Source organism: Sceloporus occidentalis, unplaced genomic scaffold, assembly GCF_023333645.1.
Source record: "Sceloporus occidentalis isolate IW3139 unplaced genomic scaffold, rSceOcc1.0.p SCAF_90, whole genome shotgun sequence".
In the NCBI taxonomy this organism is placed as follows: domain Eukaryota; kingdom Metazoa; phylum Chordata; class Lepidosauria; order Squamata; family Phrynosomatidae; genus Sceloporus; species Sceloporus occidentalis.
In genome coordinates, this window is record NW_028317070.1 from 3659950 (window position 1) to 3804128 (window position 144179).

The 144179-nt window shown below is 39.5% G+C and overlaps 3 protein-coding genes across 5 annotated transcripts in view; 2 read left to right on the forward strand and 1 right to left on the reverse strand.

Moving 5' to 3' along the window:
- Positions 1-25495: 25495 nt before the first annotated feature.
- LOC149284623 (cyclin-dependent kinase 19-like) lies at positions 25496-100616 on the reverse strand. Of its 2 annotated transcripts, XM_089496441.1 has the most exons (13): positions 100489-100616; positions 84211-84286; positions 73672-73782; positions 70120-70260; positions 53538-53595; positions 51956-52087; positions 47472-47615; positions 44943-45012; positions 43786-43858; positions 42248-42345; positions 39001-39079; positions 32140-32388; positions 25496-25618 (listed from the first exon to the last, which is right to left on the reverse strand). In XM_089496441.1, the coding sequence occupies exons 1-13, from the start codon at positions 100614-100616 to the stop codon at positions 25496-25498; spliced, it is 1482 nt and encodes a 493-aa protein (XP_089352567.1). The 2 variants fall into 2 exon arrangements, with proteins under 2 accessions (XP_089352567.1, XP_089352568.1); XM_089496442.1 differs by lacking the exon at positions 51956-52087.
- A 22843-nt stretch (positions 100617-123459) lies between these two features.
- Positions 123460-131212, forward strand: LOC149284624 (S-adenosylmethionine decarboxylase proenzyme). Of its 2 annotated transcripts, XM_089496446.1 has the most exons (9): positions 123460-123566; positions 126512-126598; positions 127518-127644; positions 128347-128449; positions 128708-128750; positions 129774-129918; positions 130018-130110; positions 130686-130841; positions 130967-131212. In XM_089496446.1, exons 1-9 carry the CDS (start codon positions 123460-123462, stop codon positions 131102-131104), a joined length of 999 nt encoding a protein of 332 aa, XP_089352572.1. In that variant the 3' UTR covers positions 131105-131212. The 2 variants fall into 2 exon arrangements, with proteins under 2 accessions (XP_089352572.1, XP_089352573.1); XM_089496447.1 differs by lacking the exon at positions 126512-126598.
- An 11481-nt stretch (positions 131213-142693) lies between these two features.
- The window catches only part of LOC149284625 (ribosome production factor 2 homolog), a 6882-nt gene continuing 5396 nt past the window's right edge, over positions 142694-144179 (forward strand). The window contains exons 1-3 of the mRNA XM_089496469.1: positions 142694-142713; positions 143004-143136; positions 144145-144179. The exon at positions 144145-144179 is cut by the window's right edge and continues 3 nt beyond it. Coding sequence (XP_089352595.1) covers positions 142694-142713; positions 143004-143136; positions 144145-144179 — 188 coding nt within the window. The remainder of the gene's footprint in view (positions 142714-143003; positions 143137-144144) is intronic.

Sequence of the window (144179 nt, forward strand, 5' to 3'; positions counted from 1 at the left end):
AAACACGTCATTAAAAGGTATATTTAAAACCCCCTAAATTACAGGCATAGATCACAGGTTGCACACCCCAAAGCCAGCCCTGGCGTCCACACTGCCCACATAGCAATCACACTCCTATCATACCCAGGCAACCAGTAAATGCTGGTACCTAGGCATTATGGGACTGTGCTTGCTGTGATTGCTGTTAGCAATCACACTCCTATCATGCCAGGTCAGCCAGTACATGCTGGTACAGAGTGGCTGTAAGTGATGTGTAGACCCCATACAGCTGGCAGCATCAATACACAAGGGGGGCAGCTAGCTAGGTTTCAGCATGTACTGGCTGACTTGGCATGATAGGAGTGTGATTGCTAACAGCAATCAAAGTCCCATCATGCCTAGGTTCCAGCACTTACACATCCATGCTATCACACACACGCTCATTCATTCATATACTCATTCATTCACAGATTCATTCCCTCAATTACGCATACTCATTCAAACACCCTTCCCAAAAAATAAAAAAAGACGGGATTTAAAGTCTTTATTCCAAATTTGGCAGGGGGGCAACAGGGGGGGCAAGGATTAACCCAGGGGGGGCAATTGCCCCCCCTTGCCCCCCTGTAGCGACGCCACTGATCATCGGGCTCTCAAGAAAATAGGAAAAGGTTCATATAAGTACCAATACCACATTCAGTGGTGAATACCGACCAGTTAGCTTTTGTAACATTTTTATTCTGAAGTTTCTAAATACATTCTTTCTTATTGGTTGTCTATTAGTGTTGCATCTAATTTGCACCGTTGATCTATCCGGCCAACTTACTTCATGTAATGAATAGCCTGTCTGGATTGTTTAGTCAGCAACATGCAAGACAAGACATTGCACAGAGCTCCAAATATGTCTAATTTCGGTCCCTGGACTTGTTTGACTTCATATTTGCTTTACAGTGGAACGACTGAAACAAAGAGTATAAATTTTGTCCTATTTTGAAATATACTTCTCTGACATATTTTTTTCTCAATCTCATGTAATTAAAGGTTTGTATCTTCTCTTGTATTTTCCCCAAGCTGCACATTTTGAAATCCTCTATGCCAGTGCACGTCAACCCTCTCCTCAAGCCACACCTAACAGTACAGGATTTAGGTATTACTCATGTGTGTCTAAGGTGTTGCATAATTAACAAACAAAAACATGTTAGCCACACCTGAGTAATACCTAAATCTTGGACTGTTAGGAGTGCCTTGAGGAGAGGGTTGAGGAGCACTGCTCTATGCTTTACTGAAAATGTTTATCCTGTAACCAGACTTCTTTGAACTTGCTCCACTGCAAGCTTTTTTTCTTCCTGCTATGAATGCCTCTCACTATAAAACCAAGTATGCTGCTTGCATTCAGCATTAGTTTGTGGGCCCACATGTAATGATTTAGGTATAGTTAATACCATATACTGCCTTTGGCCTTTATATTCCTTGTATACTATATGAACAAAAGTATTGGGGCGTTACACCAACAGGGACTCGTCCAACATCAGTGTCTGACCTCACAAATGCTCTGCTGGATGAATGGGGGGAAGAATCCCACAGAATAACTACAAAATCTTGTGGAAAGCCTTCCCAGAAGAGTGGAAGCTGTTTTAGCTGCAAAGGGGAGGACCAACTACATATTAATGTCTATGTATTTAGAATGCAACATCATAAAAGCTTTGTTGGTGTAATGGTCAGGTGTCCCAATACTTTTGTCCATATAGTGTACATTGACATTAGCAAAGTCACTCTGCTGATACCATTCAATTGTAGCCACAATTGAATGGTCAATAGTAGTTATTTTGTTGCAAACATTTTGATACAAGAGATACTGGAAGCTGTTAAAACTAGTATTACCAGTTATTAAGAAGATTAGAATTGTTCGTACTAGTTTGTTAAAACATGAATCAGAAAACCAACACAATAAATTAGTTGACTTCTCTGGCAAAAGCAGATGGTAAAAGCTGTTGAATGTGACATCCTAAATATTTGGCAATTACTCTATTTCAAAGCAGGCCTCGATCTGTCCTCCATTCACTACAGACTAACAAATATAACAGTCAAGTACACTGTTTAAACTCTGTTTCTTAAATATATGTTTTATATGAGTAAAAGAAGCCAAATGATTTCCTATGTTTAGAAGTCTGCAGTAATAGGCTAGCACAGCTAAATTAAAGTTAACGTTAGAGCATAGTTAGCTTTGAGTATCATGTAAAATAATCCCATAGTGCTTTACCGGAACAAATCACTGCATAGGTAAAAATAGGTCTTTGAAATGTTTTGGCTTCTGTGCGTGGATACTTACAAGCGAGCATCATCCAAAGTTAGATGTGTTGGCGAAAGAGTAAATAATAATTTAATATTTTGCCTTGATGCACAGAGACTTACATTTTATTTGCACATTGCAAAAATCCATAAAAATTCTCAAACAAGGCCCACATGAATGGTAATGACCTGTGTTGTAAATTCTGCTACCATTTAGAAATGGAAATCACTAGACTGGTGCCAGAACAGGAACTCCACAGGTTTTAAAACAAACCATTAGTGTGACAGTGTTCAAACAGATAAAACCATAAAATGAAAACTAGTTTATAGGACATTTCGAATTTATTTAAAAAAAAAACAAAAACAGGCATTGCGTGTGTTCTGCACGTAGATCCTGTAAGCAAGTTTTTCTATATTGCACTGAGATTGCACAGATAGCCACAATGACATCAACAAGCATCACTGCTCAGTCTCTATACAATGCACATAATATTTTTCTTTTTTTTAATGTGAAAATGATTTTCCTTTATTTTTCACATCTACAAAACCTCGCACGTAGATTTTACAGCATTACAACCACTTGACAGCAACATTGTACAATTAATACAATGGTTACAATGATGACAATGACACAAATAGAATCACAATACTTCATTAAGTCTATACCACTAATGAATTTGAAATCAACATTTTATATTTATGTGAGCTTTTAGACAGTGTCATGTCTTAAATATTACCCAAGGTAAATATTAACTCAAACAAATCGAAATACTTGAATCAAATAATGTGTGCCTCAGAAAAGCAAATGCCTTCAGATAAATAACAAAAAAACATAAATAAAGCTAATGATGATGTACCTTAGCACAGGGCCAACCCTTCATTTATACATCATTATCTTCCTTTCTACCCACCTGTTTACTATTTTACCATTAAAACTTTTGTCCTCATTCTAGCCAATGCCAGTTTGGTGGCTATAAACTGATATATTACGAATTTACGCTGCCCAGTCTATCCATTGTAACATCATTTATTAGTGCATGAATCTCCTTCTACATTATTTTTAATAGTGGGCAGGGCCACAATATGTGTGTCATGTCTCCTCCAGCCCCACAGCCCCTCTAGAACGGGGTGATCTTAGCCAATCTCACAAGAGTTAAGTACCAGCCACATGATTTTATTGGGGAGAAGGGGGTTCAGCATGATTGGTACATTGTGATTCTCCCCTCATGTTCTCTTCTGCAGCAATACACAACAGACAGATTATTATTCACTCCCTACTTCACTTAAAAAAACATAAATATGCAAAAAAAAAATTGAATAATTGCCAGTGTCCAGGGAAGCCCAATGGAAAATTAATGCATAAAAAGTATACATTCAATTTACTACGGATTGGCTGCCACAATCCCCCATGTCCAATGAGGACATCACGGAAATGTACTTACTGACCCTTCAGCCATCATATGCATTACAATACTGATTTGTCCTTTTAAGGCTTTTTTTAATGTGATTTAATCTCCCAGAGGAGCTTCCTGCTGGCGACCAATAGAGTCACTCGTACGGACCTTTAACCCTTGGAGCAGGCAGGAGTTTAAGGTCTGTACGAACGACTCTATTGGTCGTCGTATGGACCTTTAACTCCTGGAGTGGGGAGACCAGTGGTCTCCCCAGGCCGAGTTTCGGCACCAGGATTTTAAACGTCCATACTAGCTACTCTATTGGTCGCCAGCAGGGGGCTCGTCTGCCATCAACCAATGAAATGCAACTGCACTTTATTGGTTGATGGCAGAGGAGCTCCCTGCTGGCGACCAATAGAGTTGCTCGTACAGACCCTTAACTCTTGGAGCGGGGAGACCAAGTTCCGCGTCAGGACTTAAAGGTCTTTAAAAGCGACTCTATTGGTCGGAGTTGTCAAAACAACGTTTCCTATAGTAAACAAAGGAAATTAACAACATTGAAAATTAAGAATGCAACAGACTCACAACTGCCGCTGTCAGAAACCAGCGCTCCAATATAATGCTCCGATACAGACATATGAAGCTACCGACACACACCATCAGACACAGCCACCACCACGGAAATGGAAGTGCTCAGCAAGGTAGTAACAGACAAATTATTATCTGCAGCAACAGACTAATAAATGTAAATATGTAGCATAAAGTGCATGAACGTTAAAATATCAATGTTTTAAAATAAAAAATGTGAGAATAATACTTATCTTTCTGGGAGCAGCAAAGATAGGATTTGTTGACGTTTGCAGGGCTTTAAATATGTTCTGTTGTAATGGTATTGGTGCGTTGAAGATTGTTCAACTGTCAGTTTCTGCATAGTTGTTTCTGTGCTGCTATTGGTAGTAAAAAAGGAAGTTATAGCATAATATGAACCCTCCTGTACATATTACTACAGAACAGTCAATTTATTTTATTTGGTACTGTGCATTGTTTGGTCTTTCCCACTAGATGGCAGGCTTTAACTTCATTTATGATGCTGTATCATGGGCGAAACATTAATTTCACGCAAAAATATTTTCAACCCAGGAGATCAATGCATGCTATTAAAATGGCAGACAGCGTGATTTGCATTTTATATAAGCAATATACAAAACTATGATATTTAAAACACACTATCATATGCCATTTTGACAATGCAGGTTTCAGTTAAAGGATACTGTTATACCTATATTATCTGTGTCTGTAAGTGGGTGTAGGCATATTATTGTGTAAAATAGGATAAGCAAGTGTAAAAAGAACCCTCTGAATCACATGTATATAAATAGATTCAAATTTTCACTATGTGAACGGGACTAAAGATATGTTTGTATACATACACCGATCATCCATAACATTATGACCACTGACAGGTGAAGTGAATAACACGGATAATCACTGGCGTAACCACAGGGTCCGGTGCGACCCCTGCAATCCCTTGTTCCTGTCTTTTTTTTTATTCGGGTTCAAAATAGTTTAGAAACAGACCTTCCGACCTGGATTGGTGCGGTCCAGGTTGGAAGGGTCTTTTCTAAGCTATTTTGAACTGGCAGGAGAGTATCAGGGTCACGTTATGTGAACCTGAGGTGAAATCGAGGCTGCTCGTACACTGCAGGATGCAGGAGATAAAGCTGTTGGAGCGGTGAGAGGTAAGCAGGGGCGGGCGACATGTATGTATATGTATTTTTATATGTATGTATATATGCATGCATGTATGTATGTAATTATGGATGTGTAATTGTGTGTGATCATGTATGTATACTTGTATGTGTGTGAGCATGGATGTGTAAGTGGGTGGAATGGAGTGTATGTTAGAATGAATGAGTACATGTGTGTTAATGAGTATGGGTAAGTGTGTGTAATTTGTGTGAGTGGGTTTACATACGTGTATGTTGGAAAGGGGGCAAGGGGCAAAGAAGACACAGACAAGTTGTTTGGGGGCAATGATGGCACAAGCCTGTTTTGTTGGGGGGGGGGGCCGGGACAATTTTTGCACCAGGGCCCTTTGGTCCTCTGCCGAAAGTGTCTACAAGGGGGACGTGAGCATAAGAACTGGACCGTGGAGCAATGGAAGAAGGTGGCCTGGTCTGATAAATAACGTTTTCTTTTACATACTGTGAATGGCCAGGTACATGCGCATCAAGATGCATCCATGGAGGCCCCACCTTGAAACTAACGTCTTGGTGCCAGATACCACAACACACCTTCAGAGGTCTAGTGGAGTCCATGCCTTGATGGGTTAAGGCTGCTTTGGCAGCAAAAGGGGGACCTACACAATATTAGGCAGGTGGTCATAATGTTGTGGCTGATCTGTTTATATGTGTGTACGATGTGTGTGATCTGTTTATATGTTTGTTAATATGTGCGTGGGGTCTGTGAATAGTTAAATGAGTGAGTATGTATATGTGACAGATTGCAATACAGGTGTGTGGGGTCAATTACAGAGGCTGTGGAGACAATACAGGGGCTATGAGAAAATATTCCATGGGGTAGGAATATGGGGCTGAAGAAAAAGTACAAGGTATCTGAGAGCTAGCTGGGGCAGGAACAACATATGCAGGGCCGACCCGACAATGGAGCCGAGTGGGGCAACCGTTCCAGGCGGCACTCTTGGAGGGGCGGCACTTCGCCGCCCCAAGCCCTTTTTTTTTTTTAAAGCGTGAGAGAGAGAAAGGGGCGCCGAGTGGTTTTCGCTTACCAAGCTGTCAGTACCCGCTCGGCGCCCCTCGCTCTCTCCTCTGCGGCGAGTCTCCCTGTTCGGTCTCGGTGCTGGCTTGTAATGCTGAGTGCCGGAAGATTTCCGGCACTCAGCATTACAAGCCGGCACCGAGACCGAACAGGGAGACTCGCCGCAGGACTGCTGAAAGGTAAGTACAAGAAGGGGGGGCAGCAAGGACGGAGGGAGAGGAAGGGTAGATAAGGGGGGGGGCGGCAGGGACGGAGGGAGAGGAAGGGTAGATAAGGGGGGGCAGCATTTTAAAATTCGCCCCAGGCGGCATTTTGCCTTGGGCCGGCCCTGAACATATGTGACAGGATGATGGGGCAAGGGATATGATAGGTGGCAAGAAATCCGACAAAATGGGAATATGACATGAGGAAGATGTAATGGTGAGGTATAAAACAGGGCGGAGATGTAATGGTGGGGGTTAAATTGAAACAAGGTAGTTTAATGAAACAAAGGATAGAGAGAGACATAAAGGAGAGAAATAATAAAAAACAGACAAAGGGAGTAGTAAAGAAAGCTTACTGAAAAAAAAAGAAATGAAGAAAAAGTAAATTTGGAGGGGCTATAAGCAGTGGCGACTCTAGAAACAGTATATGGGGGGGGCACACAAGATACCACAGTCAAACTGGGGGGGCATTAATAATTCCCACCATTAAATCATACCACTGAAAAATCTATATATATATAATGTGCTATGGAATGATACTTTTGTTATTGGACAATACAATACTTGATCATTCAACATGGGAAGCCTGAAGCCACAATTTAGTACGACTAATCCTTGAAATCCTTTAAACAACACAATACCTTAACTTTTGCACTAAATGATTTCAGGGCCTAATATTAGATCCTGCTGCTGATATATATATATTAGCCCCTGCTGCCCATATATATTATTAGCCCCAGTTGCCGATATATATTAATATTAGTCCCTGCTGCCGATATATATATAATATTAGACCCTGCTGCCGGTAGCAGGTATAGATCAACACATTAACACACAAACCCAGCTTTGCATGTATAGATCAATTGAAATTCACTTGTGATCTCAGCACTGAAGGTATATATCAAATAAATAGAATCAGACATACAAACCCTGTATTTGCAGGTATACAATAATAATATATAATACGTAGCATCGCAGGTATAGATCAAATAAATACATGGAAACAGCATTGCAGGTGTTAACTGAGCAAGACATACAAACCCTGTATTTGCAGGTATACATAAATAATGTATGGAAACATAGCATAGCAGATATGGATCTAGAGAATAACACAGAAACTCAGCTTTGCAGGTACAGATCAATTGGAATTTACATAAAAACACAGCATTAAAGGTATATTTAAAACCCCCTAAATTACAGGCATAGATCACAGGTTGCACACCCCAAAGCAAGCCCTGGCGTCCACACTGTCCACATAGAACCTGGTCAGCACCCAGATAACACACATACGATTTGCCATCTTTGTCCCATATACACCCGGCCTGTGCCATCTCGGTCCCCAAGGGTCAAACATCCTGCTAGTGCCATCTTTGCCCTTCCACAATTATACATCTATGATACACACAAACACATTAACTCATGCTCTCCCTCATTCAGACAATTCATCCACACATTAACTCATGCTCTCCCTTATTCAGACAATTCATCCATTTTAAGAAACTACGCCCCTTGGAGCTTCAAATGAGGGGCTACATGTATTTCGAGGACAAAAGTTGAGTGCACAAATAATTATGGAATATTTCGCTTTGGCTAGAAAATGTTTTTTCTATCCATAGCGACATGTTCATTTGTGTCTAGCACACTCCAGGTTTGTACTAGAAACACATACAGCCCCTCATTTGATGCGCCAAGGGGTGTAGTTCTTGCAAATAGTTCAAAGGGATCATGGGATTAAAAATTAGTATCGGCCATTTTTAAAAAGGGAATGTGACTTTTTATAGCTATATGATCACTGTGGTAACATTGGCTACCACAGTGATCATTTAGCTAGAATACTTAATTTTTTTTTTTTTTTTAAAGTTTAACTACTTTATGTTGAAATAATTTTTTTACATTTTTTTTTTAACGTAAGTTTTTTTAATTATTTTTACAAGCTATATACCGTTGGAAAGGTGAGGTAATTACCTTTCCAACGGTATATGTTGGGAGTCTGTAGCTGCTTAGATGCCTGAGATACAGGCATCTAAGCAGCATGCCCCCATACAGCTTTAACTGACAATTGTCAGTTATTAATAAAGTTGCGCATTGGTTCTCATGAATTTGTTTTGCCAGACTAAGTGTGCTGCAGTAGAACTGGAATCTATATTTTTTCACAAACATGCTCATCATAAATATTTATTGTTACAAATTGCTATAACTGTAGGAGAAGCATTAGACATTGGTCTTTTAAAGTACCCTCTTACATAATGTCAAAATCAATTGTATCTCAGTTTTTTTATTAACTGTAAATGACCTCATAGCTGCTTAAAGGGATATCATACTCCGCACGAAAGTAGGGCTGAGAGAGGGAGGTGGGAGAAAGACCTCCACACACATAATAGCACATCCATGTTCACACATGCACAAGTACACACGCACAAGTACACATCTATGCTCACACACACAATAACACATCCATGCTCACACACACAATTACACATCCATGCTCATACATATTTACATAAAACAACCCCCCCCCCGCCCTGCTTACCTCTCACCGATCCTGCCCCTTGCTATCCGGGTGCTCGCACATAGGGGGGGTCACATCAGGTGGCGGAACCAGGTGAGGAGTAAAAAGACAAGTGTGTCTTGCCTACAGTCAAGCATGGCTGTGGGAATATCATGGTCCGGGCCTGCATGAGTGCTGCCGGCACTGGGGAGCTACATTTCATTGAGGGAACCATGAATGCCAACATGTACTGTAACATACTGAAGCAGAGCATGATCCCCTTCTTTTGGAGACTGGGCCGCAGGGCAGTATTCTGACATGATAATGACCCCAAACACACCTCCAAGACGACCACTGCCTTGCTAAAGAAGCCGAGGGTAAAGGAGATGGACTGACCAAGTATGTCTCCAGACCTAAACCCTATTGAGTATCTGTGGGGCATCCTCAAACAGAAGGTGGGGGAGCGCAAGGTCTCTAACATCCACCAGCTCTGTGATGTCGTCATGAAGGAGTGGAAAAGGACTCCAGTGGTAACCTGTGAAGCTCTGGTGAACTCCATTCCCAAGAGGGTTAAGACAGTGCTCGAAAATAATGGTGGCCACACAAAATATGGACATTTTGGGCCCAATTTTGACATTTCCACTTAGTGTACTCACTTTTGTTGCCAAGGTTTAGACATTAATGGGTGTGTGTTGAGTTATTTTGATGGGAAAACCAAATTTACACTATTATACAGGTTGTACATTCACTACTGTACATTGTAACAGAGTGTCATTTCGTCAGTGTTGTCACATGAAAAGATATAAAATAAGATTTACAAAACTGTGAGGGGTGTACTCACATTTGTGAGATCCTGTTTGTGTATATGTGTATATATATACAGTACAGTTTATTATCAAAATTTACAGGCTTTCATCTATTTGCAATGAACAAATAAAAAAAAAGCAATTAAAATAGCTCAACACAATGAATGCTTCAAATGGTTTCTTCAAATTCAACTGAAAATGCAACTGTGCAACAATGGGGGTTGAATAATTTTGATTGCCACTGTATGTATGTATATGTTTTAATATATATATTAATAGAATGCTGTGATCTTTTAATACGTTCTAGGAATGCAGGGAACAGCATCCTTGTGTGTAGACCTCAAAAACATTCCCACCTCCCACTTGTACATCTCTCAGTAGGACACTCACTCCCGCAGAGGAAATGCACAATTCTAAACAATTAATGGAGGCTCGTGTATGGTCTGATAAACAATGCAAGTGGAATTCAGGAAGTGGGCTACAACTTCCAACAGGGGTAGACAGTATGATCAAAAATGCGAGAAAATATGTGAAGTGGCTATGCCTTTGGTGGATGTCAAAGTAGGACAATATAGAACCCAATATCTTAAAATAGAACATGAAAAACAGATTGTGGCAAAATGCCTCACAGCCTTGCTCCAACATCACCGAAGAGCATATAAGTGTGTTAACTCTTTGTTTCCCCCAGCTGTTCCCCCTTACACCGAGATTATCAGCCTCTCTTAGACTCTTAACAGGTCCCGGTGAGAGAGTGCTCCAAATAACCACTGAATAAAGGTTAAGCCCGGCTGGTTGGCCACTCTCCCTGTACTAGACAGCGGCAGGTACGTGGATATTGGTTGCTCACGGGTAGGCGTTGCCCTGAGTGGTCATCAGAAACAAGCCCTCAGAACAGAGAAGTAGCTCTCGCTCTCATTGGCGCTACTCCTGCCAGCCTGGATGTACTTACATGTTGCGGCTCGTCGGCACTTCTCTTATAGTGATGTCCGGATAATGAACGAATCGTTCATTTGATCCGATTCTTTTTAGTGATCCGGATGAATCGGTTCAGTAGACTGAACGATTCATTTGTAGCGGTTCAGTCTGTGAATCATGCAGCTGTAACCTGATCCTAGAGCTGTGAGTCATCTGCAGAACAGTGGCGGAACTACCGGTGTTGCAGGGTTTTTTTTTTTTAAAAATAAGGCAGGGGCGTCCAACATGCGGCCCGCGGGCCAAATGCGGCCCGCGAGACCTCGAGGTGCGGCCCGCGTAAGATCGGCAGCCAGGACAACCGATCTTACACGAGCCGCACCTCAAGCCCTGCTACTTACTTGTGGGAGGGTCTTCTGGACTGCACAGTGGAAGCGGAGTTCACGTGACATCCTACTTCCTCTGTGCTTTAGCAGAGGGAGGCCGCGCCCCCTGCTGAAGTCTGTGAGCGGCATCGAGGAGCTGCAGTGCAGGTAAGGGGGTGGGGAGGGTGTTTGAATGAGTGTGTGTGATTGAGGGAATGAATCTGTGAATGAATGATTATATGAATAAATGAGTGTGTGTGTGTGATAGCATGGATGTGTAAGTGCTGGAACCTAGGCATGATGGGACTGTGATTGCTGTTAGCAATCACACTCCTATCATGCCAAGTCAGCCAGTACATGCTGAAACCTGGCCAGCTGCCCCCCTTGTGTAGTGATGCTGTGTAGTGATGGGGTCTGCACTTACAGCCACCCTGTACCAGCATGTACTGGCTGACTTGGCATGATAGGAGTGTGATTGCTAACAGCAATCACAGTCCCATAATGCCTAGGTTCCAGCATTTACTGGATGGATGTGTAAGTGCTGGAACCTAGGCATGATGGGACTGTGACTACTGTTAGCAATCACACTCCTATCATGCCAAGTCAGCCAGTACATGCTGAAACCTGGCTAGCTGCCCCCCTTGTGTATTGATGCTGCCAGCAGTATGGGGTCTGCACATCACTTACAGCCACCCTGTACCAGCGTGTATTGGCTGACTTGGCATGATAGGAGTGTGATTGCTAACAGCAATCACAGTCCCATCATGCCTAGGTTCCAGCATTTACTGGATGGATGTGTAAGTGCTGGAACCTAGGCATGATGGGACTGTGACTACTGTTAGCAATCACACTCCTATCATGCCAAGTCAGCCAGTACATGCTGAAACCTAGCTAGCTGCCCCCTTTGTGTAGTGATGCTGCCAGCAGTATGGGGTCTGCACATCACTTACAGCCACCCTGTACCAGCATGTACTGGCTGACTTGGCATGATAGGAGTGTGATTGCTAACAGCAATCACAGAGAGCACAGTCCCATCATGCCTAGGTACCAGCATTTACTAGTTGCCTGGGTATGATAGGAGTGTGATTGCTGTTAGCAATCACACTCCTATCATGCCAAGTCATATTGCTAATTTTGTCCAATTGTGTGTTACCAATTTTTTTTAAACATGTGAGTTTTTATTATTATTTTTAAAGGTGGGGGTCATTTTCGGTCGTTCAAAGATCCGGATCTTACAATGATCCGGATCTTACAGTGATCCGGATCTTACAGTGTAAGATTCGGATCCCTGTAAGATCCGAATCTTTGAACGACTCTCTGCCTTCATTGACATCACTGGAGGCAGGGGGGAGGATTCATAATGAAAGGGGCGGGGCCAATCGTTAGTGTGCCTGCACGGAGTTACTGGAAAACAGTAACTCCTGTGAGTCACACTGAGTGATCCGAAGATTCGGATCATGAATCGGATCATTTCAGTGAACGAATCGAAATGATCCGATTCACTTTAATGATCCGAACTTCCCATCACTATTCTCTTATTGGCTGGTGAGTTTAAGGGATTAGCGTCTGTCTGCTTGTGATTGGTCAGCAGGCCCAATGGCGCCAGACTCAAACTAGTTGAAGAGTCCAGTAAAGGGATTAAAGAACTAATCCTCTCATGTTCCATTGTTCTTTTGTTTTACTTTCTGTTAAGAGATGTGATAACAATATGCATAAATGTGGTAACCTCTGTAAAATAAAATGTTGTTCTTGCTGTTCATGAACTTTTTATGACATCATCGCAGGGATCCAAGATAGATTGCCTCCTGAGGCTAGAGACTGAGCTGGGAAATAAGGAGCATTCTACAGGCTGTCCATACATACAACAACCTGTTACACAGATAATAATAACAAAAGCAATATATGTATTTTGGTACTGCATTGAATTCTAGAGCAATTTTTTTCCAGCTAATGGTTCTCTGAGTCACACCAATGTAATCCACATGTATGTCTTTAAAGGACTGAATGTGATTGATATTTGCTTTTTTTTAACCTAATTAACGGTATCAAAATAGTACTGATAGGAGTATTAATGAGCCTAAGTATCATGTATTGGAACTGAAGTAGTGGTGGTCGCCATTCGGCTTGAAGTGGGTAGTATGATTCCTTAACACCACCATGACTTCATGTTTTTCCATCCTAGTAAATAAAAGTTTTTTTAAATATGTGTTTAATTGTGATTATCCTTTTTTATATTTAAGTGTACACACAATGTAAATTTAGTTTTTTTAAGACAACATATTCTTTTTAAACTTTATTTTTTTGTGACACGTAAGAATACACGGTGGCATATAAAAATGTACGTACCATAAATGCTTGAAATCCTATGTCACCATTAATTTAAGAACAGCGTGCCAGTGTATTCAGAGTTACATAAGTTGGTACACAAACAGGAAACCAAAAAAGACATGAATCATAAGAAAGAAGAAACCTTCTCCAACCCAGGCCAGCCACCCCAGAGTCCACCCCACAACCAAATCTCAGCTATTAAGCAATTTGCGAGATCCATGGGTCCCAGACCTTTATATAAAGTCCATGTGAATCCTTCATTTTAGCAGACATTTCTCCATCTATGCTATTGAAGACTTTTTTTCCACATCCTTGCAATTGCAAGTTGTGTTGCCAAAAATATGAATATGGTACATCCGAGTATCATCTTCTGGTAACATATCCAAAAGAGACACCTCTGTAGCAAAGACCAGAGGAAAGCCCAGTAAATCCAACACCAGGTGAGGGCCATGTCCGCTAAATGTGCCATGGTACTCAGTTGACCACGATTCCTCTAGCAAAGACCAGACATTGAAGGAAAGATACTCTGTAATCTAGTTTGCACCAAGTACCATCAAAAAATATTTTTCAGATTTAATTCCAGGGGATTACCAAATCTGGATAGCACTTGCTCTTCAGAGAAGGTCCTCTCAAATTCTGATTCCCACCTAATCATGAATTTAATAGAGTCTGGTACTCCCAGTATATTGGGATAACATATGGAAATACCCCATTTCCAGTACAGTCTTCCCTCCTTCTGACCCTTGCTTGTGTCTGCGTGAGACACCCTCCCACCACATGTGCATGACAAGGGAGGAGTACAATACCATTCTGATCTCATAGCATATGTATGGTACCAGTTTGGTGAGTGAACCAAAACGGACGTAGGAGTCGTGATCAGGGTGTGGCTTAAAAGGTTCAGATGCCCTGTGCAGGCAAACCCCGTGGCGCACCCTCCCCTATCATCACCCTTTGTCATCTACTTCATTGGTTTTCTCCCTCATGTAGTTCAGGTATAGATCAAATAAGCACATGGAAACACAGCACTGCAGGTGAACAGCAACTGGAAAATCATATCTAAACTCAGCATTGAAGGTATGGATCAAAAAATAACGCATGAAAAATCTAAATTGCAAGTATAGATCATAGATCACAACCCAAAGGCCAGCCCTGGCACCATGATTGCACACATAGGACTCACCCTGGCACTCAGATTGCATCTACAGGACCTGCCTAGCACCCAGAATGGACGGATAGGACTTTCCATCTTTGTCCCCAAACAGCCTGCCTGTACAATATTTGCCCACAAAGCCTGCTTGTGCTGTATTTTCCCCACTTACACATCCATGCTAACACACACTTACACTGTCAGGCCCCTAGCCATCTATGCCGCCGCCACCACAGGGGTCCCTTTTCTTGTACCAGGCCCTCCAGACCCTCGGTTCGCCACCAGAACGTCGTGCTAGGCCACGCTAGGCTGCATCCCCAGACTTGCGAGAGTCATGCGGCCCGTTTTCAAGGCAGTTGGCTTCACTGCAGGTAATCCCCCAGGGTACAGGGAGGTCCGCCCAAGGACCTGTGTACCCCCGCGGACATGGTACAATAGCCCCCAAGGGTCCAGACTGTGTCCCCAGACACACATGCTCCCCTGGAGCATTTAGAGGTTGATCAATCCTGGCTCCGCAAGAGTTCCTTGACGAGGATAGCCCCTACCTGAGTAGGGAAGGAACAAATGCTGTGGATGGAGGAAGGAGAGGGAGGTTTAACCTTTTATTTGTTCCTGCTCTACCTGATAGGCAGAGCAATCTCTCTGTCAGCGCCACAAGGAATGGCAAGGAAATGTACTTAAAATGTGCTTCTTGCATTCACTGGTGTCAGCCAGTTCTGAATAATGCATGTAGTCAAATGTCCATGCAAATATAACATGAAAATAGAGCTGGGTTGGAAGCAATGTATTCTGGCTTAGGTTGACTAGGACTAGGAAGGGAGGACCAGGGGGGTCCGAATGCCCCAAAACTGGAAAGCACATGACCTTTTTGGATGCCACAACTTCACCGCTGCTCAATTAGCTGGTTGGAAGGGAAATCTATAATCTTCTCAGCTGGCCCATTTATACCAAGAGTGCTGAGATATAATGCCACATTGTAGAGCTATGAGGTAGGATGGAAGCCACAGAGAGGGCAGCTGGGGGCACTGGCCTAAGGCAGCTCTCAAGGCAAATATGTAGCTGTGAAGTGGTGCTTTAAATATGGACATCTATAAATCCTGCAATGTTATTTCTGTAGGAAAGGGAAGACATCTGGGCCAATGTATGGTATGGATGTAACAAAATTACAAAATGAGAAACTCTTTAGTGTTTTTTAATTGCAATTCAAATGACATTGTTGAAGACATTTTTAGTGTCTAAATAAAACAGTTTATTGAAAAACAAAATAAAATTAATTTAATTTATTACTATTCAGGAGATTACGATTTATTTATTTTTTCCAGCTTCTTGTATCATAATACATATCATTTCTTCTAAAATTACCTATGGCCTTATGTACAAGAACTGTGAAGCATATATGTTCCTACACTCTATTTCCATATTATGCAAACTGCTGATATCATGGCATTTACACAATGATGTTCATTCTGAAAAATTGCAATAATAATTGCAGTTAATGGCGTCATACCTCATCTAATAGATATCAAAGTGCACTTTTTTAGTTTGCACTATACATGACTTACAGCCACCCAGTTGTTGCTAATCAGAACCCCCAAGATGCTCGGCTATCAATTAGTTATAAAAGTATCACGGGATGTACATCTTTACAGAGGCTAGAAGTCATTTTTTGTCTATGGCTTGGTTAAAAGTTGCAGTGACAAATGCTGTGTGAGATTTATTTTCCACTTTGGGGAGGTCACTAAAACCTTTCAATCAGAACACAGTTTTAAAATGACTCAGACTAAGAAAAATATACTTATTTATTGCAACATGACTTTCCATTTTTCTAACTAAGCACTGGAAAATATTGTGAAAAGTTCTGATTTACTGGTTATTTTGGCTTTTAGAGCAAGTTCTTGGGTTTGCTCCATCCTCTACGGTTTTTATGCAAAAAAGGACTGGGATGGGTAAAAAATGCAACAAATAAACATACAGCAATCCATAACCCATACATATTACATTAAAATGAATTTGCATTGTTCTAGAAAAACAATATATAACAATTTTATAAACCCAGTATCCACAATACTAAGGCTCAAAGCCATACATATAAAAAGCTGGAAAATGAATACTTTTATGACTACATCTTACCATTGGTTTGCGGGAAATCTACTCACGCATTAAATTACCTTAAGTTATCTTTTTTTTTAGTAACATATTTAAAGAATACACAGTAACAGTGAGAAAGTCCCATAAAAACGTTCTAATATAAAAATGAGACAAGGGTTTATTAGTTATACATTAATGCATACAGCCTTACAGGATATGGTATAGTCACAGGAGGCCTGGAGCAATAAGTGGATGAAAGCACTGATCTCACCTCTACTAAAAGACTACAACGTGTATTCACCAAAGAAAGAATTTTAAGAAAATTTTAACATTTGCACCTCTTGCTTCTGTATGTATTTTGAAGGGTCACCTAATGGTGTATCTCCTGTGGTTAAGCCTGCGCAGGTCTTGCTTAATGGATAGTTAAGTCAATGGGATTAGTCAACCTCCATCACATTAACTATAAATTATGCACAGCCAACTCAGGCTTTATTGCAGGAGAACCTAGTTTGTAAAAGTGTAGCTGAAATTAGCGGCAGCACAATTACGGAAGAAAGAAAAAAATATTAAAGTAGCATATCTTGCTAAAGAGACTGGGTGGCTCGTACTGGACTCTTTTCACATCTCAGCGTAAATGCAAGGTCCTCTTCCTGTCTATTCTAGTTTGTCCTAAAATGTTCTGGTATTGTCCATTTTGTTGTCAATTTAAATGTCGTTTTAGTTTTCACGTCACTTTGGTAATAGTGCTACGGAATCTGCTGATACTTTATAATAAAAGGTAATATAATGGATCTAACCCTTCATAATCCATAGTGGTTAAAATGTTTGAACTTCCTGAAAACACCTGGTTTAGCGAATATAGCAATAGGAACTAAACCTACTCTCTGCACTAAGTGGCTCCATGCTCATGTCCTTGTATAAGGAGCCAAGTGAGGTCTCTATGAAAAAGTTTTTTTAATCTAAAAGAAGCAGTATGATATCATGTCATATGACCCACAATAGGGTACCCCTGCAATCTAGAAAGCTGTGATAACAATGTCATTTCTAAAGGTCAGATATTTCACATCGGAGTGGGCATTGTCTGTAGGTGCTACGTGACTAGCCCCTTAAAGTATTTATGCACAAATCTGTTGCAAAAATAATAGTATTTTATAGCTACGTGGATGTTCATACGCGATGTAGTGAACCGACAACAAAGATGGATAAAGATGTCAGGTTAGAATCATCAGCTAGTCAAAATGTTTTACTATGAATGGGATGTTACACCACCTAAAGTTAACTTTGAGTGTAAACATCCTTTTAATTGAACTAGTCTATAGCCTTTTTATAACATCACTTAATTTCTAATTTTTTTTTTTCTATAATTTTTTTTTTTATTTCACAGTTCAGGTACATGCATATTATATCATTGCAAAGAAATATATACATATATTCATAAAAACTCTGGCATTGACTCAAGAATCACAAGATTGAGCATCAATCACATTCTGACCAACATTTCTTAGGACAATGGACATATACTACATCTATTGTTACCTAAATATGTTTCATTCTTCATTGTGAAACTGGAAGTATTCAGAGAAAATCCAAAGTTATTGGGAAACCTTATGAAGCCTTCCATTAGATTTATTCTTATTTCAGCCTATGAAACTTCCAATGCAATGCAACATAGTAGTATCCACAGTTTTATGCCAATGGTGGAAGCTGAAGCATTACTATACACATTTGGGTAGGTTTTATACAGTCCAACAAACTGGAGCATTGCTATGTTATAACTTCAGTCTCGCTTTTCAAGTTCCATGGACTGACACAGAAGTACACCAGCTACTCGCCAGTCAATAAACCTGCCCCACCGTTTTAAAACAGGCAGCATCAACACATAGGCAACATCACAGTATAGTGACCCACCACAAAACCTACAGGATATAATGGTCATTCTCTAAAGCTGTATTTGAACTAGATATTCTAGAAGCCTCCATCAGCTACCCAGTGTCCACAGTTGGCAGATTTGTATTTGTGATGTAGCACAATAAAGGCTGGATGGCCATAACTACCTTGAGCAGTTTGACAGGAACAAGTGGGCTAGCCATCAGCTGTCAAATTGTCCTGAATTGGCCAGTATAGTCCCTAAAAAATGGCATTTGTACCAACTGTGAGCTGTCCTGGCAAGTGGAACAGAGATGGCCTGTTCTGTAGCTGAAATGCCATATGATGTCACAATGCTACCAATGTGTTGTGGGCAGAGCAAGAAAAAATGGATTAGCAATGTGTAACAATTACTATAAACACCACATTAAAACATAATAAAGACATTTTAGACTGTATAACATGTACATTTTAATGACATGGTGGAAAACGGCTTTCAGTTTTCCCTTAACTATAACAAAATTTCCAATAACATAAACATGAAATATTTACATCCCCTTATAAATTTTGCTTTTCACAAAATAGCTTAACTAATTGGTTCCCCGCTATTACAAATCCCACAGCAATAATCACCTGTAGTACATATTGCATAAATTAAAAAAGTACCATTTTATTATGTGAAAAGGATATATTCTGTACAATATCATTGCTGAGCCAAGACAAATATATGCATGCATTTTGGTCTCACAATGTTTGCTGGAAAATTCTATAGATCAAATCCAATGACCATGATTCATTCGCAGATTTTATGCCCACATCTAGGAGTTAATTGAACATTGCTTCATCACAAACTTAATCGGTGCAATAGAAACCTAAAGACAGGGCCCCCTGCCACATCTCACTCCATGCTCCTCCCACCACCTTGCCCCATACTCTGGATAAAGGCTACCTGGCCTCCATTCCCAGAAAAGGCTATCTGGGTTCCAAAGCCCACAAGGGCCCAGACACAGATAGCAGGCCATGACAATTCAGTCCTGGGTGACAGGCCACAGGGGCCCATTCCCATGTAGTGGGTCCATGACAGATAAAGGAGGCCAGTTGCGCCTGCTAGCCCACTACCCATAAATGAGCACTGGTTGTACCCCCTCTGATGGCGGCCCTGACCTCATCAGCCAGTGGAATGTTTGTTTCTATAACATTAGAATTAAAGGCTGCATGGGATATGCATCTTATGTTTATTGTCTATTAGGACAATTACATTTCTGCCAGTTAAAAACATTAAATAATACATCTTGTTATTCAAATATTGCTATTTAAATAAGAAATAATATAAACATCAAGTAACAAATGTACACTACTAATATCCTTCTTAGAAATGTTGCCTTCAAAATATTTGCAGATACATTGGCTTACCTGGGCCACTGAAAAAATAATGCCAAGCCGTTTGGGAGAATGGAAGAATACCATCATCATAGTACAATATTAATTCAAAACAGGCACAGAAATGTTATTGTATTGTTTTCTCCTAAACGAGATAAAATAAAGGCTGGTCCTATGGTCTTTATTTATAATTTTGTAGGTATAAAAAAGTGAATGAATAATGACCACTATCTCATTAACCACTACATTTAGTAGATTTAGACAAGAAACAAAATATTTGTAGTAGGACATCAACTAATCAGCACTACGGTCTGCTTCAAGACTGGCACACATTTTATGGAAATCCCTTAGCCCAAGTTTGTAGGTATAACAGTTGAAGGGCATCACTGCACTTCTGAGAACACGATGACGGACCATGGTGTACATTAGTTATGTCACAATGTCATGCATTATGCAGTAAACTAAGGCGTGCACAATTCTAATGACAAAGATATATGATGGGACACGCACAAGTCACGACTATGTAATATCTGTCGCCAATCAACTACAGCTGCTAACACAATGTGAGGGGGAGAGTTCTATGGGGCAACAACACTAGAGTAGTGTCATAGGCCACGGTAGGAAAATAAGACAGCACATTAGGAACATAATATTTATATGTCATGCTTCCCTTCTGTACTGTGTGGCATGAGACCCTGTTGCCAAAGCCAATGGCTAATTTTGATGCCTATGTAATGGTCTGAAATCATTACATGCAACAACCTCAACAGATCAGGTCCTAATAATAATAAAAATATTTTAAAATAAAATGTTATATATATATTTGGTATGAACCTTGTACTAGTCCATGTAGTAGCTGGAAGGGGGGGGAGTGTCAAACTCTGGAGTTGAGTAGGACAGGTGTGATTAGAGATGGAAAAGGAAGTAGAAAAAAGCATGGACTAAGCAAAATGATCATAGATGGGAACTGTAAAAAAAATATTATCTCATGAACGGGCAAATTCTTAGGAACACTTTGTCTGGAGGGCACTTCTAACTCTTCTCTGTCTTAGTAGAATCTGAGTATACCAGCTGGTGTTTTCTCAGTGTCGTATCTTAGTTTAATTCCCTCCTTTAGTGCATTTTCAGGCCAAATTTGCAAGGGCAGTCCCAACAACCCGGTCATATGTTCTGGCTTTCCTGACAAATGTATTGTTAATGCTTGAGCACTGTTAAAGGTATAGAACAGTAACAGATGGGGTGTTCTAAGGATGGGATACTTGGTGAAATCACTGGCGGTGATACATGATGTTAACATTGTTACGTTATGAGCATACCCATGTCTCAGTGTGGAATACTGTAAGGTTACTGAGTAGGCAGTGGCAATTATTTAATGTCTCGAAATAAAGACCACAAAATTCAGGCTAATTTTGAACTGAAAAAAGTATGAAGCAAAATTTAAGAACATTATGTGCCAAGGTTGATTGCTTGACATTATAAGCTGTGTTTTTTTTCTGCCCTTGGAAATAATTGTTTAACTAGTTATATAATTGTGTTATCAAATCAAAAAGAAGTGTCTCGGTGTCTGGGACCTAGATAACAATAAAAAATAACAACCAGATGAGGAAAATAACTGACACAAAAAAAAATATTGGAAACCAATGCACAAAGGCGATTACCTACATTTCTACTAGGCTGGGGTGGCAATACATTAAATCTCAATGATTACTTGCAACTCCCAAGATTCTCAGCCAATTAAAAGAGAAATCGCTAAAGATCATGGCAACTGTAATTGAATAACAGCTGGGCATTTCTTGTCAGCTACTTATTGTAAGCGCACAGTAGATGGTACATCAAAAAGCTATGGCTTTGCAACAAAACTTCACGGTTCATTGTTTGGAATTGTTATGGAATTGGAATTATATATACGTATTAAAAAAAAAAATAGACTATACATTTTTCAAAAAGTAAAAATGGTCAAATATCATCAATGTACAAATATCTAAAAACTAAATACACTAAAAAATGAGTGTTGATTTAGTTGTCTGTTTACCCTGTGCTTACAATACATGTGTAACAGTAAATGGATACATCTTCTAGGTTGTAAGATTTCAAGCAGGGCCCTCTTTACTAATGTATCAGTTTGTCTTTGTCAGTTCAAGTTTTGTTATACTCTTTGAATGTATGTATTGTAAGAAGGACTGCAGACATTGTTGGCAATATAAAAAATAAACCATTATAATAATAAATAATGTAGGGTAGAGGTCAGCGACATGCATATATACATATATATTTGTATATATATATATATATATATATATACATACACATATACACACACAGTTAGCTTTGGAAATATTTGGACACTGACACAAGTTTTGTTATTTTGGATGTTTACCAAAAAAATTCAAGGTACGGTTAAATAATGAATATGTAGCCCTCTCTTTTTCAAGGGACCAAAAGTAATTGGACAATTTACTCAAAAGCTGTTTCATGGACAGGTGTGAGCTATTCCTTCATTATTTCTTCAATAATTAATCAATTAAGCAGGTAAAAGGCCTGTAGATTTGAGACATGGCATTCACATTTGGAAGCTGTTGCTGTGAACCCACATGAGGTCAAAGAAGCTCTCAATGAAAAAAAAAGGGCATCCTTAGGCTGCAAATAAAGAAAAAAAATCCATTAGAGAGATACCAGGAACATTAAGAGAGGCCAAGTCAACAGTTTGGTGCATTCTGAGAAAAAGGATGCACTGGTGAGCTCTGAAACACAAAAAGGCCTTGGAAGACAACAACGGTGGATAATCGTAGGTTCCTTTCCATGGTAAAGAAAAACCCCTTCACAACATCCTGGAGCTAATTATCCAAGACTACCATAAAAAGAAGACTTCACAAAAGAGGGTTCACCACAAGGTGCAAACCATTCATACAAAGCAAGACTAGAAAGGTCAGATTAGACTTTGCCAAAAAAACATCTAAAAATCAGGCCAGTTCTGGAATAGCATTCTTTGAAACTAGGATCAACCTGTATCAGAATGATGGGAAGAAAAAAGTACAGAGAAGGCTCAGAACTCGGAACATGGTGGAGGCAGTGTGATGGCATGGGCATGCATGGCTTCAAATGGCACTGGGGCTCTAGTGTTTGTTGATGATGTGACAGAAGACAGAAGAAGCCGGATTAATTCTGAAGTGTATAGGGATATATTGTCCGCTCAGATTCAGCCTAATTCCAGGAAGTTTGTTGGATGACGCTTCACTTTACAAATGGACAATGACGCAAAATATACTGTGAAAGCAACCCAGGAGTTTTTTTTAAGGCAAAGAAGTGGAATATTTTGCAATGGTCAAGTCAATCACCTGATCTCAACCCCATTGAGTATACATTTCACTTACTAAAGACAAAACTTAAGACAGAAAGACCCACAAACAAACAAAAACTGAAGGCAGCTACAGTAAAGGCCTGGCAAAGGATCACAAGGAAGGAAACCCAACATTTGGTGTCCATGCCTTCCAGTCTTCAAGCAGTCATTGCCTGAAAGGATTCTTGACAAATAATTAAAAATGAACGTTTTATTTATAATTGTGTTGATTTGCCAAATTATATTTGAGCCCCTGAAATAAGGTTCTGTGTGTAAAAAATAGGTGCAATTCCTAAACGTTTCATACAATATTTTTGTTAAACCCCTTAAATTAAAGCTGAAAGTCTGCACTTCAATTGCATCTCGGTTATTTAATTTCAAATCCATTGCGGTGGCATACAGAGACAAAATTATGAAAATTGTGTCAGTGTCCAAATATTTTCAGACCTGTCTGTATATATTTATATAGGGACAAGAAGCAGGACATATAACTCAAAACCATATAAAAATGTTTTAATTACTTTATATTTTAAGAATGTTAACGCCACAAATAGGTAGTTTTACTAATCTGCTGAATCGAAGTGATTGCTTAAATTGTATTTTTGGTAGCCTCTAAATATCTCACTGGTGTGCAGGACCATATTTCCCCCCTTATATTTTTCTTGAGAAAGTATTTCCTGCGCAACACTGAAAGGGTTAAAATCATGGGCTCCCAAAAGCTGTAAACATCATAGCATGCATTGTGCATATACACTTACTGATTCACTTTCATTCAGTGAGTGTCTAAAGGTATGAGCAACTAACAACCATCTGCTGAATGAATGGTTTATAGAGAAAGACTGTGGTCATTATCATTTCCTATTTCCATGGACCAACCTGTGACATTTGAACAGTTACAAAGGGCTAGCCCCTAGCGAGTGTCTGCTGGAAGATAGGCTGTCCCTGTACAATGGATAGTTGAGATGATATACCAGAACTCCCCACATTAACAATGTATTATGTAAGGCAAACCTGGCTTCTATTGTAGCAGTTCACCGGGGTTGGCCCTTAATAACACAGTGGTATCAGGGAAATAAAATGTTCAGCTTTCCTGTAAACTCCTGGTGTGTACTCTCAACAGCTGGTTTTTCTGTTCGGTTCTCTCATGTTCAGGCAAACACTTGGTACCAAATTAGCGTCCCCATCTTAAGGTCTTACCTCTGTAAGTGTGAGACCCATTTTGCTATAGGCCCTACACTTCCCCAATCATCCACGAGCTGATTTTCCAGATATTTTACGAATAAGTTAATGGTTGTACAAAAAAACTGTACTACGGTTTAAACTACTTCAGCCACTCCTGAGTTGGGTCCTGCATTTACGTCATCGTTCCTGATGCAGGCACATTGATTTTTATTTTTTTAAATTATTTTTTGTGTGTATGTATCTCTTTCTCCCTAGATCTAAGGATATAGATAAACAGATTAGTTAGTTAGACAGAGATAACCACACACACACATGTATATATATATATCTATATATCATTCTGTTAATTAAAAAAGCAAAATAAGAAACTTGGAACAGTAAAGATTTCTGTTCTTGACATCCATATGCAAAATGCCAATGTTCTGTGAACAGAACACAGTGCTTAAAAGGTGCATTTATGCTCTTTTTTTCAATGAATACAAAACTATACAAAGCTAGAAAGCTTAAAGATTTCTTTTTACAACATAAAGTCCCACAGAGCAGGCTCTACCTAGCATGATGACATACCATTGTCACTGCTACTGCATGGACAAGCTGCACAACAAAATGATAATAATTGGTTTCCCATTAAAAAATACTAAGGAAGGGTAAGTGCTGGTTTCAGATCACATATTTTCACCAATGTGACTGGAACAGACAAAGGTTACGGAATTTAAGAAAAATGGAGGTTCACCAAACTTGATAATGTCTAAAAACAAAGAAGGTTGGGCAGACTACATGGGCCGAACGGTTCTCATCTGCCTTCACTTTCTATGTTTCTATATTTTATAACCATCAGAGTCTTGAAGAGCCCACTCGTGTACTTTTTACTTGGTTCCAAATGTGCAGTTTGTGCCAAGTCTTTGTTTCATACAACTGGAGCATCTGGTGTTCTTTGATGTCAGCTGATTGTCCATTTAGTACCTGTGGGACTGATGGTACTGTGAGCTCTGTTGAGTTGTTGTGGAATAGCCCATGGTATTCTGAGGCTGAGAAGTTCCCTGAACATTGCTTTGGTAACCCAGACGAGAAGTGGAGTGCTTAAAGAAACAGAAAAAAAATACATATTAGAGGCTTACAGTTTTCAGAGCTTCTGATACTCTCTGATGTATACATATTGCATACGTGTTAGCATAGATCAAGGCATACAGGTCCAAAATTATTCTACTATTGGCTCTATCCTGAAAGAAAAAAAAGGTTCTGCAAACACTCTGCTTAAACTGGTTGAAATTAGCCTATAGTTGGAGCATACAACACAGACGTTATACAGATAAAGATGCGCATCTTCTTTCAGATCCGACCGATGATTTATGCAATATGGATGAATCCAGCAAGCTATAAAAAATCTATTTCCCATGTCATTGCAATTATGTTACATTTGCAATTGTGTCTTCCTTTAAAATACATACATACTATTCCTGAAAGAACTGTAATGAGGTCATGTTATGTCAATTATAATCGTGCATACATACAGATATAACATTGGAGAATATTACTAATACATTATACATGGAATAGCCCACTGGTTTCATGAAATAAGCATAATATGTTAAACTGACAGTAGCTAGTTTTACCAGGTTCAGTACATTACTATATAGTGCAGACTTTACTAATTGCTTCATGCTTTATCACAACCCTCTCATTTGGTATTGAACAGCCAGGTCAGCAGATTAAGCTGCATTTTATTCACTTAGACAGGCTTGCTGCGTACTGCAGAACATATTCTCATGGGATGTCTGCAAAGTACCTTTTCCAATCAACCTATCGTCATAAATTTTATTCATGATAATTATGATCATTAATGTATATATCACTCAATCAGTGGCGACTCTAGAAACAGTATATGGGGGGGGCACACAAGATACCACAGTCAAACTGGGGGGGCATTAATAATTCCCACCATTAAATCATATCACTGAAAAATCTATATATATATAATGTGCTATGGAATGATACTTTTGTTATTGGACAATACAATACTTGATCATTCAACATGGGAAGCCTGAAGCCACAATTTAGTACGACTAATCCTTGAAATCCTTTAAACAACACAATACCTTAACTTTTGCACTAAATGATTTCAGGGCCTAATATTAGATCCTGCTGCTGATATATATATATTAGCCCCTGCTGCCCATATATATTATTAGCCCCAGTTGCCGATATATATTAATATTAGTCCCTGCTGCCGATATATATATAATATTAGACCCTGCTGCCGGTAGCAGGTATAGATCAACACATTAACACACAAACCCAGCTTTGCATGTATAGATCAATTGAAATTCACTTGTGATCTCAGCACTGAAGGTATATATCAAATAAATAGAATCAGACATACAAACCCTGTATTTGCAGGTATACAATAATAATATATAATACGTAGCATCGCAGGTATAGATCAAATAAATACATGGAAACAGCATTGCAGGTGTTAACTGAGCAAGACATACAAACCCTGTATTTGCAGGTATACATAAATAATGTATGGAAACATAGCATAGCAGATATGGATCTAGAGAATAACACAGAAACTCAGCTTTGCAGGTACAGATCAATTGGAATTTACATAAAAACACAGCATTAAAGGTATATTTAAAACCCCCTAAATTACAGGCATAGATCACAGGTTGCACACCCCAAAGCAAGCCCTGGCGTCCACACTGTCCACATAGAACCTGGTCAGCACCCAGATAACACACATACGATTTGCCATCTTTGTCCCATATACACCCGGCCTGTGCCATCTCGGTCCCCAAGGGTCAAACATCCTGCTAGTGCCATCTTTGCCCTTCCACAATTATACATCTATGATACACACAAACACATTAACTCATGCTCTCCCTCATTCAGACAATTCATCCACACATTAACTCATGCTCTCCCTTATTCAGACAATTCATCCATTTTAAGAAACTACGCCCCTTGGAGCTTCAAATGAGGGGCTACATGTATTTCGAGGACAAAAGTTGAGTGCACAAATAATTATGGAATATTTCGCTTTGGCTAGAAAATGTTTTTTCTATCCATAGCGACATGTTCATTTGTGTCTAGCACACTCCAGGTTTGTACTAGAAACACATACAGCCCCTCATTTGATGCGCCAAGGGGTGTAGTTCTTGCAAATAGTTCAAAGGGATCATGGGATTAAAAATTAGTATCGGCCATTTTTAAAAAGGGAATGTGACTTTTTATAGCTATATGATCACTGTGGTAACATTGGCTACCACAGTGATCATTTAGCTAGAATACTTAATTTTTTTTTTTTTTTTAAAGTTTAACTACTTTATGTTGAAATAATTAAAATTTTTTTTTTAACGTAAGTTTTTTTTATTATTTTTACAAGCTATATACCGTTGGAAAGGTGAGGTAATTACCTTTCCAACGGTATATGTTGGGAGTCTGTAGCTGCTTAGATGCCTGAGATACAGGCATCTAAGCAGCATGCCCCCATACAGCTTTAACTGACAATTGTCAGTTATTAATAAAGTTGCGCGGTGACGTCATCGCGTCATTGCGCGTACCGTCACCGGTCGGATCGGGTGGCCCCGGTGATGCCCTACAGTGTGAGGGGCAGATCGCCGGGGTAGGTGGTGATGGGGGTCCACAGACCTCCATCAAGGTAAGATAGTGCTAGTGACGGCATGGTGCTGTCGTTAGCACCTGACTGGGACTGCTAGCGACGGCACCATGCCGTCGTTAGCAGTCAAGGGGACTGTCCTGGGTGGCTCCAAATTCGGCGGGGGGGCAACAGGGGGGGCAAGGAATATCCTAGGGGGGGGCAATTGCCCCCCCTTGCTTCCCTGTAGCGACGCCACTGCACTCAATTTATTTCTCAGCTTAAAGCCAATGTACTTTAACGATCATTAATTCATTAATTAAACACCAACAACAATATGATAAACAATACAATACGTTTCCAATGACAACTTGGCAAGAAATTGAAGTGTATGCTCTTTAAGACATGATCATTCACCCACTGTGTCATACAGTAACTGGTTAAAATGTAGGAATACATATAGCTGTAAGCCTTGGTAGCCTTGATCCTAACAGTGTTACACCCTGCAATCCAATTTGAATCTCAAGTTACATCTGTACAATTACAAGGAACATGATAAGGTTACTTTATTCTGCTGCAAGCATGTATGCAGAAAGGTTTACTGTTACGTGGAAGGATATTAAAAATGAAAAAGGGAGTTAAAGTATTCATGTACAAGGACAATATGCGTGATTTACTAGACATCTTCTACTACACTATGATTTACTTAGTGTCTTCCTTTTCTTTTTAGATTTTAATACAGGTTCACAATTTACATTACATATGTGCCTAGGTATAAAAAAAAAAAGAGATCACTTGGATTTTTTTTTTTAAATCGTGGTGAGAAAATAGGGAATTATGGGTACTACTATAGCATAGACATGTATCATATTTCTTCTAAAGAACTATTGTTTCAACTTGTATTTAGTACTTTTCCATTAAAGATACTAAATGCTCATTTTGGTGTACCTTATGTATATATAAGACCTCTAAGTCTTAGCTACATAAAAAAAACTCAGTTTGCAGACCACCAAATGAGGTATTAGGTACTGAGTTTCTGCTCAATAGACATTTAGAGGAGAACCCACATCTTGCCCAAAAAGAAAATACTAACCCCCCCCCCCGTGTACAATCGTCATCAAAAACTCACTTTCTGTGTTGTTCTACTGACTTTTTGCAATTGTTTCTTGATCCAGCTTGTTTTTTGGCCTTGTCTCCTGCTTCTCTGATTTGGCGTGAAGATATTAGATCTGGTTTTGATCTGGCTTGCATCTTCACTTGCCCTTCCGTGTTGTGATTTGGTGATTTGTTACTTTTCCGATCACCTTATGCTAGTCTCCTCTGGCATTGCCTACCTGTCTCAGAACCAAGGTGTCCACCTACCTACCAGTTACTTTACATTTCCTTACCCTCTCTACCCTCACCTTGCTTTAACCCCAGGCTGTTTTTTATTTTTTGTACCCTTTGTGACCAAGGATGTTTTAACACTTTTGCTTGTATTTAGCTGTAATTTTCTTTTCTTCCATTTAGTGTACCCATACAAGTTATATACATTTTTTTAGGTGAAGAAGGGATTTCTTCCGGTACAATTTTTTTGGTCATATCATCTAATTTCCTATACAAAAAAATATTTTTTTTTTATTTTTTTTAAAAAACCCCACTTTTTCTCATTTTTATTTGAAAAACTGCTAAAGAGATTCCACTATTTGTCCTGAGTTTAGAAATACCCAATGTCTTTGTTTTTATTTTTTTTGCTTTTTTCTGCAATTTATAGGACAATAAGTGCAAGTAATATTTTGCTATTTCAAACCCATTTTTTCCAAATCTGGTCATTCTGCCCCATGTGCTATTTCGGGTATCTTAAGCCGTCCAATGCAATGTAATCAAACCATATATTTTTGGAAACTAGACACCCCAAAGTATTTCAAATGCTTGTATTTGAACCCTTTCTGTGCTCTATTCTACTACCACCCTTTGTCAAACTTTTTGGTAGTAATTTATTTTGTGTTTTTATCACACAAATTGGTATGGATGTACAGCTCCTGATTAGAAAGCTGGGCTCCATTGACTTGAATGGTTGAATGAATTACCTGTATTAAACCTGTAAGGGGAGCCAGAGTTCTCAGGAGGGTCTGGAAAGACTCTTGGAAACTAGTTTAGTTTTTTTTAGCATCTGGGAAAATCTCTCACAGTGGTGCTTGTGACCACTCTCTGCTACAAACAGGCAAGAGAAGATGAAGTTAGGGAGTAAGGGCATATGATCAGCTGCCTTAATATTCAGTGGGATGGAGAAAAAAAAGGTTTTCCAAGAGCAGTGAGACTTTGATATATAGATATACAGGTTCACAGACAAGATGGTTAGTGGACTGTTTCCCTTATAGTTCTTCCTCAGCCCTCCCCTGTAAGCACTTACCGTAAACAGAAAAAGGCCATATACTAACCTACCCACTTGGTCATACCACATGAACAAGTACAGTACAGCTTGGTAGTAATACTTGGGAGTAATTTAATACTTAAATGTAAAGCAATCAGCCTGCAGATGCTGCCCCTACAGTGTCAACATCTATGGATTAATAAAAAATCACTGTCAGTAATGTTTTTGAACAAAAAAGGAAAGATAATTTAACAATAGCGTAAACTTCACTTTAGGTTTGTTAAAATGAAACAGCTGTTAAAATGAAATAACTGACTGGGGATTTACCTCTACATGAATGAGTAAAGTGATTCTATTAGGAAAACTTGATGCCTAATTGAATAAAAAAAACAGGTGTGGCAGGACAGCTCGCTCCTACTCCATCTTGGAGACTATCTAAACAAAATATTCCCTAACTATCCAACTGGCCAGCTAATGCAGTTCCTAGTTATAAATCAAATAGTCACTGCAAGTTAAACCGTACCTTTATCGTAGAGAGTCTTAACTGCCTTTCTCCCTGTTGCAAGACTCCTAATGCCCACAGAGGCTGAGCTTTAAACATTGTAGCACAGGTGAATTGAAGCTGGAAGGGCTGACTTCCATCTATTAACCCTTTCATGATTGGAATAGACAGCGCTCCAACCTGCTATTGACATAGAAAGCCTCTCTAACTTTACCACACAAGGTTTGGAAAAAAAAACATTTTCCCTTGATCAGATTTGGAAGAAGCACAGTATATTATGCTTTATTATCAGCTTTGTTATTTTTCAAACTCTCACATCGTTGTGGAGCTATTTTGGCCCACTTTTCTTTACAACATTGCTTCAGTTCATTGAGGCTTGCAGGCATTTTTTTTGTTCATGGATGTGCAGCCAACAAATCTGCAGCAACTGCGTGATGCTATCATGTCCATATGGACCTAAATGTCCATATGGAACAAAATCTCTGAGGAATGTTTCCAGCAACTTGTAGAAAGTATGCCACAAAGAATGAAGGCAGTTCTGAAGGCAAAGGGGGGTTCCAACCCGGTACTAGCAAGGTATACCTAATAAAGTGGCCAGTGAGTGTATGAATTAATTTACTGTTCTACTTCTGTTTTCCAGCTCTGATGTCCATGAACTTCACAGGAAGTTTTTTTTTTAAACTCATTTATGTCCATCATTTCCTGTTATGCATTATAACCCTTGCAGTAAGCATTGAAGTTGGGAATGGCATGTGGCATGTTATCCAGGACACATATAATTTTCACATATTGCTGACCAGCACAGGGAGAGTGATGCCCTATACAGTGTATGATATGTATAACTGAGAAATCAGTTCCATTCTATGTGTCTATACATCTCATTTACCTGTTCTGGTTAGGAATATGCAAAAATGTGTTCTGAAAAACATGGTGGTTGTTGCAATTCCATGCAAGACAATATTATGGTTGACACATATTACCCGCAGCATTGAGGGAGGTCACACAACAAAGCATGAATCATCAAATAAGTATCATAACTTCTCGCAGGTCAAACTCTGTGTTGATGAGTTCATTCAAAACATACAAAATATACATTCTTACATTATTGGCAGGTAATTAATTGTGTGATCAAATAAAATATAAGCACCTGATAATCAGAGTTCATGAGGGAAGGTCCACCCGAATTATTGGCTGAAGGCCCCATGCGTGGTTTTTTGTTCGGAGGTCCCGGGTTATGTCCGGAGTCTTGGCTGTGTTGCAGTGTTGTTCCAGTAGCTCCACCAGTTCCACTTGTGCCATTAGTCTGGCTGCTGTTCTGCTGTTGGACTTGCTGGTTTGTCGTCTGCTGTTGCTGGTTAGCTGCTTGTTGTTGATGCTGATTCTGTGCCTGTTGATTCTAAAAAATAAAATAAATATATTTCTAACATATTGTATTACCATGTAACTTATGTATTTGAATTTGAAGTTCATAAGTGAGTGTTTTGCAGAATAGCAGATACATGGTCTGAAGTGTGAATTATATTTTCATGAAGATGAAAATGAAGAGCTATAAACATTAAGATATCCCCTTCAAATCTTCCTATCTTAAAATGCCCCAGTGGGACATGTTGATTCTCATATAGCATTCATGCAATTGGCTGTCATGTGAAAAAGAAAGTTCAGTCATGTCCGCAAACAAAATGCCCGCAAACCTCAATGAACTAAAGACATGTTGTAAAGAAGAGTTGGTCAGAATTCCTCCACAACAATATGGCAGAATGATAAAGTCTTACAGAAAACTATTGATTCAAGTTATTGCTTCTAATGGTGGTTCTACAAGCTATTTAATCATAAGGTGTACTTAGTTTTTCACACATGGCTTCTCCATTTTGGCTTTACTTATGTTGAATAAATCAAGACACTTAATTTTTAGAACTGCTGAGGAAGCGATGATTGTTATGTTTGGATATGTAAAACCATTGACTTCAAAGAGGGTGCACTTTCTTTTTCAAACAACTGTATACTTCCTGCTTACGTCTCCTGGTTTTAATACAGTGTGAAAATGAAGGAAATGAATTTAGTCATGCACTGGATAGACATTATGTTACATAAAACAAGGGCACTGAACAACTGAGGCTTGACATTTTGCAGCAGGCAGGAAAATGGTCAGGCTATACGTATTAAATGCTCTTACATGGTATCAAATTCAATGATTCTGGACTGGGTCCTGTATTTTGATAATGCTGACAAATGTGAACAGTGATCAAATAATTTACATTTCCTTGGTTACTTAATTAAATAACTTTTACAGTCATCACTTATTTTTCCTATAATAATGGCTAGTGCTACTTACAGTTGTACAACCAGTGGCTGAATAATGCAGCCCATGCTATTTAAGAGGGTAATTTTCCCAGAGAACGAAATACTAGGCAATAGAGTAAAAGGCTTTAAAGAAAACATGGTATACTCCCACAGCAACATTATTTTATGGAGGGCAAGTTTAATGACCTTAAGGCAATTGAATGTCGAGCGTGTGCACAAATAAAATTTTTATGCAGAGTGCAAGTGCATTGAGTTTAAGATGAACATCTTCTTTATAGGAGTAGGAGTAGACAGATCTGAAAAAGGTTACATCTTCCTTTTATGATTTTTGTAGTTTTGCATATGTGATTTTTTTCTTAGATAAGGCAAACATGAATTCTAGTTCCCTGCACGGCTCGTATCATTTTTAAAGTCCAATAAAACCAATGGACTACTTGGTTACTACACACAATACAAAATGCATTATTAATCTACTGTTATATGTACATTTCAGATTTGAAAAAGGAAGATTAACCTTTGAGATGAGCATATTGTTACATTGTAATCTGCACTACAAGTCCTTTTGTGTCAGAGATGGATGCTTACCCTGTGCTAATCTTTAACAGAATGACCTAGAATCAGAAAAATCTCCCACTTCCTAGATATGTTTAACTTTATAGCTATGAAAATGAAATGTATGAACTTAATGGAGTGGGTTAAAAGCCCAAAGTTCACAGTAGCACAAGATATGAGACTCCAATAATTTAGGGCGGCAGTAGGATAAATGACTGATAACCTATTTGGTCCAAAGTACTAATTTATTTTGAGGAATTAAAATTTTCACATCTGGTTGTTTTGGAGGAATCACAGCCTGTTCCCATTCCTCATCTGAGATTCCCCTTTATGTTCAGTTGGAAAGCTGAACTACAAATTAAGTTTAAGTGGTTAAAGAGCTTTCAGTAAAGTAACTTAACAAGTAAGAATGACTCATCCTTACTTGCAGGCACCAATATAAGGTCAGAGACACTTTATTCAGGGAGGGGAAAGCTTTGGCCATGCAGATGAAAAATTTCAAGCGACTGATTATATACAAGCAAGTTGTCCATGTTTTTAGAGATTGCTCATTGAGTTATACAACAATAACGCTATATCTCAGGGGGGAGTGTTCCCGTTCTCATAATCTATCCAACCAATTGTCTTCCTTTTGACATTAAGTTATACTGTCTGTGCTAAATACTGCAAATGCTACCAGTTCTGCCATGTACTTGTATCTGAGAGATGTGTTAAGAGAAGGGATCCCAAGGCCGCCTTTCTAGATAGGTAGTTGTAGAATATTAGACTGGATCTCTTTTCTAGCCTTTTAAAGCAGAGAATTTAAGTTTGAGATGTTTTAAGTAGGGAAGAGGGCAGGTGGAGCTAAAAATTCCAAATCAGTACATTTCTGTAATACTGTTATTTTAGCTGCTACTATCTCCTCTAACCAGGGTAGCTCAAATGGTGCCTAAGTATGCCATCCTGTTTTAATCACTCACCATTGGTGATGAAAATGAAATTTAGAAGCCTAGTCTAAAATGTAAGCAGCTTAAAACTAAATACTTGTTTTAAAGCCTCTTCCAGTTCTGATGAAAGTTCCAATGCCAGACCTTGGGATTTAGTAACATTAATATTATGGTATGATATGGGGGGACTCGGGATACCAGGCATTAAGGATTACTATGACGCCTGTATGATTGCGCATGTGATGTCTGTTCAAATTAAAGATAGAAAAGAAGAAGTTTGGTACAAAATTGAGGAAATAACAACAGGCTTGAAAAGTTTAGCATTAGCCCCATGGTACATTAGAGAGATAGATGCTAACTGTCAGGAGGCTTTAGGATCTTTGGTTGCTACAGATACCCTAGACATATGGAAAAAGACTAGGAAGAAGTTAACTATAAATAAGTCCATAGCGGACTTTCTTCCATTGGAACTTTTAGAGTCCTGTATAGAGAATATCAGTTTACAAACATGGAAACAGGCGGGTATTCGGACTATTTATGATCTCTGTCTGAATGAGAAAGTAAAACCCTTCTCTCAGATACAACAGGAATACCTACTTCCTTCTAAAGAAGTTTTCTCTTATTTTAGAATTAAAGGGTTTCTCCTGAAATATGGTATCTTAAACAGTGGAGAAAAATGGGCTCTTCTTAATGTCTTATACAATATGATAAATACTAAGGGAATGATTACTAAATGTTTAACTCTTATTACAATTGATTATGAAAATAACCCAGTAAAGGTAATTAAGACATGGGAGAGAGAATTGAATAGGATTATCTCTTGGGACAGTTGGAAATCTACAATCCAACTGGTTAATAGTGAGTTTCATTGTCTAAATATAAGAGAGATTTTTTATAAGATTTATTACAGATGGTATCTTGTTCCAACAAAGTTAGCAAAAATGTACCCACAGGTTAAAGATACGTGTTGGAGATGTGAGAAAGACACTGGGAATTTTATGCATATCTGGTGGACTTGTCAACATATAGAGGTTCTCTGGAAAGAGGTTTATAATCGGATTGAACTATTAACGGGTGTATACTTACCTTTTACACCAGACTGCTTTCTCTTACACTTGGATTGGCCTAAAATTACTAATCTTTATAGAAGCTTAATAATACATATCCTTGCATCTACTAAATTACTTATAGCAAAAAATTGGAAAAATAAAAAACTCCCTAATTGGGAAGAGATTAAAACAATTACAATTTATCATTGTAAAATGGAATTGGGTATAACCAAATTAAATGGACTTAATTATAAGAAAATAAAAAAATGGGAAAAACTCTTAAACATTTTTGAAGTTTAAATAAGAGTATAAGAGTGATCTTGGGTTTCCCTTCTTTTTTACCTCATCTCAAGTATAGTATTTTATATATTCGTTGTATGTATTGTTGTGTTGTTTTGGTCCTGGACTAAATGCAAAACATATTCATGCGGTGTCCATAATTTTGTTATTTGTTGTTAAAACCAAATAAAAATTAATATAAAAAAAAAATATTATGGTATGATACTAAATCAGGACAGACTTAAGGAATCTGCAGTAAAGCATATCAAGTGCCTTTTCTGATGTCTAAACAGAAGCGCTAGTGATGCGATCTTCTATGATTGTACATACGTATCATGCTAGAAATGTATTTGTATTGCATGAGGGCTCTCTCCCCAAGATAAATTCTAACTGATTGTTCTGCCTGGTGATACTTTTTCCAATGTACTAAGCATATTTTCCAGAAATAGAAGCTGATTAGAGATTGGTGCATAGATATTTACAAAAGTACAGTGTGCACCCTTTATTGTATGAACCAAAATAAGAAAACTACACTGACAACAGTACTTTGAGTATAATTAATATGCCACATCCCTAAGAATAGACCCCCTCAATCTTTTCTTTGATGTGAAATGGTGCATTATAAAAAAACATAGGGTATTTGCTTGAATCTGGTAACCTGTCTCTTCAAGCGCTAAGCACCTTTTATGAAGGAAATGACATTATTTTACGATAAGGGATAAGAGCTTTAGACTCATAGGTACTCATATGTGTACTGAAAAGAGAATTGGGATTTGTATTAGCAGTTTGCAAAGTAGTATATTTCAGTGGTATACCAAATGTTTTACCCTAAAAAGGAGCAGATGGTATTGGATAAAGCAGCAGTGTGTAGGCCACATTGTTCGACACAAGGAGGAGGCCTTGGCTTTGTAGATATAATTAGAAGTCTACTGTACAATAAATGTGAAAAAGGAAAAATAACACAGAAATCAAAATGAACCATATAACCAGATTCATTTATGTATCCACAACAAGAGGTATTTTTATTTTGGGAATGATCTCTTCTATCTTCAAACTGCTATCTTCATTAGCATCTCCACGGACATAACCCGACGGGAACTTCCTCCAAAATGGTGGCGAATGTGGTGATGCCCTCTCCCTGATCCTTCAAATGGGGGACAGGACATCATCGTCATTTTGCCCTCACTTGAACTGAGGGCAATATAGCGTTGCTTGCAGTGACATCCTCTCCCCCATTGAAGGATTAGGAAGATGACATCATCGCAAGCGCTGCCATTTTGGCGGCCATTCACGCTGGGTTATGTCCACGCAGATGCGGACAAAGATAGAACATAGCAGATAGCTTTTGAAGATAGAAAAAAGAAGAGAGAAGATACAAGAAAATAGAAGATGAAGAAGATGCGGAAGTGGTGCTCCTCTGGGGAAAAATAATCTCCATAAGAACGGTTCCTTCAGTGACGACACTACACAGTCAGTCCCTTTATGGGACTTATTAGCTGTCAATGAGCGGTGATCTGGCCTTTGCACCCCTGACGGGCTTTGTTTAAAGGCTGTCTAGTACAGCAGACATTTATTCCAAGGGGTCCAAGTGGATGCATTATAAATGGACAGATAATAATTACACTGGACTATCCAGACATCCATCCTTGGTCTTCATGCTTTCATCCAACTTTTCACCTGCAATCTGTATTACTGTATTTGCTTGAATATAAGACAAGGTTTTTATATTCTTATATTAGAGGTCGTCTTATCATAAGACCTCAAATACTTCTGGCGGTGCTTCTATGACGGTGCGCAGGTCTGACATGACCTTCCGGTGCTCCACCATAGAAGCCCCAGCAGAAGTACAATGCAGCAGCGGAGGTTGTCTGCGCACATCAGGGGACCTGGATCCTCCTCTCTGGCAGCCAGTGAACGTCTGCACGATGTGCGCAGACAAGCTCCGTTACTGCCTGGCACTTCTGCTGGGGCTTCTATGCCGGCATGACATGACCTTCCGGTGCTCGTTCATAGAAGCCCCGGTGGAGATGCCAGGTAGCAGCATCGTGCAGACGTTCACCGGCTGCCCCCACTTGACACCAGGGAGTCTGAAGCATGAGGGACAAGTCTGGGGATGCATTGATATGTCTGGCATATAGGGGGTTATAAGGCATATCAGGGGGACAGAGTGGCATATATGGGGGTATAAGACATATCAGGGAGGCAGAATGGCACATAGGGGGTATAAGGCATACCTGGGGGAGCAGAGTGGCATATCAGGGAGGCAAAGTGGCATATAGGGAAGTATATCTGGGGGGCAGAGTAGCAAGCATTTGGGTCAGATGTGCATAACTGGGGGCAGGTTCGCAAATAAAAGGAAATAAAACCAAGAAATACATTTTTCAATCATAGCTTTTATTAAATATGAAAAAATAGTTTACATGAACTAATATTTACTAGTAAAACGTTTTTCCTATAAGGTAGTCTTATATTCAGGCGTTTTCTTTTCTAAATTAATATTCAAATTTTGTGGGGTCATCTTATAATCGAGCAAATACGGTAATTTCAACTATCTCCCTCTCTTACAGGTATAATTATGTCATTGCATCTGATCCACCCCTGAACCCTTCATCTCCTGCTGTAACCCCTTGTTTATACCTGGTATGTCTCTATCCTGCCTGTCTCCAAACTCTTTGCTGATTTCAAAGGGTTAACTTTGGTGCCCTAGCTAAATGTCTGCTAACTTAAACCTACTTAACAGAGCGTGTTCTTATTCAATCGTCAGCTAGGCCACAGAGTATACTGCTTATATTGCTGTTATATTGTTTGATATTCTGTATAGCATACTCTTGACAAAGATGTGGCCCATAAAAGGTAAATTACGTACTAGTGAAATATTGATCTAAATTCTTGGCTTCATACCTTGTCTGCTTTTTCCTCTGGCTCATCTTCATTCAGAAACTCTCGTTTTGGATATGGTATCTGGCACCCTGCAAAAACACTGAGAAAAAACAATTAGTAAACATAAAAGGTTGCACGATTAACATATATTATCTTTAACTAAGTAAACTTACCAACAAAAATGCATTTTGATGGTAATTATCAGAGCTTAAAAAAACTGCCTAAATATGGTCAAAAATTTTTCGCACACCATACAGGCATTTTTGAATATTGGTAATAAAAGATTTCTGTTACTTGTTATGAAACCCATAGTCTTGGACATTGTGGGCATACATCTAAACCAGTTTCAAGTCCTTTTGACATTTTCTCCATCAGCTAAAAAGCTTTAAGAAGTTAAATAGAATGAACAACCTTACCTCAAGGAGAAGCTACATCACCCCACCTCTGCTGAAAGCAATGGGAGTTCTTTCTGCATGGGGGGGTTTCGCATATCTTAAAAACTGCCTTTTGGTGTTATAAAAATAGTAATAATATAGAGGTGTATTTTATGCTTTCCTGATTATTTTTAGGTGACGGTATGCTATACTCTATGGTTCTTTAATCTTAAATTAAATTATCAAAACATTAATTTAGGGGATTGCTTAAGAAATTCTAAAGTGCTTAATTATTATGGCCTGTCTGACTTTAATTACCGTATTGGCTCGGATATAGGCCGCCCCCGTGTATAGGCCGCACCCTAAAAGTTTGGCGCTTCTTTAAAGAAATTTTTTTTTTAATAGAACTGCTGCCACTCTGTCTCCCCCCCCCCCGAGATATGCTGCCACTCTCCCCCACCCGAGATATGCTGCCACTCTGTCCCCCCCGAGATATGCTGCCACTGCCCCCCGAGATATGCTGCCACTGTCCCCCCCGAGATATGCTGCCACTGTCCCCCCCCCCCGAGATATGGTGCCACTGTCCTACCCCCTCGAGATATGCTGCCACTATCCTCCTCCTCCTCCCCCCCCGGGATATGCTGCCACTGGGCCCCCTCCCGACTTACCAGAGCAGACTCCCGGGTGTCTTGCGGGGCCGGCGGGGGACATCTACGCAATACGCGTATACAACTTCCGGTGCCGGGACTCAGCGGATGTGCCGGCACCGGAAGTTGTATACGCGTATTGCGAAGGTGTCCCCCGCCGGCCCCGCAAGACACCCGGGAGTCTGCTCTGGTAAGTCTTGGGGCAGAGGTAAAACGCATCGTGCGGACGTTCACCGCTGCCGGTGAACGTCTGCACGATGCGCTTAGACAATCTCCCGTGCCAGCACTCCCCCCGTGGAAAGTGCTGGCAGGGGAGGCTGTCTGAGCGTATCAGAGAATAGGATACGGGTCCCCTGCACCGCTGCGGGGGATCTGTATCCTAACCCTGCTGCCTGCCCGGCACCCGGAACTGCATGTCCCGGGCGTCGGGCGCTAGACCCCGAATATAGGCCGCACCCCCACTTTAAAGACTTAAAGTGGGGGGAAAAAGTGCGGCCTATATTCGAGCCAATACGTAAGATGGCTGGGAGCTGTGCAAGAGCTCACATAAACAAAGTTAACGCACATTGAACATAATTTGCAAGCAAAGTGGTCTTATGAATTGTGTGTGACACCCACAACCACATAGGCTAAAATGAATGCTTATGTATGCCACTTGCATTTTGAAACCTCTGACAAAAAAAAATCCTTGCTAAAAGTGTTTTTTTTTTAAGTTAAAAAATATGCAATGGTTTTACATTGTCAACTTTGTATGCCACAAATACAGATACTTTAGCTGTTTTTAGTGCATACACTTTATGTTAGCATTAAAATGACATTATTTGTGTCCATGCATGGTGTGAGAGCATGATGCATTACGAAAATAATGAGCTGATTTGGTTAAGTAGCAACATTTTCAGCTGCATGCTGCCTTCAATGACATTTTAAATAATTTAAACTTTGTCTGTGATGCACTCATGCACAGGGCCATCTAAACAGCATTGCAAGCCCAAGGTAAAGCAATGCACCGGGTCCCCTTCCCCCAAAAAATAAAAAACATGATGTGAGGCGAGGGTTAATAAACAGAAGTATATGTGTGTGTACATGTAAGGGAGAGCAAGTGAGGGCTACCTGCTTAAAGCCTGGCAAGCAAGGATATGATGCCATGCAGTGCATGCCTACACACACATATACACATAAACTGCCCTTAAATACATATGCTCTACCCATACACACTGCCCTTACAACCACCTGCCCACATACACATACAATAGTAAAAGAAAAAGTAGAGTATATTTTTTATTTAAAATGCACTGCTTATAAATAACCCATATGGAAGGTGGTCGATGTGATGTGTAATAGGAGCTATACATATTTTAAAGGTGTAATAGTTCAGAATTATAGAGCTGATTTGTAATAGCATGGCAGAATCTGCTTGTGATCTGTAAATTTAACATACTGTAACATACTGCCAAATCTCAAGACCACGCTGCACTGAAAATGGGTGCTGTCTATTTATTGAGTTCACATTTCAATATACACCAACAAATAAATAATTTAACATCACCCATGTTAATTATGAGAGATAAGGATACAGTTAAAGTAGATGAAATGATTGTTTTTATGGAAAATAAACTGTGCTTCTCACAATATATGTAGAATTTCATTTTTAGGGAAGAAAACCTTAAATTAAATATATGATTAAAGTAGTATGGATTAATGTTAACTTAAAATATAATACTAATTGGGGGTAAATCATAAATACATTGAATATGCTGTAACAGAGTAAACTTTGGGCATTAAAACAGAGTTCCTGTAACGGCTTAACATGTGAACTAAAACTACTGTTCCTTATGGAATACAATAAAAAATAAATTAAAAAAAAGTCACTGGCATGGTGCCCTGTTATTTTATTCTGTACCAGTACTCCAACGCTTTTCCCTTACGCATGAATTGTGCACACACAAAATGGTTCAATGTCACTCGCAATGTCAATGACATTGTGCTGTGAATTCCAAGCCAAATTACGTGGCAGCAAATCTGTCAGGCGCTGTGAGAAGCGGCAACATGCAGGAATACAGGATACAGAGTCAGTTATGAGGCTACATACTTTAAAAAACTATTTAACTTATACTTACTTGTAGAACACATATTACTGTGAGAACTAATAAATGATCCTTCTATAATGCTTGAAGAAGTGGTGGTACATAAGGATTCAGAACACAATATGCAAGAAAACTAAAATGTGAAAAATTTTAAAATACATACTCTGATGTTGGCAACGGATCCTCTTGAAAATAGAGATCTTGTAGCGCCTGTTCTGAGGTTATTCTTTTTGTTGGGTCCATAGTAAGAAGTTTCTGAAGCTGCCAAAAATAAAAGTAGAAAATATCTTCTACAATGTTCTCTATGTTGGAACTCTAAAATTCATAGAATGGCATGAACATAGAATATTCTACTGAAGTAACCATTTTTATACAAAACTAGGATAGGTCACATAGGACATAAATAGGAAACTCTCATAGAGCACAAATTTGCTCTATTGCTACTGCTTTTAGAAAGTGTTTAAGAGAGTACCTAGGTACATAAAAGGTGCTGTACCACATATATTACATAACAATCTGACCTCCTACTACCACTCGCAGTCCATTTTAAACTAATAGACCTTCAAGCAAACACACCTTTTTGATGTAAGAAATGAGCAGGCAGTTGGTTACAGAACAGTGCAGAGAGAGCAAATTAAGAGGCATTGAAAAGTTTTAACCAAGAAACTACAGAAAAATGGTGCATTATTTTAAAACAAGAATACGTTTATTTGACATGTATACATGAGTAGTACATAATCAATGTAAATAAACAAAAGAGGAACAAAAGGAAAAAAAACTTCTAGGTGGAACAGCACCTTCAAATCCAAAGCTGTCCAATTAAAGAAGCGATCTCTGATCCTGATAATCAATAACTGCCCTAAGTGTCCCTGTAAATTTTAGAACTATGAATTATTGTACTCCTATTAATGACTACAGCAGTATTACTTTGCAATAATATGACTTTTTAGTTGTGCACTCTTTTCAACAGAGCATCAGTCAATAGTAACATACGGTCATTAATGTATTAGAAATATTCTGTGATATTTTGTTACAGTGTTCTGAGAATAAACATTATTTCTGGGTACATAGCAGGAAAAGGATATCCAGTGAAGACATTTTTCCTATAACTGATTTGATACATATAAGCTAGTATATTTCTGAGCAACAAAATACATGTTGTAAGTGCTTCAAGGTGCTGAGACAGCAATGCCCCTTAATATATATTGATATTTCATCATAAGACACCATAGTTTGAATAACCATAACATAAGTGATAAAATAGCTTATATATATACTCCCCATATATATATATATGTGTGTGTGTGTGTGGGGGGTCATTTATGTTAATTATATTGGTTGTTTTGCTTCAGAGCAGTTTGTTCTGTGCCTTTAAGGTATGCTTCATTTAGTGAAGTGCCTAAAACACTATAATGGAGGCTTTGTTAACCAAAAAGGTAATCACTTGAATCCATATATTGTACTGTTATGTATTTATGTATTTTACTCTAAGCACATTTCCCTAATATAAACAACAATATTAATATGGAATCTTTAGTCACATAAGATGGAATCTTATTAAGTCCAGAAGTCTCATGTATCTCTGCATTGTCTTCTATGTTCGCCCAATGAGAATTTGACTAAAGACTCGATGTTCTTATGGACCAATACTGCTACAGGTATTATAAATCTTTATCCATAGAAATAAATGAATAAACTTACCAGAAGGAAAACTTTGCTGTCGGGCTTCACTTTGTGCTTCTCCATGTACTTTATCAGACTGCTGTTAGCATACCTAGGAGACAATGAACAGGTATTTTGGTGGATATGTTTTATTTATTAGCAGCACCTGTATGCTACTTAGCATCTTAATTCCTCTAGAAGCAGTAAGTGTCTACTTAGTTTTTCACACAAGGTTTCTCCATTTTGACTTTATTTCTGTTGAATAAATCATGACACGGTGCAATATGTCATGTGTTGTCGTTCGTCTGAGGTTGTATTTACCTATCTTTTAATCCTCTTAAGGAACATTTGATTGTTATGTCTAACCATATAATTCAAAGAGGGTGTACTTTCTTTTTCACAAGACGGTATGTTCTGGAATCTATTACACTGCATAATGTTACTTCCCTCTTTAAGAAGTCAGCTAGCAATTATGTACTGTACTGCCATTCCTTCATAACCAACACCTCAAACTCAACAGATCATCCTCCATTGAAATATTGTTTATGACTCTCACAGGCAGCAGAGAGCCGGTGGGAATACTATGCATGCTTACCAACCACTAGTACTATGTCTTAAGAGAAAATGCGAACATCCTCTGACTGGTCACAACTGCAGGAAATTGATTAATGTAAGTAAACCTTTTCCTACAAGCAGTCACTCTTTTATGCTTAGCAATTCCTAGCGATAGTTATTATTTATTGATTTATATAGTGTGCATATTCTACAGAGCCAATATAACAAGTAGCGTATCACATAACAATGTTGATTTACAGAAATAAAATGAAGAAAATAAGGTACACCAGGTTTTTGACCAAAGCTCCATATTTTTAGGGGACCTGTAGGTAATAAATAGCATCCATTCCTGTCTTTACCAGTTTCAGTTTTTTCAGCCCTTTAATGGTTTTGATATTTTGCAGGAGATTGGTGGATAAGAAATTGCAGAGGGAATTAGGATATAAATCTTGCTTTAAACACACAAGAATGCATAGACTACACATACACTAGAAGCAAGAGGTGAGGGAGTACTTTAGAGTTAACATAATTGGAACATAAACATGATAGCTCTGGAGACCTTGAGGTTCCTCAGATAGAATTAGTTGCCAAGGACCCTGTCATACAACAATTCTTCTATTAACCCATGCACAGCATCTTACGTTGTTCTCCTGAAGTCTTTTTGCAGTGTTGGATATTCTGGCATCTTTCGGATATCTTCCCAGTCCTTATCTAAAATAAAAAAAGAAAATTATTAGAAATGAATACTACAAACGGACTCAAAAATGAAAATAACTGAATAAAGACAAAAATAAAAAATAGTTTTACCATTCATGTTTGCCTGGATGTCCTGCACAAGAAGTGCCCAAGTCAGGGATTAAGGAAGGTGTCCTCAAGGATGGCATGGGGAATAAAGGAATGATATGGTAGCCCTGGCACTGTCATGGGTACTAGGAATTTAAATGCATAGTAAGGATGCATAATTACACTATTAGAGAGAGCTTTGACCGCATAAGGGTCAGGGTTATTTTACAAAGTTTTCCAAAAACAACCACTAACTCATTTAGCGTACTCCCACAAATTAAATTTTTATCAGGACAAGTAAGCCTTTAGTTTGGAAAAGAAAAAAAAGAATTCATGTTTTCACCCATAAAACCTATACATAGGAAGTGCAAGTAAAAATAAAAACAATACAGAATGTATTTTGCCTGGTATTTTCCTCTATTTTGGTTGTTACAAGGCTAAACATGAATGACGCACATCACTGCTCCCAAACTAGATTTTTTTTAAAGATGTGATACACTGGGAAATGGGCTCCACTATGCAGCTAGAGAAAGTAGAAATGATAACCAAAAGTATATATTTTTTGACAGTATACAACAGAGAGAATTTTACTAGATGCATTTTAACACTTCTTTAACCATTATAGTGCTAATATGTGCCAAACTTTGCAGTAAAGTTTATTTCCCAGGGTATGTGAGGCAGAGAATAAACTGATTTGTATTCAGCAACACCACCCCAAGTACAGCAATATGCATAGGTAGGGCATGTTTTTTGGATATTGCAGTTTTGTAAGCGACAAGTTTAGGCCACTGATAGTAATAAGGCAGTAATAATAATATAATAAATATAATAAAAATACTAATTTTGTATTAATTTTTTTGAGTATTTTTTTAACCAGCAAGTGTCTGTTTTAATGATCAGATCACTCCTATTGGTCAGGAGTGATCAGATCATCATCAGCCCACTCTTTACTATAGCAGAGCCTTAACTGACTGACCTGAAGTTAAGCCTCAATGTAGGAAAGATCAGAGGCTCGGAGGGCTGTGCCCCCGCGATCACCACGATAGCGGCAGCATGGGAGCATTTTTTTTACAAAGATGTACCAGGTATGTCATTGGTCCTCTGGGGACATTTTCTGATGACGAACCTGATACGTCTTCTGTCGTGAATCATCTGAAGCTGGTTAGTGGACCTGGCAGGGTCTCTTTTCTGGTGGTTCAAAATCTCAATATGACGTTTAACCCCTTCAATCCCCTATGGACGTACCGGTACGTCCAGCCCTTCTTACAGCGTCAGAGACATTTGACAGCCTGGACTCCCCACTGACGTGAAAGCCGGAAAGCTGTTACATTTTAAACTGCCCAATCGCGCATTCCCTTCCGGGTTGCATCACTGCTGATGTAACCCGGAAGTTCATCGGAGGACAGGATACAAAAATAAACACCTTATAGTATGTTCCCTGTTGCCAGGAAAGTATAGAAAATATATATAAATTAGGTATTTCTGAAATCAGGACACCTGAATTGATAAACTTAGAAGGAATTTTCCATCACTTTACCTAATTTTGTGAGGATTCAGAGGGAAAATCTGAAGGTGTTTTTTTCTAATTTTCGCTACTTTTTACTAAATTTCTCATTCTAAATTTTCAGCTAATCATCCAACTATGGTGTCAAAAGAAAGCTCTATCTCCTTGAAAAACAACATATAGTTTACCAAAAACCCCTGGTATTGAAGGGGTTAACTTAAATATAAACAGCTATATACATGAGGTAATATATATTAACACATAGATTATTTATTTATCGGCATCATATCCACAGGGCTGTACAATACCAGCTGCTCTTTAATGACCTGTTCATTAATGAAATGATGTGCAAAAGACAAAAGGTCAGCTACTCATACTTGAAGAACGGAATGTTCACTTAAAGCAGTGAAAAGGGTGTTTTTATTAATAGCAATTACAATAAATATACAGGGATATAATTGTTTATAAGGATAGTATTAGTTATAGCCTGATGATGAAATGAGAAAGCAGACTGCCATTTTGGAGTCAAAAAGTAATTTTTTAAATTTTGAGGCACAGTTAAAAATAGCTTGAATGTTTTGTGTGTGTGTGTGGGTTACTGCATCACATAAGAATTCCACTTACAAAAACAAATGTCAAGGAGGACCCTGCTCATACAAGCTTACAGTTTAGAAGTCACTCCAGTTATTGTTTTAGAAAAGTTTGGTAAACGTCATTGCTATGTTGTTGGAGGATGCCTTTGCACAATCAAAGGAAGAATTATTGTTTTCCCATACAATTACTGTATTCAGATCCAACTAATATTATTTGTAACTCTGGGTATGAGTAAGCAAAATACGCATTCTTTATAAATTGTGCCATGCAATAGGTAAAAACCAGCTACCTGCAGGAAATCCCATTACACTGAATATGCGATCCAGCTGGTCATGGTGAAACGGGTTGCTTGTTTTAATATCTTCTTGGCGACAATGAAAAATGGGTTCAGAAGTCAACAGTTCAGCAAAAATGCAGCCAATCGCCCAAATATCTGTTGAGCAAAAAAGATGAATCATGTAGCATTTGGAAGAGTATATATATTCTCTCTCCAACACTGCTAAACAATGAGAGGGAAAGCAGCAACCATCACCAAAAAAAAGTTTAGTTTAGGGACACAAGCAATTACATACTGTATATTATATGTTACCAACTAAAAAAAATAAGGTGGACAAATGTTAGAAAGGCGACACATGAGTAGTTAACCGCAATTTCTAGCTTTTCATTATAAGACCTTCTTTTTTACAAAGGGAAAAAAGTTATTAAAAAGTCGTTTACAGCTATTATCTGATTAGTAATTGTTATTGTCACCTTCCATCCTATAATGTGATGTAATTATGTATATTATTTGTTGTTTGGCTATCTCTACTGTTTGGCTATCTCTACACATTCAACTGTTAAATGAATATCATGAAAAATCTGAGAAGAGGATGCAACCTCAGTCATCGACCCAGGCTCCAAAGATCCTTAGCTAGGACTCTGTCCCATGTCATAATGGAAAATAAATGTTCTGAATTTTCACAAGACTCCTGGAATGCACAATTTGGGTCAGACAAGAACTGCACACCCTGGGCTTATCGCATCCTTTATATGCAATGATTTAAAATGACAAACACATAAGTGGGTTTCTGCAGTCACTAAACTATAGGAAGGAAATGCACTTTTGTCACCTGAATGTGAGCCATGCATTCCAAGAATTATATCTTACATTGGTAGAAATATTTATGAACTGTTAACCAAACAGAGACGTGTGTATAAATAAACATAACCTTGAGGTGCACTACAACTCAAAAAGTTGCAAATGCTACTTTTTGAAGACAATGCACTTTTAGTTCAACTGGCAACCAGTGTATTTTACTAGCAGGCCAATACAATTTAACCTAAAACCCACATTTTTGGTTTTATAATATGCAACAATTTTCCACATCAGCATCAATTTCAAAAACAAAGGAGTTCTCCTTTTGTAAAAATGGCCAATGGCTTTTTGAATACGTCTCCATGTGAGTAAAAGTAGGTCCCTGGCAATTAAGAAATGCTTACTAAACCTATTACAACACACACTGAACTATACTGTATGTTTTGTGTTTCATTGTTTTTTAGAAATATATTTTACTAGGTATTGCCTGTGCTTGCATTTTAACTTACAAAGCACGAAAGTGTTTTAGAGTCGATCTCTGTTAAGACAGCAAATAAATAAACACAAATATAACTAGATAAATGATGGAAGGATTGTTTTTAGACATGTTTATATTGGCATAAGTGCATTTTTTGCTGGATATAGTCAATACATAATTAACTTTAATTGCTTCTGATTACAGTTAGAACACCTAATTGAAACACGCTGGCGTTCTAAATATAGTTAATAAAGCAGAGATAAACTGTTGTTGATGTATGTTTAGAATAAAATAGTAACTAACCTTTTAATGGTTATGAAGCATTGTAATCACATATGTATTAAGCAAGCTGCACCTGATTAAACTCCACATTCCTCTGATAAAAGTTAAACACATGCTCATCACTCAGGAATGGCATTGTCTGGCCAAAACCCCTTTTCATAGCACTTAGGACTCTTTGAACTGTCACATGCAAGAATGTCCACCACCAGTAAGTGGTACAGCTGCTATCTAGCACTGGGCTAGTTCTTCTGTGTTGTGTTAATAGCGAATGGTACAAGATAATTGTGCTACTAATGCCTAAACATACTTTTGATGATGCCTTCAATGGCAGGAATGTGGAATATTTGTTTTTGAATCACATTAATTCTGCACTGTCTCATTAATACTAAGGACCATACAAGAGAAAAAGCATAATCCAGTTAACCATCCTTTTGGGGTAAATATATTTGTAATACTTTTCATTATGGTTATAACAACTCGGAAAACAAAAGGTAATACAAGGCAGCATTTTCTGATGATTTTGTCTACTCTAACAGGCCACATACAAGTTCTAAGTGCTGGCGATTTCACACATGGTGCCTAAAATAGAAATGTCCATTTAAAAACAAAATAACTAGATGATCCCTTTAACCAGTAATCCACATAAAAATGTATACTCCAGAACTGTACTAAATGTAACTCTAACCCACATGTGTTTATGTGTCCCTTGTTAAAAAGGCCATCTGGTCACCTCAATGAAAGTGATATAGAAAGATGTGATGCTACTTTGCACGACCACTTGCCATCAGGAAAAACATATAACAATGTGTTAGGAATGCGAAGAATATAGTATTGCCAAAAGGGAAACAGCTGTGCAATGCTCAATAATGGGCTATCGCTAAAGCTTTTGTGTCTTATGGCTATCAAACCAAACAAACAATCATCAGTTAAAACTACGTTCCACTACACACACACCACCTGCTCTAATAAAAACAAGTTAATCCATGCTTGGCAGTAAATGCTGCTGGTTTTTAAGTTAACGGCGCGCATATTTTCCTGATGCTCAATGTGATATTTCCTGTTGTTCCCAATCATTCACGCTACTAAATAACACTATATTGGCTTATCATGATAAACTGCTTTACCCATGATCAATAAGAAGGATTAACTACAAAAAAGAAAAAAATCAGTAGCAGCAATACCAATATTAACCCTTTCAGTGATGGGACACATTTTTCCCCTGGAAGGCATAGTCTATTGCAGGGGTGTCCAACCTGAGGCCCTCCAGCTGCTGCAGGACTACATCTCCAATACTCCTCAGCCAGCCCCTTAGCTGAAAGAGCATTATGGGAGATGTAGTCCTGCAGCAGCCAGAGGGCCGTAGGTTGGACACCCCTGGTATATTGTAAGAGGTTTGTTAGTGTTACATTTAGGTGACAACCTTATTGACAGTTTACAATTTAACTGGGGAAATCTACATTTAGGACAAGTTAAGCTATTCATAGGTATTCATTTTTGTCACATTATTTCCCCATAAGTTTGAAACCAAATAGTAAAAGTAATTAAAACTAAATCACAGAAAACAGTTTTTTAAGCAATCTCTAAAGTGAGATTATGTAGGAGATACGTAGCCGGCCTCCTGAGCCCACTTCACCTGCTACATACCTCCTACATAGTTGGCTTTCAAGTGGTTGAAGGTGCTGTTCTTCCTACCCTCATGAAAATAACACTTTTGTAACCAAATGTAACAGCAGAAATATTTTCCATATCCATAATTTTTTAATCATGGAAATCATTCAGAAAAATAATCACTGATAGGTTGTTACCTAAGAGCAGGGGAAGATTGGCACCATCTGACCCATGGGCCAGGTACAGCCAAGTGACCCCATTACCCTAATGCCCCCCGTAAATAACATATGCACAGGCACACATAATAACACAAACATTCTCACACTCATGCTAACACATAGAGTCGTGTGAAGAAGAAAGATGTGTGTTAACACAATGCCAAGGAGGCAATCTTAGAGAAGCAATTGTTGATGCACATCAATCTGTAAAGGGTTATAGGACCATTTTCAAACAAGTTAAAGTCCATCATTCTACAGTGAGAGAGATTATTCAAATGTGGAAAATATTTAAGACGGTTGCCAATCGTTCCAGCAAATTAACATCAAGGTCAGACCATGCAATGCTCAGAGAAATTGCAAAAAGCCCATAAGTTTCATCTCAGACAGTTCATGACAGTACAATTAGAAAGAGACTGAACAAGTATAATTTGATTGTAAGGGTTGCCAAGAGAAAGCCTCTTCTCTCGAAAAAAAGGGCAGCACAAATTAACCTTGCAGTCATTGAGTCAACCATAAACTCCTCTTTATACCAAAACATCCTAGAGTCAAATGTGAGGCCATCTGTAAAACAGCTAAAGCTTGACTGAAATTGGGACACGCAAAAGGACAATGATCCCAAGGACACCAGCAAATCTACAACAGAATGGCTGAATCAAGGTGTTGCTGTTGCCCAGTCAAAGTACAGACTTCAACCCAATTAAAAAAGCTGTGGCGGGACCTTTAGAGAGATGTGCATAAACAAACACCCACAAACCTCAATGAACTGAAGCAACGTTGTAAAGAAGAACAAATTCCTCCACAATGATGTGAGAGACTGATTTAGTCATACAGAAAATGATTACTTCAAGTTATTGCTGCTAAAGATAGTTCTACAAGCTATTGAATCATAAGGTGTACTTAGTTTTTCAAATATGGTTTCTCCATTTTGGCTTTATTTTTGTTGAATAAATCATGACACTGTGTAATATGTCATGAGCTATTGTTCATTTTATTGTTGCATTTACCTAATTTTTTGACCTGCTAACAAAACAATCTGGAAACAATTTTTTTATGTTTCCACTAAAAAAATCAATGGGAGGATTGGAGAGAAAGAAGTCAAAGTGTACACTTACCTATGGCCTTAGTATAATGTCGTGCTCCAAGCAACAACTCTGGTGCTCTGTACCAGAAGGTGACTACCACTGGGTCCAAATCTGCTAGTGGCTTCAGTGGGGAGTTGAAGAGTCTGGCAAAACCCATATCAGCTGAAGAAAAGAACACACAGAAAAAAGGAAAATAACACATAATATCAGACATCATTTTAGAGGACGATGCCTTTCTTCTACTGCATTTATGCATAACTTGTGCCTTGTTATAAATGTGTAGTATATCCTATTGTACACCATTATAGCTATTTTACACATGATATACCATTCATGAAAATATTATTTGATCATAGTTAAAAGTAACTGCTCACAAGATTATCTAGTAAATGTTTTAGATGCTGTATAGATTGGAATCACGGATCCAATACCTAAACAAATTGCACTATTTTAGGTTCTGAAAGAGACAAGAACATTTTAAAGTGACTCTGTCACCTAAATTAACTAGATATCATTCAGTAGAGCATAAATTATACCCACTGAATATTTTAAACACACCATGTAGTGGTTTTTAGGATATCTGTGATATATAATATCACTTATATGTCCAGTTTCTACTTCCTAGAGGAAGATACAGTATATCCCAGCATGCGTCTGTTTCTTGACTGGTGCAGAAAACAGGAAAAATGTAAAAAAAACTCACTAAATATTTTTGTGAGGCTCTGGACACCTTTTCCATTTTTATGGCGTGTTAAAGAAAATACACACAGTATTTATTCTTTAACCAGATTGCTGTCATTCATTATCAACTGATGGCTTTCAGCGGTTCTACCACTAATGAATTTACAACTGGACATTATCCATTAGATAACAAATAATTATTACAGGGAAAAAAAGTTATTTCTAAGTACGTTGTACTTAATTCTGGGTAAAAATGAAGCATTTAGTTACAGTGATATAATCAGTCATGCAATAGTGCTTTAGGTATAATTCTGAGATGTTCCAAGGCTGTTCAAAGGCAGAGCTTTAGAGTTAAATAATTTACTAATCTCACACTACCATGTAAACAGCTAACTCTGTAAATAGCCCCTTTCTCTTTCCAAAAATCTCCATGCTTTGGTAATATCCATTTCAGATGTGTAAACCTGCATTGCAATTGTTTAATGAACGTTTTCACCAAGAAAAGACCTCTGAGGTCCTGAAAGCATTAGTAACCCTAAGGTCTGATGATTCCATCTGAAGAAAAGACCTTTGATGTCCAAAAATGGTATGCAGTTCTATATCTTTCTCTGTTGCCCAATAAAAGCAGATAATGATTAAATGGATATAAATTGCTTTTAGTTATAAATGTCAATAATATTTTTGAATGATTATTGTAAATACCTAAGTACCTCATATACATAGAAGCAATATTCATTGAATTTCCCATGTGTCCCAGAACAATATAACAGTAAACGTAAATAAACATCCATCCCATTTAAGCTACCTATTTTAGTGCTTCAATTGAAAATGTTAAGATTCCACTAATTTTATGGTACTAGGGTAATAGGCTATGATTTAATCTCAAATCACGTGTATTATGGAGACTTTCTTTTCTTTTCTTTTTTTTTACCTATCTTGACTCTTCCTCTCTCATGGCCTTCCCCCATTACCAGGATGTTTGCTGGTTTCTGCAAAACATAAAATTAACTTTAATTAAACTTCTTTATATCCCTTGTTTACATTGTCTTTGTTTTGGAACTAGATGGTAGTATTTTCATTAGGTTTACAACATATTTTAGTAACTTTTTAATTCCTTTATTTAGCAGGAAATGCACAGGAGGCAGAGAAATACAATATGTCAATAATACCTCTCTTCATTATAGACATTACATTAAATTACCAGAATAGTAGTGATGGAACACACACAGGTGACAACGAGAACCCCTATTCAACAAATTCCCTATGAATCAAATTCACTTAAAAAACATGTCCTGGTGTATAAGCCTCGGTGGACCCTACAGTTTTGAATTTGAATAATAAGCTCAACAAGGCGAGGTGTATTGGATATGTTATAATGGAACTTTATATCCATCAAAATACCCCATATTGGAAGTGGTCTAACAGTATGTTTACTGGTAACCTATAGCTCCTACCCAGTGGATCCATCAGTGACATTATCAAATACAAAAACATTTCATTCCTGGAAATCTTCAAATTGGTAAGCACAAACACAGGTAGTATATGTATGGTATAGTCAATTAAGCCCTCTTTATTATAAAATTATCGGAGCAGAGTTTTTTTCCGACTTGGGCACCTTGTATGCCACCATAATTTTCTGTTTGTCTGGCGCAACTTGCAGTATTCCTTTGCCTTCACCCTTCCTCATTCCCCATTTCCCTTCCCGTATTATAATAAATTTAGTATGAACAACACTAAGAAAAGGGGAAAGAAACACAAGTGTGTTTTACCTAAAATATTAGAGTGTTCTGTGAGGCCTGATCAAAGTGGATGGTAAGTCATAAATGTCACAAATACCATAAATTGGTGATTGGTGTTCTAGGCTAATTAGGCCTTCAAGAGTTGACCCCAGCTGATTCACCAAAGCTCCATTCAGCAGCACATTTGTAACCTGCCACAGGGTTTCCCAGAGTTGGCTATGGAACTTTTTGAATGTAAAAGGAGATAATGAGATGGGATTTCTCTCAAATATATTAGAATAAATAAATAAGGATACATACTGGGCCTTAATGAAATCAAATTATATTGCCATATGCACAGTGTTCATAGTTCCTAGTTCCTCAGGAGGTGGGGTGCATATCTTTGTGTCCTCATGCACCTTGGAGGACCTGTGCATCCAAAGTCCATGTCCATGTATTTTACCAGCAGATGACCTATAATGTATGTTAAAATGATTTTGTCATACATGTGTCCCATTGTTAATGTCATTATTTTCTTGGTACACATACTTCTGAAAGAATCAAGTTGACCCTGTTAACTGATGAGCCGCTGATGAACCCTGATGCCCCAACACAGTTAGCGTGTAAGGCACGTGCCGTCCGAGGTCCGGGACGTACCTCCCGGGGTAGACCGTGTCTGCTCGCGGCAGGTGCCCGGTCCCTGTCGCCGGCTTGGGTGGCGTCCACGCAGGGAGCCGGGGAACACGTCGGCGACGCGGTCCAGGTCCCCATGAAGGGGGCGGCGCTTCGGCACGCCGCCCTAAGTTATTCTCCTCCTGCTAACTGTGTGCAGGAGGGAGGGGGAGGAGTGGGGGTAGAGGCTTCCCCTGGAGGGGCGGCACCTCTGGTGCCGTCTCACAGGAAAGAGGTGGTTGGGGGCGGAACGGAGGGTGTAGATCTAGACGTGATGTCAGACGCCACGTCTGAGATCTCTATAAAACCTCCAAGCTCCCTTATGTCGGCGCTCAGATATTCTGAGACGCTCTGTGCCCTACACAGCGTCCCCAGTACTGTGCTCCTCAACCTATTTGTATCCTGATTGTCCCTATCTGTTGCCTGACCATTGCCTGTGACCTGACTACGCTAATTGATTGCTGCCTGAACCTGATCTCTGCCTGTGACCTGACTACGCTATTGATTGCTGCCTGGACCTGATCTCTGCCTGTGACCTGACTACGTTATTTGTATGCTGCCTCTACCTGATTTATTTAATCGTGCCCTATCTCCACTACTCTGGACTGTTTCTCATACCTCCAGTAGTCCTGCATTCTGGGCTCCTTGTACCCTGCTAATACAGACACTTGCTGGTGTCTGACATAGCGTGAGTATTAAGGCAACAACACAGAGTGCAAAATATTACCTGTATCCAAATTAATATTATTGGTATACAAGACATTAAGGCTCTTACAACTGCATATTGACATTACTAGTAGGAAAAACATCACAAGAGGAATAAGACACAAAAACAATTATGATTATTAATGTTATCAGTATTTGCATTTATAGCTATTATGGAATAGCTGTTTCTAATTAAAACACAGGATGCTTTCTCTTGCTTGAAAAATCCGTCAAGAATAGAGAGCAAAACTTCAACACCTAGGCTGCACGGGGTGGGTTGTCATGGGAACCAAAGCAGCTATTCTCATGAATGAGTTATCATTAAAAACATGTCAGGCAGCTGCAAAATGGGGAAAAAAACTTTCATTTCCAAATTCACTATAACCTCGTGGAGAATAATCGCAGGGTAGGCTGTGCAGTGCGTTCAAGGCCTCCTAGAGCAGCCAGTCGCGCCATTTCAACAGTATGAGAAACAAGTCAATAAATAAAATACAATATCTGAAGTATAATCATTTTAACCCCTAAGGGACAGGAACTTTTTTGCTATTTAAGCATATCTTTGTTCACCCATGATTCCCCTTTTCCATGTTTAGTGTAGCCAGACAAATGATATATTGCCTTTTCAAGGACAGAATGGGCTTTCTCTTTATACCACTTTTATTTGTGTATAGTCTTTCATTTAGGATGAATTAAATGTAAAAATACAGCAACGTTATGTCCCACAAAATCAATGAATACAGTATGTTCAACAACCCCTGAGTTTTATTTTATATAAGGGAGCAAAATGGTCTCTTATATACTACATTATCTTCTATTATTTTTGAGCTGTGGATTGGGGCAAATTTATTTATTTATTTTTTAAAGAAAGTGTTTTAAGGTATATATGTAGTAGGTTCACAAGGTTTTTGGACACTAGTTCTTTTTTTAATGTTGTTTATTATTATTATTTTATTTTAAAACTTTTTTTTTTTTTTAACTTGAGATCCCTCAGGAATCTCTCTTGGAACTGGGTAATACCCCTTATAATGTCATGGTGACATCACTGGAGTCTGTTTAATTATAATTTTTTAATTTTATTTTATATTTTAATATTTTTTAACCATTTTTAAAGTACCGTATTTGCTCGATTATAAGACGACCCTGATTATAAGACGACCCCCCAAAATCAAAATATTAATTTAGGAAAAAAACAAAAAGCCTGAATATAAGACTACCCTATAGGAAAAAAGTTTTACTAGTAAATATTAATTCATGTAAACTAATTTTCATATTTAATAAAAGCTATGATTGAGAAAAATATATTTTTATTTCCTTTTATTTGCCAACCTGCCCCCCCAGTTATGCACATCTGCCCCCAGGCTTGCCACTCTGCCCCCAGTAATGCCTTATACCCCCCTATTTGCCACTCTGCCCCATGATGTGCCTTTTAACCCTCTATATGCCACTCTGCCTCCAGAAATGTCTTATACCCTCCTATATGCCACTGTGCCCCATGATATGCCTTTTAACCCCCTATATGCCCCTCTTCCCCATGATATGCCTATCATGGGGCTGAGTGGCATTTAGGGGGTTAAAATGCATTTCTGGAGATATATATATATATATACTGCTAACAGCAATCACACTCCTATCAAGCCAAGGCAGCCAGTACATGCTGGAACCTGGGGGTGTTAGAAGTGTGATTACAGCCTCCCTATGCCATGCTACCACCCCCACCCCCCTTACACATCCATGCTATCACACACACACACACTCATTCACAAACATTTAAATACTCATTCATTCCATTAATCACACATACACACACACGCTCAAACCCCCCACTCCCCCACCTGAACTGCAGATCTCCCACTCGCAGACTTCTGCAGGGGCCCGGCTGTGCGAGCAACTTCTCTGGCCCCGCCCCCAGAGGAAGAAGGGGGGAGGTAGAGTTATGCGAGGACTGTGCTAGCTTCCTGTTCTCCTGCTGCTAATAGCAGAGACGCTGCTTGCGACCAAAGCCCGGTAAGCAGCACGGCCCCAGCAGAATGAGGTCTGATTAGAAGACGAACTCGATTATAAGACGAGGGGTATTTTTCAGAGCCTTTGCTCTTATAATCGAGCAAATACAGGTATTTAGATTTTTTTATTATTTTTGAAGAGGGAGAGTTCTCCCTCTTTCACTTTGATCCCCACTGCCGCTAATCATAGATTGGTCAGCAAGCAGGGCTCCATTGCCCTGCATTGCTAATTTGAGTGTGATCAGCCTGCATGGAGAACTCATCAGAGGTTTTAGGGGCGCCTGGAAAGACCATCTGGGAACCTTTATATATATATTTGGGAACATTTTATATTGCTTCTAGCGGGGTCAGGACTGTTGTTAATATTCCACCACCAATTACATTGTGCAATGTCCACAAACACTTACCTTAGCAGTTTTGTATGCAGAAGTACCACAGCTGACTAGCCTCTGGGTACAATGGGGTAATCTCATAGACATATGGCCTCCTTAAAAAAGTTGTTTTAGTGTGCCCCTTATTGCTAGTTTTACGTTAAAATATTGATCTGTGTTATATTTTTATACTTTCGATTGGAGGCAAATTACAAAATAAGACATGACAATATTTTTTTATCATCATATAATCATTTTTTATTTACTGAGTGCTTCAATACAAAGTGGATCTCGTGTTTCAATGTGAATAATCCTGTTTAACATTACAAACAATACCTACAACAGGGGCGTCCAACATGCGGCCCGCGGGACCTCGAGGTGGGACCCGCGTGAGATCTGCAGCCAGGATCACAAGAGCCCTGCAGCTTACTTGTGGGAGGGGCTATTCTCTGCTCCAGTCCTGCCTCCTCTGTGGGGAGAACGAGGGAGGCCGCGCCCCCTGCTGAAGTCTGTGATCGGCATTGAGAGAGCTGTAGTGCAGGTAAGGGGGTGGGGGAGGGTGTTTGAATGAGTATGTCTGATTGAGGGAATGAATCTGTGAATAAATGTGTGTGTTTACAATTGCTGTTTACAATCCCACTCCTATCATGCCAAGTCAGCCAGTACATGCTGAAACCCGGCTAGCTGTCCCCCTTGTGTATTGATGCTGCCAGCAGTATGGGGTCTGCACTTACAGCCACCCTGTACCAGCATGTACTGGCTGACTTGGGATGATAGGAGTGTGATTGCTAACAGCAATCTGCTAACAGCAATCACAGTCCCATCATGCCTAGGTTCCAGGATTTACTGGTTGCCTGGGTATAAAAAGAGTGTGTTTGCTGTTAGCAATCAGACTCCTATCATGCCAAGTCATATTGTTGATTTTTTTTGTCCAATTGTGGTGTGTTACTTTTAATAAAAGTGTGGTTACACACTAAAATTGGACAAAAAATACCGGTACAATGCCCAGCCAACCAGTACATGCTGGAATCTGGGTATGCCTGAGATTGCTGTTAACAATCATAATATATTATTTTTTGTACAATTTTCGTGTGTAACTTACTTTTATTAAAAGTGTGTGGGGGGTCATTTTCAGTTTCGGCTAAGTGAACCCTGAATTTTCGGTTTTGGTCCAGAATTTTCATTTTAGTGCATCGCTAAAATAAATAGAACTATTTTATTTTTACTTATACAGAATCCTGCATTTGTAATCACAAAACTTTCTAGGCCCAGAAATCAGTGAGAGGAAAAGTAAAGGTTTTGCGTCATTTAATTTATTTTAATCTGCATATTTTATTAAAGGCCATATTTTCTCACAGTGAAAAATGAGTGCGGCCCGCGCACGTATACAATTCTGATGAAGTGGCCCACTGCAGAAAAAACTTGGACGCCCCTGACCTACAACATATGCTTGAATATCGCGTTAAATATGTGTTCGGCATTCCACTGTGTTAATATGCTACCTTATCGTTTCTAATAAACAGTTTTTTATACTAACTTTGGACCCTTTAAGTGGTTAGAGATATCTATCTATCTTTTGTAGTAGTGCTTTAGCCAAGGTACATACAACTGAGCATCAACTGGGCACCTCGTGTTACCTACTTAACGGGTATTGGTTTACTTCCCAATTTTTTAGCCCAAGAGAAGCCCCTCAGATGCTTACCATGCTTTTTTAGGACTATAGAACAAGAAGTCATAGCAAGGTGATTTGTGCCTTCTACACACAAAGGCAATTTTAGCTCCACAAATTACCCTTTCGTTAAGTGCATTGGTACAATAAAAATCCTTTAGGAGTAAATAAATTCCAATAGCACATGAAACTGAAGTTCTCTCCTGACAAGCAAGTATTTGAGTGTTTGGAAACAATGATGTAAAAAGCCTACATTTTAGAAGAATACATTTTACCTTCAAGTTTTAAGGATATATATGACATGTACACACGTTGGATATAGAATTAAAGTGCACTTCCTTGTAATCATTCTTTTTGCCATAGTATTATTATTTAAACAATGAAATGGTATCTTTGTTATGAGTTGTGTAGTACAAACCAAATCCCTTACATAGAGCATCAAAGTATGAGAATAGTTTGAAGGGAACAGTCTTCAAACTTCATTCCCGTGGGAACAAATCTCTACAGGCTCCTTGTCTTCCTTAGTTAATTTTTCATTGTTATACCTCACAGACAGATGACTGCACTGTGATATCATGCTACAACTAGCCTAAACTAAGTTATATTTTTATGCATTCAATTATGCCCTCTTCCGTGGAAACACTATGGTATTATATTTTTAGCGAAAAGGCAAAAACAGCCACATATAATGGAAATCTCTGGACCCAGAAAGACACTGTTTTGAATATAATATACAAACATGTATCCTAACAAAATGTCTAGGTCCCAAAACATTAAAGAGCCATCATGAAATTTAATCCTGGGCATGAGGTACTTTTTCATATGGCTACCTCACTGTGTGCGCCAGACCCAACTCTGGTGGTTATTGGCAAAAAGCTCTATTTTGGTTTCATCTGACCAGAGAACCCGATCCCATTTGAAGACCCAGGAATGTCTGGCAAACTGAGGACGGTTGAGTGTGTATTTGGATGAGAGTAGAGGCTTTTTTTTTCTTGAAAACTTTTCAAGTAACTGTAGGTGACATCGGATTGTAGTTGTGGAGACATTCTGACCCCAAGACGCAACCAACTTTTGCAATTCTACAGCTGTGATCCTTTGAGATTTTTTGGCCACTTTAACCATCCTCTTCACAGTGCGTTGAGACAATATAGAGACAAGTCTCCTTCCAGGTTGATTCATAACATTTTCAGTTGACTGGAACTTCTTAATTATTGCCCTAATGGGCATTTTCTTTTTTTTTTTTGCTATTTTCTTATAGCCACTTTTTATTTTGTGAAGCTCAACAACCTTTTGCACATTTCAGCTATATTCCTTGGTCGTACCCATTGTGATGAATTACTAAGGGAATTTAACCTATGTGTTACTTACTATTTATACCCCTTTGAAACAGGAAGTCATAGTTAAACAATTTCCTGTTCCTAGTCCCAGGTGTACTAAAAAATGTAAAATATCAATAAGAATGTATTTCAAATATATTTTCTCATATGAATTCATAGGAGTGCCAATAATTGTGCCACACATATATTTCACATGATTCTTTGCTCATATTTACCAAGAGAGCCAATATTAGTGGAGGGCACTCTGTATATATATGTCATGTGAAAAAGAAAGTACACCCTCTTTGAATTGTATGGTTTTACATATCAGGACATAACAACAATTGATTATCAGCAAGTGTGACCACCTCTATAAAAGCAGACATTTCAGAAGTTTGCTGATCGGGAGCATCCAGGTGTGTGTTAACACAATGCCAAGGAGGACATCCGCAGTGATCCTAGAGAAGCAATTGTTGTTGCCCATCAATCTGGGAAGGGTAATAAGGCCATTTCCAAACAATTTAAAGTCCATTATTCTACAGTAAGAAAGATTATTAAAAAGTCGAAAACATCCGACGTGCCAATCTTCACAGGAGTAGAAGTCCCAGCAAATGGTCAGACCATGCAATGCTCAGAGAAATTGCAAAAAAAAACAAGAGTTACATCAGGATCAAGTTAGCATGTTAAATGTTAAAGTTCATGACAGTATAATGAGAAAAAAAATGAACAAGTATGGTTTGTTTGGAAGGGTTGCCAAGAGAAAGCTTCTTCTTTCTAAAAAGAAAATGGCAGCACAGCTAGGTTTGCAAAGTTGCATCTAAACAAACCACAAGACTTCTGGAACAATGTTCTTTTGGACAGACGAGACTAAAGTGTATATGTTTGGCCATAATGCACAGTGCCAGATTTGGCAAAACCAAAACATAGCATATCAGCACAAACACCTCATATCAACTGAAAAACACGGTGGTGGAAAGGTGATGAGTTTAGGCTTGTTTTGCCACAAGAACTGGGAACCTTGCAGTCATTGAGTCAAACAAGTACCAAAGTATTTTAGAGTCAAACGTTAGGCCAACACTCAACTTACTTAAGCAACATTGTAAAGAAGAGTGGGCCAAAAATCCTCCACAACAATGTGAGAGACAGAAAACCATTTGTAAAGTTATTGCTGCTAATGGTGGTTCTACAAGCTACTAAATCATGAGATGCATAAATAAATAACACCGTGAAAAATGAAACCAAACCGAAAATACGTGCTCTTATAGTGAACAATAAAATAAAAATGATACTTCCCTGATTTGGACCGCAGCACCCAAATAACACTCTCCTCCAAGTGTTAAAATATGAAACCAACGAAATTTAGATGGGGCGCAGGTACATATAAAGGGAAAAAATAATAATACAATATAGTGTAGATGATTTGTTCAATGTGAAACTAAAGTGATATAATGCACTCACAAATCAAAGAAGTAATTCCAACCCATCAATAGGACTGTATATAATCTTTAATGTTCTTCTTGAGAAAATCTAAAAAACAAACTTCAATGGTGCAGTATTCCAAAGTGAAATGTAGAGAAATGGAAAAAATGCACTCACAATTGTATATGCACTACAAGTGCATATATAGGCGTAGAAAGTCCACCGGAGTGTGGGATATATCGATCTCCAATTGAAAATCAACGCGTTTCACCCGTAGGCTTCTTCAGGAAAATCAATTGAAGAAAAATGTCCGTAAAATTCAATGTAAAATCAGCAGTCCGTAAGTGTTTTCGTCTTCTTCATCTGTTCTTTTATATCCACTTCCGCATATCGCCGTTTGTTGACCTTTCCCCTTTGGTGTCATCGCGTTTTTTCAATGTCGTCATCACGTTTCATTTATATTGTCTGTCTGTCTTCTCATTCATTAATAAAGTTTATGCAGAGCAAAAAACGGAAGGTCATTTCGCCTGTATCCGGGAAGATCTTTAAACTCCATTTATGGGTCGCGAGTGGGCTCGGTCTCAAAAGAATAATGGATATGTTAAAGACGGACTAAAAGAATATATATAACAGGAAGAAACGAAGGCCGAAATGAAAGACAAGCCGGAGAAAGAATGAAGAGAGAACGGAAAGAGAACAAGCGTGCCCGCCCTATATGTTAATTGTGTATGTATTCTATCGTACGATTAAAGTGTATGTAAATAAAGACTGAAAATGTCTTTTACCAAGTTACGTGTCTGTGTGTGCAGTGTATTCATGAATGAGTGTATATCCATTATATCCTTAAATGAATTCGTCATCCTAAAATGATTAAATAATAAACAAGTGATTTTCATTGTTACGTGTCAAGTGAATGTGTATGTGTGGAAGTGTGCAGTGTCTGAATGAATAAATCAGTAATTTTCATTAACTGTATGTGTATATTAATTCAATATCTAAGATAACTTAAAACACCTGAAAAGAGTAAATCCACTCTTATATGATAAAAAAGTTGACTGCCTGTTAGTGTATGTAAAGGGAGTTGGTGTATATAAAGAACAGTGCCAAAATAACACTAAAAGATAATAATAATGACTCTAAAAAATGATATTGGAACTAATATTAAAAGAAGTAATGATATCTATTTTAATGTATAAGACATTAATAGCACTACAAATGATAACTCTAAAAAGTAGTAGTATTAAAACTAACACTACAAGTGGTGATAAAATCCATTTTATAAATACAGAAAAATGGCTATAAATGTCCTAAAATGACATAAATTATATAGATATAAATAAAATATGGTAAAATATTTTGTAAAAATAAAAATAAAAATAAAATTACATATGGATTCAGAATATCTACTGATTACAAAATAAATTAATAAAATTTTTTTAAAATTTTAAAAACTATATTAATCCATAAATGCTAAAATGTCTATTTCCATATTTAACCCCTCTTTTTTGTGCGTTTGGAACTTATATATCCATTCAGTTTCTCGTTTCGCTAGTTGTTCCTTAATATTACCTCCCCGCCAGTGTGGAGTAACTATGTCTATGCCCATAATCTTAAGGCTCTCGAAGGAAAATAATTTACAGCTATTTGCATGTCTGGGCACACTGTGTTTAGGGTTTTTATTCCTAATTCCTCTAATATGTTCCAGTGCCCTTGTTTTAAATTTTCTAGAAGTGCGTCCAATATACTGTATACCACATTTGCATTCTAATAAATAAATCACATTAGTGGTGTCGCAATTGATAAAGTGCTTAACTGTATATTCCTTCCCTGTATTTGTACATCTAAAAGATGTATTTTTTTTCTTTGACAAATGGATTTTATCACCACTTGTAGTGTTAGTTTTAATACTACTACTTTTTAGAGTTATCATTTGTAGTGCTATTAATGTCTTATACATTAAAATAGATATCATTACTTCTTTTAATATTAGTTCCAATATCATTTTTTAGAGTCATTATTATTATCTTTTAGTGTTATTTTGGCACTGTTCTTTATATACACCAACTCCCTTTACATACACTAACAGGCAGTCAACTTTTTTATCATATAAGAGTGGATTTACTCTTTTCAGGTGTTTTAAGTTATCTTAGATATTGAATTAATATACACATACAGTTAATGAAAATTACTGATTTATTCATTCAGACACTGCACACTTCCACACATACACATTCACTTGACACGTAACAATGAAAATCACTTGTTTATTATTTAATCATTTTAGGATGACGAATTCATTTAAGGATATAATGGATATACACTCATTCATGAATACACTGCACACACAGACACGTAACTTGGTGAAAGACATTTTCAGTCTTTATTTACATACACTTTAATCGTACGATAGAATACATACACAATTAACATATAGGGCGGGCACGCTTGTTCTCTTTCCGTTCTCTCTTCATTCTTTCTCCGGCTTGTCTTTCATTTCGGCCTTCGTTTCTTCCTGTTATATATATTCTTTTAGTCCGTCTTTAACATATCCATTATTCTTTTGAGACCGAGCCCACTCGCGACCCATAAATGGAGTTTAAAGATCTTCCCGGATACAGGCGAAATGACCTTCCGTTTTTTGCTCTGCATAAACTTTATTAATGAATGAGAAGACAGACAGACAATATAAATGAAACGTGATGACGACATTGAAAAAACGCGATGACACCAAAGGGGAAAGGTCAACAAACGGCGATATGCGGAAGTGGATATAAAAGAACAGATGAAGAAGACGAAAACACTTACGGACTGCTGATTTTACATTGAATTTTATGGACATTTTTCTTCAATTGATTTTCCTGAAGAAGCCTACGGGTGAAACGCGTTGATTTTCAATTGGAGATCGATATATCCCACACTCCGGTGGACTTTCTACGCCTATATATGCACTTGTAGTGCATATACAATTGTGAGTGCATTTTTTCCATTTCTCTACATTTCACTTTGGAATACTGCACCATTGAAGTTTGTTTTTTAGATTTTCTCAAGAAGAACATTAAAGATTATATACAGTCCTATTGATGGGTTGGAATTACTTCTTTGATTTGTGAGTGCATTATATCACTTTAGTTTCACATTGAACAAATCATCTACACTATATTGTATTATTATTTTTTCCCTTTATATGTACCTGCGCCCCATCTAAATTTCGTTGGTTAAATCATGAGATGCACCTATTCACACATAGCTTCTCCATTTTGGTTTTATTTTATGTTGAATAAATCATGACACGATGTAATATGTCATGTGTTGTTGTTCATCTTAGGTTGCATTAACCTAATTTTTAGACCTGCTTAGGAACAGATGATTGTTATTATGTCCTGTGCACATTGTCCAACATCATACATTAACAGTCATTCTAACATTCTTACACATACATACACACAATCTCTCCCTTTCCCATTAGTTAGACACCTCGCATTACTCTCCTACCCTCTTAACTTGCACATAGCTCTGTCTTCAGTGCAGGTCATAGTCTTCAAGATGACATGCCCTACTGTGGGGTGAATTATCATGCATTACATGTCGGGTGCCTGGGTGTCATGCACCCACCTTAACCCACACATGGTCTAGCTAGCCTCAGCAAGTTAACCCAACTGCCAACTCAGCTCAACTTTATGTAAAGCTAGGTATTGAATGTCTTAATATCATTAAATATAGTGACCACAGAGAGGATTACATACAAGATGGTATCATTATGAAAAATAATAAGTGATTTAAAAGGTACAAACACGGTTTTCTCTTCCTGGACAGCTTGCCTCAAGGTCAAAAAACAGTACACTGGCAATGAAAACCTCTCTGCTTTATATCACACTGGTAAAGGGGATGTAAGTGATTTGAAAAAAAAAAGTTTTATATTTCAAGCAGGTTTGAAGCATGTACACATGTGACAGTTCACAGTCAGACTTGTTTGTTTTGTAGAATGTCCAGACACAGAATGTCTTTGACTCCCTGGAATCTCAAAATCTCCTTTGCTGACACTGGCATTGTCGACTGTCTAGCAGCTATGGATTTACTGGAAACATGTTTCCCTCTTTGGCCATTGGAAATTATGGAATTTATGCATCAGTTAAAAGAAATGTTTTGGGTTAAGCGAATATAAAGACAATTCTTGTTTTTGTGATATTGCATAAAAAGTGAGTGTTTGCACAAATTATATTACTCCGTATCGCCTTTCAACTCTGCAGAACCTCAAGGAACAAAGTACATTTCTCACCATGAAAACAACTTTGGTAAATCATATTACTCACACCATACGCCACTCTTAAGGATATTCCTTATTAATGATTTGCACTCACGTTTCCATCATCTGTGGCTCATAGTTGATGATCCTAGTATGCCACTGACCTCCACTTTCCCGATTTGTTATTGCTAATGTAGAAACAGGATTTAACAAAATACCCACTTTGCCCAAAAGGAAACTGTGCTTTACAACATCATAACAGCCACAAAGACAATAAAACTGCTATTATACAGGCATCTGTTCCTCAGTTGATTAGTGTTGCCAGTTACTGATTATCCAAATACGTTTTATTAAAGTGCCACTAAAACCCTTTATATACTACTGGGATATTTAATACCAACAAAGTATATTAACAGTGCAATAACTCAAAAATAATATAGCATCTAGGAAATTGTGGAGGGGAACAAGATCATTCTGTGCAGATGTTAATGATTCAACCTTTCCTTCCTAGGATACAAGCTCAGGTGATGGAAAATAAAACATGTTTACTCAGTAGTACTGTTATAAATCAATCAGCCAATTCTGATCTGCTCTGTATTAGAACAATAAAAAAGTAAACATATTGTGTCCCATTATGACAATAGGTTAAATCAATACTGTACAACTCATTTATGTAGCTAGCTACATTCCCTCTAATTGAGTTATCCCAGATGTCAGTTGTCTGCACAACTGTGTTGTCTATTGAGACAGTCCTAAATTCAAACACCCTACCTATCCTTCCTGTTTTTGATCCAAAAGGCTGCAAAAAAGCAAAATTTAGCTATTTTTCCAGATTTTGCCAGGGGAAAAAATCTTTGATTTCAAAAGGTGATCAGAATATTGTATCTTCTGTAGGTTCTGCTTTTCTAAATAAAAAATATCCAGACCCCTTTTGAAGGCATCCATTGTATTTGATAGCACCACGTCCTTTGGCAGTGAATTCCATACCTTATTGCCCTTACTATAAAGAATTGCTTCCTTTGTTGTGTACGAAATCTTTGCTCTTCTAGTCTCAGAGGATGACCTCTTGTTCTTTGTACATTTCTTTTAATGAACAGGTCACTGGAGAGCTCTTAATATTGTCCCTGCACTTATTTATACAATGCAGAAATTTGGGTTCTGAGAAGAGGTTATGATCAGCTCATACATCTCCATAAAATGACCTGTCTCAATATACCGTATTTGCTCGATTATAAGACGTGGTTTTTTTCAGAGCAAATGCTCTGAAAAATACCCCTCGTCTTATAATCAGGGTCGTCTTATAATCAGACCTCAAATAGGTCTGACTATGAGACGACTAAGATCCAGATCCCCCGCAGCTGCAGGGGACCTGGATCCTCCTGTCTCCCCCACCCCCCCCGCCCCACTTACCGGTGCTTCTGAGTAGCCGGGGCAGCGTGTAGATGTATACGTGATTCGTGTAGACAACTTACGCTGCAGCCGGAAGGAGGTGTGGCTCGCAGCGTGGGGTTGTCTGCGTCCATCGCGCAGACCTTCCCCGGCTGTCAGAGATCAGAGTTCCCTGCACCGGCGGGGGAGTGTTAAATGCATAAGGCATTTCTGGAGGCAGAGTGCTCTATGAAATGCCTTTTAACCCCCTTAATGCCACTTTGCCTCCAGAAATGCCTTTTTATCTCTCTATACGCCACTCTGCCTCCTGAAATGCCTTAAACCTCCCTATATGCCACTCTGCCCCATAACATGCCTTTTAACCCCCTTAATGCCAGAGTGGCATATAGGGGTATAAGGCATTTCTGGAGGCAGAGTGGCACATAGGGGGTCAAAAGGCATATCATGGGACACAGTGGCATATAGGTTTAAAAGGCATATCATGGGGCACAGTGGCATTTAGAGGGTTAAAAGGCATATCATGGGGCACAGTGGCATATAGGGGTATAAGGCATTTCTGGGGCAGATGTGCATAACTGGGGGGCAGGTTGGAAAATAGAACCAAAATATTTTTCTCAATCATAGCTTTTATTAAAAAAATAGTTTACATGAATTAACATTTACTGGTAAAACTTTTTTGCTATAGGGTCGTCTTATATTCAGGCTTTTTCTTTTTTTCCTAAATTAATATTCAGATTTGGGGGGTCGTCTTATAATCGAGCAAATACGGTATTAGCTAATAAGACAGTCTCGAGTCAGCTTGAGCTTAATTGAAATGCCTGGCTCTGCTTCACTTTTTATGTCTCTTTGCAAGCCAGCTAAACACTTTTAAGGTTTTTTGGCAATTGTCCACATTTTTTTGAAGGGTGGGCTGCCCCCCTTGCCCCTCCTGCAAACACTCATGGCTCATACTGCACAACTACACCTCTACTATATATGTTTCATCCAAGTATAAAATAGTTATTTATTATTTTTCTGGCATTTATTTTCATATAATAAAAGTTTTTGTAACTTTCTCTCAACAAAGATCAATATATTTTGCATATAATAAAAATAATAGGGTACTGTATATTCAATAACTACCCTATTAACTATAATATACTGGATAGGTGAAAAATATATCACAAATACCTTGGTAACAATCTTCACATAGGCTGCAAAGGAAAAACCAGAGACAAAAATATACCCTTTATCTCAGTTAATGAACCCGACCCAGTATATCTCTGTTTCTATCTCTCATTTTGCATCAAAGTCTATGCTATTTAATTACTTGCGACATATTTTTCTCCATCTTTAAATCCAGCCCAATATGTTTGCCAAACATTGTTTTTAATTTTCAAATACAGTGAAATAAGAATTTTATCCACTATCAATCAGCAAGATGTCTGTCAGTAAGGAGGCAGCTATACTTCTATGCATGCTGGAGGCCAGTCTCCGTAACCAACCAGCAACCAGACTGATTTTTTTTTTTTATATATAAAAAGGTCAAATTCTGGCCACTTGGCAACCATATGAAAAGGTATGAGGCGTGTAAGGTTTTTCTACAAGTTTAGCTCACATTTAATATCTGCTTTGTGCCTTGTACTATACCTAAAATTTTATGATTCCCCACCCAAAATAATTTTCCTTTAAAACCCGAAGATTATTTTGACTTTTTGCAAGCATCACAACATGCCTTTAACAGAAGATATTTGTGAATTCTGATTATGTGGCATTGAAGATTCTTAGTTCTTTGGAGAAATCAGGGAAATTACACTGGCGCCAAAGAGTGTTTTTGAGGACTTTCACTTGGAGAATTATAGTCTAATAAATGAGCTCTACAGTGCTTCTACTTCTGAAAATAGAAACTTATTTTGAACTAGTTTTATTTTTAAAGTCTATTCCTCTTCGACAACAATGCCAGGAAAGCTGTTAGCATTGATATATACAAATGACCTACAGAAAACCTTCAGATGAAATTAGCATTGCATACCAGGTCTCGATGAAGCACCCAGTTTGCGTGCAGATAATGGATTCCATCCAGGATCTGATAGAGCAGTGATTTGACCATTGACCTTGGCAGCTGCATGGGCTTTTTATTTGCTTTTGAGGCACGATGAAACTTGATAATATGCTAGAACAGAGGAGGAAAAGAGAGCATTAACCTGGTTTGAATCATAAGATGGCAAATACAGATAACACCTGAGCCACAGCAAGGTGCAAGTAAAATCAAGACGATCAACTAGGTCCAATGCACCATGAAACAGTCCAGTAACACCATGACTGGTTTTCATTACCAAGCAGATGAGTGGAGCCAAAATTTTGCCTGTGTACCTTTTATTATCAAAGTTGTACATATTATACAAAATATAAAGAGATTAAGTTGTTCAAAAGTCTATCCATGATCTGTGTCACAGCAAAACATTTGGGTTTAATTGTGACTTTAAAGAGAGAACAAGTGTTTGGTAGATTTGTGCATTGGGTTCGTACATTTGAATTACATTTTAACAAAATCTGCCAATTCTGTTAATTTGTACGAATGTCCAAATCAGATCAGGGATATCAGATTTTAAGATTCAACTTTTGGGCATGCTAATATTTCCCCCTTAAAAGTACAAATCACGTCAAACAATACGACATAAAAGTTTATTTAGAAGGACCATGGGTCAGGTTTAACAGTCCCTTGTTGGAGCCAGACTCCTGCAGAAAGATCATGCTGGATATGCAGTGAAATGTTGCTGAAGGAAATTGAAATGGATGTTCTCTCACAGCAGATGTTTCCTTAGATTCATAGACACTGCTGTCAATAAATTGACTTGCCAGTCACTATGACAGCTGTGTAGCGCTCTCTGATGCTGTGTGACAGGTTGTGTTATCCATATGGAATAATGAGACTAATTTCTAAATATAAATCTTAACCCCTTGACTGCTAACGATGGCATGGTGCTGTCGCTAGCAGTCCCAGTCAGGTGCTAATGACGGCACCATGCCGTCGCTAGCACTCTCCTACCTTTATGGAGGTCTGTGGACCCCCATCACCACCTACCCCGGCGATCTGCCCCTCACACTGAAGGGCATCACCAGGGCCACCCGATCCGGCCGGTGACGGCACGCGCAATGACGCGATGACGTCACCGCGCAACTTTATTAATAACGGACAATTGTCAGTTAAAGCGGTATGGGGGCATGCTGCTTAGATGCCTTTATCTCAGGCATCTAAGCAGCTACAGACCCCCAACATCGCCTCACCTTTCCAATGGTATAATGCTTGTGAAAAAAGAATAAAAAATATTAAGTAAAAAAAATAAAAATGTACAAAAAAAGTAAAAAAAATTATTTGGGGGTCTCTAAAGGCAGATAAATAAAGATCAAAATTGCCTAGAGACCCCCAAATTAAATTATCTAAACATAAACTAGTTTAACTTTAAAAAAAAAAAAAAAAGTTTAAGTATTCTAGCTAAATAATCACTGTGGTAGCCAATGTTACGACAGTGATCATATCGCTATGAAAAGTCACATTCCCTTTTTAAAAATGGCCGATACTAAATTTTAACCCCATGATCCATTTGATCATGGGGTTAAATTTAGCCAATGGTAGAGGGAGACAATTTTTGAAATCCTGATGAACTGCAAATATTATTAAAATCAGCCATTTAGCCTGTGTGGTACGTGAGTAACCATCTCATCCCTGGAGCTCCTTGCATTTTTACTGCAAAACTTATTTTTGCTGTAAAAGTGATTTTTTTTTTTCTCCCTTTACCATCATTTCTTTGGGATTGTAAGGGGAAAGAATGGTGTGTGCTACTGTGAGTGAATGTATGGAAAGTATGGTGTGTGCTTCTGCGAGTGAATGGAGATATGAAAGGCGTGTGTCAGTAATTAGGGTTGAAGCCTTGACGTGGCATTACTGCTCAAGTAAGAAGTTAAATTATGGCACAAAAAGTACATATTTGCAAAAACTACACCCCTTGGCGCATCAAATGAGGGGCTGTATGTGTTTCTATTACAAACCTGGAGTGCGCAAGACACAAATGAACATGTCGCTATGGTTAGAAAAAACATATTTTCTAGCCAAAGCGATATATTCCATCATTATTTGTGCACTCAACTTTTGTCCTAGAAATACATGTAGCCCCTCATTTGAAGCGCCAAGGGGTGTAGTTTCTTGAAATGTGTACTTTATGTACCCTAATTTAACTTCCCAGATGTCTAGACCACTTTAACTTCAGATATGGCAGATTGGAGAATCTTGTCAAAAATTGTCTTAAAACATTTAGGGGTGATGCCAGCAATTAGACAGCTCTAGACAGCTGGAAAGTTAAATTATGGTACATAAAGTATACATTTTCAGAATATATAGTTTTTGGCATATTTTAACATCCCAGGCAGCTAGAGCTGTTTAATTGATGCCAGCCATGCATTAAATGTAAAGATGTCTTTTGTGATAGTCTAATAAATTTAACTTTTAGCAATAAAATATTAGAAAAACACAGTCTACTGTTCTCAATTTCAGTTTATTTTAGACCGGTTACCTACTACAAATATTTAGCAGCACAGCTTTTGATATTAGAGTTTAGAAAAATAAAATTACAAACTAGTTTTTATTGAGTCGGAAGTGAAAAATTACACTTTTTTCCCATTTTTGGCTATATTTTGCAAACCTGATGAGACATACACATATAAAAATGGTATATTTGGAATCTGCTGGGTGTGCTGAAAAAAACAATATACGGTTTGTATAGTTTATTCCCAAGAAATTTACTTCTAAACGCGTTTAAACGTGAGATGCACCAAAATGCCGAAAACCAGTTTAGCACCAGGGTGGGAAATGGCTTAGCAGCCAAGGGGTTAAGGTCATTCTCTGATTTTCCAGCAGAGGGACTGTCATTTCAGAAATAATAGTGCAGCAGGCTAAGCACATATTCTCCATGCAGTTTTAAGCATTTGTGACCTGGATAACTCTGCTTGTATTATATGTATTGTTTTATTAATAAGAATCGAAATTCTATGATATTCAACACCAAGAACAAATACCGTATAGAGTGACCACAATACCGATACTTACATGAAATGACCCTTAGAATTAAAAAGTAATATTATTCATTTATAATTAATAATTTTACTGACATTATTATTATCTTTTATTTATATAGCGCCAACAATTTACGCAGCGCTTAACACAATACATATATTCAAGGGGTATGACAAGACTGGAATTGAGAGACTAAGACAAACCGATACATTAGGTGGAGAGACCCCTGCTTGCAAGCTGACATAATTTCCTTAGCACTAAAGGTCAGATCAGGAACAGCTCAACGATTTTGGCCCTTGATTTACAGTTTAATCACTCTAAGACATGCACTATACAGAGCCATTCCAGACCAGCCAAAGCTCAACAGGTTGATTTTTCATATTGCATAGTGGTGTTGTGAGCTAAGGTGTTTCGGGTCATCACAACTCACCTACAAACTCAGTTTAGTGAAAATAATTCTTTAGTGTATCCATAGAGAGCACAGACCACATCTTAGTAACAGGGGATCCTTACCCACAAGTCATGTTCAGCATAATCAAACAGCAACCAAACTTTTCTATCGCTGTGAGACAGGAACACTTTCTGTAACGCAATTACATTTGGATGCTTCAATTCACGCAAGAGCTGAAAAAAACACAAAGAATGTTATGTTATATATAACAGCTGTAAACAATGATAAGAACAAATTGAAGGAAACACTGAAACCATGAATGATACACATTAAAATTAACATAATTGTATGTTTACCTGGTTAATTCTCCCTCAAACAGACATTTACTTTAATAAGATAATGAAGAAATAGTAAAGGCAGAGCATTATTCTCTATTACAAATCAACATGCTCTAGAAAACATGTTTTATACTTTTATCACTTGCGTCAGTTACAGATATGTCATCAAGAATGAGATGAAGAGAATACATAGGTTTTTTTAGCCACTATCCTTTTGATGAAAGCACCTGCAACTTTTTCCGACGTGCACAAAGGATGAAACAAAAACGTTAAATTTGACCAGTACAAAGAGTATCATTGTCACAAAACAAAAAGGTAGCAACAGGATTCTTTTTGATCTCTATGAAAAGAATTGCTCCAAGGGTACTTAAAGGGTACCACTTGATTTCACACAGATAACCAATGTCCTCTCTAGAGCTTGTTATTAAGAGTAATGGACACATTAATAGAGCGTAATTAGCGTATGTATATACTGTATGTATATATATATATATACAATGTAAAAAAATAGAGTATTGCAGAGTATGCGGTGTATATATATATATATATATATATATATATAATACTGCTATACACTGCTACTGATCACCAAGATAAGTGTAGAGATTTACTCAATACTACGAATAAATGCACAATTAAACAAAGCCCTCTTATGCATAGGAAAGCACTCTCCATTTAATCAGCCCTAGTATATTTTCAGTTAAATTATATTTGTCATTATGAATTATAAATTCTCTTAATTTTAAGTTTGTGCCATTTACCACATCTATGAATTCAAATGCTTAAGATGCAGGGACCTGCATTAAACTTGGAGTTTACAGATTCAAAATGTCCACTCTTCAATTATTTTTGCATTACGAAGGGCTTCTGCAAGCAGCAATGCATTGACACTGTAAAATGTACAGTTGTATTTTATGTATTTCAGCCCCACAAAAAAGGATGCATTTTAATGTAAACTGTATATGCATTCTTCAAAATCAAACAACATACAATAGCACTCACCTAAGAAAGAAGCTGCAGCTGCCCTACTCTTTTATGGTCAGATGATCCTTGCCGCTGTCTGGCTGCTTGAAGCAGCCATCGAGAGTCAGGAAAGAATTCCCATTGAACTTAATGGGAGCGCTTTCTACACAGGGGTCTGAACAACCACAGCATACGTTGAGCCATTACTGAAGCTTAACCGGCGTCATAATAACTCACAGATACCCTACACACAAGGGGCCACTCAGCTATCATATGGACTAAAGACCATAGGATGGCTGGAGTGTTCCTTTAAAGTAATGCAATCTCATCGAGGATTTAATCAGCTCATCCTTTCTTGCAGGACAAGCTTATTGCGCTTTTATTTCAAAACTTTGTTCTGCTATACAACCGTGGCAATATTGTTTTACACTATTATTTTAAAATCATTCTGGCAACCACAACTGTACCACATTAGGAAGTAGTTGATGCCTGAAAACATCTTCATAAGGGACAGAGACCTTGGCAGCTGCATGGCTGGCTCTCTTCTCTACTTACATAGACCTAGCGAAATGTGCGTTGTTTGTGCATTGTGTGCTAACACTGGAGCTAATATGCTCTGCTTTTGGCATACTATAAGCATGCTGGCAGCCAGTACTTAGAACCATTTATTTTACTGTCCATTTTAACAATTCATGATGTTTATTGGTGTACCCACTTTAGAATATATAAAGGGTTCTTCTCTTGTTCCATTGATGAAAATCCTTCACTAAAGAGTTTTTATTTTGAACCAGATATGTAGCATTTTCTAGTTCCACCTTAGTTTTTGTTTTAATGGAGCGTTTCAGAAAAGCTGCACAGTTGTTGTGCTGATATTAATGCCAGTGGAAGTTTGGAACTTCAGCTATGGAATCAGCAGAGCGTTGGCAAATTTTAAGCACCATGCACCTCAGCACTCTGTCCACTCAGTGATTTTACGTTTTGCGGCTGAGTTGTTGCTGTTCTTAAATGGGGACATACCAAGAAATTTTGAACAATGCTATGCTTCCAACTTTGTGGGAACAGTTTGGGGAAGACCCTTTTCGATTCCAGCATGACTGTGCCACAGTACACACAGCAAGGCCCATAAAGACATGGTTGGATGAGTTTTCTGTGGAGGAACTTGACTAAGCCCTGACCTTAACCCCCTCAAACACCTTTGGGATGAACTGGAAAAGAGATTGGGAGCCAGGCCTTCACATCCAATATCAGTGCCTGACCTCACAAATGCTCTACTAGACAAATGGGCAACAGAAACACTCTGAAATCGTGTGGAAAGCCCTCCCAGAAGAGTGAAAGCTGTTATAGCAGCAAAAAGGGGGGGGGGGCAACTCCATATTAATGTCTATGTATTTAAAATGCATAAAAGTCCCTGTTGGTGTAATGGCCAGGTGTCCCAATACTTTTGTCCATATAGTGTATGTTCTCTAAGACATCTACTACTTGTTTTTAGAACTTTTGGGAATGAAAAAAATGCATATCCTAGCAGACTATGCTCTTGTGAGTGACGCAAATTAGTTTTATTTAATACTCCACTGTCATCTCTTTTATCCCTCCTGAACCCTCTTGCAAGTCAGAAAATATTACACATTTTGAGATAAATTCTATTTAATTTTACATAAACGCTAAATGCTAAGTCCAGAGATGTTTCTGAGCTTTTCACAGGGGAAAGAGGGGTAATCGCAAAGCACTAATTACATAAGGCACATAAACACAATACTTATCTGATAGGAAAACAAATATGAATAGAGGATCTCTTTTTTTCTCCAATAGATTTTTCTAAGCAGCTTTGTAGAATATTTGGCAACATGTGTGCTATGATTATATAACTGAACAGCTGGGCATTTAAAAAAACATAATGTCCAGTCATGCAGAAGTATTCAATAGGTAAAGTGAATGTACAAAGCATTCTATGTCAGTGTATTTGTAATGGCATCTGCTTGCTGTCCAGGTCCTGTAATCACAGAATGTACGTTTTAAAAACATGTTTACCCACATCTATGAGATGTGCGGTAGACGAGTAAGTTCAAGAAAACGTCAAGCTTTTTAAAATAGAAAATAAAAAAAAAGCATATTCCTTAATATGTGAAATCTGAAGACTAACCATAACAAAATATTATCTTGGAGTCTCTTCAGTGGCTAGATCTTATTGACCTCATACCAAGTGAGCAGGGAGGTAGGCTAGAAAACCTTAGCTTAGAGGCAAGTTAAACAAGAAGACCAAGTATTATGGCTGCGTAAAAGTGTATTCAGAAGTGATCCAAACGCTAACACTCATTAAGAGACATGCATGGAGAGTATTAGAGGACTGCATTGGGAACTTGCGGGCGGTCTTGCTGGGGTTGCGGGCGGGAGCGGGTGCTCAGGCACTGTACCCGCGGGTCCCGGTAATCCCGCGCAGTCCCACAAGGCTGCCTTCTCGCTGCTCCCTTACAGTGTCTCCTCTCGTGCTCCGCCCAGGAACAAAACGGAGTCACGTGATGTGGCATCACTTCCCGTGACTCCGCCTTGTTCCTGGGTGGAGCAAGAGAAGAGACGCTGTGAGGGAGCAACTCGAGGGCAGCCTTTAGGGTTTGCACGGGAAATCTGCAGTTCAGGTAAGGAGGTGGGCTTGATTGTGGCGGGAGCGGGCGGGATTGGCCACGTATGTGGCGGGAGCGGAACACCCAAATTGCGGGAGCAGGCGGGATTGGGCAAAAAAATCAGCAGGAACGGGCGGGAGTGGGATTGAGAAAGCAGTCCCGCGCAGGGCTCTAGAGAGTATTCCCCCTATGAAGCACACAAAAGCTCAACTGGATGAATGGACATATCTGATAACACTTTAAACAACTTCATATGTTTTCTCACAATTACCAACTCTGCCATTAGGAAAACACAATCTGACATGATCCATAAAATGCAAACCAAGGTCTTTGGTCAATATGGTAACAAACACGTTAAAGTGTCAAGTGTGTATAGATTTGTCATCTTAATGTAGCGAAACTCCAAAAATTGGCCTGGCCCATGATGGGGAAGAAAATGTGCTCTCATCCCTGGGGTTGGTCCCAGTGGTAGATCCAAGGGTTGAAACTAGAATATTCTTTTTTTATGAACCAGTGGATAGGCAATGAATCCTTTATCTGACTTCCTCAAAAATTAGTTGCTTTTAGTTTATGGTCGGCAATGGATAATCATGCATAAAACATTAAAATCTATTGTCCAGGAATTTTGCCATTTGTTTCGCTAAAAAGGTTTCTGTGTTCATATAAGTTCCCAGATATGATTGTACTTCTTTGGTCTTCCAGGTACATGTTTTCATGATGTATCTGATACCTCATTGGTCACAAAGTTGAGTTGAGTACTCTGTTGGGTCACTAGCGCTCACTGCACAAAGTAGAGGTTACACTCACTGCATTAACTACCCCTCCCACTCTTTAAATCTGTCACTTATTTGTTCAAGGTTTACCAATATCATCAATTTGGACACCTAAAATGTTATCTACTGAACTGCAAAATATGTTGGGAGTAGAAACAAACAAAAATCCCTAAAATAAATAAATAGTGACCTACAAATAAAGATTCAATGAATATATGTAAATAATGCTGTCATAAATGATTTTGGTAAGTACAAAAATGCACTTATACAGCTATAATTAAAGATATGACTTCCAAATCCCACTCCCTTTATTCTGCAGTTACTCCTGCCAATGGTACAATTATACTGCCATGATAATGAACGGTTTATACAGCAGTGACTAGCCCAAGAATACATGACGCAAAATATGACCGTAAATTCCATTTATTCTATATATAGGTCAATTCAGGAGACTCAGTGGCTAGTGACACTTTAATAAATCACTTTCACTTGTTATCAGATAACAAACATCAGTGTCAACAGATATCCTCCATAATTATGTTCTGCAACAATCATTGGATACACAAATAACAAGATATTACAGAGTCAACATGTAGAAATATACATAAAATTACAGAACTCACACGCAAACATGAGTCTACATGTCTTGTGCACCGATGATTCAATACAAAAGCAAGGAACATGCCTGAAAATCGTTACCACCAATTAATAGAAAAAAATTGTGTCAATGTCTTTTGTCAATATTCTGTGTAATGGGACATTTACTTCAGAGCAGAATGTTTAATTTTCATTTAAGGGAATCATTTTAACAAAAATAACTGTTCTAAAACCATGGATGCGTGAAGGTAGGTGTCACTGATACACCTTAACCGAGGCGCCCACCGGGATCACGTAACCTCAGTATTACAGCTCTGTAACACAAAAGCTACGGAAAAGCTGTCCAAACAGGACGCACGTTATAGACTTACTAATTAAAACTGCAATAAAAAAGTAAACTTTGCTCCTCTTTCATTCACATATTTTGTATTATAATTGTTGATTCAAGCCACACATGTGTTTATGTGGAAAGTAATTTATCTGACGCATTTCTAGCATGTAGATGTTAATCGGCTGATGCCCAGTGTTGCTAGCCAACCAAGCCAATGTAATAAAATTATATTATAGCAAGACAGCCCTCGTCTGTATAGCAACAGAAAGTGGCTATATATATCCATACACATACAGTATATATATACATAACTTTTTTAATGTTTTAATAATTTAAGTGCTAATCTCCTCAAGTGATCAGAGTTAATCCCACAGCCAATATTCTCAAATGTCTTCTAAAGGTTTCATATTATAATGATTTATAACGCATCAGGATCAGCTCCGATTCGAAGACTTAATACACAACCTTTTAAGCATCTCAGAACAAGTATCCTTTAAAGAAAATGTTGTTCTGTGATTTTTTTGGTAGCATATATTTGCGTGTATGTGCTGTTGGCAGCCCATGCTGAAAGCACTGCATTTCTTACTTTCCCAGTCTTCTGAACAGATTAGCAGTTCTCTCGTCTATTTTTAGATTTTCATCACTTTGCCTTTTTACCCATCTCCCCTTAGGCTATTAATTTTCCCTTGATTCTTTGTGGCTAATGCACAATGACTGCAATATCCCTACAGTATGTGGCAAATGCAGCAGCTACATCCACAAGAGAGAACATTCTGTTATTTCAATGACAATAGAACACTTAAAAATACAAATATTTCGCCCCCGCACGTATTACAGGGCTTGCCATCTGTTGTGTGTTCTGGCATGGGTGCATAGCTCGCGGCAGAAGCAATGGATAGAGGTGGAGAGTGGCCTTCTGGGCATACCTGCTGGGTCGTTGCCCTGGCTCGATATGGGTACGGCCAGGAATAGGGCGTCGGCTCACCCTTTCATTAAGGCTACGCTACAGACCTGGCATTTCCTCCCAGGTTTGGGTGCTGACCTTTTCCTTGTTGCTTCTGCTGGGGGGGGCTGGGGATTCACGCCTTCTTAACTACAGATGGCCTTAGGCCATTGGAGAGCCTGGTGGCTTGTGGTACCCTCAAGCTGCTCAATCGATTCCGATACGCTCAGCTGGGCAATTTCTTTCGATCTTTGGGGCGACGGCACCATGTCCTAAGAGACCACACCGCGTTCGAGACGCTATGCGCCTCCACCTCACCCCTGGCCCATGGTATTTCCCGGATCTACAACCTGCTGTTGTCCATCTTGAACCCAGTTCCCCCCCGACTTTTATGAGTCAATGGGAGTTGTCGTTGCAGGACGTCCTCACGGAGAAGGTATCGTTGCTCTCTGAGCAATAGGGATCAGGAAATGTTGTATAAGCTGCTGGCTCTTTGGTATCAGCCCCTGGCAATGGCGACGGGTTATAACCCTGCTATTGCAGACGCATGTTGGAGGTGTGGAGTCTCTCCTGGCTACTTACTACACCTGTGGTGGCATTGCCCACGAATTGCCCTGTATTGGAAAGCCATCCATGAGCGGGTAGGGGCCCTCACGGACAAGCCAATCCCATTTACACTGGAATTTTTTCTTCTCCAACATATGCCTTTTCCGAATTCATGGTATAAGTCTTCTGTTGTGCGTTACCTGGTCACTTGCATTGCATTGGGGTGACCCGGCCCCTCCTTCATTGGGGGAGTGGGTCCGGAAGGTGGAACGAAAGCGGATTCTGGGGGAACTAGTACACTTGGCCACTGACGCGGTAGACCGACATCACAGAACCAGGTTCCACTGGCTGGAGTCTCCCGATCTGAACCCTTGTCGGAGCAGAGTGGACGGTGATTTCGAGGCTTCCGCCTGCTTGCCCAGCGTTCCCCCCCTCTCTCTTTCTTCTTCTCTCCCTCCCCCCCTTTTTTTTCTTCCCCTTATGCGACCCGTCAATCCTCCCCACTTTTTTCCCGATCCCTCCCTCCCCCTCTCCATCCTGATCATGATTTTGAGAGACATTTGCTATACAAAAGTATTGAATAAATAAATTATTTCACAGATAAACAAAAATGTGACCAATTAAAGCCAAAGCCATGCCATTTTACATATATATAATGTGTGTGTGTGTAAAATGTGCAATAAAACAGACTCCTTGGCATAACACACCTGGGCATTTAGTGGATGGTTTATTCAAATTAGCAGACCAAGCAAGCAGTATCTTGTAAATATTATAAATCTTCAACCTAATGGCTAACCACAGCTATAATTTCATTTATTTTGGTCATCTGGAAAAAAAAAATTCCACTATTTACAAATATGACTTATCTTCACGTGTGCTCACCTTTGTCTTATGTACTCAACCTCTAGTATTATGGCCTTGAACAAATCAATAAGTCATGAATTTACTATGCATCATAAGCTAAATACAGAAGGATTAAGTAAAAATCTATGGTTTTTAAGAGGTTTTCCTTTTATTTTTAGAAATAAAAGTGACCATGGTTATAAAACACATCAATGACCATGTAGTAGAGAGGAGAGGATGGAAGCTTTGGAAAAGGGCTGTAGACAGAAACGGAACTGGCCACAGAAAGGGATTAAAAGGGCATCCACTGGGGCAACACATTGTGGGAGTTATGTTGCTCCAAGTGGCAATATAAGTGATTCAGGAGGGACCGAGGATCTTCAAAAGACAGTGCTTGTAAGATCAACACGCAAAGAATGTCATTTGCAAATATGCCCTGTATATATCAGTGGTAGATCTTTGTTGCAGATCATTATGACTACTGACAAGACACTGATAAAACATTCACTATGTGAGTCAATCACATCAAGTATTACTTATTTGATGCTATAGAAACCATAATTTAATTTGGATAATGTTATAATTTCTCAAAGACTTAGGAACAGCAGCAACTCAGCCACGAAATGGAAGACCACATATAAAGACACAGAGGGTCAAGTGCTGAGGTGCATGATGAGTAAAAGTCACCAATGCTCTGCTGATTTCATAGCTGAAGAGTTCCAAACATCCACTGGCATTGATTTCAGCACAAAACTGTGGTTGGAGCTTCATGAAATGGCTTTGTTTTTGCATGATCGAACAGCTGCATGCAAGCCTCACATCACAAAGTACAACGCCAAGCATCGTATTGAGTGGTCTAAAGCACTAGACTCTTGAGCAGTGGAAACATGTTCTGTGGAGTGACGAATCACGCTTCTCTGTTTGGCAGATGCCAAGAAAATGTTACCTGCCGGACTGCATTGTACCAACTGTAAAGTTTGGTGGAGGAGTGATAATGGTATGGGGCTGTTTTCCAAGGGTTTGGCGAGGCCTCTTGCTTCAGCATACCAAGACAATTCTATGTGTCCAGCTTTGTGGGAGGACCTTTTCTATTCCAACATGACTGTGCCCCTAAAAATCCTTATTTATGCAGGTATTATTTATTATAAAAGTGTCCTTAGGGGTACTATAGCACTCACATACTGCAGAAAATGTGAGATGTAGGACAGCTGCAACAACACAAAGATTTACCACAAACACCAAAAAACAAAGAAAAAATTAAAATTAGGAAGGTGTGATGTGCCCAAATTTAAAAATGCACTTAAAACACACAGTTGTGTCACACTTGTGTGTGACTAACACACATTTGTATACTTAATATTTTATCCTTAGTGGGCTTCAGTGGATAGACTTCCAAACCATTTAGCATGTAAAGGAAATGTGCAACAAATATATAGAGTAATATGTTTTATACAGGTGATAGATGTGAGAGTATTATAATCTGACTCACTTCTTCCAGAGTACAAGCTTGGATACAGTGCACCTTCCAAATTTTTGTTTTTTTCATGACTTATTATAGCATATTAAAGGTTTAACCAAATGGTTTTCTCCCCATCTTTTCTTTTCTCCCCCCATAGATGTAGTTTTAGACCTGCTAAGGGAACAGATGATTGTTATTGTGCCCTGAAATGTAAAATCATAGAGGGTGTACTTTCTTTTTCACACAACTGTACTGCATTTATCCAGGACTTTTAGTGACACTAACAGGTGTGTGGTATAACACACTTGCTCTAGCTAAGTGTTTCCACACAATAAAGTAACGGTGTGCAGGAATCAGTGGTATGCAGCAATCTAATTTGTTCTAGGAAATGTAACAGCTGCATAGCAGCAGCACACGGCCATGTGTATCTGTTCATGCTGTTTTCCTGATAGTTGCCAGGCTGCTGTCATATTTTGGCTTCAGCTATCCATCTCTGACAGATGCCTTGTTCTTTTGTTATTTGGTTTTCCATAACAGTACTGCTGATTATCTTTCTTTATCAGTCAAATCAACAGTACATGTTCTATTCAGGATGACCATCACCCCTTAAACAGTTTTTGGAGCCTTTGTGATAAGCCACTAATGCAAGCCATTCTTTAATTGTGGGTTCACACTAATAGTATCTTGTCAGGTATCATTCCATAGGTCATAATTATATAGCACTATGACAAGATGCAGTCAATGTCATATATGAAACAATTTACAGGACCCACTGCTACACATTCCTCTAATTTACTCTCTTTGAATATATACATATACCGTAGTGTATGCTGGGTTAAGCCTGGGGCAGGACATTCAGAGGGGAACAGCCACTGGGCCACTTCACTAGGAGTCAATTGCCCTAATGGTGGTTGGCCTCACTAGTGCTCCATAGCAATCACTTGGCCAGCTGGGGTGATCAAATATATCCCCTGAAACCAGCCACGTTATACTGGGGAGGTCTGCATAGACCTTTGTACTAGCTCCCCACTACCACCTAATGATGGTGCACCAGAATAGGACCTTATACCCCAAAGTTCTAAGTCCTTGTTCATATTTTCAGTGATTAAGGAAAAAGGGGGGAGTGGTAGATCATTCTCTATAAGGTTTTAATATACAGAACAATCCTCAAACACCGAAAAACGTTAACCATTTAACATGCACTAACATGCACAATGAAAATGAACCGCTTTCTATTCATTCCCACTTACTGCAATCTCTCTGCAGGCCGACATGGATATTCCTGTACCTTCAATTTGCTTTAGTGCATACTCTTTTTCATCCTTGCTGCAAAGACAAAAAAATTACTTATTAATATTTCATGACAAGTTAGGTTCCACTATGGTGTTTGATATTTCATCCTGTAGTTTCCCTCACCATGCCTCCATATGCCCTGAGAAATATATTGGCTTTAATCTTTTTTGTAGGACAGGTTTTGTTGGCTGATAAACATTTAAAGTTGAAAAAAAAATAGAAAATATGAATTAGGTATAAAAACATGTATCTATTAAAACTCATATGAGAATAACTTCAAGCAGTATGCTTTATGGACAATTTCACATAGCATTACTCAGCTAAAGAAAATCAGTCAATGTATGTCTATAGGGGCAGTCTAAATATGGCTTGAAACCAAATTTTTGTGCCCATTAGATACATTTTAAGTGACATTTTAATTGCTCGTTTTGCCAGCCAAAGTGTTTGCAAATGTACAATTCTGCATTCTATTGTGCAATGGATTCTGGGTACACACAAACACTCCATGACCTGTATGCACATTGATTTACAGATTTCCTGGGAACGTGGTTGGCACAATGTATAGACATTACTCTGTACTTAATGGAACACTGAAATAATATGCTTGGATGGTGCTGCTCTTTAATGAATGTATTTGAAGTAACAAATCTCTGTAACAAAAGTACTGTATAAAATTAGACTGTCCCACTTAAATCACATTGTAACATATGGAGCAAGATAAACATATGGTATATCAAGTATTGAATAATAACTACATGTATTTATTAACAGGCACATCTAGAATAAGTTAGGGAAATCATTTCGGTCAAGACAGGGACCATACATGAGAAGTAATGCCAGACTATCTGGTTCACCAAACATTAAAATACATTTTACTGCTAGAAAGTTAAAAATGTACAGATGGCTATATTTTAACTGACATCTATAAATACAGAACAGGATATGAGTCAATGATATTTACAGTAGTGCTTACCCAAATACTTTGTTACATGAATCAACATGAACACATATTAATAACTCAAAGAGATCCCGTGGTTTGGTGTAGACTGTGATGCAGCTTCACCTGCATTTTATGTCTGTCAAACCTAATCGGTAATCAACAAAAAAAGAAAAAAAAGATAAATGCATAGCCTACAGGATGTCTGCTCCGAGGCAGATCTCCAAGCCTTCTCCACAAGGCCAGTGGCCTCAGAGGTTTATGGCTGGCTATGTGGTCACGTAACTTAAACTTGTTTGCAATTAATTCTTTAATGGCCCATCATGAAGATTCTATGTAGTGACTCACCTGCATTCAAGAAAGAGTATAATCGAACACAGATTGGGAGTCATATACTGTATACTGTATGTATATATATATATATATATATATATATATATATATATATATATATATAATGAGGCTGTAAACCCCAGGGCATAGCATTTGGGTACAGGTCAGTAGCGTACCTAGCGGGGGCGGGGGATGCGGTCCGCACCGGGTGCCGCTCATCAGGGGGGTGCCAACTTGCCGGCACCGGGCACCCCTCCAGAGACGGACAGTAATGTCCGCCGCTGGAGGAGCAGGCTTGCAAGGGAGCGGTATCGGAGGTCTTTAACAGACCTCCGGCTCCCTTGAGTGATTTTAAGCCGGTTAAAGGGAGATCCCTTGCGATGCGCGCGGCAACTGCTGCTGTGCGCCGGGGTTTGTTGTCAGATCCCGGCGCACAACACTGAAGCCGCGCCCACCGCCGTCCGTGACCTCTGAACCGGAAGAAGACAGAAGAACTGAAGAAGAGAAGCGAAGAGGAGGAAAAGGAGCTGTAAGGAGAAAAGAGGAAAGGTAGGAAAGCATTCAGTGAGAGTGACAGTGAGAGTGGATTAGTATGTGTAGATTGGTATGTGTGGATTGGTATGTGTGGATTGGTATGTGTGTGAGAGTGATGGGTGTTATGCTGTACCATTTCCAATGTCTTTTTCATTCTATAATTATGCTCTAAAGTACTTCATAACTCCCATCACTCTATGCTGTTCCAGGTAAGTGAACTTCAAAGGGGGGAGAGGGTAGATAGTTAGGAGGGGGTAGAGGGGGTAGATAGGGAGAAGGGAGTGATAAGGGGTAGATAGGGCAGAAGGGAGTGAGATGGGGATAGGGGGTAGATAGGGAGAAGGGAGTGAGACAGGGTAGATAGGGCAGAAGGGAGTGAGAAGGGGTAGATAGGGCAGAACGGGGTACATAGGGCAGAAGGGAGTAGACAGGACAGAAGGAGTGATAAGGGGTAGATAGGGCAGAAGGGAGTGATAAGGGGTACATAGGGCAGAAGGGGTAGACAGGACAGAAGGGGGTAGATAGGGCAGAAGGGAATGATAAGGGGTAGATAGTGCAGAAGGGGGTAGATAGGGCAGAAGGGAGTGAGAAGGTGGGTAGTAAGTATATTGGAATAAATAAACAGTGAGAATGAGTGAGAATAAATGAATGTGTGGATGCATTGTGAGAATGGGTGAGAGAATGAATGAATGTGTGGAAAATTTGTGTGAATGAGTGAGAGAATAAATGATTGTGTGAATTAATTATGTGAATGAAAGTGTGAATTAGTGAGTGACTGTAAAAGTGTTTGTGTGTATGATAGATGTATAATTGATTTGTGGAAAGGCAAAGATGGCACAAGCAGGATGTTTGAGCCTTAGGGACCAAGATGACACAGGCAGGGTGGTTATGGGACAAAGATGGCAAAGGCCAGGCTGTTTGGGGACAAAGTTGACTCATGCTAGGCTGTTTGGGGAAAATATGGCAGGTCCTTTGTGTGTAATCTGGGTGCTGGTCAGGTTCTATGTGGGCAGTGTGGACACGAGGGCTGGCTTTGGGTTGTGAAACCTATCATCTGTGCCTGTAGTTTTACCTCTACCTTTATTGCTGAGTTTTTATGTGATTTTCAGTTGATCTATACCTGCAATGCTATGTTTCCATACATTATTATTGTATACTTGCAAATACGGGATTTGTATGTCTGATTCTATGCCTCCAGTGCTGAGTTCACATGTGAACAATAATAATAACAATATTAATATATATATGATTGCTGACAGCAATCACACTCCTATCATGCCCAGGCAACCAGTACATGCTAGAACCTAGACATGATAGGAGTGTGATTGCTGTTAGCAATCATACTCCTATCATGCCAACTCAGCTAGTACATGCTGGAATCTGGGTATGCCTGGGCATGATAGGAGTGTGATTGCTGTTAACAATCATATATATATGTCACGTACCGGGCAGGGAGATCCTCCGGTTCTCCTGGCCGGCAACCGCAGCCGCCGCGAAGTAGGGGGAGACCCCCCGCTTCGGCCCGGCAGCCGCAGCTGCCGCGAAGAAGAGGGAGACCCCCCTCTTCGGATCAGCAGCAGCCGCCGCGAAGAAGGGGGAGACCCCCCGCCTCAGCACGGCAACCACAGCCACTACTGGGGATAGGACTCCCTGCCTCCACACAGCAGCCGCAACCGCCGCGAAGAAGGGTAAGACCCCCCCCGCCTCTGCACAACAGCCGCCGCGAAGAAGGGGGAGACCCCCCGCTTCTGCACAGCAGACGCAGCCGCTACAAAAAAGAGGGAGACCCCCCGCCTCTGCACAGCAGAGGCAGCCGCTGCCACGGCAAGGAAGACCTACCTCCTTCACGCTGCGTTCCCAGCAGCTTCAGCCGGAGGACAGGTCGTGTTCTGGTGTCCGGACACGTTCTTCTTCACGCCACCTAGTGGCGCCTGCAGGTACTACATTGACTTATGGCCGCGCAGGAAGTGACGTAATGGCACTTTGAAAATATTGGCGGGCCCTAACTCCTGGGCCTATTTAAGAGACACTCTAACACTCAGACTTTGCCTTCTGATGGTCGTGCCTATCTAGGTAGCGCCTATCTCAGTACACGTTCCTGTTGTTTACCTGTTATTTGACCTCGGCTTATTCCACGACTATCCTGCTCTCCGGTATCCTGACCTCGGCTATTTCCCACGACGTTCCTGCTCTCCGGTATCCTGACCTCGGCTCTCTGGACTACTCCTTATCAGTGTCTCCTCCTTACGCTGGGTCGTGACAAAATATATATATATATATATATATATATATATATATATATATATATATATATAAATATTGTTATTTATTTATTTTTTGTCCTATTTCGGTGTGACTTACTTTAAATAAAAGTGTTAGATTTTTTTTTTATGGTGGGGGGGGTCATATTCGGTTTCGGCCAGGTAAATGCTGCATTTTCGGTTTCAGTCCAGAATTCCCTACTACTAAGCCAGACAATGAAGTGGTAGGCCCACGCTACATCAATGTTTGGCTTAGTATATAGTGATAGGAGTTATGCTGCACTACTGTCAATGTCTGGCTCAATGTATAGTGATAGGGATTACGCTGTACCACCGTCAATGTCTGCTTCAGTATATAGTGATAGGTGTTATGCTGTACCACCTTCAGTGTCTGCGCCAGTATATAACCATAGAAGCTATGCAGTTTTAAAGTGTGTGTGTGGGGGGATGCCACATACAGGATCCGCCCCAGGTGCCAAATACTTTAGGTACGCCCCTGGTACAGGTGCTATGCAGATCATACATATAGGTCCCTGGGGTGGAGCAATTGGAGAGCAGGGTGGGCCAATGCTCCATTCCCCCATTTAGTGGAAAATCCATGCCGGCTTTTCCAAGAGGTTAGAGGTCTGCAGGATCTGTTTTGGATGCTTTCTCAATAAAGCCTTATTTCAATTGTTGAACTGCTCCAAATTATTTGAATATAAATGTACGTGGACGGAGAGAGAAATAAGACACGCGACACACACTGGGTCAGGTCCAAAATCACTCTGCTTTATTATGTTTATACTATAGTTTATATTGTGCCCGGAAAGAGGGGCATCAGGTTACTTAAATCGTGTTAATTGGTTAATTCTGAATCTATGCGGAAATAGGCAGAAAGTTGTACAAGTTTATACGTGATAGGGGCTATATGCAAACCATATATTTGTTTGACAGCCAGGTGCATAGAAGATTATGTTAGCAATAAGCGTTTCTTGCTAAAAAACCCTGAGCTTGATGAGCAGAGAGACTGTTGGGGGAAGAGAAGTTTCCCTGTGCTCCCTGGGCAAGTAGAGGCCCTGAAGAAGACCATTCCCGAGCCAAGTAGGGCAATACCTGCCTGGACCTTTGTGTGCTGTCTGGAGGAGGTTTTCCAGAGCCTGGCTTAGCTGGGTCTGGCTGGGAGGTCTAGTTAGTTAGTTAAAAATAAAGCACTGTTTTGCTGCAAGTTGGTGTTCCTGAGCCTGATTGCCCTAGAGGACTGTGCTTAAGACCCCTAACTGTGACATTGTATGGCCCTCATGCTACATGGTCACAATATATATATATATATATATATATATATATATATATATATATATATATATATATATATACCAAGGAGCCAACTCCACACTTTGTGACCTTAAGAATCTGCCCCTTTACCAAAAACAAAGACACTAAGGGTCAAAGAATTCCCTGGAATGCTTTTTTCATATGGCTACCTATATTTAGATTTCAAATAGAAATACTTATAAACGTAATAATAATAAATATATTACAGCACTACAGGATGACACAAAATGTAATAAGTTGTAGTGAGAATATAAGAATAATGTATTTGGCAAATGATACACTGAAACAGAACTTGCAAAAAGCTTGATTTTTTAGAAACAACACACATACATACAGCAAATATAATTTTTTTCCACCAGACACCAGCTGTGTTCACAATAAAACAATCTATCATACGCAGGTGCATCTCTCAGCCAAAACAAACATATTAGTTAGTAAAAAAGGAATAAACTGCACACAACTGCCTGTCAGGTGATATGCTGCAACTGCAGGGAAGAGAAACCTGTGCCAGAAATATTTTTTAACATGTTTGAATAATAATAATTTGATAGCCTGGAAGTTCATTTCAGGAAGAAAACAGATTTTTTGTTACTGAATGGGAACCAGTCCTATAAATCTTCTATTCATCTCCTTATTTCATTTTTTTTTTTATCAGAAAAAATGATTTCATCTCCTGCAGTACGGACAGAACATTATCATCACGGTTCAAAATGTAGAGATAGCTGAATGGGCAACACTAGAACTTCAGTAGGTCATGCAATATTAATACATCTTATATGGATGTATGTACTATTTACAGCCTGTACAAGGACATGTGAACTAGATTGAAATGAATTATTCAGGAAGCTGCAGAAGCAAGCCATTACCAAGAAGACAATCTACCTAATTAGGGAGACAAATGTAGTAGCATGTCCGTCAGTGTGGGGCCTGCTGCATTGTACCCATATAGAAAGAAACCAGTTCTCTGACATCCTTGTGCACATTTCAGTAAACTAAGTTTGCTTACTTTATAAGCGCTAATAATATCCGCGCAGTATAAAAGAAGAAACACTAGCAAGAGAAAAGGATGGACTAGGTCCACTAACAATGAAACTTCCAGCACAAACGTAACATGGAAATACATTGTATGTTTAACACCTTCAACGCGCCAGAACCAAGGATCAATATGTGTTTTCGCCTTCTTCATTGTGCTTGCATTTTAAGCAACCACCGAATCCAGATATTTACTAGAATAATACAGCATGTCCTGAGAAATATATCATTCATTCTAAATCACTACTTATTTTGTGGTCGCATTAGAATGTTTATTAGAGCCATTTTTGAAATAAAAAATGTGTACTTTTTATTTAATGTACTTTTAATGTGTACTTTTTTTATTTAATCTAGGGATATATATATATATATATATATATATATATATATATATATATATACATACATATACATACACACACATACATTCAGGTGTTTCAATCTGACCCAATGAAATCAAGCACCTAGCCATACAGTCTTCATTTACAAACATTTGTGAAAAAATGGATTGTTCTGAAGAGCTCAGTGAATTCTGGCACAGTATTGTGATAGGATGCCACCTTTGCAATAAGTCAGTTTATGAAATTTCACCTGCTTGAAAAATGGATGGTAGAGAAAAATAACTAACTAACTAGCAAATAAGCTTAGACACCAATGCCAGCTTTTCTTGCTATATCACTCATACACTAAGTGATATTCCATACATTATATTTAAGACAGGTCCTAAAAAAAAGCAAAAAAAAAAAAAAAGCACTAACCTTTGCAAATGTTCCACAACAGCGCATGTACTACCGACTAAAAATAGCAGTGTAATTTGAATCAACCTCCATGCGACAGGCAATCATAAAATGATCTGCAGTTAGGCTTTAAAAAATGACAAAGCACATTGTGCCTTTGAACAGGAAAGTGTGATTATGCGGATAGCACTGGGTAGTAGATATGAATGCATTTTAAACAATAGGAAAGGGACCTGCAAAGCCAACACTGAATTACAGTTACAAATTTCTAAAACTGTTTCGGTCGTATGTTGATTTTCATATAGCTTTTATTTTTGTAAATGTATTTCCATTCATTCAACTCCACATCTCCCATGTCAAATAACCAAAAATGGGCATTTTGGCTCAGTGGCCTGGCTTTACTAAAACAATTTATGTTCATTTGCACCAGATGTCAAGGGTTAACAAGGCATCTTGCATGAAGAAGAAAGTTCATCCTAAATGTTTTCTGGAGTCCTAGCCAGACCACATCATAAAATCAGTGGGACAGGAAGAGCACCCAAGTAGGAGATCTTCAACAGATACCAGATGTCCTATCCTGGGTGCCATAAACTCTTCAGAGTTATGATTTGAGAAATATGGTTTGGTTTCCATAGTAGAATCATAAGATGAAGAGGTACCATTAAATAATAGTTTAAAGGGGGAAAGCTATGCTGAAATGTGCTTTGCTATCCCCTCCATCCTGCTGACTACATCAGTGCTGTAGCGGCTGCTTTAGCAAATATTGCTCATTCTTCTAATTTAGAATAGATTTTTTAGTTTACAGTTGAAATGTAATCATCGTGATTATGTCAAAGTAGGCAAATTAGACAATGGGAACTGTGTAAATGCAGGATTAACATGGGTGTGAAATAGTTAATAGAAAGGAGACTTGTATTGTAAGTGACTCAGTAAATTGCTGGAGGAAGTGGGTGGGTCTACATGAACCAGCATCAGGCCTTATAAACAGAAGACGGAACACCCAGAGATAATGGATGTGGGTGAGGCATGGAGGAAGAGCCGACACAGCCCTGAGTTAATGTTCGCCAAAATCCAAGCATGAGAGTGCCTGTTCAAGTCCCTGGCAAACCAGGAAAGTGGGTCACGGCTATAACTGGAAATTAAAAAAAAAAAAAAAATACAAATACATTCATAGTGACTCATGTTTGGCACACATTAGTCAGCTTCACCAGCCTTTCGCTTCAAATAAAATTAAAGTTACAGTAAACATTTTTTTTTTTTTATAATGAGAAGACTGCCTATATACCGTATTTGCTCGATTATAAGACGAGCCCCCAAAATCTGAATATTAACTTAGGAAAAAAGAAAAAGCCTGAATATAAGACGACCCTAAAGGAACAAAGTTTTACCAGTAAATGTTAATTCATGTAAACTATTTTTTTAAATAAAAGCTATGATTGAGAAAAATATTTTTTTTGTTTTTATTTCCTTGTATTTTCCAACCTGTCCCCCAGTTACGCACATCTGCCCCCAGGCTTGCCACACCAATATGGCACTGTGGCCCATGATATGCCTTTTAACCCTCTATATGCCACTGTGCCCCATGGTATGCCTTTTGACCCCCTATGTGCCACTCTGCCTCCAGAAATGCCTTATACCCCTATATCCCATTCTGGCATTTAGGGGGTTAAAATGCATATTATGGGGCAGACTGGCATATAGGGAGGTATAAGGAGGTATAAGGCATTCCAGGAGGCAGAGTGGCATTAAGGGAGTTAAAAGGCATTGTATAGAGCACTCTGCCTCCAGAAATGCCTTAAACCCCTATATGCCACTCTGGCATTTAGGGGGTTAAAAGGCATATTATTGGGCAGAGTGGCATATAGGGAGGTATAAGGCATTTCAGGAGGCAGAGTGCTCTATTAAATGCCCCCTTAACGCCACTCTGCCTCCTGAAATGCCTTATACCTCCCTATATGCCACTCTGCCCCATAATATGCCTTTTAACCCCCTAAGTGCCAGAGTGGCATATAGGGGTATAAGGCATTCCAGAAATGCCCTATGCCCCCATTTAACACACACACACACGCACACACACACTTACCGGTGCTTCCAATTTCCTGCTGTATTGCCGGGGCAGCGGGTTGACGTCTCCTTCCGCTGCAGCAGGAAGGAGGTGGAGTTGGCAGCGGGGGTTGTCTGCGTCCGTCGCGCATACCTTCCCCGGCTGTCAGAGATCAGAGTTCCCCGCACCGGTGCGGGGAACTCTGATCCCTGACAGTCAGGGAAGGTATGCGCAACGGACGCAGACAACCCCCGCTGCTAGCCACACCTCCTTCTGGCTGCAGCGGAAGTTGTCTACGCGGACCGCGTAGACGTCAACCCGCTGCCCCGGCAATACAGCAGGAAGCACCGGTAAGTGTGTGTGGGGGGGTGTTAAATGGGGGGGGGGACAGGAGGATCCAGGTCCCCTGCAGCGGTGCAGGGGATCTGGATCTTAGTCTCATAATCAGACATCTATTTGAGGTCTGATTAGAAGACGACCCCGATTAGAAGACGAGGGGTATTTTTCAGAGCATTTGCTCTGAAAAAAACCTCGTCTTATAATCGAGCAAATACGGTAGTTTTAAAGAAAACTCTGCTGGTAACATGCAAGTACATGTTGTTCTGGTACACAAAACATTGAGAAACAAAAATATGAACTGACCACAAACATATGATACTTTGTTCAAATAAACATACTAGTCCATAAAACTTGAAAATGGGTATTCCAATAAATATTTTAACACTTAAGAGAACACTCCACTGAACGTATATAGCCTTGGCAAAGTAAACAAAGGAAAAAGTATGTAGCTTTTGCATAATACTCTTCTCTGTGGCCCACATTGGGTTGCTTAAAGTCCATCAACTGAATGATTTTAATAGGAGCACTTTCTGCGCAACAGTTCAGCTAGTTGGCATTTGAATCCCCCCAAAGCGCTTGTTGCCATGGTTAGCCATATTCAGCTGCTTGCTCCATGGATGTACCACTACCTAAAGGCAGCAGTCAGAACTTAGTTTTACTTTCTTTCACATATTTACATAAGATGCTGATCAGTCTATGATCGATGTGCAGAATTATCTTTAGTTCGGAAGGAAGCAAGTTTGTATGAGTAGTATAGTGTATATTGCTCTCTCATAGTGCTACATTGTTCTGTATATACAAGTTATACCATTGAAGAATGAATCACATATACCACTAATTAATTAATGTAAAGTTAATTCATTTTTTTACTGGGAACACTTGATTCTCAGCAGACACAAAAGCAGGCTGTTGCCGTAGAAACTGAAAACATTTTTACATTTTTGTTTTCATGCTATTAAAGTGCAAAAACATGTTTAACCTCCATGAGTGTTATGTGCCATTCAGGTGATCATGAAATAAAATATGCATGCATAGCAAAAGTAGCTAAACTGGTTGCTAATATGCCTGCTCCAGACCTAAAGAAAAAACTCTGCTATTAATGAGCAAACCCATTAGTGTATCATTGTGCTTATTATCTCTATACACCTCCCAAATGTCCTTATTTGCTCTACTTACACCGTCTGCCATGGGTTCATTACCAACTCTTACTACGGTCTATAACACCTTATATCTACTGTACCCATCCTATAGAACGCTCTTCCTCAACACCTCAGAAATCATCCTCCCTTCCTGATTTTAACGCAATTCCTGAAAACACAGCACTTCATAAAAGTTATTCCGACCACTCAATAAATCCTCTAAAGCACTGAACAATCAAGAATATCCTGCTACGGCAAAGCAATCTTTTTCACTACAACGCATCATACACCTCACAAGTTCACTGCTTTCCTCTTTGACATACAATAAAACACCACATGGCTCTCAACACATACTTCAGTGCTGCTTGGTATACCATTGCTCGTCTCTCTAAAAATATATTTAAGATAATTTCACATTTTTCCCCTCTTGGATCTTAGACCTATTTTCTCCGTGTGTATCGGTTCTCAGCAGAACTTCAGAATGTAAACGCCAACAAATACTACTCTCTCATACGCTTTTAATAAACCACAGAGTACCCATTACACATCTCTGTGGAATCCTTGATACATCATAACTACATCATAATAATATGTTGGTCGACACAAGGCAGTTTGTTAGGTCATGTTTGCCCAGTTCCTTGCAGGTGTAGACAATAAAGTTTCTATCCTTTAGGCACTGAGGTCTGTATTAGATAGAAAATGTATTTATTTTCTCATTTGTTTAATATGTCCCAAATTAAAAAAAAACACCCACTATTAGTGTTTAACAGATGAAACATGACATCACTGAAACATGTAACGGAAGGGATATAAAGTCTATACTCTAGTGTTAACTAGTTGTTAACTTACTCTCATGGAGACAAGGATAGTGACTTAAGTCAAACCACATTCCTTGACAGCAATGAATGAAGCTTTTAGAAATGTGAATATGAAAAAACAAATGCATCATCATGAGAGCAGAAAATATATAATGCTGGTTTTGCACTTTATAAAGAGATTCATTTTTTGATGTATACGTTTTAAAAAGCAAATGTATAAATCTCGAGATTTTAGGCAACAAAAATAATTTAAATAAATTAGATGCCTATAGCTATGATGATGGGGCCGTCATGAATCGGACCATCAGAGGCAAGGTGGTACTGTAGCACTGTAATGACTGTGGGGTTTATTAGCTAAGGCTGTTGTTTGCTGGACAGTTGCAGTGTCAACTCACAAACCGTATTATGCATTATGACCTCATGAAGCTTCTCTAGTGATTTAAAAAATAAAGTCATATAAATAGTCGGTATGTGTCTTGAGATGAACTATCTGAAAATGAAATATGGAGTAGAGGACTGCATTGGGAGGACTGCATTTTTTGAAACTTGCGGGCGGTCTTGCTGGTGTTGCAGGCGGTCAGACACTATACTTGCAGGTCCCGGTAATCCTGTGCAGTCCCGCAAGGCTGCCTTCGTGCTGCCCCCTCACAGCGTCTCTTCTCTTGCTCCACCCAGGAACACAGCAGAGTCATGTGATGTGACATCACTTCCCGTGACTCCGCTGTGTTCCTGGGCGGAGCAAGAGAAGAGACACTGTGAGGGAGCAACACGAAGTCCCATTGCGGGACTGTCCCGGGCTCGGCGCCCCTCACTCACCTCCGCAAGGCCTCTGTCTTGGTCAGGGTGCTGGCAGTTCATGCTGAGCGCCGGAATATACAGTGGGGCAAAAAAGTATTTAGTCCGCCACCAATTGTGCAAGTTCTCCCACTTAAAAATATGAGAGAGGCCTGTACTTTTCACCATAGGTACACTTCAACTATGAGAGACAGAATGGAGGGAAGGAATACAGGAAATCGCATTGTAGGATTTTTAAAGAATTTATTTGCAAATTATGGTGGAAAATAAGTATTTGGTCAATAACAAAAGTTCATATCAATACTTTGTTATATACCCTTTGTTGGCAATGACAGAGGTCAAACGTTTTCTGTAAGTCTTCACAAGGTTTTCACACACTGTTGCTGGTATTTTGGACCATTCCTCCATGCTGATCTCCTCTAGAGCAGTGATGTTTTGGGGCTGTCGCTGGGCAACACAGACTTTCAACTCCCTCCAAAGGTTTTCTATGGGGTTGAGATCTGGAGACTGGCTAGGCCGCTCCAGGACCTTGCAGGGTCTGTGAGAGCCAGATATCTTGCTTGTTTGTAGGTGACCAAATACTTATTTTACCGAGGAATTTACCAATGAATTCATTAGAAAACCTACAATGTGATTTCCTGTATTCTTTCCCCCCATTCTGTCTCTCATAGTTGAAGTGTACCTATGGTGAAAATTACAGGCTTCTCTCATCCCTAAGTGGGAGAACTTTCACAATTGGTGGCTGACTAAATACTTTTTTGCCCCACTGTAACATCATAGAGAGAGCAGGGGTAATATTAATATATATTGGCAGCAGAACTAATATTAAAGATTGAAAACTAACTGCCAGTTCAGCTGTTATTTCAAAATCATATTTCAATCACAGTCTTTGCTTCAAAGAGATAAGTGCCCAGATTGCACACAGACACAGGACTTGCCCAGATTGCATTCGCAGAATTTACCCAGCACCCAGATTGTACACACAGCGGTCTCCTCTCAGAGTCTCAGGAATTCTTTCAGTCTGGCTCACATGCAGGGCCGGCCTTAGGGGTGTGTGACATGGCAACAGGGCGCCATGGCAACAGGGCACCATGGCAACAGGGGCGCCAGCCCGGTACTTAAAATTAAAACATCTTTTTTTTTTTTTTTACTTTATTTAACATGGAGGATGTTAAATAAAGTTAAAACAACAACAAAAAAACAATGTTTTAATTTTAGTCCCGGGCAGGGGCGCCGAGCGGTCGCTCGTTAAGTTTTTCCCCTCACTCTCCGTGACTCTGTCGTAGTGCCGGCGTTTCATGCTGAGCACCGAAATATGTCCTCTTCCGGCGCTCAGCCGGGACTCCTCCCGCTCACCACCGCAGGACTCAACAAGGTAAGTAAGGATAATGAGAAGTAGGGAGAGGGGGGAGGGGAAGGCAGTGAGAAGGGGCAGTGAGATGGGGTGGGGGGGAGTGAGATGGGACAGAGGGGGGAAGGCAGTGAGATGGGGCAGAGGGGGGAAGATAGTGAGGAGGGGCATTCATTCCACGCTTCCTTGCCCTTAGACATACTTGATCTAACATGCACTCTTAAAACATAAACACACTCTCTCTCCTTTCTTTCTCTCTCATGTCTCTTTACCTCAGCTCTATCTATCTTTTTATCTCTCCACCTCCCTTCTCGTTATTGCTCCCCTTTTTCTTTATTCTACCTTCTCATTATCTCACCTCCTCTTTTTTATCTCCCGACCCATTCTCTTTACCTCATTCTTTTTCCCTATTTCTCCCCTTTCTGTTTATCTCCTATTTTTCTCTTTCTCTAATCTCTTCCTTTTATCTTTATCGCTCATCCCTTTTCTTTATCTTTCCTCCTTTATCTGTCCCCTTTCTCATTATCGCTCCTCCTTCTCTGACACCCTTCTCAATAGCTCTCCTCCACTTTTTCTTATCTCTCCTTTCTGTTTATTTTTCTTTGTTCTCCTTAGCTTACTACCTTTTCTCTCCTTGTTGTTCTCTCTCCCATCTCTTTATCTCTCCATTTTCTCTTCTTTGTCTTTATCTCTCTACCTCACCTTTTTCACGTTATCTCCACTTTCTGTATATCTTCCCTCTTTATATCTCCTTTTTTTCTTTAATGCCCCCCCTTTTCTTCAATCCACCATTCCCAATATATTTCCTCTTTTTCTTTATCTCATATCTCCTCTCTCTCTCTCCCTTTTCTTGTTACCTTCCCCACTACTCACTATTTTTCTTTCTCCTTTCTGTATCTCTCCCCTGTGTCCTCGTCACTTCTCCCTCTCATTATCTCTCCCCTTTCTCACAATCTCTCCTCCTATTTATCTCTCCGCCTTTTCCCAATCTCACATCTGAGCGCAAGGTGTATTTGTACAGGCCACTGTCTCCCTGCGCACGGTTCAGTACTGACATCATATCCTGGCGTTTGGCATTAATAGCCAGCATGTTTTAGGAGTGAGCAGGGAGAGAGGTCTGTATAAACACATCATGTGCTCCCTTTATCTCAGGTCGGTTAGTGGGATATCTATGATCTCCCCAACCATCCCCTCAACTGAAACACTGCTGCAGGAAAAATCAGTCACATTTTCAGCACTACTGACCTTGTTTCTCTTGAAATCATTAATTTAAAAGTTGGATTTAAAGGGAGACTCACTCCAGCTATTATGTGCACTTCCTTTTTATAGCATATGACAGCTTCATTACATTTTCATGGTCACTTGCAAATACAAAGTGGGGGTCAGCAGAATCCCCCCATGTACATTTGCCCCTTCCTCCGCCCAGCTATTCTGTGTGCAGGAAGACATCTCCTTGCATGTTATATATTTATTGCCAGTCTGTTGGATTCTGTTCAGACACCTGTGGTCATGAGCAGCCAATCAGTGGAAGAGGGCAGCTAAGTATTAAAGTACTCACACTTATTCTTCTTGAATGGAAGTGTCAAGGACATTAAATTGTCTCTTTAAGTGAAAACAAAATAAGTAAGTTAATTAATACAAATAATAATTGCAATTTGCTGTTTGGGTTATTAAGAGAATGAAACCCATCAAAAGAAGAAGTAATATGTTTCTAGAGAAGCAAATGGAGAGGAGGATGGAGGAGGATGGAGGAGGATGGAGGAGGAGGATGGAGGAGGAGGATGGAGGAGGATGGAGGAGGAGGATGGAGGAGGATGGAGGAGGATGGAGGAGGATGGAGGAGGATGGAGGAGGATGGAGGAGGATGGAGGATGAGGGGTGGTGGAGGAGGAGGAGGATGAGGGATGGAGGAGGATGAGGAGGATGAGGGATGGAGGAGGATGAGGAGGATGAGGGATGGAGGAGGAGGAGGATGAGGGATGGAGGAGGATGAGGGATGGAGGAGGAGGATGAGGGATGGAGGAGGAGGATGAGGGATGGAGGAGGAGGAGGAGGGATGGAGATGGAGGAGGAGGATGAGGGATGGAGATGGAGGAGGAGGGACCACAAGGCTGTCCTACCCCAACATAAACATTTGTAGCTCACTCTCACCCCCTCCCCCATCACAACTTCAGCTTCTCGGGCGTGTGCAGAGGAGGAGGGAGCTACAAATACACAGTAACAACACACACAACTAGCACACCATCCCCATCAGTAACCTGCAGTCTTGACAGCATCAGTAGCCTCCGACCAGGACAGGTCCTCAGTCACACACTTTGCATGTAACACACCGCAACTGCGTTCTCCTGACTGGTACACAAAGAGCACTGCGATGCTGCACAATGTCAGATGACATGAAGAGAGTAGCGGTGCACACGTGTATGTGTGTAGACAGAGAGATGTTGCTGCATGTACACAGCACAGGTCAACCTACGTGTATCTATAGTATACACATGTATACACACGGTGGTGGCAATGCCTGCAGGTCAAGTTGCAAGTGATGCACACACAGGTATGCAAAGTGACCCGACGTACACAATCACACACACACACCTCTCTTACCCATCTTTCCTCTTTGCTTTGTAAACATGCCCATAGGTTCCTCGACCCACTTTGCAACCTTCATATTCAAAGAGGTCCTCCACTCTCTCCCGCTCGGCTGACAGCTTGCTCTTAAACTCGTAATCCATGCTCCTGGGGCCGGAGTTTGTTTAACCCATCAAGACCCCGCTTCCTGCCGCTGCCAGCGGTCGTTACATGGAATAAGCGGCAGGCTCTCCCTCCACCATTTCCTTGTTTTCCTCCTTCTTCTTCGCACATAGACGCAAGCCATGTACATTAGCGGCACAGCGCCCTCTATCGGCACTTTCAGTTTCACGGCAGCGCCGGCTGGCATTAACGTGTTCAGTGCTGGACACAAATTTTGTCTTCCTGGGGTAAAACTATACAATGCTGTATACAGTTATGTAGCTTAGCACTGCTCCAAAAAAACGGTTTTATTTCATGTTTCAATAAACAGCCTTTATCTGCCATTGTTGCCAGTCTTGTAATATTTTGAATGAATAATAAAGTCCGTTCCTCCATAGACTTTCATTACTCCGCGGTCAGGCTGGATGTTTGAAACCGAGCCATTCTATTTTTTACCATGGGCGCAATGATAAGATGTCAGATGTATTGTAAGATGCGCTGTGTAAATTGTTGATGCTATTTCAATAAAAAATAATAAAAAAAAAATAATATGAGGCTGCCTGAAAACATTACGTTGTGCAAAATCTACAACTTAACAATAACAGCAAGTAGTTTTGAAAACTTTTTTTAGCCGATACTATTAATTTAAAAAATGTTGGATTTCCCTTTTACATGCTGCCGAGTATTGCTACTTAAAATGTATCTGCTTGATTTGGGTTGGAATTAGAGCCCTGCACAGGACTGTTTTCTTAATCCTGCTCCCACTGAATTTATGACCATTACCACCTGCTCCCGCAACATATGTGTCCAATGCCGGGGCTCCCGCAAACATCATTCACAAACATTAATTCACTCATTCACAGATACTTATTCATTCCCTCATTCACAGATACTAATCATTCACATATACTCATTCATTCCCTCGATCACAAATTCTCGTTCATACAAACTCCCCCACTCCCTTACCTGAACTGCAGATTTCCCGCACACTCCCACAAGGCTGCCTTCGCGTTGCTTCTCTTCTCTTGTCCGCCCAGGGGAAGCAGGAACAGGGCAGAGTCATACGACGTGACGTAAATTCACGTGACTCCACTGGGTTCCTGGGCGAAGGCAGCCTTGCAGAAGTGCCCAGGATTACTGGGACCAGCAGGTACATTGTCTGACCGCCCTCTCCCCTGCCGCAACACCCGAAAAACTGCCCGCATCTGCAGGTTTTTTTATCCCAATGCAGTCCTCTAGTTGGAATTATAGCCTGTAATGCAGATTCAAAGATAATAATACTAAAATGTAACAATTTAGCAAACAAGAATTGAATCACAATTTATTGACAGTAGTTTATTACAGCCGTTTCCAAGATAAAGACTTGTCCTCTATCCCCAAGGTAGCAATTTTGAATAGTAATAATATTTACAAAAAATAAATCAGTGGAGGGAAGATATAGAATTTTTGTGATGGGGTGACCGCAGTCTACAAATGTTGGGAAGACTCATATCCAAGTTTATCTAGCGTGGGCTCAACTTCAGAAAACATAGTTGAGCAGCAAATAAACTCTGACAACAGTTTCTACCAAGCTGGTGCTGAATGAATCTACATTGTAGATCAATGCACCCAACTCTGCCTCTAATTCTAAGAACCAAATTCAGCGTAGGTGCTGCAGGCAGCAAATGGAAGGGGCTTGATGGTGGTCCTATACACAACCACCTCTGTAAAAGGATGAAGGGTGGCAGTTTTAGAAAACTGGCTGGGGGAGAGGCCATCCTGTAGCGTTGATCCAAGCTGACTGTCCTCAGGACATCTCAATTTGTGATTTTGTTATGTTGAATGACTTTCGTGTTGTTTAACAACTTTCATGTTACAGAGATTTGTCTGCTTAGGCGCCACTACGTGTCAAGTATTCCCAGGAGCGGAAATAACAATGGCTGGCCCAAGACGTTGTGCTACCTGGGACCAAGAATAAAATGCTGCCACATCACCCAAAAAAATCCCACTAAAAACATTTCCGGACCCCTAGAACCCAACCACTCCAACTTATTATGTTACAGTACATAGATTTTTCCCGAACTGGTGCTCGGTAATTTACCAAGTGTTACTTACTGCTCGATGATAAACCTTTGAAGAGTTAATGCAGATGGTTTGATAAGTGGTAGCCCTAAATGTAGCAACCCTGGCTCTCCTGCGAGCCACGAAGATCTTAAAAACTCCAAGATTTTCACATTACATTGTTCATTTAATTGGGTTCTGTACTTTTTTATTATGGATATGCTAAATAATGGTATTTTCTGAATTATACGGTACATTTTGTATATATGTTACACATTTTAGACTGCAACTGCTAAAAAAATAATGCTACTTTGAAAACTACTTACCAGTTCAAGATGGTGTGCAGACTATTAGCACAAGTTAAGAATGTGCACTATGTACTAAGTTTGTAGTTAGTGAATATGCATTTTTCAACCTGTAAAACGTGGACCTTTTGTGGGGTCAGGGATACTGCAGTTCCTGTTTTTTAATGTTAGAGGTTACATGTATTTGGATTTAGGCATATTACTTGAATGGGAAAGCCAGTTGCTAAGGTTGTTTGGTGTGTGTGTGTGTGTGTACTAGGAAAATAAAAGTGCACATATAACCATAAAAACAAGCCTAAAAGCAAAATAATGCAAGTATGAATCATGAAATAATTACTGCACACACTAAATAAAACAATGATAGTCTATTGTCTTATGATGCCATGACTAAAGAGTTACCAATTACAGGTCAGCTGTAAACCATAATCTCAACTTGCATATGCAGTTTTTCATGTTACAAGGTGGATAACAATATAATATGTCACAACACACTTTTCAGACCTCTCAGGGTCTGCATCTTGGAACAAGGTCATGGATTTATTATTATTGTTAGCAGTAAAATAAACCAGACTTGATCCTTTAAAGGCAGTGCTATTTATTTATTTATTTATTTACAGGGTAACCTTTTTCAGGGATATAAATGGAAAGAAGAAATGTTGCCTGAAAAAAATATTTTGTATGTGTCTTGGACCATAGAACAGCCAAATAGATGCTGGACAATATTAGGACGAAACCTAGGAACCAGATCAACTGTATCGACTGGAACTGTTACTAGTTTATGACCAATCCATAGTCTTAAAGGAAATACAGAACCCTAAACAGGTGCTTTTGCAACAGATCTTGAGTCAAGCCAATTGCCTAGGTAAGGTACTGGATAGTGCACATTAACTTCTTGGTTGAGTTGAACTGACAGACTTACTACAACTTTGGTGAACACTCTTGGATGACCTGAAGTGTCAAAGCGCAAGGCCTGAAACTGAGGATGGCTTAATGATTTCCCATATGCAGAGAAATCATCTGGTATTTCCTATGGCTGTAATGGACACGCGAGGTATGTATCTTTGAAGTCCACCAATTCTGATATAACCACTGTGTTTAAAGATCACCACTGTGGGAAGGTTGGGCGCAGATGTTTTATTAAAATGTCTGTTTTAAAACGAGTTACATTTATTAAACAGTGACATTTATTTTCACCACTAGGCAGTGATTGGAGTAGAAACCCTCCGTCACCTGAGGTGGTCAAACTTCTTCTGAAAACGTTGCTTCCTGCCATTAAGTAACCAGGTCTACTGGATATTTCCTATTCTGCTGGATTTTGAAAACCTTTTGTGACTAAGAAGACTGGGGTGGGTGACCCACACATCTTCAGTAGTGGTTTGCCATTATCTAAGTGTGCTCCAATCCAAATGTAGAAATACATGTATGTACTTTGAATAAACATGAGGCTTAAGTACTGTATTGCAGCCAAAGCACATCAAGGCAACATAAGAGAGGCAATTCCTAACTAAAATACAGTGTTACTTAACTAAGACAACGGTTGGGCTTTCAAAGCATGTATCTGCAAAGAGAAAGAGGTTCTTCTTCAACCTAAATGTCAGTTCACCTTTTTTTCTAAAACAAAAAAAATATTTTGTGAGCTATAAAATAGGTTGGTGGCTGCTGAAATAGAATAAAATCACAGACCAGCTACATAGACTGTTCTTGGATGCCACTACAGCCTTCCAAGCTTTCTGCTAGAAGGCCTGTCTGTCTACAGTTGTCAAGCCAGTATTTCTGGAATTAAGAAAGCCAAAAAACTCCTTTCCATCTTAATATAATCAATATATTGTGAATGAGCTCTCTGTTGTCTTCATCATGTTACAGTGCCTAAAGATGACCAATCCAGCTAACATATATGCATTTGTACCTCACAGCTAAAAAGCACCTAAACCTGTTTAATCATAGGATCCTTATGAGCAAATGTTACAGATGGCTACTGCTAAATCAATGTTAGGAGGTGATTCTCGAAACTTCTCAAGTTTTTGTTTTAGTGCAAAAAAAAGTCTCTAAATATCTATGGACGCCTCTCTGGAAATTTTCACTCTTGTCCCCTCAATGTCGGAAACACAGGATGAACTGGAAAGCACTTCCCTTTCCTTAAATGAAGGGTCAGATTTTTTTCCCATTTATCCTCAATATCAGCCACCTGCTTAACTGCTTTGACCAGATTATGCATGCTATCCACTGTAAATCTGGTTCCACTTCAGCATCTGAAAATGTCCGATATAATTCTCTGACACAGCATAACAATGGATCTCTGATATCACAAAATGTTTTAAGCTAGACTGTTGGCGCAACACCTAATCCTTAGCCTTGCTCAAAGCATACAGTACACTTATTTATGCTTTGATTTATCTGGTAACATTTGTTCACAAGAAAGACATTGTAGGTCCTTATTTATGGTCAGTGTTGTGTAGTATTTTTCATATTAGTCTCATCGATCTGTATCTCTTTATAAGATTGTAAGCGCACAAGAGCAGGACCCTCTTTTCCTTTTCTATGTCCTAACGTTTGTAAATGGTGTATTGGTGTGTTGGTGTCTTTTTCACTCTCCCCACTTGTAATAGATCTGTGGAATCTGTCTACTCTATATAAATAAATGTAATGTCTGTAGAGTAGCAGACATCCTGTAACTTATAGAAACACTAAATAAATAACTCCCAGAACTATATATCACAGTAGTGATTTCGTCTATACACGGGCAAGTTACATTCTGACACAAAAATGTTGAGAAAAATCCTCCACCTGCACTACATATACAGGACAAAATGCTTCCCATTCATAAATAAAAGAAACCAGTATAATCTGCCTTGTATCCATAATCAGTACAGCAAACATTCTTCCTGGAAACTACCAGTTCCACTCCTTTCAATCACTTGTTGCTCATGATATCATATGCTTGATGCTTAGAAATTGCATCCATGACTCTTAAAACAGATCTGTGTGATACTTGGGGCCCTGGCTATGCGGACTGCTGCAAGGGGCTTTGACGGAAGCCATCACTATCACTTTTCATTGATGCTGACAAGTCAAGTATGTCCAAAGGCTTCCCTGCCTCCTCCAGCCAGGACTTCTAACCCATATAATGTATCCTTCTTCCTTCAAGACACTTAAAAACATCTAAACATAGAATTCAATATAAGAATGATTCTGCCCATCAAGTCTGCCCATGTTTTCCCGCAGTAAAACCCCAAACTGTTTTGTGATACTCGTTCTTGTTCTTATTCATACCTCATGCATGTTTAAATTCACCCAGTGCATCATCCTCTATCTCTTTCTGCGAAACATTGTTGCACTCCCCCAGTGAAGTAACATTTCCTTACATCTAAGCATCTGATGCTCTAGTTTTAGTCTACTGCCTCTCGTTCTTTCATTTCTTCTCCTTTGAATTATGCTCCCGTTTTGCAGTTAGTTGAATCCCTTCCTGCATTTAAAACCTTGTCAATCTACACCTACTAGTTAGGACAGAGCATGAAAAAAGATTGGATTCCTGTAGATGGGTGGATCCGGTTGGGTGGATCCGGTTGGGGTGCAATGGGGCATCCTGGGTATGTATTTTAGTGTCTGTCTGTCTGGGTATGTATGTTGGTAAATGTATATGTGCATGTATATGTGTCTGGGAGTGTCACTGTGTCACTGCCTAGGTATGCCTGTCAGTGTGTGCCTGCCTGAGTATGCATGTGTGTGTGTTTGGGTATGTGTGTGTCTGCTTTGGTATTAGTGTGTCTGGGTATGTTAGTGTGTGTTTGCCTGAGTATGTTAGAATGGGTGTCTGGGTATGTTAGTAAGTGAATATGTGTCTTTGGGTATGTTAGAATGGGTGTCTGGGTATGTTAGCATGTATATCTGGGCATGTTAGAGTATAAACATGTGCCTTTGGGTATGTTAGTAAAACTGTATCTAGGTATGTTAGTACATGTGTAGGTGGGTATTTTAGAGTGTGAACATGTGTCTGTCTAGATACCTTAGTGTGTGTGTATGTGGGTATTTAGTGTGTGAAAATGTGTCTATGTCTGGGTATGATAGTATGTGCATCTGAGTATGTTTGTGAGTGTGTGTATGTGGGGGTGAACATGTGTCTGGTGATCTTAGTATGTGAACATGTGTCTTAGGGTATGTTAGTATTTGTGTGACTGGTTGTGTTATTGTTGAGTACTGGGTATGTTTGTGTCGGTGTCTGGGGGTGTATGTTAGTTTCAAGTGTCTATCTGTGTTGGTGCTGAGTGTCTAGTTGTGTTGGTGAGAGTGTCTGGGTGCGTGCGTTAGTGCGAGTGTCTGGGTGTGTGTTTGTGTGAGTGCCCCTCCCTGGGTCAGGTCTAACCAGCGTGGCTGCCGCATTGATGCTAAGAATGTTTAGTCACTAGTTGCTGCAGGGAGTAAGGCACAAGATTAACAGAAAGACCAGTAGAAACAAATCTATAAAGATGCATAAAATCTAATAATAAAACACAGAACTCTTCAGAGTTATGAGTCACTCAACTTAACATTTCTACATTTCCTGAAGACACTTTAGTGTTCTTTCCTTAAAGACTTTTGATGGAGTTAAAGATTATTGCTATATGACTATTACATTAAGTCATATAGTTTTTAAGTTTTATCAGACACTATACTTAAAGTGCCAGGGCTGATTTTGATCTGGTCCTGGACTTGGCCTACTCGCTGCCTAGCTTAACCCACTACAGTCCAATTTTCTCATACCACGGCCAAAATTACAATCTACCCATTTATTTACCCAGCCAGAAACTGTATTTTTGTTTTTTTTACAAACAACATAAAACTGATTATGATTGGGCAGGGATTTGTTCTCCATAAAAAAGTTATTCATATATGAACCCTTTTGCGTTTTGCTTAAATGTGTGTTTTCCATTCTGGCTTGTAGTTACATGCTGCTCACAAGAAGAAATATACCTAACTGTAACCAAAAGGGTTGCCCCCGATGTTAAACAGGTAACAAGAAATGCAGTATGAAGATATAAACATGACAACGTTGATGGAAAGCAATCAAGGATTCATGGATATAGTAGAACCCTGTTACAGATACAATCCAGTTTGTTAAATAGAAATCAGGATGGGTTTTCTTTGACACTTTCAAGACATACATAATACCACCATGTCACAAAATGACTTACAAGACTCACCAGATGTAGGAAGGTAAATTCATCACATATTTAGTATATGTTTTAGAAATCCATTGTAACCTTTTTAAATGGGTAAACTAGTAAACTACCATTTATTTATAAAGCATTGGGCAGTTCATCTGGCACACGGGGCAAATGCCAGATTGGTGGCTAACATACCTGGGAACTCTCTGGGTTTGACCCGCACTCATGTCATTAGTGCCAGGGCCGCCTCATTATCCCCAGTCCGGCCCCGCATAAGGGTCTGTTCCCTGACTTGGCCCTAAACGGTTATTTGCTACTTTAGATCCAATCTTTGTTTTTTCTTTAATGTGTTGATAGACTGTGCTAATGGGTCCTAACATCAACCTTATGCAGGCACGTTACCAGACATACTTTGCATGTGTGCATAGAGCTTCCCCCTATTCCTCAGCTCCATCTACTCCCACGCGTTAAGGAAACTGCCTCGGGAACGCTTTAATTAACAGCTTAATTGTGTTCTTTCGGACTGAAAGTTGTGTTCGGTTTAATGTGCACTGAGAAGCTGAGCTCCCTACAGAGCTAATGTAGCACATTGACATGTACAGGTTCACTATTGATAAATCACAGCTAATGCATGCCACCCCCCCCCCCTTATTTTCCCTTTGCTGCAATTTGTCGCAGTTTTAATGTTTCTTTTTACTACGTGTTATTGTGTTTTTTATTAACCCACACTGATGTTACAGACTACTTGTGAGGAAATAATGCTTTAAAATGCAGAGTATGATACAGATAGCCCTGTGCAAGTTGCATGAATCTGCAAGGATTTTGGTGCTGGACAGCACACTTTTTGGGAACCAGTTAAACTGGAGTAGATTTTTGCCTGGCCTCAGATATTAATCCCTTCCAGATCATAACATCACCCGGAAGTAATGCAATCCTTAATTAGCAGATTTGGCCGAATGATATTTAATTTATGCAATCCCCAAAAAGTAACCCCCTCCTCCACATTTCTACAAAGTATTATATATCACCAGCATAATTGCAGGCTTTTTTTCATGCTTGCAAATCCTAAATCTACACACCCCATGATTTAGTCCACAACCACCTAAGGGAAGATACATAAGCATAACCTTGTCACCATCAGGCTGACATTAGTATTAACCCACTATCTTCTCTCCTCTTGTTTATTATTGTTGTAGCTTAGCCCATCTGGTGGGTGTCAGAGCCTGTCCTGGTGTGTGTGTTTGGCTGTCGTTGTGGCAGAGCCTGTCCTGGTGTGTGTGTTTGGGTGTCGGTGAGGCAGAGCCTGTCCTGGTGTGTGTGTTTGGCTGTTGGTGTGGCATAGCCTGTCCTGGTGTGTGTGTTTGGGTCTCAGTGTGGCAGAGCCGGTCCTGGTGTGTGTGTGTGTTTGGGTGTCAGTGTGGAAGAGCCTGTCCTGGTGTGTGTGTCTGGGTGTCACTGTGACAGGACCTGTCCTGGTGTGCGTGTGTCTGTCAGTGTGTGCGTGTGTTTGGATGTCGGTCTGCGTGTATCTGTCAGTGTGTGCGTGTGTTTGGGTGTCGGTGTGGCAGAGCCTGTCCTGGTGTGTGTGTTTGGGTGTCGGTGTGGCAGAGCCTGTCCTGGTGTGTGTGTTTGGGTGTCGGTGTGGCAGAGCCTGTCCTGGTGTGTGTGTTTGGGTGTCAGTGTGGCAGAGCCTGTCCTGGTGTGTGTGTGTGTTTGGGTGTCAGTGTGGCAGAGCCTGTCATGGTGTGTGTGTGTGTTTGGGTGTTGGTGTGGCAGAGCTTATCCTGGTGTGTGTGTTTGGCTGTCGGTGTGGCAGAGCCTGTCCTGGTGTGTGTGTTTGGCTGTCAGTGTGGCAGAGCCTGTCATGGTTTGTGTGTTTGGGTGTCGGTGTGGCAGAGCCTGTCCTGGTGTGTGTTTGGGTGTCGGTGTGGCAGAGCCTGTCCTGGTGTGTGTTTGGGTGTCGGTGTGGCAGAGCCTGTCCTGGTGTGTATTTGATCATCTGTTTCCTGGCACTTTACTTTCTGTAGGAATAAATTGAACTATAGTCACTTTGAACGACAACATTTTCTAGGCCCCGAAATCAGTTAGCAGAAAAGTGAAGGTTTTGTGTTATTTAATCTTTTTCAATCCGCATATTTTATTAAAAAGGATTAGTCGTGTTAAATTGTGGCTTCAGGCGTCCCGTGTACTGATGAACTCCCAATCCCATCACATTACATCAACATGTGTTAGAAAATCAGGAAAAGATGGGCATGGGTGGTGGGCTGATTCGGTGGCGCAATGGGCCACTTGACTAGACTTGCCCCCCAGGCCGTAGGCACCCAGCCCCTCCACTGGTGCCTATCACCTTGAATTTCAATTCTTTCTTTTTCTGGATTTGTTATCATGAATCCTACCTTTTTAACTTCCCAAAATGTACTGACTTACCAAATAACAACAAAGTACTGGCCTGAATCTTCATTACTACCCCAGGTCCTCTACCATCATGCATCTGCAGGTTTTTAGAAGATGACCTGAGAACTTCATGGATAAGTGGCTGTCTTGCTAAAATACATTTAAGACCTTTGGGTTACATTTGTCCTAACGTCCAAAGTACAAAACACTCTGTGGCCAATGGAGTTCAATAATAGCGAAAGCTAGTTTGCAAAAGTACATGGACCATATTGCTGTTGGAGGCTACTTCTCAATAATTGAGCACTAGGTCTCTGGTAGATCTGCAATTTTACTCAGGCTCTATATTTTATAGTTCAGAGCACTAAAAAAAAAGTAGTGACAGTAAGCAATGTATAAGTGTTAAAATAAAAAAAGAACTCTTTACCATGGGAGCAACAATCTTAAGTGTTTCTGTGCAATAATCCTTGGGATGGTTCATAAAAAAAGTTCCTCCCTTTTTTAAAGTAGTATTTCCAGTTCTCTCATAATTTTTTTTAAAACGTGTGTTTTAGAAACAAGATCATAAAATGAATGTATATATGTGTAGGATTTCAGTAAAAGAAAAATGGTATGCACACAATAAAATCTAAGCTTTTTCAAGTTAAAACATTTTATCTACACCAGGGCTTTTTTGAGTATATGACTCGCCCTTTTGGAAAAAAATCCAAATACAATTACTATAATGTCATTAACTATGCTGCATAGCTGGGAATATATTTTAATAGTGGGATAAGCAGAGTTTAACATTATTTTCATCCTCTCTTGTATATATCTAATTACATCATCATGTAATTCAATTATATTTGCCAATGAACAATGAATGTGTAGGAAAATACTTTGACTAAAAATGAAAAGAAAATAATAAAATACAGCCTCAACTAGCAGGACTATGAAGGAAGCGGAAACCTCAGAGAAATGACAAAGATAAAGTTTAAGCTTCTGTCCGGTGGGTGCTAAACTTTATCACTTTCATTATGGTTAACATCTGTTAACATCTATTTTATTAATGTAAAGAGTGCAAGGGATAGATTTATAAGGCAGAGTAGTCTAACTTTGTTGCAACTCAGTCAGCTGAGTATATATATATAATATAGATAAAGAACTCACTCTACATGGATGACCTCACCATCTTCTATGCAGATCACCAGTTGGTGAGAGCACTTGTCTGATTTCGGATCTCGTATTTCTCACAGTTGACCATTGTACATCGGAACATCTCCCGACCCTGTGCCTTTCACCATCGCTGCAGACTTCATAAAAATCCTAGGGGTCTGGTTAGCTGGAGATAGCATGGCCCTGAAAAGCTGGGAAGGGAGACAGAACAAGGTCAAACCAAAAATTGGACTATGGAAACTCAGAGACCTTTTCATTGAGAGGAAAGTTCTGTTTTTGCGCAATGAGATTCTTCCCATGCTGCAGCCTTTGGCCAGGGCCATTTTCACCTTAATCTTGGGGTCAAACATTGAGAGAATAAACCACATGTACAAGAACCCTTCCGAGGGTGGCAAAGGAGTGCCCGATTTATCAACTTTGCTGAGAACCTTCTTTCTGCGCATAGAACTCTGACACTGCTAAAGGTTATGTGAGAAACGTTTTTGCTTGCTCCATCTCCAGAGGAGCCTGAAATGGGACAAGTGGGAGAACTATGTCCCTTACAACTGGTACACACCTTGGTTTTACCTGGATGCAGTAGCGTACCTAGGGGGGGGTGGTAATGTCCGGTTCAAGGATCTCCCTTGAACCCGGCTTAAAATCACTCAAGGGATACCGCTCCCTTGCGATCCGCACGGCAACAGCTGCTGTGCGCCGGGGTTTGTTGTCAGATCCCAGCGCACAACACTAAAGCCGCGCCCACCGCCGTCCGTGCCCTCTGAACCGGAAGAAGACAGAAGAACTGAAGAAGAGAAGCGAAGAGGAGGAAAAGGAGCTGTAAGGAGAAAAGAGGAAAGGTAGGAAAGCATTCAGTGAGAGTGACAGTGAGAGTAACAGTGAGAGTGACAATGAGAGTGGATTAGTGTATGTGTAGATCGGTATGTGTGTGGATAGGTATATGTGTGGATTGGTATATGTGTGGATTGGTGTGTGTGGATTGGTATGTGTGGATTGGTATGTGTGGATTAGAATATATTTGAGGATTGGTGTATGTGTGGATTGGTGTATGTGTGGATTGGTGTATGTGTGGATTGGTATATGTGTGGACTGGTATATGTGTGGACTGGTATATGTGTGGATTGGTATATGTGTGGATTGGTAAGTGTGTGAGAGTGATGGGTGTTATGCTGTACCATTTCCAATGTATTTTTCATTATATAATTATGCTCTAAAGTACATCAAAACTCCCATCACTCTATACTGTTCCATACAGTGGCAGAGCTGGGAGACAGAGGCCTTGCACCCCCACGGCAGGACTCCTGAAAGGTAAGTGAACTTCAAAGAGGGAGAGAGTAGATAGGGAAATCATACTTCTATCATGCCAAGTCTGCGATTACATCCTGGAATCTGGGTATGCCCGGGCATGATAGGAATGTGATTGCTGTTAACAATCATATATATATATATATATATATATATATATATATATATATATATATATATATATATTGTTATTTAATTGTTTTGTCCTATTTTGGTGTGTTACTTACTTTAAATAAAAGTGTTAGATTTTTTTTACGGTGTGGGGGGGTCATATTCCGTTTCGGCCAGGTAAATGCAGTATTTTCGGTTTCAGTCCAGAATTCATTTCGGTGCATCCCTAAGCCAGACAATGAAGTAGTAGGCCTACACCACATCAATGTTTGGCTTAGTATATAGTGATAGGAGTTATGCTGCACTATTGTCAATGTCTGGCTCATTGTATAGTGATAGGGATTACGCTGTACCACCGTCAATGTGTGCCTCAGTATATAGTGATAGGTGTTATGCTGTACAACCGTCAATTTCTGCCTCAGTATATAGTGCTAAGTGTTATGCTGTACCACCGTCAATGTCTGCCTCAGTATATAATGATAACAGTAATGCTGTACCACCTTCAGTGTCTGCGCCGGTATATAACGGTAGAAGCTATGCAGTTTTAAAGTGTCTGTGGGGGGGGGGGTGCCACATATAGGATCCGCCCCAGGTGCCAAATACTCTAGGTACGCCCCTGCCTGGATGCGATCAAGTTTGTGAGAGAACACTAACTGGAGGGAGTTAATTCGGACTTGTGGTCCCCTAGGGTGAGCTATGAGCTCATCAGGGCCAAGGACATAATAAACAGATTCCCTGGTGTCACAGTAGTGACATTTTGGACTAAAGTGGCATTTACCAGACTGACCAATAGATGCAAGGACAAGGCATGGATGGCCATTAACAGAGGCGTCCCCCAAAGGACATCAATGCATTCTTAGGAACTGTGTAGCCGTTTGTTCTGGCCATGTCTTTTTAAACACTTTTTGCTAGGAACCCTGGAAAATTCTCTCCGATTCTCTGTGGAGAGGACGTTTCTCTCCTACCAATTGAGCTGATGTCCATGCAAAAATACAGGCATAGTTCAATGTTCTATAACATAATGATTAAGACTTTTCATAGTCTTATATAGTGGAAATATATAAATAGAAACAGATGAAAAACTAGAACAAAAATTACTAAATGTAAATCAAGAAACTTAATGCTCCACAAAGAACATACACTTACATATTCCAGCTCTCTGTATAATAGGAAAACATGACATAACTAGTACATATGTTTACAATATAGTCAATATATTTTTTAAATAAATTATGCATTTCATCTAGCACACATAATTGTAAAAACAGCATAAAGTAACATAATAATAAAAACCTAAACTATAAATAGTGTGAATCTCTAATATGCATGTTCATTGTTTGTAGCTCCGTTTTATTGCAGAACATATTGGCAGTTAATAAATTAAGTGATTGTGAGCTCAGCATGTTACTGAAGATTCTGTATCCACTAAACAAAACCATTCAAATCTCTGATTATATTGCAGTATATAGGAAGTGTGATATACTCAAATGTTGTGCAATGTCAGAGTAAATTTTCTAAATTAGAAAAAAAAAAATCTACAATAACTTAGCATAGCAAAGAGTCTAGTTACATTTTAAATTACATTATTGAGTCATTAATAAGACAAGGTATTTGGGGTTGATGGGGCATGTTAGGTTTTTTAAGGTGTGTGCTTATGAAATCACACTCTTTTGCAAGTTAGTGTTGGAATGCAACCAAACTCTTCATATTGGCAATTAATCTAGTCTGCTTATCAAACACTTTTATACATGCGTTTGTATTTAACCTACAATGAAAACTGATGGTTCGGATATGGTTTATGGTTTACAACTTTGCCACCTGTTCCTATTGCTTCAAATAGTATTTCCCAAAATATACACATTTACCACCTGCTGGCACAGATCAACACAATGAGCAAGTTTACAATCAGGCACTGTGATTTCTAGGGTCCAGTAAATCAGGTGTAGTGTTCTTGAAGGTGTTCAGAATTAAGGATGTCCAAGGAACCAATATCTTCATTACAGTATGCAGAGTTATTGTGTTTTAGACATGGGGTAGCTATCCCTATTTCTATCTCCATCCGGAAAAAGTGAGATAAAACTACTATAGTCTATTCCAAACAGAAGTGCATTACTAACAGCTCTAGGCAGTCACCAGGAATTTCTAGCAAATGGCTAATAAATTCCCACCATTAACTGAGGATAGCAAATTTCAAGTGCAGGTAATGGATGCCAGCAAGGGATGTTTTTCAGAGAAAGAGACTTAAATATTGTCCAATCACTGTGAGGAAAATATCCAAGAGAAAAGGTGGTATGAGGAAAAGGAGAGGAAACTCCTCTTGAGTCCAACTAAACCTCAAATTTTCTGCGTGTGACATCTAAGTCTGCCTGCCAAATGTATACTTGTTTCTTTTTGATCTGTATACTTTTTGAGTTGGTGTTTGTTTATTTTTTTTTACTACTGTTAAGACTGCCGAACAAGTAAACTGTTATCAGGATCCTGCTCAGTTAACCTGTTGAAATGAAGGTATGCATTATCACTGTACCAAAAATATAACACCTTTGCTGCTGTAGTTCTAGGACAATCAGGGCAAATAGCAGAAAATTTCAAAATGGCAATGGAGCCTGGTGGATTTAACTAATATTGCTTAGTAATGACCTATACTTTTATAATTGCATCTTGACCTCTAATAAGTAGCCTGAAGTTGATTCTTGTTGCCTTCCTCAACATATTATGAGTCAATCATTCAATCTTGCTGCCATGGTAATACAGTCTTTTAACATAGTTGTACATCTTATTTCTGAGGTGCAGTCAATCATTAATTTACATCTTTATCAGATGGTTTTGTAAATTTAATATTAGCCCAGGAGATCCAATACATTTTTGGATACTAATATCATTTTAATTATGGGGGAAAAAGAGGTAATTGTTTGTAGGCCAAAGTGTTTTTTGACTGGTCTCCACGATTTTCATGTGGGATATGTTAAAAGAGAACTATTGCTCCAACTTGGGCCATGAAAATTGTGGAAGATCCAGGGTACAGTCCAATGGACTCTTATAGTAGTGATGTCCACTTCATGATTGAATCGTTCTTTTGAACAGATTCTTTTCAATGAACCAGATGAATCAGTTCAGTAGACTGAACGATTTATTTGTAACCGCTCAGTCTGTGAATCATTGACTGCACTGGTAATATGATCCTAGAGTGGGTCATCTGCACAGCACACAGACTCAGGGATCAGGTTACAGCTCATCGATTCACTGAGTCAAAGAACCGTTCAGGAACTATGAGTCATCGATCCATCAGTTAACTGAGTCATTCATTCAGAGCATATTCAAGTGATCAGTATACAGTACACTGACACAATTATACTTTTATTAATAAATACAGAATTACTCTTCACTGCCCCCAGGATTTAGATTCCCCTTTGTTTGCCCCCCTTTACCTCTAACTGCACCTTAAGTTAACCTTATTAAATTAACCCAAAAGACCCCATTAACCGTAACTTCCCCTAAATTAACCCCCACCTCCCCTAACTTTCACTTATACTTACTGTGAGCTGACTTGCTGAGCAGTGTGGACACATATTACATTACTGTAGAAGGCAGGAGGATTCATAGACTATAAGGAAAGGGGAGGGGCCAATCATCAGTGTGACTGCAAGGAGGCACTGGGAAGCAGTAACTGCTGTGAGTAACATTGAGTGAACCGATGAATCGGTTAATTTCAATGAATCACTCGAAATTAACCGATTCACTTTACTGATTCAAACTTCCCATCACTGCTTTATAGTTGCCCAGGAAAATTGTAATCCAATAAAACCAGGAGGTTCAAGCAACCCTTGGAGTTATGTTGCTGTAATGTACATAGAGTTATCATACTTGCTTTGTTCTACTAAATACATGTTTGTAATAAAACAATGTGTTTCTTTATATTTTGTCTTTTCAGAATAATAGGAAGTGTGCTTACGGGATAAAGCAATTAAGAAATGTAATGTAAAGAACAGGCTTTTCTAGGCAATGTATAATTGGACCATTTCTAAAAGGGTATTCCTATCTCTATTTCCATGGGTATTCCCTTTGCAAAAAAAAATCTAGATCTCAAATCCTCAGATCCCTCAAGGTTTTTGTGGATCTTGGGGAGATTGGGAACAATAGGGTGTTCCACAAAAAATGTATTGTATCTCTATCTGTTTCTGTTATAATGCCTTTAGAGAAGGCAAAATTAAAAGAAAATCTTAAAATTATTGAATACTTTTGAAGGATTATATACAACACATCCTCCCTTATCTGCTTTGTGTTTGACAATATTTTGATTGTCTTGTTCAAAGGTTAAATTCATGGTGTTGTACTAATTGTTTCTTTTATGCCTCTCCTCCAAGAGTAAAAGTTCCTGTTCTACAATGTTTTGAAATAAATTAACACTCTCTGTTCTAGATTGAACTGGGTAAAAATTATACTTTTTTAAAATAAATATTTGGACCTAGAAGCAACTAATTCACTTTAACAGAATGGGCGATGGTCTAATCAAACCCCAAAATCAATACAACAGTCCTTAAACAGCATGTTTCTGATTCATAACACTTTTTATGTAAAGTGTGAGCGCAAGATTATTGCTCAGAAGAGTTCAGCTCTTTGAAAAGGGAGATGTGTGAGCTAGCTAAAATGAATTCTCTTCTGTGCCTGTCTGGGTTGATGAGTTATTAAAAGCAGTCACAGGGAAATACTGGCTCTGGTTACCCTGCACAAGTGCTGCGTCGCCACCCCGTACTTGGTTATAACTTCTTTTTCACCTGGCTATTCTACCCAACATGTACACAGTAGAAAACCTTGTTGCAGTCCACAGCAAAGATAAAAACCAGTTTCAAGCTACAGCTACAAATCTGTGTAACTACTCCTCACTTAAAAAATATTTGTGCACACTCAAGTTTACAAATATTGCCAATGGTCATTCTGGCTGCTCAGTAGGATTACTACATTTCCAGGCAGGTAGTGTTGGAGCCATGGGCAGTCTCCTGAGAAACTACTCAGACTTTTTCCTGTTGTATGGGGCCTTGAGTGGGCACCTCTTCATTCTGTTGCAAATGGAAGTGAGCTCCCGGGGGCTGGCTGTTCTCTCCTCCACTCCAGTATCAGAGGTCTTTCTCGTTCTCACACAGTAGGCCTTATGAAGCGTCTTCACTCACGATGGTGGCTTGAGGTTTTGAACCATGTTCTAGGTTCTCAGGAGGCCGCACATGTGCACTGGTGATTATCAGATGCCATTTTATGGGGAAGTACTGATTCATGGCTGAGAAGCATGTTGGAGAAAACCTCCTCAACATCTAAGCTCTTGGCATGAAGCCCTGAGTGATTCCAAGTCCCAGATCTGCTCTTCTCCTGTTCCAGATAAGCGAAGATGTTGGCAGTGATTTTATTTTTTAATTGATTAAGTGCCAAGCTCCAGAATACTTTTGAACTGTTTAGGGACCCAATTCCTGCTTCTCCAGCCAGTGTCCATAAACTGTATCTCAGCTCTTCTGCCTCTAACCATGAGGGTCCATCTTATGAAGCCTTCTCGTCAGATGAAGAAGGTGTACTCAGACAAGAGACAAACACCCTTTCACAGCTGCCTAGGATTGGTGCTGCTATGGACAAAACCACTTCTCTGATCCCATGGACAGGAAGGATGAAGGGGCAGTGAGGAAAGAGTTTAAATCCACTGTGGCTGGATTAATCTTGCAAAAATATTGTCTTTTATGGACTTTCTTTGGGATGCAGCTATTGAGTCCATTCATATTGCGGCCAGAAATATGGTCGGCTTATTCTTCTTCAAGAATAGACTGTATGGAATTCCTTTCCTCTGTGAGGATGTATTTGTAAAAGCCTTGAAGATCGATTGCAAAGTAAGTCAGGTCTGGGAGTCCATCACTATGGATCGTTGGGTATTAGACATTTTGATGGCAGTCTGGAAGACCTGGCTAATATTTAACAAGGAAATATTGATTCAATCAGGGAACAGGCCTGTTGTGGTAAAAGGAGCTTTCCATTGGGACTTCTGGCAGCCCATATGTTCACATTGGGCAGAAAGCTATCTCTGCACTATGGTAGCCGTTCACATCCAGTGTTCCCTAAATATTTAGATGGACTACTTGAGCAGACATCAGATTCGTCTAGAGGAAAAGGAGTCTGCATCTATAGGTCCAGGAACTTGTCTTTCTGTGCACCACTGAACCTATAGGGCCTGAAGCTCAGAGAAAAAAAAAGTTGTTTTTTTTTCTTCACCCTATCCTGGGAAGAAAAACCCCTAGCTCTGGATGCCCTCACTCTGAATCGGTTTGTCCGACCAGGATACATCTTTCCTCAATTCCTGCTTCTTTCCAGAGTAATCAGGGAAATCAGAATGGATCTGGCAGATGTCATTCTCATTGCCCCAGATTGGCCGAGAAGAGTGTGGTATGCAGATCTGATACAGATGTCAATTTGTTTACCTCTTCGACTTCCAGTCCACCCAGATCTACTTTCTCAGGGTCCCATCCTACATCCACCTCCAGCACTTCTCCACCTGACCACATTGAAGGTTTGAAAATTCTCTCTTGCTAAACCATGGACATTCCCCTGAGGTTGTAGACATTCTGTTGAAAAGTAGAAAGCTAGCTACAAGGAAGAGATATGCATTGGCCAGACTTAGACCTCCAGCTCAGAACCATGTAACTCCTTGGGATTTCACTCTGGTTTTCATGCATCTGACTATGCCTTCATTCGAGTCAGTTGAATCTTCCTTCCCTTTCTTTCTTACATTAAAAGTTGCATTATGCCAGGTGAGTTTGTGAACTACAAGCCCTGTTTCATTGTCCTCCTTTCCTGCACATTTTAGATCATAGTGTAGTACTGTGCTTACCTCCGGAATTTCTCCCCGACAGGTTTTCCTTTTTCCATGCTACTCGAGACATCATGTTACCAGCTTTATGCTCAGCACCCAAGAATGCCAAGGAGACAAACCTGTATTCCCTAGAGGTCAAGAGAGGACTTCTGATTTATCTGGAAAGGACTCCTGAGTTTCACAAATCTACTAACCTATTTGTTTCATTTACTGGTCCATGTAAGGGACTAAAGGTGTCTGAGATCCATCAGCAGGTGGTTAATAAATACAACTCGGGAAGCCCACACTGCAGAAGATTCACCAGCAACTATGGGACTCAATGTCCGCTCTACTTGGATGGATCTGTAGAGCAGCATTTTGGTCATCATTTCACACCTTTGTCAATCATATTTTAGGAGAAAGAAATGGACAAAGGTAGAGGGACCATCATACAAAGCAAGTCCCACAAAGTTGCATGAAATGCTTTTTATAAAATCTTTTATAAATGCTAACTGAATATCCACGCATAACTATGTACCCATCAGACATGACAGTGTAAAAGTAAATATTTTCATATATATATTTTTTTCTGCCCTTGTGTTGCTACATGGATATACATACACACAAAGCCATACTGTGCATACATGCATACATACACACATGCACGCACAGATATGCTTAAAATAGACAAGCACATGCATTCATACAGATATACCCACATAAATACATACACAAATAATTATATTCATTAAAGGAAGAGTTTCAGGTCCCCACTTTACTGTTCAGTATGAAGGTCCAACACTGGTGGTTTTCTCTAGTAACAATGCCAGAGATGGCCTTCTATGATGCATAAGTCAATGGATATGGAGCCTTTGAAGAAATATCACTGATTTAAATGTTTTGGGCAGCCAAATATTTTCCAGCAGGAAGAAAGCTCATTGGAGTTAGATCTTCATATTGCTTATTGAAGTCAATGGGTCCAAACCATATTACTCCTACAAACTCCCCTGTCAATTCTCCTTTTAGTGAATAACGCTCACTGACATCCATAAATACAGATCCAAGCTCATATCTGTAAAGTATATTTTTCCGTGGCTGCAGCTTCCTGGTTGGGAGATCCTGAAGGAGTAAGTCTGCAGACAGCCCCGCAGCTTCCACTCTTGCCGACTGTGCCATGTGACTACAGAAGGAGCTTCTTACTAGCTATCCCTGTCACATGACCGGAAATATTAAGATGTGTCATCAGTGGTCATACTCTAGAAATGGGCTCTGTCCTTCTCTCTGTAAATACTCATGCTGCAGGAGAGTACCAATGTACTTAGTGGACCCCAGTCTGGGCCTCCATACCACCCAGCACAATTAAACGCATGCTCCATCCCCAACCTTCCTCTTGGCTATTCCTACACCTTAATGTTGGAGATATGTGTATCTGGCCTATACATACTATAACATCCCTCTGGTGTCCTGGAGATTGAATTGCTCGGTAACTGATATGTAGTAAGCCTGGGCATCATGGCAGGTTATTGCACCATAGTCATGTAATTTAACTGTTTTGGTTCCAAGGTTTTTTTTTTAGTACCTATGTTTTGCCATTTTTTTTTACCGTGTGTTGGTGCAGTTTCTTGTTTTCTAGGAAAGATAGGGTTTTCATTTGAGACCGTAGACAAAAAGACACACAAAAAATAGTGCTAGTGTGTAAAAAAAATTTTTTGAATTTTGCTTAGAATTTCTTCTACACAGTAGGTGCTACTGATCAATTTGTTTGGACCAGAGCCGGCCTTAGGCGTTGTGGCGCCCTGTGCGGACTACTCCTCTGGCGCCCCCCCTCACTACCCCCCCTCTACCCCTTCAAACTACCCCTCCCCTCTACCCCTTCAAACTATCCCTCCCCTCTACCCCTTCAAACTGCCCCTCCAGTCTGCCCCTTCAAACTACCCCCCCTGCCCATTCAAACTACACAAAATTGTTTAGCAGGAAGCCATCAGTGCTGGCTTCTAGCAACAGGGGCGAGTCCAGACTGTCAACGACAGTCTAATCTCCCATGCAAAGGCAGGGAGATGTCCTAAAGATAACCTTGCGACAGCTTTTGTGGACGCACCTGTATGTCTATAGGGTAACGAAGGGGATAGAAGGTTGATCAATACTAGCAAAATACCATGGTCTCTTTTCATGTGGTTCTTTTACAAATGCATGGAGGCATTCTGCAGGAACTCCGTAGCGGACCCAGACTGGCCATCTGGCACACTATGTACTAGTGGCAGAGTGGGTGCTGCAGCATGCGGCCGACGGCAGGAAATGCCACCCACATGCTATGTGAGCGTGAAAACGTAACACGCAGCCGCACATATGTCAATAACGTGCTGGGACCGCCTCTATATCTCCATTCCTGCCCAGCTCCATCATCTCCTCCTCCCAATTTAAAGCACATTATTAATACACACTAGATATTTGTCTAGTATCTTTATGCTGTAACCGTACCGAGCAAATATCTGGCTTGCGTCTGAAAATCTTGCTCCTTGCAACGTTTTCACCAACTGCAAAATGACTCGTTACATTTATGCCACAAATTGAATAGCACTCTTATAACAGGGGAAAGCAAATTTACCAGTAACCTTAAAACTGACAATACTATAAAGTAACATTAAACACACTGGAAGAAAAGGGCCTTGGTTTTCATCTCCAGAGGATATGTATTTATTTTTTGTCCTCAGAATTCAGGGCACTTATAAAAGGAATAATTTAGTATCTATACTATTTAAATGTTATTATGGATACTTGACAGACATATTTTTATATTCAGTTGGCGTAGCGTTAGTTTCTCACAAAAAAAACGATGTTGAGAATCCTGGTTCACGTGAGCCAAGACTTCGTAACGGGAGAAGGGAACCAATCGGGCGGCAGGGGGCGCAAATAGGCGGGCAGAGACTGTCCAATCGTTTTCAAGACCTCACGTGCGCATGGAACGATTGTGAACTAGAAACGTGACAGGGGGGGTTGCAGGGTAAGGGTTGGGGCAGTGAGCATGAAGCCACGCCCCTGTTCTAGCGTTAGCCTGTCTGATAAACTCGTTGGAAGAATTACGGGCTACATTAGGAGGCGACCCTTCTACCGCGACGGTTACAAGCCAATCCCGTGCGGGTTACGTCATCGCTTCTGACGCATCGCATATAAAAAGCATGTCTGAGCGCACATTCCTCGCTCTACACAGTATGGCCGGCGATATTAGCTAGCGCTCGCTCAATCTCGTTCTCTGTAACAAGGGAAACGATAAAACGGGAAAACATAAAATAGACTGTACCGGAGAAACTCGTTATCCATCAAATACACGAGGACACCCAAAATTCGTCATTCTACATAATTTTCCGAAAAATCTTTAAAATTTCTATCCAAAGCGACGGAAATTATTTAAGAAATATTTCCGAGTAGTTAATTTAACAGTTTTTTAAAAAGAAAGTTCTGACCGCCGTGGGAGGAGTAGATATCTATTTTTTTTCCTTTTAAATTTTTTTTGGTTATATAGCTATATATATATTTTTTCTGCGTTGTCGGTGAGTGTCTCGCGACCCCGGGAGAAAAGGTAATGGAGAGCTCCGCGCACTTCTTTGAGGGCACCGAGAAGCTGTTGGAGGTCTGGTTCAGCCAACAGGACGAGAGCAAAGGTTCCGGGGATCTCCGAGACATCCCAAGGTGAGAAATTAGGGGCGCCATGGCCGGCGTGTGGGCGGTGGGGAGAGGCGAGAATGAATGGGGGGCCGAGCGGGGGGGGGGAATAGGTGCGCAGTCATGATTAAGGGACATCAGGGAGCCATGTTAAGAGCTCTACATAGAAATATCGATTCGTTATATCTATGAACAGCCGGTTAAGGTGGGAAGGGGGTATTTTTTGTGGGAGCCGTTGAAATGGGGAGGCTCAAGGTCGCGGATTGTGCTGCTCCCCTTAAGGCATGGGGTGTCACTTTAAAGCCATGTGGCAGGGACATGGCGCACACACATCACGCTTATGCTGGTAAAGGGATATGTGTTCGGTAAGGGCCCCTGTAGTCTGCGTGAGGGGGTACGGCTCCTCTGACCGCACGCATCGCTTAGACAGCGGGTTGGGCAGGGCGGACATGCTTGCAGTACCCTTGGCAGCCCGTATGCAGCTGTCTCTGGAGGGGGAGGGGAAGGCAGTTGCCGAGCGCTAACACCCCCTCCTTGGTGGACACCATGGAGCAGGCTTGGGAGACGGGTCTGTCCGCTTCAGCCCTTCTATGCGTTTCACGTTCTCTATAGTAGAGTTTTAACGCGTAACATGCAGTCTGATCCACATCTGCATAGAAAGCTATAACGTCATATAAGCTCTCGAGACATCAGCTCTTCCGATAGATTCTCTATTTCCTTCGGGATTGTCGGTGATTCTCGTCCCTTCCCTGTCATTTTATCGGAATGTATAGTAATTCTGTCAACATGCTCTATTAAAACCCATCGACTTTCCAACAAATCGTGTCTCACGAGGTCCTGAAAAGCTTATTTGCTTTGTGTGTTTCTTTTACACACGCATTTTAATTATTTTTTTTTGGCAAGCTTTAGCGTCGTGTGATTATATGCTTAAAGCTTTGCTTCCCAAAAAGCATTAAGGCGCTCTACTTGCTGACGTATATCAAATCAAATGATTGCTTTAAAGTAATGCCAGTCATTGTGCGTACAGTACAGATGGCATCAACGGGAGAAAATGCATTAAAATAGTAGTTTGCCGTGATCACGCATGGTTTAACATTGACTTTTTTTTCTATGAATTTAAACATATTACAGGAGATGACGCTATCAGGTGCGAATTGTGATGTGTCCTAAATGTATGTAGAGGGTGGGGCTCACAGCAGTGAATTTGCATGCTCACTCCATGCTTGGTTTGCACACGTTGCCAGATGGCCTCTCAGATTACCCTTATAAGGGGGAGTCCCTTCTTTCCAGATTTTAGAAAGGCTTTTGGGTCCGTTATACTAACCAGGACACCCGATTCTTACATGGCTTTGCATTTCATTCAAATAAATGGGAGGCTTCTGCCCTTTTCCCAGTCTGATTTGCGCTTTAAAACCAATATATTCATTATCAATCTGGTAACACTTAAGAAACATCAACATGATAAAGCATCCATGTTTGAGAGTGCGTCTGTGTACCAGGAGCCTTAGATCTTGCTGCGACGTACATGGGGGTTTCTCCATTTGCTAATATCACAAAGGAATATTTTTTCCTGTGTCGCAGTGCTCCTGGCGGCAGTCACGAGGATATACTGTCTCTGCAGTAACTACAACATGGCTGGCTGATTTGCCGTCCTCTACCTGTGAGATTTTTTTAATGTAGTTTGGATGATCTGTACAAGAGAAGCATTAGTTTATACATTGTAACCATAAGTGCGAAGCAAGGAGCCAAAATCTTCTCATTAGTGACATAAGTAAATAGTTACTTCACAGGACTTTCCTTTTCTAGTTAGTGTTTCGCTGCCGAGTGCTTTCAATCAGCGCAGGCTCACTGGCTCCCTTAATCTCCCTTAATAAAGGAATGCGCCTCCTTCAAAACCTTTGCAGGGTTTGCTTAACCCTTTACACATGAGGAATATTTACTCCCTGAAAACTCAAGTCTCATTCAGAATATCTGAAAACTAAATCCATTTCCACAAGAGTTGAACAACTTGTGCTGATAGCCTCGCCCTTTAGAATGCTTGGCGCTGGCTGCATAGTGATGTTGGGCAGATTAATTGTTTACATAATTCACACGCACCACCTTTACTAAGTAAATGGGTTCATGGTGTGCCAAGCACCGAGATCTTGGACTGCACTGTAAATGTACAAAAGCTGGCTTTCCCAAGGAAAACGGTAAAGGTTTCAAATGTGAGCTGTCTCGGTAAGCAAATACGGATAACTGTAGATTTTTGTGATGTGCTGTAAGTGTTCACATCCTTGTTCTACCACATGATTCACTGCTTATGATTTGGAAGATTGCCGTGCATACGCCATGAAGCGATTCATTTAAACGTAGGTTGGTGAATGAAGGCTAAGAACGTTAACACGTACTGCTATCTGTGCCGCTCTTCACATCAAGGCGCGAGTGCATATGAACAAAGGGGAATGTTTGATACGCATTTTCTGTGGGGTGCCATATAAGCACCTCATGGTTGTCTCTGGCGTTCAGGATTGATAAAAAAAAATATGCCACAGATGCTAGCTAGATTTTTAACGAAGGCTAGGTTGTGTAGACAAATGGAATCTTTATGGCAAAATGCCTGTAACTGTCTCTTTAATGTCACAGGAATAAACTTTAATGTAATGCGTTAAAACAAAGTATATTCTATAGGCAGTAAACCTCTGGAAATAGTTTAATATTGGAACAGAAGTCTCCAGATCTGGGTAGCAATGCTTATGCCCTGAGTAAATGTTTGATCTCCTCTAATGTGGACATAGGGTCCCAAAGGGGCAGAACATATCAGTTAAGCAAAGCATTTCATTTTAAAACACAGCCAGGCTGCTCCCCAACAACCCTGCACTACTTTGCATTCAGCTGTCATTTCTGTCTGTAGCTGTCATTTGAAAACTTTTCGTAAGACTCTATCAGTTCTTTATCATTAACTCTTGTGGGTTTTTTTTGTTCTCTTGCAGGTTTGAGTGGGACAAACTTTTGGAGAATGTGCATTGTTTGATCATCAGCGTAACAAAAACTGACAAGCAGGAAGCTTATGTACTCAGGTAAGATTCCATGTTTGTGTTAAAGCTAAAATAATGCAGATCTTAATTAGAAACTTCTGGAACAAGTTATTTTACTTTCTGACACTGTGTGCAATAATCTGCAAGTGCTGATTAATAGTTATTTTCCCCTGTGACCTTCGCCCAAGCCACTCTATGGATTTGTCAAAATGATTCTGTTCTTGCCACAAAGCTGTTAAAGCCTAGATCATACGGTTAAATATTCTAACCCTCTTAGTTTACTCATAGTGTACACCGCTGACTAGCTTGGTGCACTTTTGAATGGTAGAGTGCAAATTTAAATGTAATACATTTTAGCAAAGTCGCTGCGTCAAATTTAGATGCTAGAACTACGCGGTAGTGTCTCCCATGCGCTATAGTTAAATCCCGGGCCGGATTAGTAACGTGGAGCGTGTAACAATGGCATTGTATGATAGGAACAGCTTGTTTTCTTCACTATGTTGATGGATTTCTTTGTATGTTTAATTCTGTGTAATCACAGAGAGATCCTAGAAAAGCGCTTTATATGTTTAACTGCTACATGGTTATTAAGTAGCCCAGCAAGCTTCTGCTAAAAGGTTTCTGAGGAAAACCATCCAGGGGCTAAGACTCCATTCTTATAAGGATTTCCCACTGCCTGGCGATGGGCTGGCATGGTCCATGCTAACTCTTCAGCATAAGATGTTTGGGGGCATTTCTTTCTTTCTACACAATGTATGAACGGGAGCAATCAATCATTTTATGCATTTTAGGATCGGAGAGGGCTTCCAGTATACCAGTATAACGTTCCCTTTAAAGAGGTTTTTTTTTTTCCTTTGCGAGATATTAAGGATTTAAACTTTTGGGTTTTCTCATAGGCTATGTTAACAGTAGCATTTATATGCAGTGCCATTGACACTTGTATTCTTTCCTTCTCCAACAGTGAGAGTAGCATGTTTGTCTCCAAGAGACGTTTCATTTTGAAGACATGCGGCACCACCCTCTTACTGCAAGCACTGGTTCCCCTGTTAGAGCTCGCTAGGGAGTACTGTGGGTTTGATGAAATTCAAGTAAGTAATCTTTTAGCGTTGATACATTTCTCCAGATTTGTTTTTTCCATTGACTTTGTTTCACTCTTAATCTGTATTTCTGTACCTTATCGCTGAAGCAAATAGTCTGAGTCAGAGATTTGTCTTTCCACATAGAAATGCCCTTGATTTACTTTCTTGTAGGCAGCACTGCCTGTCAGAAGACATACATTATCTGCAGCTTTTGCACAGGCGTCTGGATCCACAATTGAGCAGGGTGGGTTATGTGCCCCGTCCCGGTGAAAGGAGCAAAGTTACGCAGCTCTACATTGTGGTTCCTTTATAAAAGCGTAGCACATGGAGACATCTTGTTGCTAAACAAGGGCTTGCTTATAAAAGGCACATCCTCGTGTTTAAAAATAAAAAAAAAAATCACTGTTGTAATTGTCATGACGCCATTAAAATATACAAAAATAAATATTTCTGGAAATTACCTTGTCTGATAACCTGCATACAACTGATATCCTGATAACACTAAGTGTAGCAATTAAAGTTAGTGATGTCTTGGTTACTCGGTTAAAAAGAAAATGTTCTTTGCTTTGATTAAGTGGAAATTATGCTAACTTTATTTTACGTATTGATTTTTTTTTTTACCAAGTAAAAGACAGTTTGCTCCTTGGAAACTATTCATGTTTCGCTGAAACTTGGCTTATACAACCTGTTTCCTGTTTTGTTTTTGTTCAGAACTTTTTTTATTCACGAAAAAATTTCATGAAACCAGACCATCAGGAATACCCACACAGAAATTTCCAGGAAGAAGTAGAGTTCCTAAATGAAATTTTCCCAAGTAAGTATTTTTTCTAAATAGCATGGCTTGTAGTTTTTTAATGTTATTTGTCTTTAGGGATTGCGATCCCTGTGCTATACTGGATGGAGAGAACCATGAAATGCGAAGTTTGAATTATTAAAAAGTAACTTTTGTAAGTACAGAATTGTCTCAGTGCATTTAACTATGCACTGTTACACTTTCTCTCCAAACATTACTTGATTTCCTGCATGCTGGAAGAGCCAAAAGTACAATCGATTTACTGTCGTCTCTTTACAGATGGAGCAGCTTATTGCATGGGACGTATGAATTCTGATTGCTGGTGAGTCTTACTGCAGATTTTGTGCATAAGTATATCTGCTTTTCAAGGGAATTTAATGTATAAGTCTTCTTGATTAAAAAAAAACAAACTGTAAAAGCTGACTGCACACGGTTATTTAGAAGTGAAAATATAGAATTCTAGAATTCTACGTGAAATAGATAAATAAATGAATAAAAATAATACCCAAATGTAAAGCGGCAGCCAAACACTCTTCCTTCAAGTGTTCAAACAAATAGGCGATAGATCATGGCGTGCATAAACATATGGGGAAAAAATAAACAACGATAGTGTAATATGTACACCCAAATAGAGTATTAATATGATAGCGTATCAACTCACAAACGAACTGAATAAGCCAGGCTCATCAAAGGAATCAGTAGAACAGGTTCTTTAATATCTTCTAAAATTCTAATTTGATGAGGCACTGCTAAACCAATAGAGTGCATACAAATGTCAAGATGGTAAATCACGATCAGCCTCTATTCCGGTGTGGTTCTCTGCTTCTGCTGTCTCTCTCAACGCGTTTCGCCGATGGTACGTCGGCTTCTTCAGGAGAAAAAATCACTTCGATAGCAGAAATATGGAGTTCCGTATGCAGTCCGTGTTTGTTCTGTTTTTATTTGTAAAAACTTCCGGGTGCGGGGGGCCGGATGTCAACGCTCTCTGTAGTTGCTGTGTCAAGACTTGAACTCCTCCGTATGTTGTGTCGTCGGGGGAATGTTACAAAGACTACCAGAGGGTGTAACGCATCGGGATTGACATCCCCTCCTTCCACGGATAACCAATCACCGTATATACGCTATCATATTAATACTCTATTTGGGTGTCCATATTACACTATCGGTTTTTTTCCCCATATGTTTATGCGCGCCATGATCTATCGCCTGCACGCGGTTATTTACTGATTCTCATGATTACCTAATTTGAGTATCAATTGTTTGATCAAGTTTAAACGGTACAACACAGTCCATATGATAGAAAGTGGGATTAGTTGCAGCTGTTTCACAAACTCTTCTTTTATAGGTACTTATACACTCTGGATGTTCCAGAGGGGTTTTTAATCAATCAACCAGATCAGACACTGGAAATTCTGATGAGTGAGCTTAACCCAGAAGTAATGGACCAGTTCTACATGAAAGACGGTGTTACTGCAAATGATGTCACTCGTGTAAGTTGAATTGCGTCTTAAGACTTAAATACGCAGAAAGCAAGTGTTGAGACTGCAAAATTGTCAAACTGACTTCTTGTCTTTCGGCATTTCTTTCAGATGAGTGGAATTTGTGACCTGATACCAGGTTCTGTCATTGATGCTACACTGTTCAGTCCTTGTGGCTATTCAATGAATGGGATGAAATCAGATGTAAGTTGAGCTTCCTCATGAACCTCTATAGAAAGTCCTTGGTCCCCTTTTATGTTTGCATTACAAGGCTTACAAGTCTTTTCTGTCCATCCTGCAGGGCAATTAATTAATTGGGCCTGTTCTGTAGTAGAAATTGCTTAAATGAGCTCACCTTCAGTGTGCAGTCATGGCGAAAATCATAAAAGCCAACACATAAATCTATGCATGCCTAGATCAGCACTGCTCAGTGTTTTTCACTGCATGGAAAAGCTCAGTTTAAGTAGAGAATAAAAGCCTTGAACACAGCCAGACTACAAATCAGTGCCGTTTTAAACTCTTGCTTTGTCTAACGCATGGCCTTTATTCTCCTTATCGAGCTGTTTCTCGAGCTGGGGTAAAAATCTTAATCTCTTTTGAATCTTATGGAAAGACCAGCATCTTATGCTTGCTATAAGGTACTGTCCGTAGTGTTGCAATGTTTCGTTTACCACTTATGTTTCCTGACAAGTCTTGATGATAGAAGAAAGCTTTATAGTCATAGAACTGTTTGACGGTCCCTGTAAAAGTCAATTGGTTTTTCCCCCCCTATTTCTCAGGGAACTTACTGGACTATCCACATCACTCCAGAGCCAGAGTTCTCATATGTTAGTTTTGAAACTAACGTATCTCAGACAAGTTATGATGATCTGATCAGTAAAGTTGTGGAAGTTTTCAAGCCAAGGAAGTTTGTGACAACCCTCTTTGTTAATCAGGTACGGTTTTTACTTTATCCATGTGCTTGGCTCGTTTAAGATCTTAATTATAGCGCTGTTAGTGTTAAGTCAGTTCGTGTAAATTATCAAAGTATCCATCTAATTTATCCCTTTTTTTATTCCAGAGCTCCAAATGTCGTGCAGCTTTCAGCTGTGCTCAGAAGATTGATCGCTTCAGACGTCTTGACCGCCAGTTCGCCCAGTTCAATGATTACAATTTTGTTTTCACCAGTTTTGCCAAGATTGAGTCGCAGCAGAGTTGATTAGGAGAGATGAAGAAAAAGCGCAAAAAGAAATCAGATAAAAGAGGTGGTGGGTGCTTTCTAGCTAATGATACAAGGGGCCATGCTTTCACCATCCATCACCTAGTAGTTTCAAGAAGCCCTAAATATAATCCTAGAATGAGTTTGAATTGTATCCACTGTTATATTGAGGAGTTAGGTTACTTGCATGAATGCTGTCTCCTTTGTGTAGGTATTCTATGCCACTCTTGCTGTGAAGTTGAAGTGCATGTAGATAACGTAAATACATACTGTACAAATTTCTTCAACTGTAAAAATGCACATTGTTGTACATGCAACCGAAGTTTTTTACATGTGTCACCAAAAATTCCCCACAGACAAGGTTTTCGCCCTCATTAGTTTTGTTAGAGCCACAATAGATAGCATGTTTGGTTTTCATACATGGACCATCTTTTTCATCTTATGGGAACATGCGTGGTTTCTTTTCACAGTTGGACAGCTTTTAATCCTTCGGGGGGGGAGCCTGTGGATTGTTTGGCAAGCTTAGTCGCACTTCATGGGATATGTGCGTGAGGACTTCTGATTTATTCAATACTACATCTAGCACTGATATTTCTGAGCTCCTAATTTATTAACAAATGCTTACAGCTTGCCCTGTTTGAATATTCCCCTTTACTTAGCTTAATGCTTGGGATGGGGGGGGGGATATACGACAGATGACAAAACCCATGCAGTCAAAGAATAAAAGCTGTTTAGAGAATATTCTGCCCATCCTGGAACAAACTTCACAGTGGCCACAGTTTCTGATTGTGTAAACAATACGGTCCAGTTCTTGCCTCACTCAATTCCAGCAGAATCAATGCCTATTTTATCATGTTACTAGCAGGGAAGCACTGTGACTGAGTGATTACTATGCTGTTTGACAGTACCGTGGGCCTCATCTGCTCTCCCTTGTGAACTGTTGCACTGGTGATGAATATGTATTGTATAGTTGGGAAGTCTGCCCTGGAGTAATTGCACAGGCTTTATGGAGTTTTCAGCTTCGTTAGGTTTGGAGCTCTGAAATAACTTGTAAGTTGCCATCCTGAATGGTCTCGATTTTCTGTATCCTTTCTGGATATATTTCCAAAATGTTCCTATATATCAAACCCCTTGATATTTATATATCAAGGGGTTTGAAGCATGTGGTAAGCATGTTAATTGGATGTTTCCGTCTTGAAGCGTGCAGTTAAATTTGCTTCTGTATGGCAACAAGCACCTGTCCGGTTTCTGTTGCTATATTTTAGGACCAAGTATTTAGTATTAAATGCCCTTAGACTAAATTATCAAGCCCCTCAAAACTAAATTTACCCCTGGTATATTTAATGCCAAAGCTAGCCAGTGAAATATATAATATATCCACAGATATAGTGCTAAAAAATTTGAATAGAGCAGATTGTGCTGCTAGGTTACCTTGGTCAGGGGAAGAGGGAGAATTTTTGGTGTCTCTCAAATCTTTGATCAGTCAAAATGTACTGAAAATATCTGTACCACAGGCCTAACGCTTCAATAAAAAATGGTTAATTATCAATCTGTTTGTCCTTTTTGAATGTTCCACCTCATAAGAATCTCTATATAGTTCACTATAGAAGGATCTCGCTGCGGAAGGACAGAACTACATGTCCATGTACTGTGCGGGTAGCTTTACAGAACGTTACTGGTGCTCTTGGTACCTGCACCTGTGAGCCCATGGATATTACGGCCTTGTAGTCGTAGAACTCTAGTCAGTCTTCCATTGCGAGAAGTGAAGTGCGACCGGCTGCAATGTCTTCGCGTAGTCGGTTAAAGAAAAACAACTTGCTGTGCAGAGAGCTTGATGTCGGGCAAGGGAAGGAAGCTAATGAAGTGCAGAACTTTCTAGGGGAAAAAGTTCTACAGGCAGACCAGAGTGATTTTTAAGCAGAGAAATGACTGACAACTAAGTGGGGACCCTTCCTGATAAGGGCTACATTCTCAGCAGCTTAGTACAACATAAATAGGTAGGCATAATGCAGATGCTTTCGAACCAGAACGTGAGATACCAAATTAGGTTGGAAGAGTTAAATTTTTAACAAAAATCTGTTTTTTATCAGACTGGAATCCCAGAAATGGGCTACACTAACGTAAAAAGCTGTTTCCCTTGAGATTTATGTAGCTATTTCCACAGCATTTATGTATGGTTTCTCTGGTTCAACCGTTATTTTCAAATTAATGAGATTTTTCTAAATCTATAAGGATATGACTTAATCCCTGATTATCTCACCCCTCACTTACATGTTGGTAGCAGGATGGGCAAGTGTTGTGATGACTTGATTCTCCGTTCCTTGCTAATGCTAGGTAACCTGGATTGTCTCCATAGCTTGGAAGAAAAGATTAGAGAGAATCGTCCCTATTAAGTCCTGAGGTTGCAGTCGATGTGTTTCTTGCGCCACAATTCTTGTATGAGCAGCAGCGCCAGCATTCAGGCTTCTTGGAGGCTGACCAGAGCTGGTTTATGGTGACATTACAGGATATAATTCATAGTATGCAATACTCTCTTGGTCTGAGCCTAATTTTGATTGTAGATTAATTGTTTACCTAGTGGTTTGAGGAATTAGACCTAGTGTTCGATATCTAAGCGCTCAGATAGAATTTGCATGTCATTGTGACATTACATGGTAATATGCTAGTGAAAGAGGTAGTTATTGCCCCGTGCGTGTGCCCTGCTAGCGAAGGGCCATACTCCCAGCTGCTGCATGTCCTATCCTGATGCTCACCACTGAAGCTGTGCGCCCAATGCTCTTATACGTCTGGACCACAACACAGAGCAAAGTAGGCATTGTGAGCGGGGGAGAAAACATTAGTAAACTCAGAGTGAGGGGCCCTTAAGGTGGAGTCTGGGATGGCAGCTCTTTCAATGCCTCTGACTCACCCCAGACAGTCAAGGCTAAAGGGAAGGGTGCCCAAGGGTGTGATGGCAGGTCCGGATAACAATGTGCCCTCAAAGAAGGAGTCATCCCAGAAAATGCCTTGTGGCTCTTCATGAGGTGTCCGGGATGAAGTTATCCAACTGAAATGTCATCAGTGGTAGTTAATATATTTACTGTGGTGAAGGGATACATTCTTTTAGGGGGAAGGGGCAGAGATAAAAATCACCTTTAGTGGCGTGAAGGGATGCAGGGGTCTGGAATATCAGCACACCCTGCCTTTGAGGACCGCTCCATGTACCTATAGACATTCATCCTATTGAGGACAATTCAGCTCATTTACCCTGTGAACTCATTCTTTGCTGCTTCTGGAAGTTGAAGGGCAAAACATTAGCCAGACCAATAGTGTTCTTCTCTTGTAAGTTTTCGAGTAAACGTCCATGTTTATAATGAATTCATATTTGGTAAAACATTTCTATTTAAGACCTATTTTGTGTCAAACTCTTAAAATGCTTTCAATTAGCATTTGTGCTTATGGTAATAGTTTAAATTATCCTTTACAGGGATAGTAAATATTATATTTTACAGATTGTATTTATGTATTTAAGAGGACATGTTCTGTATATTGTATTTTTTAATGCCTTATTAAATCTATATTTAATAAGAATTCTAGTTTTGTGAAGTTATGTGAAAACCACAAATTTTTTATTTTTTTTTTACTTTAAAAGTTATGTTTATTATCACAAATAGTAAAAAAAAAATAAAAAAAATCTGGCAATGTAACCACAAGGAAGGGGCTTGTTGATGACAGAGAGTGGCTAAAGGAGGGCTATCATCATGGGGGGGGCATGATGGCCCTCCTGTTTTTTTGGGGTTTTTTTCCCCCCCTTTGAAATAAACTTCCCTCCTGTTTTTTTGTTAAATCCCTTTAAGTTATTAAAAGTCTTGTATGGTACCCAACCATTTTATCTGTCTCTTTATTTGGGCAACATGTTGAAATCATCTATTTAAGAAGGCCGTCTTCTTGCAGTAATCCAATCTTGAATTCAGTGATACAGATTATTTTGACTCCATCCTGTTTGTTTTTACTGTGTTCTTGACTAAATGGTGGCCTTCATCCCATCCTTAGACTAAATAAGTAGATAAAATATATTTATTTACATTATTTTGCTCAAACCACCAGACAAGATTTTATTCAGGGCTCTGCTCTGGAGAGAGGGACAACTCACAGCAGGGTCTATCTTCAAAGCAGATTTGTTACATTTCTAAATCTTACATGTTACGGTATTATATACACGACATAAACCCATGTACTTTTGGTTAAAATGCAGTGTCTAAGAGATCTACATGAAGGACTAATGTAAGAAAGTAACATGCACGTCTTCTGTACCACCAAAGACAAAAGATGCATCTTAGTTTTGCGGTTACAGAGAGGAAGCTGCAATTAGAGCGCCCTTTTCTCTGAGATGTACTGGGCGAATCTGAATTATACTAATATGTATTTTCGTCTTTATCCAATCACTACAATCTTCCTCTCCAGACTGATGAATTGATGTCTGTTTCCCTGGCTGTTGATAGCGAAATTCCCTGGGAAGAGCAATGTATTTTGGCCCAGTGCGGCAGGTCCAGGAGGGGCAGCAGTTTACTTGATGCGTTTGCATCCATTACACATTACAGGTGTATAAAATCAAGTACATAGACCGCCATCTCCATAGACAGACATTAGCAGAAGAAAGGCTTGTATTGAAGAGCTCAATGACTTCACATGAGGCACTGACATGGCATGTTACCTTTTAAGTCAGTATTAAGTTCTTCCCTGCTAGATCTGCCCGGTCCAGTATTAGTGCTATTATTGTGAAGTGGAAGCATCTAGGACATGGGGTCCCAAGTTTTTTCTGCAGTGGGTCACTTCATCAGAAATGTATGTGTGCGTGGGCCGCACTCATTTTTCACTGAGAGAAAATATGGCCTTTTAGCTTTATAATGCATATTAATACAGGGTTAATTTGGCAATAATGAAAAAAGCAGTGGAAAAGTTTTTTGATCAACTTTTATATGTCATTCTATCAATAGTAAATTACTAAAACAGTAAAACAAAGTCAGTGCACACACCATTTAAAACAAGGGTAGTCAAATAAAACTGCACCAGGCTGGAGCACACTGTGGGTACGAGATGGATTTAAACTGGTTGATGCTGGAGGCAGGTCTGGATTAAGAGCATCATGGGCCTGGAGCTGAGGATTTTGGTGGCCATTTTATGGAAATAAATAAAATAGACAGAATTTTAACTCCTCGGCATCCATGTGTACTGGATAAAGATGACATCAGCGCTCTTATGTGATGGGACTGGGAATAATCAGTACACTAAAAAAGTCATCATATGCGGGATGCCTGAAGCCACAATTTAGTGCCACTAATCATTTTAAATAAAATATGCAGATTGAAACAGTAAATAACACAAAACCTTTACTTTTCCTTTCACTGATTTTTGGCCCAAGAAAGTTTGGTTCTCTGAAGTGACTACAAATTCAGCATGGTGTTTTATCTCTGGATAAGTAAAAATTAAATAGTTGTACCGTATTTGCTCGATTATAAGACAAGGTTTTTTCCATGCATATCCACTTTATGTACAAAGATTTGTAGTTCAGGCTGTAATAGTAAAAAAATGGTTATGATGTCCTACACACCTCATTTTAGAAAAAAGAAACAGGTTTGTGATGTGGATATCATCCTTGAAGTGCTTACATCCTTGGACTGCCAACAGTCCCAGCAAAATTAATATGTATTGGGACTGTATGAACCGTGCCCACATTGATCGCTTTGCATGGTCAAACATGAAAAGGGAAGCTGAACAAGCACAGATTTTAATCTCAGCCCCCATGTGGCCCCGGAAGCTGTATGCTAAGGTATGACATAATGTCCTGAAGTCCTGCTTCACTACATCACAAAGGCTTGTCCTAAACTGGCACTCCTCTAGCATTACCACGATGAAGGTGTCCCTCTTGAACTCATCTGAAAGTTCATTTACAGGCATTAAGATTTTGGTAACGTCTGATGCCCGGAAAGAAAGTTTAAGAACAACAAAGGAACAGGAACTTATCACACGCTTATGTAAAAATCTGATTTAACCTTCAGTGCTTCGAACTGAAATCTTATTTTTTTGTGAAGTTTTATATAGGGTTTATACTATAGTATTATAGAATTAACATAATGTGCTTCCCCATCTCTATCACTACATTGAGAGAGAGAAAACCCTGTACTTTTACAGTAACCATTAGGAGCAAGCATTAGCTTTTCATGTGAACTTTATATTGTGCAGGAGCAGAGATCATTTAATTTGCATTAGAGACACATTGAAAAATAAACAGTTTACAAATACATACTAGACAAAATAAACACACATGCTCTTTTGTATTTGTTTATTCAAGTAAATATTGTGTGCAATTAAAATGTTCTTTAAATATTGTAAGACCTGTGAAGGTTGGAAATGTGTAACTGTTGTATTCAGATGATCAAATCTCACATTTAATAGTTGATACATATTTTAGGTATGTAATCAGAACCATTGCGTTTTGAAATATCTTTTATTAGTCTAGCTGTCTCAGATGATGGCCCGTCATAAACACACAATAGTTGTACTATTCCCAAGGAAGTCTACCTGGAGCTCTCCCTTTTCTGACGGAGTGGCTTTGAGAAGTGGCAGGGCTAGCCCCAGAAGGGCTCCTAGCTAGCCCCGTTTGCCTCCTATAAGGAGCAGAAGAGGAAGAGCTCCTGGGGCCAGCCCTGGGGAATTCCCAGATAAACTAATAAATAGATGGAGCAAAGTTGTTTTGAAAACAGCTTCAAGTACCGGACCTGACCAAACACTACATTGACATTGGTTCGAGCAACTTAGTGGTCATGATTTCTAAATGCAGCTCACATGGTTACAGAAAATATACAGTACCTAATGCTTCCCTTATATTGTATATATATATATATAAAATATTTGTATAAAGGAATATATTGACAGCTCTCCTTTTATTAGCTTTACTTGCTTGAGCACTTATCAGTAGAGCACTTAGCTGATTTAAATACATACATTTCACAGTATGACATTATCATGCAGGTATATCATATTTCCTCAAAGTTTGTTCTCCATCCCCCTGTTTAAAAATGGTAACATCTTATGCTAGGATTAGAGCTCAGAATATCACAATAACCTAGAAGAGTTTTTTAAGGAAAGAGCCAAGCTATTTAGTCTAACTTAGCATTCAAACTACTTTGCGGCAAATGAATTGAAAGAATAGATTATTATGCCTCTTGCATGTGTAAGTGACATTATCATAGTGTCTCACTTGCTGAAGAAAGCAACATGAGCCACATTCACAGTGTGTAAGAGATTCATTACAGATCTACTGTAGTTTCATTCCCAAGAAAACATCCTTTGCCTTTTCTAAATTTATGCACATGGTTTATCTCGTAGTAAAAGCGAGTAGATTAGTATTGGAAGAAATGTCTGAAGTTACGTATTGTATACAGAACACAAGCAGCTTAACGAAATATAGAAATGTATAGCATTTGTGTCCAGACAATAACTGAAAAAAATACACCTGACAGAAACAGTCAATCATGCATTGACATGAAACAAAATACAAAGAAGCAACATAATTCATGGTGCACAGCAAAATCATTAAACATGTCCAGGGCTGCAGAATAAATATATTGCAGGAGGAGTAGCACCTCAGGATGTGGATAGGTGGAAAGGGGTATGACTAAAGTCCAAGGGCTAAGGGGACCAGGAGAGTAAGGACTGTGGATTAATCCTCCTCAAGGTTTTCAATGAAGGGGTAGTCTTTGAACAAGTTCCATACAAGGAATCCATACAAAGTCTGTGAAAAAAATGACTATATCTATAACAATTGTGAAAGCCAGCAGGTTGGAATAGGTTCCTAATGTGTGAAGGGAATGGTCAATGATTTCCGCAGTTCACCTTTTCATCAGAAGCATTGCCAAAGTCCTCACATATCTGGATGATATGGTATCTTCTGGCATCTCGCAGAAGATGGTCATGTCAACCATGCAGACAAAATGTAAAAGTGGTAACAGTTGTTAACCAACACCATGCTGTAAATGTCTTGGTGCTGTGGGTCAACATACAGCTTTCCCGACCAAACCTCTGCAGAGTTTTACTCATAAGGGCTAGGCTGTCTGCTATCCTGTGACCAGGTACGGCCTGTTCAGGGTGGACAATCTGTCCAATGACTGATTGCAACCTTCTAGCTAGTACCTTAGCTAGGATCTTGTAGTCTCGTAATTACATTAGAGAGATACCAACCGCAACCTACTGACCATGTGAATGTCTTGTGTTGTTGGGTCTCTCATACAGAAGAAATTTGCTTTAGATTTTGGTTCTGGACTGCCCTTGGAGATGGGATTATAATAATCATAATCTGATATTTTTCTTCTGTAAGCACGTTTAAAGGGCAGACTATTAGATCCTGCCTCTTTTGTACACATTTTCCAAAAAATCCCTTTGGGTTCTCCTCAAAAGTAATGCTTTGTGATGGCTTGCCTTAAGGGATACCAAACTTCATTTTAGTGATAAGCCTGCAACCTATGTGTGTTATTGTTGGTGGGCTTGTGCAAAGGAAATTTGGCTTAGAGTTTAGTTCTAGATTGCCCCTGTGGGTAGGATATGACCTCCAAGTGGATATGCACCATATGCCAGGCTCCCCTTTGTAGGATCCCCTTTGGGGACCTCCTTTGGTTCTCCCCAAGTGTAACAGTGAGTGCAGACCTGGAGCTCCCAGTTCACTTGTGCCGCACCTGAATGATGGGGCTCACTTAACAAGTGAAAAAAAAGATTCACATGATATCTTGGTCATAAGTATATTTCAAAACTGGTAACGCTCTCCATATACTCTTCAATAAGTGAAAGCAAGCTCCAGATTTCCAATAACCCTTTTGCCTCTGTTGGCAATGCCATTTAAGTATAGGTAGAATCCCAAGGTATTACGATGTGGGTATAGGTTCATGTTCAAATTCCTATCCACAGGTTTTTCTTTTTTTGCAATTTGCTTCAAACTTAAGTGCTTTATTTACTATGGTATTCACTGTTCAATCGTGTGACGACCGGGAACCTCTGTGATTTAAGGATCAAATGCTTGTAACAAAGCCCCCCACTATTTGAGAAGTCTATGACCTGTTATTCCAGTTAAGGGTAAGCCAAACTGACCCTCCTACAGCTGACAGGACAGGAAACACTACCCAGGTTATAAATAGAAGCTGTTCTCCTACTGCAGCAATATTTCCTTCTGTCTTTAGTGGATATAATTTCAGTTTGTAGGGGTATGGTTGTACTTTAGCTCTTGCCTAGAAGTGACTGGTACAATTCAGTATGGGAAAGACTCACTCTCTCCCTAGTACTATTTTGTTCAATGCCCCAACATAAACTCCCTGTTAGGCTTATAAAGATGGCTTTATATCTATAGGAGATTTTGGGTTGACCCTCTGAGATCTGGCCCAGCAGCAGCTGCTATGGGACCTACTACAAGCCAAAACATTTGTTGGAGAATTATAAACACTATCCTGTCAAGTAGGTTCTGTGCCAAGCTTAGTCTAACAAGGCTAACATAACAGTGTACATAGAACATAGGTGGCGTATTAATCTGGCACTGGTTTAGCTAGTCTCCTTCTGTATTCTTGATGACAAGGATGAAAGTTTTGACTCTAGTCTTCTTTTTCTGCAATCAACGTATGGTGTTGTGGTTTCTTTGTCAGTGGAATGGTTAAAGGGCAAGGACGCCAGGTGAGCAAAAACAAGGCATATCCTAGTCACCAATGTCAAACTTCAGCCAGGGCTGGACTGGAATTAAAACAAGCCCTGGAAATAATTGAATACCAGACCCATACTTCATAATGCCATTTTTGGGCACACTGCACATATTGGGTTCTGGCACCCATATTTTTGTTTAGAAATGGGACAAACTATGCATTTAAAGTATATTTGAAAAACACATTAGTCTTAAAATACATATGAAAACACATAGTTCCTAATATAACTGTGGCTCACGACATCATGTAATGGGCTGGGACCAGCTGAGAGCGCACACAGCACAGAGGAAGAGACACACTCCTATGTGTAAGTGGTACAGGCAGGGGCACTGGCAGGTTGTTTGGGGGACAAAGATGATACAGACAAGCTGTTTGGGGGCAGTAACAAGCTGTTTGAGAGGAAAGATGGAACAGACAAGCTGTTTGGGGGCAAAGCTGGCACTCTGGGACATATTGCTTTGCGAAGTCATCGGTTCCGGGGCAATTTTATTATCATATGATATTCTGTTTTGAGGTTTGCAAGCCTTACGCAGGAACAGGATTTATTGTGTCAACAATAACCAGTTTAGACTGGAGTAGCAATGCTTACAATATCTTACAAGCCGATATTTGAGAACGCTTTAAAAAATGTGTTAAATGTCCTGTTCTACTTAGACATTTATTGCATTCTCTAGAATAATAAGGAGATCTGTCATTTTTTTATTTCAGAAGGTTTACACATAAAAACAACGCAAGAAAAACTGAACAGACTTCGATGTAGCGGTGCATGCTTTTTTGCACATGCTCCTGGCCAAAATCTGAATAAGCCAAATTTTACTTGGTTTAAATAGTTATTTCTGGGAAGGGGTAGTACTAGAAATCATGTTGCATTTAGTTGCATTCAGAGTATATGGAAGGGCATAGTTAAGTAGAGAGGATTGTGAAAGTAAATCTAGGCAATCTTACATTGTTATTTAATGCCTCCTAGTGTTCAGATGGAATTCATAAGCTTGCGAGCAGGACTCCCTTTACCTAATGTATCGGTTTGGCTCAGTCTCTCAATCCTAGTTTTGTCATACTGAGTAAATTGTTGGAAATAAATACAAATAATAATAATAAAAATAATAATAATACGGTACAGAAGCATAACCTCTTTAAATCAAAAAGTGCATACTACTTTTATCCAAATTATTAATCGGTAAATATGTTCTGTATTCAGGTAGGTAAACAGCATTAAAATGAAAGCACAATATGAAAATGTCAGCTACATACTGGGACCACAGAGGTCTCGTCTTCAGATGGAAGCGTGAACACCCTAAGTCACACTCAAACGTAACATTTATTAATATAAGGGAGTCATTTTTGAGTAAATCATAAGTCCTATATTTTCCTATCTCCGGAGACAACACAATTGGACTTGTACATGTTTTGTATTTTTTAATATGTTATGTCATGAATATGTTATAAAGCGAGTTAAAAAGACTGACAGGTTTGAACAAATAAATCTAATAAATGTTAATAACCCTACACAAAAAGCCGTTTTCATGTTAGAACCGGTATATAACCGCAGCTGATACGCGTCTAAAATTCTCACGTGGCCCACATACAACACGGAAGGTAAAATATTTGAGAACAAACGAGTCCTCGACTCCTCGTACAACTAGCTCTGGACACTAACAAACGTCACCTCAAGGTGGCGCTTTATTTAATCAGTCTAACTCTATGGTACAATCTCTTTTCTGCGCAATGGAGGGACTTACGCAATAAACTAGGCGCCGGGTTTTTGGTGACGTATTTCTCTGCGACGGGATGTTCTGTCACCCTCCTGGCCGGAAGTGGGGCTTCTACAGTACTTTTGCAGGCATACACGTGGTTTCGCTGATCGTACAAGATGTCGTTAGATCGAGTAGTGTGAGTGATAATTGTTTTTCGATGGTATCTGAAAGTACGGGAGCAAAAAGTTTACTGCCGCTTTAAGCAATTTAGTGTTCTTAGTTTCTAACTTAGAAGCATGGAATTTAATGGCAGGCGAGAACAATTTGGCCTGTTTACTCTGCCCCCCCCCCCCCTCCATGTTAAACTCAGATCTTAATTTCTTATCTTAGATTCGGGATAACTTCATGCAATGAGTGTTTAAATTCCCTTACTGTTTTAATAAATATAAGACGGTGTTTGCTATTGTTATCTCATTTCTTCTTCAGAAAACCCAAGACAAGGAGAGCAAAACGTTTTATTGAGCAAAGGGGCCCAAAAATCAATGAAAATGTGAAAAATGCAATGCTTGTCAAAGGAGGAAATGCAAGCAGCCTGGTGACACAAGCACTGAAAGATATTGTATGTACATGGCTCTAGCTAATTCTATTGTTCTAATTTTTAACTTGATAACACTTCAATAATGTTACGGTTAGAATGTGTTGTCCCTGTTAAGTTTTGCCCTTTACTTTGGCATAGATGTGACTACTCACCCTGTATGTTACCAACAATAAGCGCACAGAGATCATGATCTTCACTGCTCATTGGTGCTCGGTGTCGGTCGCAGTTTCGGAACCATAGCTAAGCCCATACTGTAATAAGATACATAGTAAAATAAAACTCTATAGCGTCATATTATTCCGCAGCTTTGTACAATGGGTTAACAGGCGGTACATACCATAACAATTTGAATTACAGAAACAAGGGGTATTGATGACCCTGTTTAAATGAGCTTCCAATCTAGGAGTAGGGGTATATCGCAGAAGAGACAAGAGTGGCACTCCTGGGGATGGGCCAGCAACACTAGTTGAATAATATTATTATTGCTAGACATAAGTATTGCCCCAAAGCAGGAGAGAGACTAGGAAAGGTGATCTAAAGGAGGAAGGCATTTAACTTAAAGTTCATAGGTGCCCCAAAAGGTCTTGAGGTTTTTTTGAAAGACCAAAGGCAGGGGCAAAGACAGATAACCCAGGAAGGGCAGCTCTTGAGAACATGGGACTGACAGAGGCGAGAGGTGTTATTAAAGCGATAGGTGAGCAAGATAAATCTGACAACTGCATTCATAATGCATTGCAAAGGTGCAAGACTGGTATGAGGGAGACCAGTTAGGATAGAGTTACAATAGTCAAGACATCACACAATGTGTAGCACAATCCTTGTGAGTAGTCCATGGATGCATCACTTTATACTCCTTGATTAACCTGCATAACAGGTATGATAATTTGTTTAAAAAAGAGTCATTTGAGTAAATCAGGCTACGCAACATCTTAAGTAACATACATTTTTTAATAAATTTACATTGTAATTGTTTGCGTTTGCAAGTAAAAATACACTTACAACATAATTTGTATTTGATTTACCTTTCAGTATGCCTTGAAGAAGCCTTATTGTGTCCTCTATAA

Coding starts and splice junctions, on each gene's coding strand:
- LOC149284623 (XM_089496441.1), bottom strand. CDS start 100,616: ATGGATTACGAGTTTAAGAGCAAGCTGTCAGCCGAGCGGGAGAGAGTG. Junction 39,080..42,247: donor GATCCGTTGCCAACATCAGA/GTATGTATTTTA, acceptor GTTTTTTCTCAG/TGTTTTTGCAGGGTGCCAGA. Junction 32,389..39,000: donor CAGAGGAAAAAGCAGACAAG/GTATGAAGCCAA, acceptor TTTATTTTTTAG/AATCAACAGGCACAGAATCA.
- LOC149284624 (XM_089496446.1), top strand. CDS start 123,460: ATGGAGAGCTCCGCGCACTTCTTTGAGGGCACCGAGAAGCTGTTGGAG. Junction 126,599..127,517: donor CAGGAAGCTTATGTACTCAG/GTAAGATTCCAT, acceptor CTTCTCCAACAG/TGAGAGTAGCATGTTTGTCT. Junction 130,842..130,966: donor CAACCCTCTTTGTTAATCAG/GTACGGTTTTTA, acceptor TTTTTATTCCAG/AGCTCCAAATGTCGTGCAGC.